The sequence below is a fragment of the Hypanus sabinus genome, chromosome 12 (assembly GCF_030144855.1).
Source record: "Hypanus sabinus isolate sHypSab1 chromosome 12, sHypSab1.hap1, whole genome shotgun sequence".
Lineage (NCBI taxonomy): Eukaryota > Metazoa > Chordata > Chondrichthyes > Myliobatiformes > Dasyatidae > Hypanus > Hypanus sabinus.
The window spans coordinates 395,438-539,616 of NC_082717.1; the positions used below are offsets into that span (position 1 = coordinate 395,438).

Here is a 144,179-nt window from a genome sequence, read left to right on the forward strand (position 1 = left end):
CAATACTCCAAATTCAGCACCACCAATGCCTTATACAACTTCACATTAACACCATAACCTATGGTGCGTTGGGCTTCATCAACCGTGGGATTGAGTTCAAGAGCAGAGAGGTAATGTTATACTATATAGGACCCTAGTCAGAACCCACTTGCAGTACTGTGCTCAGTCCTGGTCACCTAACTATAGGAAGGATGTGGAAACTATAGAAAGGGTTCAGAGGAGATTTACAAGAATGTTGCCTAGATTGGGGAGCATGTCTTATGAGAATAGGTTGAGTGAACTTGGCCTTTTCTCCTTGGGGCAACAGAGGATGAGAGGTGACTTGATAGAGGTGTATAAGATGATGAGAGGCATTGATTGTGTCGATAGGCAGAGGATTTTATCCTAGGGCTGAAATAGCTAACATGACGGGGCACAGTTTTAAGGTGCTTGGAAGTAGGTACAGAGGAGACGTCAGGGGTAAGTTTTTTACGCAGAGAGTGGTGAGTGTGGAATGGGCTGTCAGAAACTGTGGTGGAGGCAGATGTGATAAGGTCTTTTAAGAAGCTCCTGGATAGCTACATGGAGCTTAGAAAAATAAAGGGCTATGGATAACCCTAGGTAATTTCTAAACTAAGTACATGTTCGGCACAGCATTGTGGGCCAAAGGGCCTGTATTGTACTGTAGGTTTTCTATGTTTCTATGATAATAAATTAGGTGGAGGAGACTCAATGGGCTTAATGGCCTAATCTTCAGTTGTGGTCTTAAAGTGCAAGAAGATAGACAAGTCGCCAGAGCCTGATCCGGTGGGATGCAAATGCAGAATATCCATGAGTTCTGGCTGAGATATTTGCATTATTATTAATCATAGCTAATGTGCTAGAAGACTGCTGAAAGTTGTTCTATTATTTAAGAAAGGCAGCAGAGAAAAACCTGTGCATTATGACATAGGAAAGTTACTGGAGAGGGTTCTGAAGGCTAAGGTACAGTGGCATGCAGAAGTTTGAGCACCCCGGTCAAAATTTCTGCACCATCAATAACTCTCTGAGATGTGAGGCGAGATATCGGCTTTTATTGACTGGAAGAAAGAACAAGCAGCAGTTGACCACCATACTACGTCCTGGAGACTGAGGGCCGGGCTCAGGCCTCAATCGCCTTTATACCGTGGTCTGTGGGAGGAGCCACGGTCAGTGGGAGGGGCCACAGGAGCAGTCAGCAGGGGGCATGTCCAGACGGGTATATGTAGTTCACCACATTCACCCCCCCCCCTTTGTTTTAAAAGAGAGTCCCCATGGGGCGAAGTTTCTTACAAGTATATTTACAGGTTAAGTCTATCAGGTGGTCGAATCTGTCGCTGCGATCTATGTAGCACCGGTGGTAATTGCACCGGAGATGGTGGTTATGCTGGTTCTGGCCTAACTGGAGGTGTCAGCCCACTAGGCGTCGGTGATCCCTCATGCGTGTGTGAGGCGCCTGGTATATGCGCGTACGAGACGCCCGGTATAGGAGTGTCGTGAGGAGTCTGTGTAGGGCTCGGTGTGCACGGTGTCACCTCGGGTACAGGGTTCATAGTTACTGTGGAGTGTTCGGGGTAGTGGCCTGCTGCTCCTGTGGGCGCCAGGTCGCAGACAGAGACCGTGTCCTCCCACCCATCAGGTAAGACCACGTAAGCATACTGGGGGTTTGCATGTAGAAGGTGAACCCTCTCGACCAGCGAGGAGTATTTATTGCTCCTCACATGTTTCCAGAGCAGCACTGGCCCTGGGGACGTCGGCCAAGCTGGTAGGGTGGTCCCAGTGGCAAACTTCCTGGGAAAAGAGAATAGGCGCTCGTGAGGGGTGGCATTGGTGGACGTACATAACAGGGAGCGGATAGAGTGGAGTGCCTTAGGGAGGACCTCCTGCCATCGAGAGACCGGCAACCCTTTTGACAAGGGCTAAAAGTGTGGCCTTCCACACTGTGGCATTCTCCCTCTCCACCTGTCCATTTCCCCAGGGATTATAACTCGTGGTCCGACTAGTAGCAATACCCCTAGCCAGCAGGTACTGGCGCAGCTCGTCACTCATAAAGGAGGACCCTCTATCACTGTGGATATAGCAGGGATATCTGAACAGAGTGAAGAGCTGGCGCAGGGCTTTTATGACGGATGTGGTAGTGGTGTCGGGGCAGGGGATGGCAAAGGGGAACCGTGAGTACTCGTCGATAATGTTGAGAAAGTAGACATTGTGGTCAGTGGAGGGAAGGGGGCCCTTAAAGTCAACACTCAGTCGCTCAAAGGGGCGGGTGGCTTTGATAAGTTGCGCCTTTTCAGGACAGTAGAAGTGCGGTTTGCACTCAGCGCAGACTTGGCAGTCCCTGGTCATCGTCCTGATGTCCTCAAGGGAGTACAGCAGGTTCCGGGCTTTCACGAAATGGTAAAATCGGGTGTCCCCCGGGTGGCAAAGATGTGCATGGAGGGTGTATAGCTGGTCGAGCTGTGCGCTGGCACACGCTCCCTGGGATAGGGCATCAGGGGGCTCATTGAGCCTTTCAGGCTGGTACAGGATATCATAGTTGTAGGTGGAGAGTTCTATTCTCCACCGCAAAATTTTATCATTTTTGATTTTGCCCCGCTGTTGGTTGCTGAACATGAATGCAACTGAGTGCTGGTCGGTCAGCAAGGTTAAACTTTTGCCGGCGAGATAGTGTCTCCAGTGCCTAATAGCTTCCACTATGGCCTGGGCTTCTTTCTCCACCGCGGAGTGCTGAATTTCAGAGCCTTGAAGGGTACGAGAAAAGAATGCTACTGCCTGATTGAGGGTAGCAGCAAGCGCGAAATCAGAGGCGTCACTCTCTACTTGGATAGACCTCAAAAGAGCAGTGCATGCAAGACGGCCCAAGAATCTCACAGAACTGGAAGCCTTTTGCAAGGAAGAATGGGTGAAAATCCCCCAAACAAGAATTGAAAGACTCTGAGCTGGCTACAGAAAGCATTTACAAGCTGTGATACTTGCCAAAGGGGATGTTACTAAGTACTGACCATGCAGGGCGCCCAAACTTTTGCTTCGGGCCTTTCTCCTTTTTTGTTATTTTGAAACTGTAAAAGATGGAAAAAAAAGTAATGTTGCTTAAAATATTAAAGAAATGTGGCATCTTTAACTGTATGCCTACATCTGAAAAGACAGGTTTCTTCAGGATAGTCAGCATGGCTTTGTGTGTGGGAAATCATGATTTACAAACTTAATTGAGTTCCTTGATGAAGTGACGAAGAAAGCTGATGAGGGCAGGTTGGTAAACATAATCTATGTTGTTCCATGTGTTAGGCTGCTCTGGATGGTTAGGTTGCATGGGATCCAGGGAAAGTTAGCTAATTTAATACACAATTAGCTTCATGCTAGGAAGCAGAGAGTAATGAGGGAACATTGTTTCTTGAACTGGAGGCTTGTGACTAACGGTGTGCCTGAGGTCAGAGCTGATGTCACTCTTCTTGTCATAATATCAATAAACCATAAGACATGGGAGCAAGACTTAGGCCCATCGAGACTGCTCCGCCATCAATCATAGTTGATCGTTTTTACTTCTCCTCCTCAACCCCAGTTCGCACCCTTCTCCCCGTAACCTTTGATGCCATGTCCAATCAAGAACCTATCAATCTCTGCCTTAACTACACCCAGTGACTTGGCCTCTACAGCTGCATGTGGCAACAAATTCCACAAAATTCACCACCCTTTGGCTAAAGAAATTTCTCTGCATCTCTGTTTTGAAAGGGCACACCTCTATCCTGAGGCTGTGCCCTCTTGTCCTAGACTCTCCCACCATGGAAAACATCCTTTCCACATCTACTCTGTCTAGGCCTTTCAACATTCAAAAGGTTTCAATGAGATCCCACCTCATCTTTCAGAATTCCAGTGAGTACAGAGCCAGAGTCATTCAACGTTCCTCATATGATAATCTTTTCATTCCTGGAATCATCCTTGTGAACCTCCTCTGGACCCTTTACAATGCCAGCATATCTTTTCTAAATGAGGGGCCCAAAACTGTTCATAATACTCAAGGTGAGGCCTCACCAGTGCCTTATAAAGTCTCAGCATCACATCCTTGCTCCTGTGTTCTAGACTTCTTGAAATGAATGCTAACGTGGTGTGGTGAACTACATATACCTGTCTGGACACGCCGCCCCCTCCTGCTGACTGCTCCTGTGGCTCCTCCCACAGACCCTGGTATAAAGGCGATTGGAGCCACAGACCCTTCCTCAGTCTCCAGGATGTTGTATGATGGTCACTTGCTGCTTGTGCTTTCTTCCAGCCAATAAAAGCCACATCTCAGAATTATTGATGGTGCATCATATGGCACTTGCCTTCCTCACCATCTACTCAACCTGCAAGTTAACATTTAAGGTGTTCTACACAAGGACTCCCAAGTCCCTTTGCAACTCAGATTTTTTGATTTTTCTTCCTGTTTGGAAAATAGTCTGTACATTTATTTCTACTACCAAAGTGCATGACCATGCATTTTCCAACAATATATCTCATTTGCCACTTACTTGCCCATTCTCCAAATCTGTCCATGTCCTTCTGCAGCTTACCTTTTTCCTCAACACCACCTACCCTACCACCAATCTTCGTAACATCTGCAAACTTGGCAACAAAGCCATCAGCTAAATCATTTATATACAGAATGAAAAGAAGTGGTCCCTGTGGAACACCACTAGTCACTGGCAGCCAATCAGAAGAGGATCCTTTTATTCCCACTTGCTGCCTCCTACCAATCAGTAACTTTCCTGTAATACAATGGGCTCTTAACTTAGTAAGCAGCCTCATTTGTGACACCTTGTCAACAGCCTTCTGAAAGTCCAAATATACAATACCCACTGCATTCCCTTTATCTATCCTACTTGTAATCTCCTCAAAGAATTCCAACAGGTTCATCAGGCAGGATTTTCCCTGAAGGAAACCATGCTGACTTTGTTCTATCTTGTCTTGTGTCACCAAGGACTCCATCACCTCATCTTTAACAATTGACTCTAACATCTTCCCAACCACTGAGGTCAGGCTAACTGGTCTATAATTTTCTTTCTGCTGCCTTCCTCCTTTATTAAAGAGTGGAGTGACATTTGTAATTTTCCAGTCCTCCAGCACAGTGCCAGAGTCCAAGGAATTTTGAAAGATATTTCTAATGCCACCACAATCTCCAGTGCTACCTCTTTCAGAACCCTAGGGTGCAGTTCATCTGGTCTGGGTGACTTATGTACCTTTAGGTCTTTCAGCTCTTTGAGCACCTTCTCTCTTGTAGCAGTAACTGCATCACTTCTCTTCCTTCACACACGACAATATCATATCAATAAGATGTTAGTATCTTCCACAGTGAAGACTGATGCAAAATACTCATTTAATTAATTTGTGATCTCCTTGTCCCCCATTATTATTTCTCCTGCCTCATTTTCTAGCAGTCCTATATCCACTCTCATCTCTCTTTTATATTTTACATACCTGAAAAAACTTTTACTATCCACTTTGATATTATTTGCTAGCTTGCTTTCATATTTCATCTTTTCCCTTTTAATGGTTGTTTTTGTTGTTCTCTGTAGGTTTTTAAAAACTTCCCAATCCTCTATCTTCCCACAGATTTTCGCTTTGTTGTATGCCCTTTCTTTTGCTTTTACAATAGCTTTGACTTCCCTTGTCAGCCATGGTAGTACTATTTTACTTTTTGAGTATTTCTTCATTTTTGGAATACACATGTCCTGCAATTTCCTTATTTTTCCCAGAAACACACACCATTGCAGCTCTGCTGACATCCCTGCCAGCAGCTCCTACCGGTTTATTACGTAACACCCAATCCAGTATAGATGATCTCCTAGCAGGCTCAGCTACAAACTGCTCTAAAAAGCCATCTCTTAGGCATTCAACAGACTCACTCTCTTGAGATCCATTACCAACCTGATTTTCCCATCGACCTGCATGTTGAAATCTCCCATGACTACCATAACATTGCCCTTTTGACTCACCTTTTCTATTTCCTGTTATAATCTGTGATCCACCTCCCAGCCACTATTGGGAGGCCTGTAAATAACTGCATTTATGTCCTTTTACCCTTGCAGTTTCTTAACTCAACCCACAAGGATTCAATGTCTTCCGATCCTGTGTCACGTCTTTCTGCTGATTTGATGCCATTCCTTACCAGTAGAGCCTCTGCCTAGCTTCCTAACCCTCCGATACAATGTGTAACCTTGGACATTCAGTTCCCAACCTCAACCATCCTTCAGCCAGGGTATCAGTGATGGCCACAACATCACCTACAGTACATTAATTGGAATGTGCAAGGTATGGTTAGTAAATTTACCGATCATATCAGAGAATATTGTCAGTGACGAAACTTATCAAAAATTATAAAGGGACCTTGATCAACTGCATGATAAAATTTCCCACTGCATTCTTGAATATCTACCATATGTTTTAAAACAGTGGTCCCCAACCACTGGGCCGCAATGCATGTGCTACCGGGCTGCGAGGAAATGATATGATTTAGCGATATGAAATGATATGAGTCAGCTGCACTGCTCCTCGTGGCCCTGTAGCACATGCTTTGCGGCCCGGTGGTTGAGGACCACTGTTTTAAAATGTACTGCTCCTCAAATGTAATGTGAACTTTCCGCAAAACGTACCCACTAACACAGAACATAAAACAGCACAGCACAGTACAGGCACTTCAGCCCACAACGTTGTGTTGACCTTTTTAAACTGACTCCATGATTAATCTAACCCTTCCCTCCTACACAGCCCATAACTCTCCATTTTTCTTACATCCATTGCCTATCTAAGAGTCTTAAATGTCCGTATTGTGTCAGCATCTACCATCCCCCTGACAGTGCATTCCAGACACCCATCACTATGACATCTCCCCTAAATTTTCCTGCACTTACCTTAAATGGATATCCTCTGGTGTTGGCTATTGTCCTTTGGAAAGTGCTGGCTGTCCATTCTATCTGTGCCTCACAATCTTGAACAAATCTAACATTCCTGTTCCAGATTTCTTTCTTAGTATCTGGTATCTGGTAGTCCAGTATCCGGTATACCCCTCTGGGGATTCACAATCCCAGCTGTCTGTGCCTGACCCAAACTGTTTTCCCGGCCAATGATGTAATATCTAATGTAATCCAGGGTTCCCTACCTTATCTCTGCCCTTCACTCAAAGAGGAACATGCAGATCTTGAACTCTTGTAATTTTAAGGATCCTGCTGTCTGGACACCCCTTTGCAAACATCCTACTCCAATTGAAATCTGAGGAAATGAGACTGGAGTAGCCGTGTGTGTCCCAACTACAATCCTGCGTATTGACTACACCTTCTGGCTTTGGGACGATGTATTGCCTGTTAATTTAATGTGAACTGTTTTTGACTCCTTGTCCCCTTTGTTGCCAAACTGCTCACTTTTGGATCATTGGTATGTTCCACTTCCATTTTACATGCTATTTATATCCTCCATTTTGCGTGGAATGGGCAGCGGTGATGGAGGCGGATACGATACAGTTTTTTAAGAGACTTTTGGATAGGTACATGGAGCTTAGTAAAATAGAGGGCTATGGGGAAGTCTAGTAATTTCTAAGGTAGGGACTTGTTCAGCACAACTTTTGGGCCAAAGGGCCTGTATTGTGTTGTAGGTTTTCTATGTTTCTGTTTTTTCCATTTATTGTTTGCAGATTCAATTATTATCTCCATGTGGGCACCCCACCTTCAACCTTCTGTTCAGCTGCTTATCCAAAATTCTGATACACTTACTGCATCACTCACCAACTGCCACAAGCTTTCTCCTCAGCTAAGCAGTGAAATGACGCTGAAGGAGCCACGGAAAATGCTGTTGATTCAATGGCTGTTCTTTCAGTTCTCAGAACTCTTCCCTGCCCCATCAGTGCCTTGTTTTACAACACTTTTACCCTTGCTTTCAAATCTACCTGTGACCTTAAATCAAAACAGAAAATATTTTCAATTTCTGATTTTCAGCATTCTGCAGTTTTATTGCCTTTCAATTGTTGTTTGTCATCTGCACTCATAATGCTGGTCTTCTGGGCAGCTGTGTCTCAACCTTCATAGTTCTCTACAAAATTCCTTAAAATCCAACAGTTTAATCCAAGTCTTTGATTACTTGTTCTGCGTGATTTTGTTTGAGTGAGGCCGTATGATAGCTTTCTCGAGTAAAGGTATTATTGAGGTATTATTATTCTACTGTAAAGATATTACTGTGACTAGGGGTGGTGAAAGTGGGCATTAGGAAGCAGAGAGGAGGGAAATCAGAAAACCTCGGCATTAAACAATAGGTGAGTTCATTTTATTTATAACCAGTCATCTGTGACATCACTCTTTAATGCAAATCCTGGTTTCAGTTATAGACTTGCAATCTGTCCCTGGGCTCTTTTCAAACTCTGTTGTAGCAGAGATAGTTGATGCAAGCACTGCTAGTGGGACTGTTCTTCCATTCAGGACGTCTCCCCATTACCATTTCAGATCGATGTGACTGGATGGTTTTGAGTCTTTGGTTAAATTAAGTCTTCTTGAAAGGATAAGACAGAGGTGTAAAGTGTGATTGAATACACTATGATCACCAAGCCTTCCTCCCACAGCAGCAGCTGATATCAGACATTGCTTTATATTAAATAAGAGTTCAACAGCAGTGCAGAAACTAATGTAGAGATTGGACTCTTGTTCTCAATCCCATTTGTGAATGATGCTCCGAATATATTAGTGTATAAATATATCCCCACCTTAAGCACAAAGCAATGACGAGGCATCAAATGTCCTTGTCCTTGTACAGAAGAACCCCATTAAAGATAGTCAAGGGTTCATCAGAGTGAGCCAGTTTGCCAGTCACAAGGTCAATGCAAACTGTGTCACCTTGGCTGAGGGGTAAAATTATGTTGAAAATGCCCAGAGAACCTGAGGTGGGCTGGGGTCCTATCACTGGCCTGTTCTCCAGCCCTTCTGGTTGAAAGCCCCCAGAGTCTATTCTTGCCAGTCCTGTGTTGGATTTAGCGAGGACAGCTTCTATACGCTGATTGCGATGTCCCGTCAGAATAGCACTGATGAAGTAACGGCCATCAAATGGGGCAGAGAATATACCTGAAGGCAATAGAAAAGTTAAGTTTAAAAGAAATCTCCGAAAGTGGGATACAGGCAGAATTGAGAAGTATATCAAATAGAAAACTGTATGTAAATAGATTAATCTGAAAATGTAATCCAATTTCTGCTGATGTGTAAATCAGAAAAGAAAGGAAGAGAACCTAGTGGAAAAAACAAATTATGGCTGAGGTACTGAATCAGAAAGATTATATCATGTGAGCCCTTAAACCTTTCTGTCCAGCCAGTGAGATCATGACGTTGCCCATCTAACCAGTCTGATTCTGTTAGCCATAGAACACTTCAGACCAGAAACAGGCCAATTGGCCCACCTGATCACTGTCCGATTCTGAATACAACATACTAGAGACAGGCCCTTCAGCCTATCTAATGACCATCTGATTCTGTTGTAGACATAGAACACTACAGACCAGAAATAGGCCCTTCTGCCCATTCAATCACCATCTGGTTCTGTTAGAGACAGAGCAGAAGAGATAGGAGCAGAATTAGCCCAAATTGCCCATCGAGTCTGCTCCAGCATTTCAATGCTGATCTAACTTTCCTCTCAGCCCCAGTCTGTTGCCTTCGCCCCGTCCCTTCATGCTCTGGCTAATCAGGAATCTATCAACTTCTGCCTTAAATATACATAAAGACTTGGTCTCCACAGTTACCTGTGGCAATGAATTCCACAGATTCACCATTCTCTGGCTAAAGTTTGAGCTCATAGGACTAGATGTTTCAATCCTTTGATAAGTAGATCCTAACTCGTGTCATAGCGTAGAGATCTTGAGAATGGGGCTGGGTGGGTGGCAGATACTTCCCAGGGGACATCAGGTGGGCACCCCCCTTCTTAGACGTTTCATCAATTTAAGCCTACTACATCTCCAGAGGGCTCAACAGTGTGACCGGGCTTTCCAGATGCACCCCCCTTCACATCTGGGTCATTATAGGGCCCAGCTGCTGTCTCTCCTTTTCATGCATAACCAGTGGCTGCTTCGCTCGGCTACCTCCAAGAGTTTTGTTATAGCTTGCTGCTGGCCTGGCCACAGACTCTCAATCCCTTCAGCATTCTGACCATGGAAGTAAGCACAAACCCTCTGCAGCCAACCTGTACTGGGAAACTCTGCATCCTCCATCCACGCTGCTTAGCATCAGTGGCCAGCTCAGCATATCTTACATGTTTCCACTCATATGCCTCACAGACTGCATCTTCCTGGGGCACTGTGAGCTCTCAGATTACTACAGCCTTCAGACTGCTGGACCACAAGACCAAATCTGGTCTGGTGGTAGTAGTGGCTATTTCCAGGGGAAATTTTAGCTTTTGTCAAGGTTAACAGCCATGTCCTAGTCACAAACAAGCTCCAGTATACCTGACACCAACTGTGTCACTGAGGGTGGCACTGTCTGTCCTTGCTGGACAATGGGGATGGTGGTTCTTCCAGTCATATTGTTGTTTGCTTCTCCACAATGGATGCCAAATATCTGAGGACCTGGTTGCGCCTCCAAGTGTATCTTCCTTGAGTGAGGCTTACTTTGCAAGATGAGAAGATGGGCTTGAGGTTTGCTGGACAAGCTGGGTCTTCACCAAGCCACTGGTTCAGATTTTTGGGAGTAGGGAGAACACCATAAGCCGCTCTTATTTAAGGAAGCTTATCTTTCTTCTTTCCTTTCCCCATAAGTTTTTCCAGCTGAATTTTCTTTTCTTAGTGTTTCCCACCTTGTCCACTGTCTCTGTGCCTGCCACACTGCTCTTACATACCACATCTGCTCCTCCTGTCACTGTATTTCCTCCACCACCATAGCTAGTCTTTGCTTGTGTTGTCGCCCTTTGCCAAATGGGCCTATTTGAGCCTGTGCCAAAGCCCCCCTTCCGGGTTGCACCTGGTCCACCATGCCTACAAACCTGAGTGCTGATTTTGTCTGCTTTACTGACTCTGCTGGATACCACTTTCTCCCTCTTAAGATCCTGGGTGCAGTATACTGGACAACACTATCACAAGATTCCAGGAGAGTCATCTCAAGCCCCACATTGGCATACTTGAACTCTTCAGTCAGCCCCAGAGCTTCTTTACCATACAGGTAGATGTTACTTAGTGATCTTGGTAGGCCCACCCACTTCTTAATGAAGGAACTAACAATCATCTCTAGCTTTTCAACATGAGTGATAGAGACTCCTTACAGAGTCAGTGGCCACAACACCCAAGGCAGCAATCCACACTGAAGGCACCAGAGCGTGAGGTTTCCTGGCAGCAAGGTCTGATTGATGGCTTTAAGCCCTTTGATGATTTCTTCTCTCAGCAGTTTCACTTGATCTGTATCACTGAGGTTTACTTTGTACCAACACCACAAGCCTTTAACTGGCATTTCTGACACGGTAGGAATTATTTTCCCATCCACATGGAACTTATAGTCAACCAGCCTTCCCTTGACTATAGAAATTCTCCTAGACTTTATTTTATTTTAATTGTCCACTTGTTCCAGCCCACGATGTTTGAATGGAGCTTCTTATTATTAAACTTTTTTTTTATTGCATTTTTAAATGGTTACAAAGTAAAGTATGAAAAAAAAACAATGTATATAACCCTCACCCCCTCCCCTTAACCCCTCCCCCCTAACTGCCCTATAGAAAAAAAAGAGAAAGAAAGAAAAAAAAAGAAAGAAAGAAAGAATGCCTGGTTGTTGGAAGATCTCCACATGCTCCATGGAATTCGTAATAACTTTAATATGTATATTTATTTCTTTCCCCTAATAACCAATTGTTTCATCTTCAGAGCATCTATATATTTAATCCTGTCTTTTGTAAATAAGGGCTCCAAATTTTCAGAAATGTTTCATATTTATCTCTTAAATTATAAGTAATTTTTTCTAATGGAATACAACCATAGATTTCTTTCTTCCAAGAGTCTATACTTAAATGTGTATCCGATTTCCAAGTAACTGCAATAGCTTTTTTGGCTACTGCCAGTGCAATTTTTATAAATTCTTTCTGATACTTATTTAGTTTAAGTTTCGGTTTTATCCCTTCAATATCACCTAGTAAAAATAATATTGGATTATGAGGAAATTGTGTTCCTGTAATTTGTTCCAGTAAAAGTCTTAAATTTGTCCAAAAAGGTTGAATTTTAGAGCAAGACCATGTCGAATGTAAAAAAGTACCAGTTTCCTGGTTACATCGGAAACACTGATCCGATAAATTTGGATTTAATTTTTTTATTTTTTGTGGTGTAATATATAATTGATGTAGAAAATAATACTGCACTAATCTTAACCAAACATTTATTGTATTTGTCATACTATCAAGACATAGTCTTGACCAATTTGTTTCTTCAATTTTAATATTCAAATCACTTTCCCATTTTTGTCTTGACTTATGGACTCCTTGTTTAATTACCTGTCTTTGAATCAAATTATACATACAAGATATAAATTTTTTAATATTTCCTTTTTGAATTAAAATTTCTATTTCATTAGATTTTGGCAATAACATTGTTTGACCTAATTTTTCTCTTAAATAAGCCCTTAATTGAAAGTAACAAAATAAAGTGTTATTTGATATTTTATATTTATTCTTTAATTGATCAAATGACATTAATATACCTCCTTCAAAACAATTCCCTATATATCTAATCCCATTTTGAATCCAATTATATAAAAGTTGATTGTCCATTGTGAAAGGAATAAGTCTATTTTGAATTAAAGATCTCTTTGCTAATAAAGATTTTTTTGTCTCATCATCAACATTTATCTTATTCCATAAATCAATCAAATGTTTTAATATAGGAGATTCTTTCTTTTCCCGTATCCATTTAGATTCCCATTTGTATATAAAATCTTCTGGTACATTTTCTCCTATTTTATCTAATTCTATTCTAATCCATGCCGGTTTATCTTTCTCGAAAAAAGATGCAATAAATCTAAGTTGATTTGCTTTATAATAATTCTTAAAATTTGGAAGTTGTAATCCTCCTAGATCAAATTTCCATGTCAATTTTTCCAACGATATTCTTGACATCTTACCTTTCCAGAGGAATTTCCTCACATATTTGTTTAACTCTTGAAAAAACTTCTGGGGTAATTGTATTGGTAATGATTGAAATAAATATTGTAATCTAGGGAATATATTCATTTTTATAGTATTTACTCTACCTACTAATGTTATTGGTAATGCCATCCATTTTTCAAGATCTTCCTGAATTTTTTTCAAAAGTGGTAAATAATTTAATTTGTATAAATGGAGCTTCTTAAGCAACTATTTGGTAGATGGGATGATAGTTGTCAGGATGATTAAATCATCCATAAATGCCTGGATTGGTGGTAGGCATAGTCCTGACCAGTTGTTCTCCTCCCATTTAGAAGCTCTAATGATTACTTCCATTGCCATAGTAAAGGCCAGCAGAGCGATGGTGCAACCTGCTATTATGCCTATCTCCACTGGCTGCCAGGCTGTGTTGTACTCTGCGATTATCAATGAGAACTGGAGATCTTGAAAGTAGACTTTGACCAGGGTTGTAACATATTCTGGTACACGGAAGAATTCAAATGAAGACCACAGGAGGTTCTGTGCGACTGACCCAAAGGTGTTGGCTAGATCTAAGAACAAGACATGGAGGTCTCTTCTTTCCCTTTTAGCAATTTGTATTTGATGCCAAATTATACTTGTGTGTTCCAAGCAGCCCAAGAAACCCGGGCACCCTGCCTTTTGCACATGGGTGTCGATGAAGTTATTTTTCTCCAGGTAAGTCGACAGCCTTTGTGCTATGATTCTGAAAAATATTTTCCCTTCAACATTTAACAGATTTATTTGCCAAAACTGTCCAATTTCTGAGGAATCTTTTTTCTTTTTGAATTAGAATTCCTCCTGCCCGCCGCCACGCTCAGGAATAAGCTTATTCTTCCAGACTACCTTCATCTGTTTCCATACGAAGTTCAGGACTCTTGGTACATTTTTGTAGAGTTTGTATGGAATTCCATCTGGCCCTGGTGCTGAAGCTGCCCTCACCCACTTTACGATTTTTATTAACTCACTGTATCTGGGGGGACTGATGTCGAACTGCTGATGTGGAGGGTGGATTGCTGGTACATCTGAAGCAGCCCTCGCCTGCTTTACTCCTTTTATTATCTCACTCTATCTGGGGTCACTAATGTCAAACTGCTGATATGGAGGGGAGATGGTTGGCATATCTGAAGCTATTGAGATGTGTTCAGCTCTCCAGTTGTCTGAGTATCTCAGCTCAGATGATCCAACTCTTCCTTTGACATTTTAGCAGTTCCGTTCTTCTGCCCTGTGAAAATGTGTTACACAAACTTGTAGAGGTCCTTATATAATTATGTGTGCATTCTTCTTCCTTCGAAGCCGGAGGTTTTCTGCTGTCCTTAGAGTCAACAGTCATGCCTTTAGTTCTGCCTGCAGATGTTGATTCCTTCTCTTTCCTCCATGGTTAATTTTCTCCACTGTTTTTTCAGTTGCTGTCTCTCCTGAATGAGGCCCTCTATCTCCTTTTGTCTTCTTGATTTGGGCTGTGCTGGCAACTTTGTCTTAATTATTTCCCTCACTCCAAATATTTCTGCTCTGTAATTGTGTATGAGGTCGCCCATCCTCCCAATTCTCTTCTCAACTGTGCTCTTGTCTGTAATGATCCTCGTTGACCATTACCAACTCCTTTTTGTTGCAGGCTTTCAGCCATTTCACACGTGGCTTTTTCACCTGCAGCTTCTTTTCTGCTGGCTGGCCTTGTCTTTCCAGTGAGCAGTGGTCTTCAGTGCTGACATGCTCCTCCGAGACTGTGCCTGGGTTACCGATGCTCTGCAGACTCTGCGGGTTCCATCGTGTCGCTGAACTTCATTTGACTTATTTGTCCTTTCCTTCAAGAAATACTGGTTGATGCAAGGTCCCAGTCTTGTCTCCTTCAAGCATTTCATCCTGTATCTTCAAGCCCCGAGCTGGGGATTCTTTATACCAGCCACAGATTCAACTCTGGAATGTGCTTCCTGCTGATGTCACTGACTTGAGTACTATGCGGCCCATGTTTCTCATAGTCAAAGTCATGCCATGTTCTGTTACCAAAATATCCATCCTTGAGAGTACCTCTGCTCTTGCTGACTCCTCATCTTCATTCTAAAAGAATATCCTGACATCTGGAACTTCCACTATGCTGCTAGTGTTTTCCACAGTGAAGACTGATGCAAAATACTTATTCAGTTCATTAACTAACTCTCCAACATCATCTTCCAGCAGTCCGAAGTCCATTCTCATCTCTCTTTTACACCTTATGTATCTAAAGAAATTTTTGGTATCCTCTTTAATATTGGCTAACTTGCTTTAGCTTCTTCATGACTTTTAAGTTGCCTTCTGTTGGTTTTTAAAAGCTTCCAAATTCTCTAAATGCCCACTAATTTTTGTTCTATCATCTGCCTTCTCTTTGGCTTTTATGCTGGCTTTGATTATTTTTGTTAGCCACAATTGTGTCATCTTTCCTTTAGAATACTTCTTCCTTTTTGGGATATATATATCCTGTGCCTTCCAAATTATTTCCAGAAATTCCAGCCATTGCTGCTCTGCCATCATCCCTGCCAGTGTTCTTTTCAGATCAATTCTGGCCATCTCCTCTCTGTTGCCTCTGTATTTCCCTTTACTCCACTGTAATACTGATACTGTCACAAGGGGACGTGGAGACTGGACCCAAATGCAGGACGCAGGCACTGAAGTACGACGGGCACGACAGGGACAACTAAAGGATAGAACAAGATGGGGAGACTGTGGCATTCAAAGGTGATCCTGGGGTTCAGAGAGAGTTCATGGCAAGGCAGGACCCTGGCTAGGTTAAAGGATGGGTGTATGGGACAAGGAATGCTGGGAGGATAGCCCCCTGGGCAGGCCACATCTGGGCAGGGCCCAGCCTCCCAGGCAGGAAGACAGGGGCCTGGGCAGGTCACAGGCACCTGGGCAGGTGCAGGGCACAACCCATCAGAAGAGAACAGAAAAGAACAGGAAAACAGATTATTATCTGAACGGTGGCTGATTAGGAAAAGGGGAGGTGCAACAAGACCTGGGTGTCATTGTACACCAATCATTGAAGGTGGGTATGCAGATACAGCAGGCGGTGAAAAAGGCAAATGGTATGTTGGCATTCATAGCAAAAGGATTTGAGTACAGGAGCAGGGAGCTTCTACTGCAGTTGTACAAGGCCTTGGTGAGACTGCACCTAGAGTATTATGTGCAGTTTTGGTCCCCTAACCTGAGGAAAGACATTCTTGCCATAGAGGGAGTACAAAGAAGGTTCACCAGATTGATTCCTGGGATGGCAGGACTTTCATATGAAGAAAGACTGGATCGACTAGGCTTATACTCACTGGAATTTAGAAGATTGAGGAGGGATCTTATTGAAACGTATAAAATTCTAAAGGGATTGGACAGGCTAGATGCAGGAAGATTGTTTCCGATGTTGGGGAAGTCCAGAACAAGGGGTCACAATTTAAGGATAAGGAGGAAGCCTTTTAGGACCAAGATGAGGAAAAACTTCTTCACACAGAGAGTGGTGAATCTGTGGAATTCTCTGCCACAGGAAACAGTTGAGGTCGGTTCATTGGCTATATTTAAGAGGAAGTTAGATATGGCCCTTGTGGCTAAAGGGATCAGGGGCTATGGAGAAAAAGCAAGTACAGGGTTCCGAGTTGGATGATCAGCCATGATCATACTGAATGGCAGTGCAGGCTCAAAGGGCCAAATGGCCTACTCCTGCACCTATTTTCTATGTTTCTAAGAGAGGGGTAGGAAAGAGTCAGAGTCCCCCACCAGGCAACAGCAGTCCAGCCTGCTTACCCAACAGAGGCAAGGGATCAGAAGGGAGCTCAGTCCAGGGTGACTACAAGAACAGACTTACAGAACTAGATGATTAACAGTGGGTACTCCAAGCCAGGACAAACAGAATGAACCCAGGCAAACAGCACAAACAGGACAACCAGGTCAGGCAGACAGCACATACAAGACTAACAGAACAACCCCCAACCAGAGCCCCTTATATACACTTGCCAGCCGATAGTTATCAGGTGTGCCTCCTTAAGCCAAGATGATCCTATTTGGGCTTAAGGGTGAAAGGAGGGACGGCTATAAGGTCCGGAGTCCGCGGACTGAATCAACACCCGGAATGTGGGCTCCATACCGGACTATAACAGATACGTTTGACTTCAGCTTCTCCTTTTCAAATTTCAGATGAATTTGATCTTATTATGATCACATGTCCCTTCAGGGTTCTTTTACTTTAAATTCTCTAATCAATTCTGGTTTATTGCAGAACAGTCAAAACGGATTAGCTGATTGCCTAGTGGGCTCAACTACAAGCTGCTCTAAACAGCCATCTCTTAGGCATTCTTGAAATTCCCCCTTTTGGGATCCAGCACCAACCTGATTTTCCCAATCTACCCTCATATTGAAATCATCCATGACTATTGTATAATTGTCCTTTTGGCATGTATTTTCTATTTCTTTTGTAATTTGTAGACCATATCCTTACTACTGTTTGGGGGTCTACATACAAATTCCCATCAGGATATTTTTACCCTTGCAGTTCCACAAAGATTCAACACCTTCTGACCCAATGTCACCTCTTCCTAATGATTTCATTTCAATTTTTACCAACAGAACAACACCACCCCCTCTGCCTTCCTACCTATCTTTTTATATAATGTGTACTCTTGGATATTACACTCCCAGCTGTCATCTTCTTTCAGCCATGATTCAGTAATGTCTACATCATGCCTGCCAATCTTTCACTGTGCTACAAGTTCATTTACCTTACTCTGTACACTGCGTGTGTAGAACACAACTGGCCAGAGGTAGGCCCTTAAGCCCAACTGATGATCATCTGATTCTGTTAGAGTCAGTGAATACAACAGGCCAGAGGTAGGCCCTTCGGTCCATCCATTAATCATCTGATTCAGTTCAGTCTCTACTTGGTCTATTCTTTCAATCCGAATTTCTAAGGGTGTTTTCCCCGATGTTCAGCATCATTCATGACTTCTCACAGACTGAAGTCGTCCACATCTAAATGTTGCAAGAGCTGATCAATATCCAGACTGGGCTGACATTCGCCCCACAGAAGTGCCAGTCAATGTTGATACCAAACAAGATAAAATCCAGCTCTCACTTCCTAATGTTCCATGGCATTTACCTCACTGAATCCTCCAGAAACTCAACTGGAGTAACTGCATACACTGTTCAGCTACAGTCTTAGGTCAAAGGTCGGGAATCCTGCAGTGAGTAACTCATCTCCTAACTCTCCAGACTCTGCCACCACCGTTGGCAACTTCCTCTGTCTGTGAAAAACACCCTAGACCAGATATCACCTTTAAGCCTTTTCCCACTCGCCTTAAGCCTTTAGTTTCATATTTGGCATTTACAAGGACCCTTGATATCTACACTACCAATTCCCACCATAATCTTATATATTTCTATCAGATCTCTCCGTCATCTTCAATGCTCTGGAGGAAACAACCCAAATCTTTTCAACTTCTGCTTATAGCTAGTACTCTCCAACACAGGCAATATCCTGGTAAGCCTCTTCTGCATCCTCTCCAATACCTCCACATCCTTCTAATCGAATTGCACAGAGCAGTAGGACACAGCAGCCGCCCTCACCTGTGCCTGGATCATAATGATTTCCTTCGTTCACCAGCACTTTGTCAAATAGAATGGTTCCTGGTCTGTGCTGTGGCGTGGTAAGAGCTGCCGAGAATGAAACCCGCTCAATGTAGACAGGTAGACCGGGGATACCTGAGGAGAAACCAAAACACAAAGAGCTGTAGGATAAATCACACATAATAAAGTCTTGTGTCTGAGGATAATCTTTCAGCAGTTTACATGGGTTAGGTTGTTTTCTCTAAAATATTGAAGCCTAGGATGAGAATCAATAGAAATTTAGAAAGTTATGAGATAGAGATAGACTCGACAATCAGAATCTTTACAGGGTTGAAGACATAGCTTTAAGGTGAGAGGGGGAACATTTAAAGGAGATTTATTGTATATGGAGAGTGCAACGTGTGGCCAGGAGAGGTGCTAGAAGCGCTTACAATAAATATGGTTAAGATGCATTTAGATGGACACCATGCACAAAGTTCAAAGTGAATTTATTACCAAAGTACATATTTCTTACCATATTCAACTCTGAGATTCATTTTCTTGTTGGCATGCTCAATAAATCCAATAACCATAATAGAATCAATAAAAGACCTCACCAACAAGGCAAACAACCAGTGTGCAACAAACAACAAGCTGTGTAAATACAAAAGAAAGAAAAAAAAGAGAAATAATAAATAAATAAACAAACAAACAATAAATACCGAGTACATGAGATGAAGAGTCCTTGAAAGTGAGTTCATAGGTTGTGGAACAGTTCAATGATGGAGCAAATGGTGAAGTTGTCCGCTCTGGTTCAAGAGCCTGATGGTTGAGGGGTAATAACTGTTGCTGAACCTGGTGGTGTGAGTCCTGAGGCTCCTGTACCTTCTTCTTGATGACAGCAGCAAAAAAAGAGCATGTCCTGGGTGGTGGGGATCCTGATTATGGATGCTGCTTTCCTACAACAAAGTATGATGGAGCCATATGATGGAGAGGACATTACAGATGATGACAGGGCCATATCACTACTTTTGGTAGGCTTTTCCATTCAAGGGCATTGGTGTTTCTATACCAGCCTGTGATGCAGCCAGTCAATATACTGTCCAACATACATACAGAGAAGTTTTTCAAAGCTTTTCAAACTCATAAGGAGCTAGAGGCACTACCATGCTTTCTTCATAACTGCAGTTACATGCTGGACCTAGGACAAGTCCTCATAAATTATAATACTGAACAATTTAAAGTTGCTAACTCTCTCCATCTCTGATCCCATGATACAGACTGGCTCATGGATTTTTAGTTTCCACCACCTGAAGTCACTAATCATCTCATTGGTCTTCCTGACACTGAGTAAGAAGTTGCTGTTGTGGCATCACTCAGCCAAATTTTTCTTCTCCCTCCAATCTGCTGATTTGTCACCGCCTTTGATTCAGCCTATGACATTGGTGTGATTAGCAAATGTAAATAATGCACTGGAGCTGTACTTAGCCACACATTCATATTGTAAATGTAAAGCTAGTAGATTAGAGAGCTAAGCACACAGCCTTGTTGTGCATTTGTGGCAATGGAGATCATGGAGCAGATATTGCTGCCAATCAGAGTGACTGGGGTCTGCAAGTGAGAAAATCAAGGATCCAAGTGCACAAGGAGGCATTGACACCAAGATCTTGAAGCTTATTACTTAGTTTTTAGGAGATGGTAGCATTGATTGCTGAGTTATAGTTGATAAAGAGCACCCTAATGTATACATCTTTGCTGTCCAGGTTTGATTGAAGAATCAATAAAATAGCATCTCCTATAGACCTGTTGAGCTAGTAGGCAAATTGGAGCAGATTCAAGTTTCTGCTCAGACAGGAGTTGATATGTTTCATCACCAACCTCTCAAAGTACTTCATTACAGTGGATGTAAGTATAACTAGACAGCAGTCATTGAGGCAGGTTATAATGTTCTTCTTAGGCATCAGTGTATTGAAACAAGTGTGTATCTCAGACTGTCAAAGCAACAGGTTAAAGATCTCAGTGATCGCTCCAGCCAGTTGATCAATGCAGGTCTTTAGTAGTCTGCAAGGTACCCCATCTGTGTTGGATATTTAATTTGGGTTCACCCTCCTGAAGGATGCTGAAATCACAGGGTCATCAGAAGCTGTGCACATTCCATGTGTTAAATTTTCAAAGCAAGCATAGAAGACATTGTTCTCATCTGGAAACGAAGCCCAGTTGTCAGCTATGCAGGGAATAGGGTGATATGGATCATGTGGAGTCAGAGAGATTTGGTCAAAGGACCTGTTTCTCAGTTGTATTCTTCTATACATTATATGTATTGATCTATATATATATATATATTGAGATACACCAGTAGTTCACAATAAGATAGGTTAAGGCTAGGGGTACCTTATCAAATGCTTTGCTGAAATCCATATACGCCACATCTACTGCTCTACCTTCATCAACGTGTTTAATCACATCCTCAAAAAAATTCAAACAGGCTCATAAGGCTTGACCTGCCTTTGACAAAGCTATGCTGACTATTCCCAATCATATTATGCCTCTCCAAATATTCTAAAATCCTGTCTCTCAGGATCTTCTCCATCAACTTCCCAATCACTGAAGTAAGACTCACTGGTCTATAATCTCCTGGGCTATCCCTACTCCCTTTCTTGAATAAGGGAGCAACATCTGCAACCCTCCAATCCTCCGGAACTTCACACATCCCCATTGATGATACAAAGATCATTGACAGAGGCTCAGCAATCTCCTTCCTTGCCTCTCACAGTAGTCTGGAGTACAACTCATCCTGTCCCGGAGACTTAGCCAACTTGATGCTTTCCAAAAGTTCCAGAACATCCTTTCTTAATGTCTATATGGTCAAGGTTTTCAATCCGTTGTAAGTCATGCCTTCAATCGCCAAGATCCTTTTCCATAATAAATACTGAAGTAAAGTATTCATTAATTATCTGTTATCACCTCCAGTTCCATACACACTTTTCCACTGTCACACTTGATTGGTCCTATTCTCTCACATCTTATCCTTTTGCTCTTCATGTACTTGTAGAATGCCTTGGGTTTTCTTTAGTCTTGCTCACCCAAGCCTTCTCATGGCCCCATTTGGCTATCCTAATTTCATTCTTAGGCTCCTTCCTGCTAGCCTTATAATCTTCTAGATCTCTATCATTACCTAGTTTTTTGAACCTTTCTTAAGCTTTTCTTTTCCTCTTGACTAGATTTTCAACAGCCTTTGTACACCACGGTTCCTGTACCCTACCATACTTACTCTGACTCATTGGAACGTACCTAAGCAGAACGACACGCAAATATCCCCTGAACGTCTGCCACATTTCTGCCATACATTTCCCTGAGAACATCTGTTCCCAATTTATGCTTCCAAGTTCCTGCCCGATAGCTTCATGTTTTCCCTTCCTCCAATTAAACAATTTCCTAACTTGTCTGTTCCTATCCCTCTCCAATGCTATATGGTAAAGGAGATAGAATTGTGATCACTATCTCTAAAATATTCTCCCACTGAGAGTCCTGACACCTGACCAGGTTCCTTTCCCAAAACCAGATCAAGTACAGCCTCTCCTCTTGTAGGCTTATCTACATATTGTGTCAGGAAATCTTCCTGAACACACTTAACAAACTCCACCCCATCTAAACCCCTTGCTGTAGGAAGGTGCCAGTCAGTATTGGGGAAATAAAATCTCCCATCACAACAACCCAGTTATTATTGCACTGTTCCAGAATCTGTCTCCTTATCTGCTCCTCGATGTTCCTGTTACTATTGGGTGGTCTATAAAAAATACACCCAGTGGAGTTATTGACCCCTTCCTGATTTTAACTCCCACCCACAGAGATTCAGAAGACAATCCCTCCTTGATTTCCTCCTTTTCTGCAGCCATGACACTAACTGTGATCAGCAGTGCCATGCCCCCACCTCTTTTGCCTCCCTCCCTGTCATTTCTGAAACATCTAAAGCCTGATACTCCAAGTGGCCATTCTTGCTCCTGAACCATCCAAGTCTCTGTAATGGCCACAACATCACATCTCCAAGTACTGCTCCACGCTTTAGACTCATCCGTTTTGTTCATAATGCTTCTTGCATTAAAATACACACATCTCAAACCATCAGTCTGTGTGCATCCTTCTCTATCACCTGCCTATCCTCCCTTTTGCACTGTCTCCAAGATTTCTATATCTGTGAGCCAGCAGTCCCTTCCTACATCTCTTCAGTTCGGTTCCCACACTCCAGAAATTCTAGTTTAAACTCTCCCCAATAGCCTTAGCAAACCTTCCTGCCAGGATATTGCTCCCCCTTGGATTCAAGTGCAACCTGTCCTTTATGTACAGGACATGCGTGCCCCAAAAGAGGTCCCAGTGATCCAGAAATATGAATCCCTCAGCCCTCAGCCACGCATTTATCCTCCACCTCATTCTATTCCTATACTCACTCTTGCATGGCATAGGCAGTAATCTTGAGATTACAATCTTTGTGGTCCTGCTTCTCAACTTCCTTCCTAATTCCCTGTAGTCTGTTTTCAGGACCTCCTTCCTTTTCCTACCTGTGTCGTTGGTACCAATATGTACCACGACCTCTGGCTGTTCTCCTTCCCACTTCAGGATATTGTGGACGTGATCAGAAACATCCTGGACCTTGGCCCCTGGAAGGCACACTACCATCCTTGTTTCTTTCCTGCATGCACAGAATCACCTGTCTGACCCCCTAATTATAGAGTCCCCTATCACTGCTGTCTTCTTCCTTTCCCTACCCTTCTGAGCCACAGGGCTGGACTGTGAGCCAGAGACTCAGCCACTATTGCTCCCCCCAGGTAGGCCATTCCCCCAACAGTACTCAAACAGGAGTACATATTGTTAAGGGGAACAGCCACAGGGGTACTCGCTAATATCTGACTCTTGCCCTTCCCTCTCCTGACTCCTCACTTTATCTTTTGATACCCAGACCGATCAAGAAATGATCAACTTTTGCCTTAAATATACCCACAGACTTGGCTTCCACCACAGTCTGTGACAGAGCATTCCACAGAGTCACTACTCTCTGGCTAAAAAAAGTCCTCCTTACCTGTTATAAAAGGTCACCCCTCAATTCTGAGGCTTGTCCTCTAGTTCTGGATACCCCCGCCATAGGAAGCATCCTTTCCACATCCACCCTATCTTGTCCTTTCAACATTCTGTGGTTTTCAATAGATCCCCCCTACCCCAGTGAGTATAGGACCAAAGTTCCCAAATGCTCCTCATATGTTAACCTCTTAATTTGGAATCATCCTCGTGAACCTCCTTTGGATTCTCTCTGATAACAACACATCCTTTTTGATATATGGGGCCCAAAACTGTTAACAGTATTCCAGCTACAGCCTGACTTGTGTCTTATTAAGGCTTAGCATTATCTCCTTGCTTTTATATTCTATTCCCTTTGAAATAAATGCTAACATTGCATTTGCCTTCTTCACCACAGACTCAATGATATTCATTCCTACTCCCTGACACTAATGGACCTCTGGCACACCGCTAGTGTCTTCCACAGTGAAGTCAGATGCAAAGTACCCACTAAGTTCATCTGCCATTTCTTTATTCCCCATTACTAGCTCACCAGTGTCATTTTCCAGTGGTCCAATATCAACTCTCACCTCCCTTTTACTACTTATATAATTGAAAAAAACTTTTCATATCCGCTTTAAGTTATTGGCTAGTTTTCCCTCATATTTCATCTTTTCCCTTCTTATAGCCTTTTTAGTTGCCTTTTGTTGGATTTTAAAAGCTTCACAATCACCCAACTTCTCATTTACTTTTGCTACCTATATGCTCTTTCCTTGGCTTTTATGCAGACCTTAACTTCCCATGTCAGCTGTGGTTGCCTAACACTGCTATTTGAGAATTTCTTCAGTGGGCATATCTATCCTGTGCCTTATTCCCAAAACTTCAGCCAAATCTGCTCTGTTGTCATCATCACCAATATCCTCTTCCAATCTACCTGGATGAGCTCCTCCTCATGGGAAGCATCCTGTCTACTTCCACTCTATCCACTCTTTCAACATTCAATGGCCTTCAATGAGGTCATCTCACATTCTTCTGAATTACAGGGAGTAGAGTCCCACAACCTCACACGATTAGCCTTTCAATCCCAGAATCATTTTTGTGAACTTCCCCAATATCAAGACATCCTTTCTAAGATAAGGGGCCCAAAACTGATTACAGTACTCAACTAAGGTCTCACCAGTGTTATAGAATGCCTTAACATAACATCTCACTTTTAAATTCTAGTCTTCTCAAAATGAATGCAAACATTGTATTTGCCTTCCTCACCATTCACTCATCCAGCAAATTAACCTTTAGGGAATCCTGTACAAGGACTCCCAAGTCCCTTTGCAAATCAGATTTTTGAATTTTCTCTCCATTTAGAAAATAGTCTACCCTTTTATTTCTTCTACCAAAGTGCATGATCATGCACTTCTTGACTCTGTATTCCATCTGCCGCTTAATCAGTGAACTTAATAGATTAACTTAATGGGTACTTTGCATCTGTCTTCATTGTGGAAGATAGAGGTCCGTGAGTGTCAGGGAGCAGGAGTGAGTGTCATTGCTATTACAAAGGAAAAAAAATGCAGCTGAACTCAAAGGCCTTTAAGAATTATGTGATTCCGGCATGGTCCTGGAGGACTGGAAGATTGCAAATGTCACTCCACTTTTTAAGGAGTGAGGAAGGCAAAAGAAAGGAAATTATAGGCCAGTTAGCCTAACCTCAGTGGTTGGAAAGTATTGGAGTCTATTATTAAGGATGAGGGTTCAGGGTACTTGGAGACTAATGATAAAATAAGCCAAAGTCAGCATGGTTTTTGTGAAGGGAAATCTTATCTGGCAAGCCTGTTAGGATTATTCGAGGAAGTAACAAGCAGAGTAGACAAAAGAGAGGCAGTGGATGTCATTTACTTGGATTTTCAGAAGGCGTTTGTTAATGTGCCACGCATAAGGCTGCTTAAGAAGATAAAATCCTATGACATTACAGGAAAGATACTGGCACGCATAGTGAATGGCTGACAGACAGAAGGCAGTGAGTGGGAATAAAAGGGGCTTTTCTGGTTGGCTACCAGTGACTAGTGGTGTTCTGCAGGGATGCATTTTGGGACTGCTATTTTTCACATTATTTGTCAATGATTTAAATATGGAATTGATGGCTTTGTGGCAAAGTTTATAGGTGATACAAAGATAGGTAGAGGGGTAGGTAGTGCTGAGAATGCAATGTGATTGCAGCAGGACATAGACTGATTGGAAGAATAGGCAAAAAAGTGGCAGATGGAATACAGTGTTGAGAAAAGTATGATAATGCATTTTGGTAAAATGAACAATAGTACAGATTATTATCTAAATGGGGAGAAAGTTCAAATATCAGAGTTGTAGAGGGACAGGAATCCTCATGCAAGACTCCCAGAAGGTTAATTTACAGGTTGAATCTGTGATAAAGAAGGCAAATGCAAAGTTGACATTTATTTTAAGGGGAATAGAATAAAAAGCAAGCAGATAACACTGAGACTCTATAAGACGCTAGTCAGGCTGCACTTGGAGTATTGTCAACAGTTTTGGACCCCATATCTCAGAAAGGATGTGTTGTCATTGGAGAGGACAGAGGAGGTTGATGAGGATGGTTCTGGGAGTGAAGGGGTTGACATCTGAGGAGAGTTTGGCAGCTTTGGGCTTGTTCTATCTGGAATTTCGAAGAATTTGGGGGGGGATCCCATTGAAACCTACCAAATGTTGAAAGGATTAGATAGGGTGGATGCGGACAGGAAGTTTTCTATGGTGGGGTTATCCAGAACTAGAGGGCACAGTCTCAAAATTGAGGGGCAACCCTTTAGAACAGAGGTAAGGAGGATCATTTTAGCCAGAGCAATGAATCTGTGAAATGCTTTGCCACAGACCGTGGTGGAGACCAAGTCCATGCATATATTTAAGGTGTAATTTCATTGTTTTTTAATTGGTCGGGGCATCAAAGGTAATGGCAAAAGGCAGGTGTATGAGGTTCAGTGCCATCCGGGATCAGTCACGATGGAATGGTGGATTACACTCAATGAGCTGAATGGCCTAATTCTGCCCCTATGTCTTATGGTCGATCTTCTTAGACAGATTAGGAGACAGGGCAACATCCTTCTGTAGCCTCACTGTTTCCTCAGGACTACCTGTCCCTCCACCTTTCTTATTATCATTTGCAAACTTGGCCACAAATCTATCAATCCCATCATCCAAATTATTGACATATACTGTAAAGAGAATTGGTCCCAACACAGACCCCCGCGGAACCAGCAGCCAACCGGAAAAGACTCCCTTTATTCCCACTCTTTGCCTTCAGCCAATTTCTTTAACCATGCTAGTATTTTCCTGAAATACCATGGGCTCTTGTTAAGCAGCCTTGTGTGTGGCAGCTTGTCAAAGGCCTTCTAAAAATCTATTGATTCCCTTTGTCTATCCTGCTTGTAGTTTTTCAAAGAATTGCAACTGATTTATAACCATATAACAATTACAGCACGGAAACAGGCCATCTCGGCCCTTCTAATCTGTGCCGAACGCTTACTCTCACCTAATCCCACTGACCACTGGCTGGCACTCAGCCCATAACCCTCCATTCCTTTCCTGTCCATATACCTATCCAATTTTGCTTTAAATGACAATACCGAACTTGCCTCTACCACTTCTACTGGAAGCTCATTCCACACAGCTATCACTCTCTGAGTAAAGAAATACCCCCTCATGTTACCCTTAAACTTTTGCCCCCTAAGTATCAGCTCATGTCCTCTTGTTTGAATCTCCTTACTCTCAATGGAAAAAGCCTATCCACGTCAACTCTATCTATCCCCCTCGTTACTTTAAATATCTCTATCAAGTCCCCCCTCAACCTTCTACGCTCCAAAGAATAAGGACCTAACTTGTTCAATCTTTCCCTGTAACTTAGGTGCTGAAACCCAGGTAACATTCTAGTAAATCTTCTCTGTACTCTCTCTATTTTGTTGACATCTTTCCGATAATTCGGTGACCAGAACTGTACATGATACTCCAAATTCGGCCTTACCAATGCCTTGTACAATTTTAACATTACATCCCAACTCCTATACTCAATGCTCTGATAGATAAAGGCCAACATACCAAAAGCTTTCTTCACCACCCTATCCACATGAGATTCCACCTTCAGGAAACTACGCACCATTATTCCTAGATCAATCTGTTCTACTGCATTCTTCAATGCCCTACCATTTACCACTTATGTCCTATTTGGATTATTCCTACTAAAGTGTAGTACCTCACACTTATCAGCATTAAACTCCATCTACCATTGCTCAGCCCACTCTTCTAACTGGCCTAAATCTCTCTGCAAGCTTTGAAAACCTACTTCATTATCCACAATGCCACCTATCTTAGAATCATCTGCATACTTACTAATCCAATTTACCAACCCATCATCCAGATCATTAATGTATATGACAAACAACATAGGAACCAGTACAGATCCCTGAGGCACACCACTAGTCACCGGCCTCCAACCTGACAAACAGTTATCCATCACTACTCTCTGGCATCTCCCATCCAGCCACTGTTGAATCCATTTTACTACTTCAATATTAATACCGAACGATTGAACCTTCCTCACTAACCTTCCGTGTGGAACCTTGTCAAAGGCCTTACTGAAGTCTATATAGACAACATCCGCTGCTTTATCCTCATCAACTTTCTTCATAACCTCTTCAAAAAATTCAATAAGATTTGTCAAACATGATCTTCCACAGATTTATCAGGCAAGATTTTCCCTTAAGGAAGCCATGCTGACTGCAGCCTATTTGATCATGTGCCTCCAAGTACCCTGAAACCACATCCTTAACAATCAACACCAATATCTTCCCAACCACTGAGGTGAGACTAACTGGATACATGCTGGAATCAATTGATTCTTGAAAGATCTCTTCAGCCAACTCTTTCAGAACCCTAAGGTGTCGACCATCTGGTCCAGGTGTCTTATCTACCTTCAGACCTTTCAGTTTCCTAAGACCTTTCCTTTTTCCCTAGTAATGGCAATTCACACACTTCTGCCCCCAGACACACTTGAACTTCCAGCATTCTGCTAGTGCCTTTCACAGTGAAGACTGATGCAAAATACTTTTTCAGTTTGTCCGCCATTTCCTTGTCCCTCATTACGCCTTCTCCAGCATCATTTTCCAACTGTCTGCTATCTATTCTCGCCTCTCTTTTATACTTTATATATCTGAAAACTTCAGATATCCTGACTGATATCCTCTTTAACATTATTGACTAGCTTACCTTCTTACTCCATCTTTTCCTTCTTTATGGCTTTTTTAGTTGTCTTCTGTTGGCTTTTAAAAACTATCCAGCCCTCTAACTTGCCACTAATTTTTGCCCTATTATATGCACTATCTTTAGCTTTGACTTCTCTTAACTGCCATGGTTGCATCATCCTGCCTTTAGAATATTTCTTCTTCTTTAGCATGTATATATCCTGCATCTTCTGAATTGCTCCCAGGAATTCCAGCCATTGCTGCTCTGCCGTCATCCCTGCTAGTGTTCACTTCCAATGAATTTTGGCTTGCTCCTCTCTCATGCCTCTGCAATTCCCTTTACTCCACTATGAAAACTGATACATCAGCTGTTAGCTTCTCCTTCTCAAATTACAGGGTGAATTCTATCATATCATGATCATTGTCCTCTAAGGGTTCCTTTACCTTAAGCTCTTTAATCAATTCTGGTTCATTGTACAACACCCAATCCAGAATAGCTGGCATTGCTGGTCAGGGATAGTATCACGGCTATAGAAAGGGAGGATGCTGCAGAAGGAGTGTCCATGGAGTCAGTCTGAGTGGAAGTCAGAAATAAGAAGGGATCAATCACTGTGCTGGGAGTAGTCTATAGGCCCCAAAGTAGCCCTTGGGACACCGAGGAGCAGATAAGCAGGCAGATTTTAGAATGGAGCAGGAAATACAGGGTAGTAGTTATGGGTGATTTCAACTTCCCTCATATTGACTTGCACCTCCTGAGTGCGAGGGAGATAGATGGGGCTGAATTTGTCAGGTGTGTTCAAGAAGAATTCCTGACACAGCATGTGGACTGGCTGATGAGAGAAGAGGCTATACTGGATCGAGTTCTGTGTAATGAACCTGGTCAGGTGACAGACCTCTTGGTGGGGGAGCATTTTGGTGAGAGTGACCACAACTCCCTTAGCTTCAGCATAGCTATGGAAAGGGATAAAATCAGGTGAAATGGTAAAGTGCTTAACTGAGGAAGGGATAACTTTGAAGGGATGAGGCAGGAACTAGCGAGAGTAAATTGGAAACAGATGTTCAAAGGGGAAAGCACAGAAGTAATGTGGGAGAAGTTTAGGGACCACTTGAGCTGGGTTCAGGATAGGTTTGTCCCACTGAGGCAAGGAAAAAATAGAAGGAAAAGGGAACTGTGGCTGATGAAACATGTGAGGCAACTCGTCAAGAGGAAAAAGGAAGCATATGTTAGATATAAGAAGCAGGAAGTAGGAGGGGCTTATGAGAAATATAGGGTAGCCAGGAAGGAGCTAAAGAAAGGACTTAGGAGAGCTCAAAGGGGCATGAGAAGGTCTTTAAGATTAAGATTAAGGAGAACCCCAAGGCATTCTATGCGTATGTGAAGAATAGGAGGATGACGAGCATGTGCCTGGAGGTGGAGGAGGTTGGGGAGGTCCTAAATGAATACTTTGCTTCAGTATTCACAAGTGAAAAGGATCTTGATCCAGATGAGGTTGAGTAGAGTGGACCTGTGTGCTGGACAATGTGGAGATTAAGGAAGACGAAGTGCTGGATCTTCTTAAAAACATTAAGATTGATAAATTCTCAGGGCCGGATATGATACACACCAGGTTGTTGTGGGAATTGAGAGAAGACATCACGGGAGCATTAGCCATGATCTTTGAATCCTCTTTGGCTGGTGGGGAAATGCTGGAGGACTAGAGAATGACAAATGTAGTTCCCTTGTTTAAAAAAGGTAATAGGGAGAAACCTGGGAACTATAGACTGGTGAGACTTACATTGGTGGTATGCAAACTACTGGAAAGGATTCTTAAGGGCAGGATCTATGAGCATTTGGAGAAATACAGTCTACTCATGGTTAGTCAACATGGCTTTGTGAAGGGAAGATCATTTGTGGGGGAACGTTGTCTCATTTTTTAACTGCATTGCATTTGTGGTTACTAAATGACAATAAACTGAATCTGAATCATGCTTCACGAGCCTGATTGAGTTTTTTTGAAGAGGTAACAAAAGAAATTTATGAGGGTAGGGCAGCAGATGTGGCCTACATGGACTTTAGCAAAGCATTTGACAAGGTCCCTCATGAGAGACTCATCCAGAAAGTCATGAGGCATGGGATAAGTGGAACCCTGGCTGCTTGGATAAAAAATTGGCTTAAAGGAAGAAAGCAGAGGGTAGTTGTGGAAGGAAAGTATTCTGCCTGGAGGTCGGTGATTAGTGGAGTGCCGCAGGGATCTACCCTGGGACCCCTGCTATTTGTGGTTTTTATAAATGACCTGCATGTAGAGGCGGAAGGATGGGTGAGTAAGTTTGTGGATGACATGAAGATTGGAGGAGTTGTGGATGGAGCTAAAGGTGGTTGAAGGTACAAGAGAATATAGACAGGCTGCAGAGTTGGGCAGAAAAATGGCAGATGGAGTACAATCTGGACAAGTGTGAGGTGATGCATTTTGGAAGGACAAACCAGAAGACTGAGTACAGGATTAATGGTCTGTTACTTAAGAGTGTGGATGAACAAAAGGACCTTGGGGTTCAAATCCATACATCCCTCAAGGTCGCTGCACAGGTTGATAGGGTAGTTAAGAAGGCCTATGGGATGCTTGGCTTCACTAACAGGGAGATTGAGTTCAAGAGTAGAGAGGTCATGTTGCAACTCTACAAATCTCTGATGAGACCGCACTTAGAGTATTGTGTTTAATTCTGGTCACCTCATTATAGGAAAGATGTGGAAGTATGGAGAGGGTGCAGAGGAGATTTACCGGGATGTTGCCTGGATTGGAGAACAAGTCATATGAAGCAAGGTTAGCAGAGCTGGGACTTTTCTCTTTGGAGCGTAGAAGAATGAGAGGGGACTTGATAGAGGTCTACAAGATTATGAGAGGCATAGATAGGGTGGATAGTCAGTACCTGTTTCCCAAGGCACCAATAACAAATACCAGAGGGCATATGTACAAAATTAAGGGAGGGAAGTTTTGGGGAGACATCAGGGGTAAGTTTTTTACACAGAGGGTTGTGAGTGCCTGGAATGACTTGCCAGGGATGGTGGTGGAGGCTAAAACATTAGGGGTATTTCAGAGCCTCTTGGACACGCACATGGATGAAAGAAAAATGGAGGGTTATGGGGTAGTATGGGTTTAGTACTTATTTTTAAGGATTATATGGGTCAGCACAACATGGAGGGCTGAAGGGCCTGTACTGTGCTGTAGTGTTCTATGGTTCTATGGTTCTCTTGCATGTGACAACACAGGAATAGGCCCTTTACCAATCATGACATCAAATTAAATTGTGTCTGCATGTGATCCATATCCCTCTGTTCCCCAGGGTCCAAATGACCCTTAAGCATTGTTTTCATTTCTGCTTCCACCATCACAATTGGCAGCATGTTCAGAGAAAACAACCTAAATTTGTCCAAGATTTCCTTATTGTTCATGCTCTCTAATCTATGCTACATCCACAAAAACCTCTTTTGCAACCTTTCCAAAACCTCCACATCCTTCTGCACCCTCTATGAAGCCTCTACGGCATTCTACACTCACTCAAAAACCTTCACATTCTTCTTGCAATCCCACCAAAGCTCTAACACCTTTCTGCAGTCACTCCAAAGCCCCACAACCTTCTGCACTCACTCCAAAACCCCCACGTCCTTCTGCATCCACTCCAAATCTTCACATCCTTCTGCATCCACATCTTTCTCCAACCCCTGCAAGGCCTGCACATCCCTGTTACTGTACTGTACTGTTCAATGTTCTATGCACCAATCCAAAGCCTCACATAATTTTGGTAATTGGGAAACTACAGCTGGATAGTAAAGAAATAGTAAATATAATGGCCAGCTGGTTTTCATTGGTTAAGGTACTGAGTATGTGAGTCAGGAAGTTGTATAACGTATTGATTGGGCTTGATTTGGAGTATTGTGTGCAGTTCTGGTCACCATTGTGTCTGTACAACTACGTATCAAATAAATAAAGGCACACACTCAGAGGTGGTTAACTTGCAAATTCACAACAAATCAATGTGCATGATAAGTTATCAGTTCATAATTAGTGCTAAGGGCTAAAAGAAATAGATCCATACACTACACTCCGTCCCCCATTTTGGTGTGTGTGTGTGTGTGTGTGTGTGTGTGTATGTGTGTGTCTGTCTGTCCATGTACATGCATGCGCACGCGACCATCATGAACAATAAGGAACACTGACATCCTTTGGGGTGTGTTTTTGCAATGATGTGACTTGCAAGACGACTGGAGATAGGTCAGGATGCAGTGGATAACCAGGGTGATCTATGTGTCTTGCTGTGCTCTTCATGCTCCATAACACGTGCTGGGAAACATCTTCCTGCCCATTGAACCAGCTGGCCATTTCCTCCACACAGTCTGCCAAATCCAGTCTCCACTTGCTTTGTGTAGAGTGGCCCTAAGTCACCGAGGGTTCAAAAAATGTAAAACTGTATATGTAACAAAACATTCAATTTCCCTTTAACAGACCATGTTTAAATAAACATGCTTTCACAATAACAATGTTGTCTTGAGTCTTCTTCATTTTTTTAAATAACAGTCCATAACTAACTTCTCTACACTAAACATCCAGTCATTTTGATGGCACTCTGTTTCTTTCAGGATAGTGCAGCTGGAGTGGCATCAGGTTTGGCAGGTGTCTTGTCAAAGACAACATTCTCTGTTGCATATGTCACATTGCTGTTGGTGACGTGATCGTCACTGAGAGGCAAGTCTGATGGATGCAATGTGTCTGTCTTGTTGGACACATAAGACCCAGGAGTGTTCGTTGACTGAGCATCGAGTATCTGGTCCAGAAGATGTCTCCATGTATGATCTTCAGCTTCGAAGCTCCTTGCTAATTTACTTGGCAACTGGCTGAACTATTATTCTGTACTTCCCTCCATAGATTTGGTTTCAGGAGCTCTATGTGAGATCTGAAATTCCAGCTCATGAACAGCATTACAGGTGTTTGATTTGTCATTGCATGAACAGAGTTTGATACATAAAAAGGAACTTGTCCACCTTGTTTTGAAGAGAAATATCCTCCTTGTCTATAGCTTTAGTGGACTTTTGGAAGGTTTGGACAAACCTTTCAGCTAACCCATTCATTGCTGGGTGGTGAGGAACTGACTTGAAACATTTGATGCCATTTTCCTTCATGAATAGTCTGAACTCTTCTCATGTGTGTTGTGGTCCGTTGTCACTCACACCTTGTTGTGGTAAGCCATTTCCAGAGAAGATAATCCTCAGAGCAGAAACAGTCTTTTTTGATGTGGTTGACTTCATTGGTGTGACCTGAGGCTGCTTTGAGTGAGCATCCACAGCATCAGAAACACAGAGTCCATGATTGTCCCAGCAAAATCAATATGTACTCTTTGCTATGCTGCAGACAGCCACGCACAGGGGTGCATTTTGAACTTTGTGGTATCCTGAACAACTTTTGGTCAAATCTTCAAACTGTCTATCGATTCCTGACCACAACATGTAGCTCCAGGCAAGACTCTTCATCTTGACTGTACACCACCACAGGTGTCCTTCATGCAGATTCTCTAACACTGTAGTGTGCGGGTCAGAGGGAACCACAACACGAGATCCACACATCAGGGTTATTTGACATACTGATAGTTGGTCTCGTCTAATTGAGAACTCTGCAATCGCAGGGTTACCATGAGCTGGCCATCCTTGCATGGTGATGTCACAGATTTTTAACAATGTCGGGTCATTCCTTATTTCTCTTTGTATTTCAGAATTTCCTACTAACAGCTGTGTGGAACACCCCTGCTGGGTCACAGAATGAGACTTTTTTCTTCAGTTGTCAACAGTGGAAGATGTGACAAGCTGTAAATGTTGCTGTGTTGTTTGGTAACTTTGAACCCTATGTCATAAGAGTGGGTTCCTAGGAATAGTGCCCAATGTTGTAACCGGGTAGCAAGCATAACAGGGATTCCATTTCTTGAAAAAAACAGGCAGGTGGTCTGTCACTGGAATAAACTTTTGCCAGTGGAGATAGTGTTGGAACTTCTTTACTCCCCATACTAGACTTAGAGGCTCTCGGTTGATCTGTGTGTAATTGCATTCTGCACTCATCAGTGATCTTGATGTAAATACAATTGGACATTCAGATCCGTTTTTCATAATGTGTGACAAAACAGCTCCAATGTTATAAGAGGATGCATCACACACCCGTCTGATAGGCAGAAATTGATTAATAATGGGTGAGCAGTTCATCAGATGTTAATAGTTTCCTTTTTTTTCCTTGAATGCTCTTTCATATATTTCTGACCATGTCCACTTTGTTCATGTCTGCATTCAATGGGTGCAGCACTGTAGCAAGATTTGGGAGAAACCTGTAGTAGTAGCTTACAAGGCCCAAGTATGACTTGAGTTGTGAAACATTTCCCAGTTTGAGTACCTGCAACACTGCTTCAGTCTTCTCTTGTGACTTATGTAAGTCATACTTGTAAATGACATGTCCACAATATGAGATTTCATTCTTGAAAAACACACATTTCTCTCTTTGCACACAGACCATACTCACTCAGCCTGGTAAGCAATTTACCAAGGTTCTGGAGGTGCTCTTCACCATTCTTGTCAGTCACAATGATGTCATCAAGGTAACACTGTATCCTGGGATACCTTGGAGCACTTGGTCCATTGCTCTTTGCCAGATTACTGCCGCTGATGTGATTCCAAAAATGAAAAGATTATACTGGAACTGTCCCATATGAGTGTTGATTGTGAGGAACTTTCTGCTTGACTCCTCAATCTTCATTTGCAGATAGGCTTGTTGGCAAGTCAATCTTTGAAAACCTCTTCCTGCCTGCTAAAGATGCAAAAATGTCTTTGCCACGGCAGGGGATAGTATGCAGCACAGGGTTGATGCTCACTTTGCAGTCCCTGCATGTGCAAACAGCTCTTGCCTTCTCTTTCTTGATCACTGAGATAATGGACATGGCCCAGTTGCTCCACTCAACCTTGGAGAGAATGGCAGAAACCTCCAAGCTCTGAAGTTCAGCATCCACTTTAGAATGCACTGGTTACGCTTTATGGAATATTGGTATTGCTGCTTCATCCAGTTCAATTCTGGCCTGCATGCCTTAGAGAATACCCTTCTCAGACCCCTTCTCATTAGCATTAAACAGTTGTGCCAGTCTCTGGTTAGTGCTACCATATGGGATGCTGTTGCCTGTTGATGACACATTGAGAGCTTTGATTGTTTGCCAGTCTAGTTGGATTTTTCTCAACTATTCACATCTGAAAGTGCTGGCACTCCACTTTTCAATAAATAAACAATACTGTAATTACTGTTTCTTCCCCCACTATACATCACATTCATTTTCAAATTGTTTTTGGGAGATACTTTTTGCCTGCGTAGGTCTTTAGCATCACTGAGGTCTTTCTAGTGTTAAGTTCGAAAACAGTCTCTTGTAGTCATCCTCTGAAATTCCAGATAAAGCTGACCCTGTATCCAGCTTCATTTTCAGTTTTACACCAGACACATCAGTTGTTATTCATATGATTTTGTGATCTGCTTCAGTAATGCAATGCAGTTCTAGGCAAAAAAAGCTCGCCTTTGTCAGACTCCGTGTTGTCTGATTCAGTTTCACATTCAGTCATTTTATGCATTTGTTTAGTTTTGTGTTTGAAGCTTTTCACTTGCTGTGGTTTTTCTCTTTGTTTGTGCTTTTTGTCTGATTTTCACATTCTATGAGGCCTTGCCTGTGACACTTCGTGCAAACTTTTTCTTTGAACAAACAGTAATTTGCATAATGGGAGGATTTGCCACATCGATAACATTTTTGACTTCTTGCACCATTCAGAGACATTTTGTGTGTTTCACATTATTGAGAAAGTAAGGAGGCATGGGATCCAAGGGGACATTGCTTTGTGGATCCAGAACTGGCTTGCCCACAGAAGGCAAAGAGTGGTTGTAGGTGGGTCATATTCTGCATGGAGGTCGGTCACCAGTTCTGTTTTGGGACCCTTACTCTTCGTGATTTTTATAAATGACCTGGATGAGGAAGTGCAGGGATGGGTTAAGTAAGTTTGCTGATGACACAAAGGTTGGAGGTGTTGTAGCTAGTGTGGAAGGCTGTCAGAGGTTACAACAGGACATTGACAGGATGCAGAACTGGGCTGAGAAGTGGCAGATGGAGTTCAACCCAGATAAGTGTGAAGTGGTTCATTTTGATAGGTCAGTATGATGGCAGAATATAGTATTAATGGTAAGACTCCTGGTAGTGTGGAGGATCAGAGGGACCTTGGGGTCCAAGTCCATAGGATGCTCAAAGCAGCTGCACAGGTTGACTCTGTGATTAAGAAGGCATATGGTGTATTGGCCTTCATTAATCGTGGAATTGAATTTAGGATCTGAGAGGTAATGTTGCAGCTATATAGGACCCTAGTCAGACCCTACTTGGAATACTGTGCTCAGTTCTGGTCGCCTCACTAGAGGAAGGATGTGGAAGCCATAGAAAGGGTGCGGAGGAGATTTACAAGGATGTTGCCTGGATTGGGGAGCATGCCTTATGAAAACAGGTTGAGTGAACTCGGCCTTTTCTCCTTGGAGTGACAGAGAATGAGAGGTGACCTGACAGAGGTGATTCAGATGATGAGAGGCATTGATCTTGTGGATAGTCAGAGGCTTTTGCCCAGGGCTGAAATGGCTGCCACAAGAGGACACAGGTTTAAGGTGCTGGGGAGTAGGTACAGAGGAGATGTCAGGGGTAGGTTTTTTTTTTACACAGAGACTGGTGAGTGCGTGGAATAGCTGCTGGCAATGGTGGTGGAGGCGGATATGATAGGGTCTTTTAAGAGTCTTTTGGATAGGTACATGGAGCTTTGTAAAATAGAGAGCTATAGGTAAGCTTATTGAAGTCTAAGTTAGGGACATGTTTGGCACAACTTTGTGGGCTGAAGGGCCTGTATTGTGCTGTAGGTTTTCTATGTTTCTGTTTTTAAACCCTTTTTCTGTAATTCTGAAGCATCCAAAGGGTATCTACAGTTATATTAATAGCAAAAGGATAGTGAGGGATAAAATTGGTCCCTTAGAGAATCAGAGTGGACAGCTATGTGTGGAGCCGAAAGATATGGGGGAGATTTTGAACAATTTCTTTTCTTTGGTATTCACTAAGGAGAAGGATATTGAATTGTGTAAGGTAAGGGAAACAAATAGGGAAGTTATGGAAACTATGACAAATAAAGAGGAAGAAGTACTGGCACTATTAAGGAATATAAAAGTGGATAAATCTCCCGGTCCTGACAGGATATTCCCTAGGACATTGAAGGAAGTTGGTGTAGAAATAGCAGGGGCTTTGACAGAAATATTTCAAATGTCATTAGAAATGGGGATGGTGCCAGGGATTAGTGTATTGCTCATGTGGTTCCATTGTTTAAAAAGGGTTCTAAGAATAAACCTAGCAATTATAGGCCTGTCAGTTTGACATCAGTGGTGGGTAAATTAATGAAAGTATTCTTAGAGATAGTATATATAATTATCTAGATAGACAGGGTCTGAATAGGAATAGTCAGCATGGATTTGTTCATGGAAGGTCATGTTTCACAAATATTATTGAATTTTTTGAAGAGGTTATGAGGAAAGTTGACGAGGGTAAAGCAGTGGATGTTGTGTATATGGAATTCAGTAAGGCCTTTGACAAGGTTCCACATGGAAAGTTAGTTGGGAAGGTTCAATCGTTAGGTATTAATATTGAAGTAGTAAAATGGATTCAACAATGGCTGGATGGGAGATGCCAGAGAGTAGTGGTGGATAACTGTTTGTCAGGTTGGAGGCCGGTGACTAGTGAGGTGTCTCAGGGATCTGAATTGGATCCAATGTTGTTTGTCATTTACATTAATGATCTGGATGACGAGGTGGTAAATTGGATTAGTAAGTATGCAGATGATACTAAGATAGGTGGCATTGTGGATAATGAAGTAGGTTTTCAAAGCTTGCAGAGAGATTTAGGCCAGTTAGAAGAGTGGGCTGAGCAATGGTAGATGGAGTTTAATGCTGATAAGTGTGAGGTACTACACTTTGGTAGGAATAATCCAAATAGGACATAAGTGGTAAATGGTAGGGCATTGAAGAATGCAGTAGAACAGATTGATCTAGGAATAATGGTGCGTAGTTTCCTGAAGGTGGAATCTCATGTGGATAGGGTGGTGAAGAAAGCTTTTGGTATGCTGGCCTTTATAAATCAGAGCATTGAGTATAGGAGTTGGGATGTAATGTTAAAATTGTACAAGGCATTGGTAAGGCTGAATTTGGAATATTGTGTACAGTTCTGGTCACCGAATTATAGGAAATATATCAACAAAATAGAGAGAGTATAGAGGAGATTTACTAGAATGTTACCTAGGTTTCAGCACCTAAGTTACAGGGAAAGGTTGAATAAGTTAGGCCTTTATTCTTTGGAGCGTAGAAGGTTGAGGAGGGACGATAGAAGTATTTAAGATAATGAGGGGGTTAAATAGAGTTGATGTGGATAGGCTTTTTCCATTGAGAGTAGGGGAGATTCAAACAAGAGGACATGATTTGAGAGTTAGGTAGCAAAAGTTTAAGGGTAACACAAGGGGGAATTTCTTTACTCAGTAAAGAGAGTGGTAGCTGTGTGGAATGAGCTTCCAGTAGAAGTGGTAGATTCAGGTTTGGTATTGTCATTTAAAGTAAAATTGGATAGGTATATGGACAGGAAAGGAATGGAGTGTTATGGGCTGAGTGTGGGCCAGTGGGAGTAGGTGAGAGTAAGCTTTTGGCATGGACTAGAAGGGCCGAGATTGCCTGTTTCCGTGCTGTAATTGTTATACGGTTTATCTGTTGCTGCTGTCTCCATTGATGTTGCAACAGTCAATTTCCATTCTAAGATTAGGTCCTCTTTCTGATAGTAACTGTAGTCCCTTTTGAGTGCCTTGACTATCCATGCCACATACAAGCCTGCCCCTTAAAGCATCAGAAAGTCTTTATCCAAAGTCACTGTATTGGGAAAGTTTGCACAGTCCTGCAAAGTAATTAGAACGGTTTTCATCCTTTGATTGGTTCCTTTTGTGAAAGCTAAATATCAGCTATTTCTAGTTTCTTGGGCTCAAGAGATTTTGTAAAATTTCAATAATTTCATCCAACGTCTTGCTTGCTGGCTTTTCCCGGAGTTACTAAATTGCATAAGAGACTATATTTTAACACCCATTAAGTGAATAAGTGTGGAGACTTTCTTACCTCATGTTGTTAGCATTACAATAGAGTTCAACCCTCTTGACATATGATTCCCAGTCCTCAACAGTACTATCAAGTTTGTCATCTTTCCCGACTAAGGCCATCACCACGTTACTTTCATTTTAGTTTTGCTAGTTGTGTATCTCTCACTGTGTACTGTGCACTGTCACTCACGCATCCCTGTGCTAGCATCTATGACTGCCTTCTCTGTATTGGTTCACTCTTTCCTCTCACTGTCTCTTTCCCTTCCTCTGGGTTCTGTCATCTCGTAACTGTCAGTGCAGTTGGTGATATTTGCAGACATTCAGGTTTGTACTTGTCGCCAATTTGTTGTGTCTGTACAACTCAATATGAAATAAATAAAGACACACACTTGGAGGTGAAGTTAATGTGTATATTCACTTTGCAGAGAGCCTAACAAATCAAAGTTATCAGTCAATAATTAATGCTAAGGGGAAAGAAGAAGAAATCAATCCATACACTACAGACACATTTACCTAGTTTGGTCCACAATGTTGTACCCATCTATATAAACCTACTCCATGATCAATCTAACCTCTATTTTAATACATCCTGTGCTTATCTAAGCGTCTTTTCGATGTCCCTAATATATTAGCCTCACCACCTCTGGCAGTGCATTCCACATACCCACCCCTCTGTGTAAACAACCTACCTCCGAATCTCTCTGTATGCATGTCAAATATTTCACTATATCTCAGCCAAATGTTTTCTTTACCATACTATCTACCTATGTCTGTATTCTCCAGGAACTACCTACTCATACTTCTGGGACTCTGTTCTACAATATTCCCCAGGGCCCTATCATTTTACACTGTGAGTCCTGCCTTGGTTTCTTTTACCAAATGCAACCCTCTTGAAGCTCTCTTAAGTATCAGACACTAGAATACTACAGCACAGTACAGGCCCTTTGGCCCTTGATGTTGTGCCGACCCATATATTCCTTAAAAATAAAGTATTAAACCCACACTACCTAAGTCCTTTCTTAAACTCCTTCCTGGCTACCCTATATTTCTCATAAGTCCCTCCTGCTTCCTGCTTCTTATATCTGACATAAGCTTTCTTCTTCCTCTTGATGAGTTGCTTCATGTGTTTCATCAGCCACAGTTCCCTGTTCCTACTATTTTTTCCTTGTCTCAATAGGACAAACCTATCCTGAACCTGGCACAAGTGGTCCCTAAACTTCCTCCACATTACTTCTGTGCTTTCACCCTTGAACATCTGTTTCCAATTTACTCTCATCATGTGATATAGTCATGTGACAGACACAACTTGCTGGTTGATGGGAATGATTCCCGAATCAACAGAACTTAGAGCAACACACACAAAATTCTAGAAGACACCAGCTGTCTTTAGCACGTTGTTGGTCAGTGTGTCCAATAACTTTTGTCAGCAACAGCCAGTGGGTTTCTGATGATGGAGAGTGGAGCTTTTAAGGAGAACATGGCCTGATATCTAAACCCCTGTGGAAGCAGGCATATCAATGAATAGAAGTGGTGGAAGGTGGGAGACCGTGGATTTAGGATGTATGCTCTACCTTGGGGTCCAGGTGGTCCAGGAGGTCCATGAGGTCCTTCAGCACCTGGAAAAGACAACAGAATGAAGAAGCAGATCTGAACTTGTCACACTGCCTTCACTGTACAAGTCGATAAATTGAACCACTGTTTCCACAATCCTGGTTACATGGAGAGGAACTGAATGATACTCCACCACTACCACCCCTTCTTCCCCCTGCTCCCCACCCACCCAAGCATTACCCTCACTCTCTCCTGTTGATACCAACACCTCCTCTGAGAGGACTGAAGCTGCACTTGGCTGGGCGATTCAGCCATAATATGAACCTCTGCAAATCTAGAACACAAGTACAACCATGGATCACTGTACATGCTTTAGCAACAGCACGCAGAGGCACCAGTCTGACTATCTACACTTCTATCACAAAGGACAACAAGATGGCATTACATCCAGAAGGGCAACTATTGTCCAGGAGCACTTACACTCACTTCCAGAGTAACACCACGGTAGTGAACGGTTAGCATGATACTATTACAGCTCAGGGCATCATAGCTCAGCGTTCAGTCTCAGTGTCCTACCAATGCAATGTGTGGGTTTCCTCTGGGTGTCCCAGTTTCCTCCCACAGTCTAAAGATGAGGAGTCAGAGTAAGAAAGTTAGGGGAGAGGAGGGAGAACCACAAGGTGATAGATGAAACTGGGGGGTTGGGGAGGAGTAAAGAGTTGGGATGTTGATTGGTGAAAGAGATACAGGACTGGAGAAGGGGGAATCTGAATGGAGAGGACAAATGGTCATGGAAGAAAGAAAAGGTGGTGAAGTCCAGATGGAGGTGATGGGCAGGTAAGGTGATAAGGAGAGAAAGGGGAATAGGATTGGTGAATGGGGTGGGGGGGGGGCATGACTGGAAGTTGGAGAAATCGATGTTCGTGCCATCAGATTGAAGGCTACCCAGATGGAATATAAGGTGCAAACACGAGGAAATCTGCAGATGCTGGAAATTCAAACAACACATACAAAATGCTGGTGGAACACAGCAGGCCAGGCAGCATCTATAGGAAGAAACACTGTCGATGATTCGGGCCGAGACCCTTCGTCAGGATTAACTGAAAGGAAAGATACTAAGAGATTTGAAAGTAGTGGGGGGAGAGGGAAATACAAACTGATAGGAGAAGACTGGAGGGAGTGGGATGAAGCTAAGAGCTGGAAAGGTGATTGGCGAAAGTGGTACAGAGCTGGAGAAGGGAAAGGATCATGGGATGGGAGGCCTCGGGAGAAAGAAAGGGGGAGGGGAGCACCAGAGGGAGATGGAGAACAGGCAGGGTGATGGGCAGAGAGAGAGAGAAAAAAAAATCAAACAATTTTTTGGAAGAGGACAGCGAGGCTTGAGAGGAAGTGCGGCGGCAGCCATTTTCAAATTGTCCAATTGCTTCTCAGATCGGAGTTCTGAGAGGCGGGACTGCGCAGGCGCGTGAAGGAGGCCTGGGAAGGAGGGAAGATATATAAAGAACGCCGCCTTAAGAAGCGGGCAGCTTCGTTTGAGGGCAGCGGAGTGAGCCGGGCGCAGAGTGTAGGGCTTGGGCTCAGAGGGCTTAGGCGGAAGAGGGCACAGTAGGCTTATCTTTTAGTTCTTGTATTTTCAGTTATTTGGGAGGTATGAGTGTGAGGGCAGATTGTTGTTCTCGGTGTTGGATGTGGGAGATCCTGGAGTCTCCGAGCCTCCCAGACGTCCACATCTGCGCCAGGTGCGCCGAACTGCAGCTCCTGAGGGACCGAGTTAGGGAACTGGAGCTGCAGCTCGATGACCTTCGCCTGGTCAGGGAGAGTGAGGAGGTGATAGAGAGGAGGTACAGGCAGGTGGTCACTCCGGGACCACGGGAGGCAGATAGGTGGGTTACAGTCAGGAAGGGGAAGAGGCAGGTACTAGAGAGTACCCCAGTGGCTGTACCCCTTGACAATAAGTACTCATGTTTGAGTACTGTTGGGGGGGACAGCATACCTGGTGGGAGTGACAGTGGCCGAGCCTCCGGCACAGAGGACGGCCCTGTAGCTCAGAAGGGTAGGGTTAGAAGAAAGAGGTCCATAGTAATAGGGGACTCAATAGTCGGGGCTCAGACAGGCATTTCTGTGGAGGTGACCGGGAGTCCCGGATGGTAATTTGCCTCCCTGGTGCCAGGGTTCGGGACGTTTCTGATCGCGTCCAAGATATCCTGAAGTGGGAGGGTGAAGAGCCAGAGGTCGTGGTACATGTAGGTACCAATGACATAGGAAGGAAAGGGGAAGAGGTCCTGAAACGAGAGTATAGGGAGTTAGGAAGGCAGTTAAGAAGAAGGACCGCAAAGGTAGTAATCTCAGGATTACTGCCTGTGCCACGCGACAGTGAGAGTAGGAATAGAATTAGGTGGAGGATGAATGCGTGGCTGTGGGATTGGAGCAGGGGGCAGGGATTCAAGTTTCTGGATCATTGGGACCTCTTCTGGGGCAGGAGTGACCTGTTCAAGAAGGACGGGTTACACTTGAATCGTGGGGGGACCAATATCCTAGCGGGGAGGTTTGCTAGGGCTACAGGGCGGACTTTAAACTAGTAAGATGGGGGGGCGGGAGACTATTTGAGGAGACTATGGGAGAGGAGGTTAGTTCACCAGTGGAGCAAGTAAATAGACAGTGTATGAGGGAGGAAAGGCAGGTGATGGAGAAGGGATGCGCTCAGCCCGAAGATGTAGGGGAGAAGAAAGAAAAGGATAATAAATTTGAATGCATTGTTAGGGATGGAAAGAGAGGAGGAGACGGAGAGTATCTTAAATGTATCTATTTTAATGCTAGGAGAATTGTAAGAAAGGTGGATGAGCTTAAAGCGTGGATTGATACCTGGAATTATGATGTTGTAGCTATTAGTGAAACATGGTTGCAGGAAGGGTGTGATTGGCAACTAAATATTCCTAGATTTAGTTGCTTCAGGTGTGATAGAGTAGGAGGGGCCAGAGGAGGAGGTGTTGCATTGCTTGTCCGAGAAAATCTTATGGCGGTGCTTTGGAAGGATAGATTAGAGAGCTCCTCTAGGGAGGCCATTTTGGGTGGAATTGAAGAATGGGAAAGGTGCAGTAACACTGATAGGAGTGTATTATAGGCCACCTAATGGGGCGCGTGAGTTGGAAGAGCAAATGTGTAAGGAGATAGCAGATATTTGTAGTAAACACAAGGTGGTGATTGTGGGAGATTTTAATTTTCCACACGTAGACTGGGAAGCTCATTCTGTAAAAGGGCTGGATGGTTTAGAGTTTGTGAAATGTGTGCAGGATAGTTTTTTGCAACAATACATAGAAGTACCGACTAGAGATGGGGCAGTGTTGGATCTCCTGTTAGGGAATGCGATAGGTCAGCTGACAGATGTATGTGTTGGGGAGCACTTCAGGTCTAGTGATCACAATAGCATTAGCTTCAATATAATTATGGAGAAGGACAGGACTGGACCTAGAGTTGAGATTTTTGATTGGAGAAAGGCTAACTTTGAGGGGATGCGAAGGGATTTAGAGAGAGTGGATTGGGTCAAGTTTGTTTTATGGGAAGGATGTAATAGAGAAATGGAGGTCATTTAAGGGTGAAATTATGAGGGTACAGAATCTTTATGTTCCTGTTAGGGTGAAAGGAAAGGTTAAAGGTTTGAGAGCACCATGGTTTTCAAGGGATATTAGAAATTTGGTTCAGAAAAAGAGGGATGTCTACAATAGATATAGGCAGCATGGAGTAAAGGAATTGCTCGAGGAATATAAAGAATGTAAAAGGAATCTTAAGAAAGAGATTAGAAAAGCTAAAAGAAGATACGAGGTTGGTTTGGCAAATAAGGTGAAAGTAAATCCGAAAGGTTTCTACAGTTATATTAAAAGCAAGAGGATAGTGAGGGATAAAATTGGCCCCTTAGAGAATCAGAGTGGTCAGCTATGTGTGGAACCGAAGGAGATGGGAGAGATTTTGAATGATTTCTTCTCTTCGGTATTCACTAAGGAAAAGGATATTGAATTGTCTAAGGTGTGGGAAACAAGTAAGGAAGTTATGGAACCTATGACAATTAAAGAGGTAGAAGTACTGGTGCTTTTAAGAAATTTAAAAGTGGATAAATCTCCGGGTCCTGACAGGATATTCCCCAGGACCTTGAGGGAAGTTTGTGTAGAAATAGCAGGAGCTCTGACGGAGATCTTTAATATGTCATTAGAAACGGGGATTGTGCAGGAGGATTGGCGTATTGCTCATGTGGTTCCATTGTTTAAAAAGGGTTCTAGAAGGAAGCCTAGCAATTATAGACCTGTCAGTTTGACATCAGTGGTGGGTAAATTAATGGAAAGTATTCTTAGAGATAGTATTTATAATTATCTGGATAGACGGGATCTGATTAGAAGTAGCCAGCATGGATTTGTGCGTGGAAGGTCACGTTTGACAAACATTATTGAATTTTTTGAAGAAGTTACGAGGAATGTTGATGAGGGTAAGGCAGTGGATGTAGCCTATATGGACTTCAGCAAAGCCTTTGACAAAGTTCCACATGGAAGGTTAGTTAAGAAGGTTCAGTTGTTAGGTATTAATGCTGGAGTAATAAAATGGATTCAACAGTGGCTAGATGGGAGATGCCAGAGAGTAGTGGTGGATAATTGTTTATCGGGATGGAGGCCGGTGACTAGCGGGGTGCCTCAGGGATCTGTTTTGGGCCCAATGTTGTTTGTAATATACATAAATGATCTGGATGATGGGGTGGTAAATTGGATTAGTAAGTATGCCGATGATACTAAGGTAGGAGGTGTTGTGGATAATGAGGTGGATTTTCAAAGCTTGCAGGGAGATTTATGCCGGTTAGAAGAATGGGCTGAACGTTGGCAGATGGAGTTTAATGCTGAGAAGTGTGAGGTTCTACATTTTGGCAGGAATAATCCAAATAGAACATACAGAGTAAATGGTAGGGCATTGAGGAATGCAGAGGAACAGAGAGATCTAGGAATAACTGTGCATAGTTCCCTGAAAGTGGAGTCTCATGTAGATAGGGTGGTGAAGAGGGCTTTTGGAACGCTGGCCTTTATAAATCAAAGCATTGAGTACAGAAGTTGGGATGTAATGCTAAAGTTGTACAAGGCATTGGTAAGGCCAAATTTGGAATATTGTGTGCAGTTCTGGTCACCGAATTATAGGAAAGATATCAATAAATTAGAGCGAGTGCAGAGACGATTTACTAGGATGTTACCTGGGTTTCAGCAATTAAGTTACAGAGAAAGGTTGAACAAGTTAGGTCTCTATTCATTGGAGCGTAGAAGGTTGAGTGGGGATTTGATCGAGGTATTTAAAATTTTGAGAGGGATAGATAGAGTTGACGTGAACAGGCTGTTTCCATTGAGAGTAGGGGAGATTCAAACTAGAGGACATGATTTGAGAGTAAGGGGGCAGAAGTTTAAGGGAAACACGAGGGGGTATTTCTTTACTCAAAGAGTGATAGCTGTGTGGAATGAGCTTCCTGTAGAAGTAGTAGAGGCCAGTTCAGTTGTGTCATTTAAGGTAAAATTGGATAGGTATATGGACAGGAAAGGAGTGGAGGGTTATGAGCTGAGTGCGGGTAGGTGGGACTAGGTGAGATTAAGGGTTCGGCACGGACTAGGAGGGCCAAGATGGCCTGTTTCCGTGCTGTGATTGTTATATGGTTATATGGTTATATGGTAATTAAATATGTCAGGGATGGGGTAAGAAGGGGAGGAGGGGCATTATCGGAAGTTAGAGAAGTCAATGTTCATACCATCAAGTTGGAGGCTACTCAGCCAGTATATAAGGTGTTATTCCTCCAACCTGAGTGTGGCTTCATCTTGACAGTAGAGGAGGCCATGGATGGAAATATCAGAATGGGACTAGAAAGTTGTGTTAAAATGGGTGGCCACTGGGAGATCCCATAGACAGAGTGTAGATGCTCAGTGAAGCAGTCTCCCAATCTATGTCAGGTCTCACCAATATACAGGAGGCCACACTGGGAGCACCTGATACAGTAGGTAACCCTAACAGACTCACAGGTGAAGTGTCACCTCACTCAATAAACTGTCCCAAGTTAGTAAACCCTGGTAGGTCAAATGTAATGAAATAAACTGTCCCTACTTAGTAAACCCTGGTATAGGACGAAGGTAAATATCCTGAAGTGGTAGTGTTGTATTCCATATATTCCATGTTGTATTCCATCTGCCAGACCTTGACCCACCCACTTAACCTATCGATATCCCTCTGCAGACTCTCCACATCCTCTGTACAATTTGCTTTTCTACTCAGTTTAGTGTCATCAGCAAATTTTGCTACACCACACTCAGTCCCCTCTTCCAAATCATCAATGTAAATGGTAAACAGCTGCGGGCCCAGCACCGACCCCTGCGGCACCCCACTCACCACAGACTGCCAACCGGAGAAACACCCATTTATACCAACTCTCTGCCTTCTATCGGTTAACCAGTCCACTATCCAAGCCAATACACTTGCTCCGACTCCATGCATCCATATCTTATTTATAAGTCTCCTGTGCAGCACCTTATCGAACATCTTCTGGAAATCCAAGTATACGACACCTACCTGTTCCCCTCTATCCACTACATTCATTATGGTTTTCTATGTTTCTGTGTTTTATGTTTCTAAGTTAGTAATTCTGGTAGGTCAAATGTAATGAAATAAACTGTCCCAAGTTAGTAAACACTGGTAGGTCAAATGTAAATGAAATAAACTGTCCCTAGTTAGTAAACCTTGGCAGGACAAATGTAAACAGATAGAAACATAGAAAGATAGAAAATCTACAACATAATACATGTCCATTGGCCCAAATGCTGTGCCAAACATGTACTTACCTGAGGTAGTACACGGCTGAGGGCAAGACTCTTAACAGTGCTGCTGAGCAAAGAGATCTAGGGGTCCAAGGTTGTAGCTCCATGAAATTGGCTACACAGGTTGATCGGAGGATTAAGAAGGCATATGGTACGCTTGCTTTTATTAATTGAGGCATTGAGTTTAAAGTCAGAAAATTATGTTGCAGCTTTTAAAGCTCTAGTTAAGAGTCTAAGGCCAGACGACACAACCTCAGAATAGAAGGACATCCATTTAGAATAGAGATGAGGAATTTCTTTTATCAGAGAGTGGTGAATCTGCAGAATTTGTTGCCACAGGCAGCTGTGGAGGCCAAGTCTTTATGTATATTTAAGGCAGAGGTTGATAGGTTCTTGATTGGTCAGAGCATGAAGGGACATGGTGAGAGGGCAGGAGATTGGGGCTGAGAGGAAAATTGGATCAGCTTTGATGAAATGGTGGAGCAGAGTCGATGGGCCAAATGGCCTAATTCTGCTCCTATATCTAATGGTCTTATGGCTAATACTCTCCCACCATAGGAAACATCCTCTCCACATCCACTCTATCAAGGCCTTTCACCATTTCAATGAGGTCACCCCTCATTCTTTTGATTTCTAGTGAGTACATGTCCAAAGCCATCAAATGCTCTTTACATGGAAAGCCTTTCAAATCGGAATCATATTCAAGAACCCCCCTTGAGCCCTCTCCAGTTTCAGCACATCCTTTCTTAGGTAGGGGGCCCAAAACTACTCACAATACTCCAAGAGAGGCCTTACCAGTGCTTTATAAAATCCCAACATTACATCCTTGCTTTTATATCCTCGTCCTCTTGAAATGAATTAACCTTCCTCAGCACCAACTCAACCTGCAAATTAATCTTCAGGGAATCATAAATGAAGACTCCCAAGTCCCTTTGCACCTCAGATTTTTGAATTTTCTATCAATTTAGAAAATCGTCTACACTTGTATTTTTTCTACCAAAGTGCATGTCCATACACTTCCTGACACTGTATTCCTTCTGTCATTTCTTTGCACATTCTCCTAATCTGTCTAAGTCCTTCTGTAGCCTCCCTGCTTCCTCAAAACAACCTGCCCCTCCACATATCTTCATATTGTATGCAAACTTTGCAACAAAGCCATCAATTACATCATCCAAATCATTGACATATAATATAAAAAGAATCAGTCCCAACACAGACCCCTGTGGAACATCACTCGTCACCAGCAGCCAACCAGAAAAGGCTCCCTTTATTCCCATCAAATGTTCCTATCGAATACTCCCGTCTCAGACTGCTACAGATGAAAACCACATCTACATCTAAAATCTGTACTGTTAGTATCCTCATTTTAACGTGATTTAAAATAATCTATTGCTACTTAAAATCAGCAAAACTGGTTGCGGGCACTGGGATGGTTTTCCTTTTAGATGGCAGAAGAGAGGTTGCCAAGCTGGGATAAAGGTTTGTTTATGAAAACAAAACTTTTGACTCCCAATACCAACCATCTTGCCGGCAAACTTACAGTCCCTGGTAAATAAAACTGATGATCTCACAGCTAGGGTGCTTTATCAGAAGGACAGTAGGATCACTTGTGTCTTTTGCTTCACGGAATCTTGCTTAACCCCTTCATTCTGGACATAATGATTCAGATTGACCGATTCACAATACACCGCCAAGATACGACAGCTGGAGAGGAGGAATGAGCTTCATGATCAACCCCTTACTGTGTACAAACATGTTGGTGCTGTCGCAGTCCTGTTCACCAGACCTGTCACACCTTGTGATCAAGTTTCATCTATTTTATTTACTGTTAAGATTTCAGTGATCTTTTTGGTAGTGGTGTACATTCCACCTCAGGCCAATGTCAAACAGGCTCTAGACAAGCTAAGTCAGGGATCGGCAACGTTTACCACTGAAAGAGCCAATATGGACCCATTTCCCACAGAAAAGAAAACACTGGGAGCCACAAAACCCGCTTGATATTTAAAATGAAATAACACTGCATACAATGGATTTTTTGCCTTTATGCTATGTATAAACAAACTATAATGTGTTGCATTTATGAAATTGATGAACTCCTGCAGAGAAAATGAAATTACATTTCTGCATGCAACAAAAACATTTTGAACTCCGAAAAAAAGACGTTGGGTTGAAGGTTACTCCATAGTTAGCCTACCTTGGATCGAAGAATTAAAAGAAAGCGCACACTGGCGGGTGTCAGGCATTGGCAGTGGTGATGTATATTAATAGCGATAAAAAACACGTTGTAGCGGTGTGCTACACGCAGCGCTAAAATAAAGACACTGCAGTCAAAGGTAACTTTATTCGAACTAAACAGCCTTGCGTTAAAGCCTCCCTCAACCCGTCCCCGTAGGAGCGGATGCTCCAAAAGACACATACTCACAAACCTCCATAAGCTATCTCCCTTAGCCGGAACGGTGGCTAATTGTGAGCCAGGATGTGCCAGGAAATGGGGTCTCCACAAAGTTTTTAGATTGTACAAGATCACCATAATCTTCAAATTTCGAATTACATTTCAAAAACTAACAAACCACGGGGAGCCGCATCACAGAGATCAAAGAGCCGCATGCGGCTCCGGAGCCGCAGGTTGCCGACCTCTGAGCTAAGTGATATGATCAACAGGCATGAAGGAGCACATCCTGATGTTTCCCCATTATTCTGGGGGATTTTAACCAGGCCAGCTTGAAAAGGTCTCTAAATTATTATTTCAAACAAATCACTTGTAGTACCAGAGGAACCATCATACTGGACCACTGTCATGTCACCATCAAGAGCACTTACTGTGCTATTCCACACCCACACTTCGGGAAATCTGATCACCTGGCTGTTCCTCTACTCCCCGATTATACCATACAACCATAGAACACTACAGCACAGTACAGGCCCTTCAGCCCTCCATGTTGAGCCGACCCATATAATCCATAAAAAAAAGTACAGAAACCACATTACCCCATAACCCTCCAATTTTCTTTCATCCATCTGCCTGTCCAAGAGGCTCTTAAATACCCCAATGTTTTAGCCTCTACCACCATCCCTGGCAAGTCCTTCCAGGTACTCACAACTCTCTGTGTAAAAAACTTACCCCTGATGTCTCCCTTAAACTTTCCTCCCTTAATTTTGTACATATGCCCTCTGGTGTTTGCTATTGGTGTCCTGGGAAACAGGTACTGACTATCCACCCTATCTATGTCTCTATTAATCTTGTAGACCTCTATTAAGTTCCCTCTCATTCTTCGAGACTCCAAAGAGAAAAGTCCCAGTTCTGCTAACCTTGCTTCATATGACTTGTATCCAATCCAGGCACCATCCTGGTAAATCTCCTCTGCACCCTCTCCATAGCTTCCACATCCTTCCTATAATGAGGTGACCAGCATTGAACACAATACTCTAACTGCGGTCTCACCAGAGATTTGTAGAGTTGCAACATGACCTCTCTACTCTTGAACTCAATCTCCCTGTTAATGAAGCCCAGCATTCCATAGGCCTTCTTAACTACCCTATCAACCTGTTCAGCTACCTTAAGGGATGTATGGATTTGAACCCCAAGGTCCCTTTGATCATCCACACTTTTAAGTAACTGACCATTAATCCTATACTCAGTCTTCTGGTTCGTCCTTCCAAACTGCATCACCTCATACTTGTCCAGATTGAATTCCATTTGCCATTTTTCTGCCCAACTCTGCAGCCTGTCTATATTCTCTTGTAACCTTCGACAACCTACAGCTCCATCCACAACTCCTCCAATCTTCGTGTCATCCGCAAACTTACTCACCCATCCTTCCGCCTCTACATGCAGGTCATTTATAAAAATCACAAAGAGCAGGGGTCCCAGGACAGATCCCTGCGGCACTCCACTAATCACCAAACTCCAGGCAGAATACTTTCCTTCCACAACTACCCTCTGCTTTCTTCCTTTAAGCCAATTTTTTATCCAAATAGCCAAGGTTTCACTTATCCCATGCCTCATGACTTTCTGAATGAGTCTCTCATGAGAGACCTTGTCAAATGCTTTGCTAAAGTTCATGTAGACCACATCCACTGCCCTACCCTCATCAATTTCTTTTATTACCTCTTCAAAAAACTCAATCAGCCTCGTGAGGCACGATCTTCCCTTCACAAAGCCGTGTTGACTAACCATGAGTAGACTGCACTTCTCCAAATGCTCGTAGATCCTATCCTTAAGAATCCTTTCCAGTAGTTTGCATACCACCAATGTAAGACTCACCAGTCTATAGTTCCCAGGTTTCTCCCTATTACCTTTTTTAAACAAGGGAACTACTTTTGCCATTCTCCAGTCCTCCGGCACTTCCCCTGCAGCCAAAGAGGATTCAAAGATCATAGCTAACACTCCTGCGATGTCTTCTCTCAATTCCCACAACAACCTGGGGTGTATCATATCTGGCCCTGGGGATTTATCAATCTTAATGTTTTTAAGAAGATCCAGCCCTTCTTCCTTAATCTCCACATTATCCAGCACACAGGCCTGCTCTACTTCGATCTCATCCTGATCAAGATCCTTTTCACTTGTGAATACTGAAGCAAAGTATTCATTTATGACCTCCCCAACCTCCTCCACTTCCAGGCTCATGTTGCCCTTTTTATCCTTTAGTGGTCTCACCTTTGTTCTCATCATCCTCCTATTCTTCACATATGCATAGAACGCCTTGGGGTTCTCCTTAATCCTACATGCCAAGGTCTTCTCATGTCCCCTTCGAGCTCTCCTAAGTCCTTTCTTAAACTCCTTCCTGGCTACCCTATATTTCTCGTAAGCCCCTCCTACTTCCTACTTCTTATATTTAACATATGCTTCCTTTTTCCACTTGACGAATTGCATCACATGTTTTGTCAGCCATAGTTCCCTTTTCCGACCATTTTTTCCTTGCCTCAGTGGAACAAACCTATCCTGAACCCAGCTCAAGTGGTCCCTAAACTTCTCCGACATTACTTCTGTGCTTTCCCCTTTGAACATCTGTTTCCAATTTACTCTCGCTAGTTCCTGCCTCATCCTTTCAAAGTTATCCCTTACCCAGTTAAGCACTTTACCATTTCATCTGACTTTATCCCTTTCCATAGCTGTGCTGAAGCTAAGGGGGTTGTGGTCACTCTCACCAAAATGCTCCCCCACCAAGAGATCTCTGTCACCTGACTAGGTTCATTATCCAGAACGAGATCCAGTATAGCCTCTCCTCTCGTCAGCCAGTTCACATACTGTGTCAGGAATCCTTGATTTAAGTTGAAGCAAGAGGCAGAGAGGGAAGAAGTAAAAGAAGCTTGGAGAGAAGCTGTTTTTTTTAAACTGATCAGGTCAAAGAGACTAGACTGTGCAGGCGTGTGACATAGCACGCCAAAGGTTTAAAAGGAAGACCGCCATATACAGCGGCCATTGGCGTAGCGGTCGTCATTGGAGTGAACTGAGGCAGGGTATGTCAGCTTTGGCTCAATCAGGCTTCGGTGAGAACAGGCAGAGGCGAGGTTTGAACGGGGTACGACTGCACAAGCGTGTGAAAGTCGGACTCTGAGATCAGCGGGAGAATTTAAAAAGCGAACAGAGGCTGAGTACGAGCTTCACTCCAGGTGAGGTAAAGCCAGGTAAGCTCCTTTAATTAATCTAATTAGATTTGGAGTAGGTAATGTGTTAGGGAACTGGAGCTAGAGCTGGATGAACTTTGAATCATTTGGGAGGCAGAGGCAGAAATAGACAGGAGTTTCAGGGAGATAGTCACCCCTAGGAGTCAGGAGACAGGTAACTGGGTGACTGTCAGGAGAGGGAAGGGGAATAGACAGGAAAAGCAAAGCACCCCTGTGGCCGTTCACATCAACAATAAGTATACCGTTTTGGATACTGTTGGTGGGGACGACCTACCAGGGACAAGTTGCAGTGGTTGCATCTCTGGCACCGAGACTGGACCCTTAGCTCAGAAGAGAAGGAGGGAAAAGAGGAGAGCAGTTGTGATAGGGGATTCGATAACTAGGGGGACAGATAGCAGGTTCTGTGGAAGAGATCGAGAATCCCGGATGGTCTGTTGCCTCCCTGGTGCTAGGGTCCGAGATATCTCAGATCGAGTTCTCAGTATTCTCAAGAGGGAGGGTGAGCAGCTGGATGTCGTGGTCCATGTAGGAATCAATGACGTGCGTAGGAGTGAGGAGGTCCTGAAAGCTGAGTTTAGGGAGCTAGGTGCCAAGTTAAAGGGCAGGACCTCCAGGATAGCAATCTCAGGATTGCTACCAGTGCCACGTGCAGGTGGGTTTAGAAATAGTAAGATAGTGCAGATCAACACATGGCTGAAGACATGGTGCAGGACGGAGGGCTTCAGATTTATAGATAATTGGGCAGTTTTCCAGGGAAGGTGGGACCTGTTCTGGCAGGATGGTTTACATCTGAACTGGAGAGGGACAAATATTCTTGCAATTAGGTTTGCTACAGAGGCTCCAGTGGATTTAAACTAGATACAAGGGGGGAGAGGAACCAGAGTGTAGGAACAGATGTATGTGAGAAGGAAGAAAAAGAAGACAGTAAAGTTCTTTGTACTGTTAGAGATAAACAGAGAGGAAGAGGTGGAGAATTTCTTAAGTGCATTTATTTTAATGCTAGGAGCATTGTAAGAAAGGTGGATGAGCTTAGAACATGGACTGATACCTGGAAATATGATGTTGTAGCTATTAGTGAAACATGGTTGTAGGAGGGGTGTGATTGGCAACTAAAAATTCCTGGATTTCGTTGCTTCCGGTGTGATAGAATCGATGGGACAAGAGGAAGAGGTGTTGCATTGCTTGTCAGTGAAAATATTACAGTGGTGCTCGGGCAGGATAGATTAGAGGGCTCGTCTAGGGAGACTATTTGGATGGAATTGAGGAATGGGAAAGGTGTAGTAACACTTATCGGGGTGTATTATAGACCACCTAATGGGGAGCGAGAATTAGAGGAGCAAATTTGCAAGGAGATAGCAGATACTTGTAATAGGCATGGGGTTGTGTTTGTGGGAGATATTAATTTTCCGCACATAGACTGGGAAGCCCATTCTGTAAAAGGGCTGGATGGTTTGGAATTTGTAAAATTTGTGCAGGATAGTTTTTGCAGCAATACATAGAGGAACCAACTAGAGAAGGGGCAGTGTTGGATCTCCTGTTAGGGACTGAGACAAGTCAGGTGACGGAGGTATGTGTTGGGGAGCACTTCAGGTCCAGTGATCACAATGCCAGTAGTTTCAATATAATTATGGAGAAGTTTAGGACTAGACCCGGGGTTGAGATTTTTAATTGGAGAAAGGCTAACTTTGAGGAGATGCAAAAGGACTTAGAAGGAGTGGATTGGGACAGTTTGTTTTATGGGAAGGATGTAATAGAGAAATGGAGGTAATTTAAAGGTGAAATTTTGAGAGTACAGAATCTTTATGTTCCTGTTAGATTGAAAGGAAATGTTAAAAGTTTGAGAGAATCATGGTGTTCAAGGGATATTGGAAACTTGGTTAGGAAAAAGAGAGATATCTACAATAAATATAGCCAGCATGGATTAAATGAGGTGCTTGAGGAATATAAAGAATGTAAGAATCTTAAGAAAGAAATTAGAAAAGCTAAAAGAAGATAGGAGGTTGCTTTGGCAAGTAAGGTGAAAATAAATCCGAAGGGTTTCTATAGTTATATTAATAGCAAAAGGATAGTGAGGGAAAAAATTGGTCCCTTAGAGAATCAGAGTGGACTGCTATGTGTGGAGCTGAAAGAGATGGGGAAGATTTTGAACAATTTCTTTTCTTCGTTATTCACTAAGGAGAAGGATATTGAATTGTGTAAGGTAAGGGAAACAAGTAGGGAAGTTATGGAAACTATGACGACTAAAGAAGAGGAAGCACTGGTACATTTAAGGAATATAAAAGTGGATAAATCTCCAGATCCTGACAGGGTATTCCCTAGGACCTTGAGGGAAGTTAGTGTAGAAATAGCAGGGGCTCTGACAGAAATATTTCAAATGTCATTAGAAATGGGGATGGTGCTAGAGGATTGACATATTGCTCATGTAGTTCCATTGTTTAAAAAGGGTTCCGAGAGTAAACCTAGCAATTATCTGCCTGTAAGTTTGACATCAGTGGTGGGTAAATTAATGGAAAGTATTCTTAGAGATGGCATATATAATTATTTGGATAGACAGGGTCTGATTCGGAACAGTCAGCATGGATTTGTGCATAGAAGGTCATGTTTGACAAATCTTATTGAATTTCTGAAGAGGTTACGAGGAAAGTTGACAAGGGTAAAGCAGTGGATGTTGTGTATATGGACTTCAGTAAGGCCTTTGACAAGGTTCCGCACGGAAGGTTAGCTAGGAAGGTTCAATCGTTAGGTATTAATATTGAAGTAGTAAAATGGATTCAACAGTGGCTGGATGGGAGATGCCAGAGAGTAGTGGTGGATAACTGTTTGTCAGGAGGCTGGTGACTAGTGGTGTGCCTCAGGGAACTGTACTGGGTCCAATGTTGTATGTCATATATGTTAATGATCTGGATGATGGGGTGGTAACTTTGATTAGTAAGTATGCAGATGATACTAAAGTAGGTGGCGTTGTGGATAATGAAGTAGGTTTTCATAGCTTGCAGAGAGATTTAGGCCAGTTAGAAGAGTGGGCTAAACGATGGCAGATGGAGTTTAATGCTGATAAGTGTGAGGTGCTACATTTTGGTAGGTATAATCCAAATAGGACATACATGGTAAATGGTAGGGCATTGAAGAATGCAGTAGAACAGAGTGATCTAGGAATAATGGTGTATAGTTCCCTGAAAGTGGAATCTCATGTGGATAGGGTGGTGAAGAAAGCTTTTGGTACGCTGGCCTTTATAAATCAGAGCATTGAGTATAGGAGTTGGGATGTGATGTTAAAATTGTACAAGGCATTGGTAAGGCCAAATTTGGAGTATTGTGTACAGTTCTGGTTACCGAATTGTAGGAAAGATGTCAACAAAATAGAGAGTACAGAGAAGATTTACTAGAATGTTACCTGGGTTTCAGCACCTAAGTTATAGGGAAAGGTTGAACAAGTTATGCCTTTATTCTTTGGAGTGTAGAAGGTTGAGGGGGGACTTGATAGAGGTATTTAAAATTATGAGGGGGATAGCTAGAGTTGACGTGGATAGGCTTTTTCCATTGAGAGCAGGGGAGATTCAAACAAGAGGACATGAGTTGAGAGTTAGGGGGCAAAAGTTTAGGGGTAACACGAGGGAAAATTTCTTTATTCAAAGAGTGGTAACTGTGTGGAAGGAGCTTCCAGTAGAAGTGGTAGAGGCAGGTTCGGTATTGCCATTTAAAGTAAAATTGGATAGGTATATGGACAGGAAAGGAATGGAGGGTTATGGACTGAGTGCAGGTCAGTGGGACTGGGTGAGAGTAAGTGTTTGGCACAGACTAGAAGGGCCGAGATGGCCTATTTCTGTGCTGTAATTGTTATATGGTTATATTGTTAACACTCCTGACAAATTGAGCCCCATCTATCCCCCTTACACTCAGGAGGTGCCAGTCAATATGAGGGAAGTTGAAATCACCCATAACTACTACCCTGTATTTCCTGCATCATTCTAAAATCTGCCTGCTTATCTGCTCCTCGATGTCCCGAGGGCTATTTTGGGAGCCTATAGACTACTCCAAGCACTGTGATTGATCCCTTCCTATTTCTGACTTCGACCCAAACTGACTCCATGGACACTCCTTCTGCAGCGTCCTCCCTTTCTATAACCATGATACTATCCCTGACCAGCAATGCCACTCCCCCCCTTTTCTACCCCCCCCCCCATCCTATTCCTTTTAAAACACTTGAACCGTGGGATCTGCATCATCCAATCCTGCCCTTCCTCCAACCAAGTTTCAGTAACGGCCACAACATTGTAGTTCCATGTACTAATCCATGCTCTAAGTTCATCCTCCTTGTTCCTAATACTCCTAGCATTGAAATAGACACATTTTAACCTCTTTAACAGGCTACAATTATGTTCTGTCCCCTGCCTGTCCTTCCTCATCAACTCAGAACTCTTAGCATCATGCCCGTGTCCTTCTACCCTAATCCCTGCACTCACATTCTGATTCCCACCCCCCGCCAAACTAGTTTAAACCCTCCCCAACAGCTCTTATCAAACCTGCCCGCCAGAATATTGGTCCCCCTGGGATTCAAGTGCAATCCATCTTTTTTGTACAGGTCACACCTTCCCCAAAAGAGGGCCCAATGATCCAGAAATCTGAATCCCTGCCCCTGCTCCAATCCCTCAGCCACATATTTATCCTCCACCTCATTCTTTTCGTATTCTCACTGCCGCGTGGCACAGGCAGTAACCCCGAGATTACTACCTTTGAGGTCCTGCTTTTCAACTTCCTTCCTAACTCCCTGTAATCTTCTTTCAGGACCTCTTCCATTTTCCTACCTATGTCATTGGTACCAATATGTACCACGACCTCTGGCTGTTCTCCCTCCCACCGCAGGATATCTTGGACGCGATCTGAAACATCCCGGACCCTGACACCTGGGAGGCAAACTACCATCCGAGTTTCTTTCCTGCATCCATAGAATCCGCAGAAGTCTGTGGAGCCAAAGCCCTCTCACTCCGCTGCCTCTCACTCCGCTGCCCGCTGGATATGGCTGCCTTCTTTTTAAACTGTTCGCGCTCAACTGGCTGACGTCACGCACCTGCGCAGTCTGGCCTCTCTCTTCCCCCAAGAACTCAAAATGTCTTCCCACTGGAAATCCTTAGGTGCTCTTCCACTGCCTTCTTTTTCTGAATCAAAAACTTCTGCAGATTCCTTGCCCTTTTTAAACTGTTCATGCTCAGCTGGCTGACGTTATAGGCAGAGAGTGAAGACTGAAGCACCAGTAGTGAGGACCAGGAAGTTATGTACAAGGGAAGCACAGGAACGCTTACAGAACTGCTTTGAATCAGTGGACTTGACTGTATTCTAAGATTTATCTTCAAGTCTGAATGAGTACGTCACAGCTGTCACTGACTTCATTAAACCTGTATGGATCAGTGTGTTTATATCACAACTTACTGTACATACCCAATCAAAAGCCATGGATGAACCAGGAGATTCATAGTCTGCTGAGGGCTAGAGCTGCGGCTTTCAAGTCTGGTGACCCTGATCTGTACAGGGTATAATTTGCAGAGGACTATTTCAAGAGCTAAAAGATGATTTTGTGTGAGTTTGGAGGTGATATAGGATGCACATCAACTCAGGCAGGGATTATTGCAGGACCTTTCTTTCAATATGGCGAAACCCAACATCAAGAATGGCAGTAATGCTTCTCTCCCACATGAGTTAAATGTCTTTTGTGCTCACTTTGAAAGGGAGAAGATAACTACAGCTGTTAAAATCCCTGTTGCACCTGGTGACCCTGATAGCCCTGTTTCAGAGGCCGATGTCAAGCCTTCAAAAGAGTGAACCCACGCAAGGTGACAGGCTATGATGGTCTACCTGGTAAGGCTCTGAAAATCTGTGCCAATCAACTGTCAGCGTTGTTCAATGACATTTCCAATCTCTCATTGTTACAGCTGGAAGTTCCCATCTGCTTCAAAAGTACAACAACCATACCAGTGCCAAGAAGAGCTGGGAGAGCTGCATTAAAACCATCGTCCAGTAGCACTCACATCTACAGTGATGAAGACTTTGAGAGCTAGGTTTGACTAGAATCAACTCCTGCCTCTGCAAGGACTGGGACCTACTGCAACTTGCCTATCTCCACAGTAGGTCTACGATCTCACTGACTGTCAGTATGGCTTTGGATCACCTGGACAATACAAATACCTATGTCAGGATGCTGTTCATCGACTACAGCTCAGCATCTAACACCATTGTTCCTACAGTTCTGAATGAAAAGCTACAGAACCTGGACCTTTGTACCTCCCTCTGCAATTGGATCCTTGACTTCCTAATTTAGGACCACAACCTGTGCAGATTGATAATAATGTCTCCACCTCACTGATCTACACTGGCGCACCTCAGAGGTGGGTGCTTAGCCCACTGCTCTACTCTCTCTATACCCATGACTGTGTGGCTAGGCATAGCTCAAATGCCATCTATAAATTTGCTGAAGATACCGCCATTGTTTGTAGAAGATCAGATGGTGATGAGAGAGTGTACAGGAGCAAGATACACCAGTTAGTTGAGCAGTGTGGCAGCAACAACCTTAACATCAGTAAGACAAAAGAGATGATTGTGGACTTCAGAAAGGAAAAGACGAGGGAACACACAACAGTCCTCATCGAGGGATTAGACGTGGAGAGGGTGAGCAATTTGATGTTCCTGGGTGTCAATACCTCAGAGGATCTGACCTGGAACCAATATATTAATGAAGCTATGAAGAAGGCAAGGCACTGGCTATATTTCATTAAAAGTTTGTGGAGATTTGATATGTCACCAAAAACACTCACAAATTTCTACAGATGTGGAATGGAGAACGTTCTGGTTGCATTACCATCCGACTGGGGGAGGGGGGTGCCACTGTACAGGATGGAAGGAAGGTACAGAGAGTTGTAAAATTAGCCAGCTCTATCATGGGCATTAGTCTCGTTTTCTGAGGTACTGCATCTTCAAGAAGCAGTACCTCAGAAAAGTGGCGTCCATCATTAAGGATCAGAACCACCCAGGAAATGCCCTCTTCTTCTTGTTACCATCAAGAAGGCATACACTCAATGATTCAGGAACAGTTTTGTTCCCTCTGCCATCCAATTTCTAAATGGACATTGAACCCATGAACACTACCACACTACCTTCTTACTTCCTTTTTTTTAAAAACAGGGCTTATTTAAATATATATATCTAGAACACAGAACATAGAACACAGAAAACTTACAGCACAATACAGACCTTTTGGCCCACAAAGCTGTGCCGAACATGTCCTTACCTTAGAACTACCTAGGCTTACCCGTAGCCCTCTATTTTTCTAAGCTCCATGTACCCATCCAGGAGCCTCTTAAAAGACCCTATCGTTTCTGCCTCCACCACCATTGCTAGCAGTCCATTCCATGCACTCATCTCTCTGTGTAAAAAAACTCACCCCTGACATCTCCTCTGCACCTACTTCCAAGCACCTTAAAACTACACCCTCTCATGCTAGCCATTTCAATCCTGAGAAAAAGCCTCTGACTATCCACACAATCAATGCCTCTCATTAACTTGTACACCTCTATCAAGTCACCTCTTATCCTCCGTCACTCCAAGGAGAAAAGGCCAAGTTCACTCAACCTATTCTCATAAGGCATGCTCCCCAATCCAGGTAACATCCTTGTAAACCTCACTATAAAACCTGCTGATAAGGGGGGAGCTGTTGTAGTCTGGCGTACTGACCTCTACCTGGCCAAGGCACAGCGACAACTCTCTGATACCTCCTCTGGGGATCTCCCAATGTCTGCCACCAACCTCATAGCTCCCACACCCCGCACTTCCCGTTTCTACTTCCTACCCAAGATCCACAAACCTGCCTGTCCAGGTAGACCCATTGTCTCAGCTTGCTTCTGCCCCAGCGAACTCATTTCTGCATACCTTGACACTGTTTTATCCCCCCTTGTTCAATCCCTTCCCACCTTTGTTCGTGACACTTCTCACACTTTGAATTTTTTTCAATGATTTTAAGTACCCTGGCCCCCACCGCCTTATTTTCACCATGGACGTCCAGTCCCTATATACCTCCATCCCCCAGCAGGAAAGGTCTCAAAGCTCTCCGCTTCTTCTTGGATTCCAGACCTAACCAATTCCCCTCTACCACTACTCTCCTCTGTCTAGTGGAATTAGTTCTTACTCTCAATAATTTCTCCTTTGTCTCCTCCCAGTTCCTCCAAACCAAAGGTGTAGCCATGGGCACCCGCATGGGTCCAGTTATGCCTGCCTTTTTGTTGGCTTTGTGGAACAGTCCATGTTCCAAGCCTATACTGGTATCTGTCCCTCTCTTTTCCTTCGCTACATCGATGACTGCATTGGCGCTGCCTCCTGCACGCATGCTGAGCTCATTGATTTCATTAACTTTGCCTCCAACTTTCACCCTGCCTTCAAATTTACCTGGTCCATTTCTGACACAACCCTCCCCTTTCTTGATCTTTCTGTCTCCATCTCTGGAGATGGCTTATCTACTGATATCTACTATAAGCCTACAGACTGTCACAGTTACCTGGACTATTCCTCTTCCCACCCTGTCTCTTGCAAAAATGCTACCCCCTTCTCACAATTCCTCCACTTCTGCCGCATCTGCTCTCAGGATGAGGCTTTTCATTCCAGGACGAAGGAAATGTCTTCCTTTTTTAAACAAAGGAGCTTCCCTGCTTCCACCATCAACTCTGCTCTCAAATGCATTTCTCCCATTTCCCGCACATCTGCCCTCACCCATCTGCCCACCACCCCACTTGGGATAGGGTTACCACCCCACCAGCCTCCGGGTCCAACGTATAATTCTCTGTAAGTTCTGCCACCTCCAATGGGATCCCACTACCAAGCACATCTTTCCTTCCCCCCCCCTTTTGCTTTCCACAGGGATCGTTCCCTACGCGACTCCCTTGTCCATTCGTCCCCCCATCCCTTCCCACCGATCTCCCTCCTGGCACTTATCCTTGTAAGTGGAACAAGTGCTACACCTGCCCTTACTCTTCCTCCCTCACCACCATTCAAGGCCCCAGACAGTCCTTCCAGGTGAGGTGATACTTCACCTGTGAGTTGGCTGGTGTGGTATACTGTGTCCGGTGCTCCCGGTGTGGCCTTTTATATATTGATAAGATCCGACACAGACTGGGAGAGTGTTTCACTGAACACCTACACTCTGTCCGCCAGAGAAAGCAGGATCTCCCAGTGGCCACACATTTCAATTCCATGTCCCATTCCCATTCTGATATGTCTATCCATGGCTTCCTCTACTGTCAAGATGAATCCACACTCAGGTTGGAAGAACAACACCTTATATACCGGCTGGGTAGCCTCCAACCTGATGGCATGAACGTTGACTTCTCTAACTTCCGTTAATGCCCCTTCTGCCCTTCTTACCCCATCCCTGATATATTTAGTTTACCCCCCCTTATTTTTCCTTTCTTTCTACCCATCACTCTGCCTATTCTCCATCTCCCTCTGGTCTTCCCCCCCTCCCCCTTGCTTTCTCCCTAGGCCTCCCGTTCAATGATCCTTTCCCTTCTCCAACTCTGTATCCCTTTTGCCAATCACTTTTCTGGCTCTCAGCTTCACCCCACCCCCTCCAGTCTTCTCCTAGCATTGTGCATTTTCCCCTCCCCCTCCTACTTTCAAATCTCTTACTATCTTTTCTTTCAGTTAGTCCTGACGAAGGGTCTTGGCCTGAAACGTTGACAGTGCTTCTTCTTATAGATGCTGCCTGGCCTGCTGTGTTCCACCAGCATTTTGTGGGTGTTGCTTAAACATCCTTGTAAATCTCCTCTGCATGCTTTCTATAGTTTCCACATCCTTCCTATAGTGAGGAGACCAGGACTGAGCACAGTACTCCGAGTGGGGTCTGACCAGGGTCCTATATAGCTGTGACATTACCTCTCTGCTCTTGAACTCAATCCCATGGTTGATGAAGGCCAATGCACCATATGCCTTCTTAACCACACAGTCAAACTGTGCAGCAGCTTTGAGTGTCCTATGGACTTGGACCCCAAGATCCCTCTGATCCTCCACACTACCAAGAGTCTTACCATTAATGCTATATTCTGCCATCATATTTGACCTACCAAAATGAACCACCTCACACTTATCTGGATTGAAATCCATCTGCCATTTCTCAGCCCAGTTTTGCATCCTATCAATGTCCCACTGTAACCTCTGACAGCCTTCCACACTATCCACAACACCCTCAAACTTTGTGTTATCAGCAAATTTACTAACCCATCCTTCCACTTCCTCAGCCAGGTCATTTATAAAAAAAGAGCAGGGGTCCCAAAACAGATCCTTGAGGCACACCATGCAGAATACGATCTATGAGAAGGGAAACTCTGATCTCAAATCTCTGCTGCTTGGCAGCTACACCAACTCATGAGGAAGGCTTCAGCAGTAAACCATGAGGAAAAAATATATATACTTACAGTAATTCACATTTTTCCCTCTATTATCATGCATTGCATAGTACTACTGCAGGAAAGTTAACAAAGTTCACGACATATACCAGGGTATTCAACGTGATTGCAGTTGTGATTCTGACCCTCTTTCTATTGAGTAAAAAAGCTTTCAGAATGGGAGTACGAAGTTGAACTGAAATCAGTAGCTACTTTCTGACATGTTAGTCCATGGCTTTCTCTACTGCTACGATGAGGCCACTCTCAGATTGGAGGTGCAATACCCCATAATTCATCTGGGAAACCTCCAACCTGATGGTATGAACATAGATTTTTCTAACCTGATAATTTCTCTTTCCCTTCTTCTCTCATTTTCCATTCCCCTTTCTAGTTATCCTCTCACCCTTTTCTTCCTCTCATCTGCCCATCACCTACCTCCAGTTGCTGTCTTCCTTCTGTTTCATCCATAGTCCACTCTCCCCTCCAATCAAATTCCTTCTTCAGCCCTTCATCTTTCCCTCCAGCTTCTTACTTCATCCTCAGCCACCACCATCCCCTCACCTGTTCTCACCTACTACCTGCCAGCTTGTACCCGTTCCCCTCCCCACCGTCTCATTCAGGCTTTTTCCCCCTTTCCTACTCAGCCAAAACACCAATTGTTTATTCAGCACCACAGACGCAGCCCGACCTGCTGAGCTCCTCCAGCATTTTGTGTATGCTGGCCACATTCAGTCTGGAAGGTGATATATATTGTAAGTGATCTAGGGTGAGATAGCCGGTGGGTTCATACAGTGACAGACCCTTCCCCACCGGTACTGTACCCCAATGTTATACACTGGCAGACCCATCCCCACTGGTTCTGTACCCTGATGTTATACACTGACAGACCTGTCCCCACCGGTACTGTACCCTGGTGTTATACAGTGACAGACCCGTCCCCACTGGTATTGTACCCTAGTGTTATACAGTGACAGACCCGTCCCCACCAGTACTGTACCCCGATGTCATACACTGAAAGACCCATCCCCACTGTTACCATACCCCAGTTTTATACACTGACAGACCTGTCCCCACCGGTACTGTACCCTGGTGTTATACAGTGACAGACCCGTCCCCACTGGTATTGTACCCTAGTGTTATACAGTGACAGACCCGTCCCCACCGGTACTGTACCCCGGTGTTATACCGTGACGGACCCATCCCCACCGGTACTGTACCCTAGTGTTATACAATGACAGACCCATCCCCACCAGTACTGTACCCCGATGTCATACACTGAAAGACCCATCCCCACTGTTACCATACCCCAGTTTTATACAGTGACAGACCCATCTCCACCGGTACTGTACCCCAGTGTTATACCGTGACGGACCCATCCCCACCGGTACTGTACTCCAGTGATACAGTGACAGACCCATCCCCACCGGTATTGTACCCCGATGTCATACACTGAAAGACCCCGTCCCCACCAGTACCATACCCCGGTGTTATACAGTGACAAATTATTCCCACAGAACAGAATGAATCTATTTTAGTTCTATTTCATCATTGAACTCACCTGTGAATTCCTGCACAGTGAAGTTGTGAATTTCTGTGTGTATCTCAGACACGGAATGATTGAGCAATGATATTTTTTGTTTGAGATTTGTTAGGTGAGTATTTTTTATATTTTTTAACTCTTCAGAGTGTCTCTGCAATGTGGCATTGAAATCCCTTTGGCAATTCCACAGGCTTGAAACATGTCGGTTTAAACCCTCTTTGATCTTCTCCAGACTCTGCGAGACAGAATCTAACTTGTTGCAGACTTGCTCCATCCTGGACATTCGTTCTTCCAGCCTTTCTCCAGAATTTTTGCATTCACTGCCCTCCTCCACTATCTGGCTTCTCACCTTCCCTAGTTCATTCTGGAAGATGACAAGCTTGTTGCCTGTGTCCTCAATATGATCAAATATTTTCTCCTGGATCCTGCTGATGTCTGTCTTCAGTTTATTGGCATTGCTGTGGAAGGTCATGTTCAGTTTATCAGTGTTGTGGCCTTGCTGATGGACAATGTCTTGGAGGGCCCTTAACGTATTATTTACTGAGTTGTAGGTTAAGATGACATCTCGTAGCTCCCCATTTATCGATCCGAGATCAATCCCCAAATTGCCACCAAACATTCCAAGCCTTTTGAGTGTATTGTTGAAGTTTTCTATTTTTAATAGTAAATCTTCGTACTGTTTGTTTGGGTCACCAAGCTCCACTTTGAACTTGTTGAATTCAGTCTGAACTTGTGAGCAGGAGTGTCTGCAATCATTCTCCAAACGGCTGAATCTCTGCCTAATTTTTTCCAGCTCCTCAGTCAGGTGCTCAACTTGTCTCTTTGTTTCCTCTCCACTCTGAAGGACTTCATCTTTAATGGTGTTACAGATTGTTAAACTGGTCTCAGCTGAATACTGCAGTTTATCCTCCAGGTCCCTAAGGCCAGAGTTAACGAATCTCATTTGGTCCTTATTAGAATGAGTCATTGATTCCAACTGCTTAACTTCCTCCCCAAACTGTTGTAGTCTGTTTCTCAGTGAATGTCCTCCTATGGTCAGGTTGTGCACCCTCTTCCCAGTGTCCTGAATGCTCAGCTCATTCCCTGCTATCTTTATCTGAAGCTTTGTTAAAAGCTCCAACATCTGAGCAGTATCTTGTCCGTCCTGAGTGAGAAGTGAAGAGTTACAGTGCTGTGCACAGCCACTGATAGCTCCTTGCACCCTGGACTCCAGTTGGTGCAGTTGACTCACCACTGACTCCAGGCTGTGTCCATCTGACCTCACGTTCTTCTTCAGAGTTGTGACATCCTCACCTATTCCACGAATTGTCTCCCTCAGCCAATCATCAAAGACTGTGGAGTTGCCCAGAACAGACACCACTGTGTTGATCCGCTCCTCATTCTCATGGATTCGATCTCCAAATTCATTTCTCAGATTCTCCAGCTGGGTCACAATGTGTTTCTCAAGGTTCATCTCAGTCAGATTCAGTTTCCGTTCAAGATTTTGCAATTGATCATCCCACAGAGAGGTTCCTGAAGAGAAATCAGGAGATGGAGACTTTCTGTGTAACCTCTGTTCCAGTCCAGTCACCACCTCAGAGAGGGATACTAGCTTGCCTTCAACATCCTCCACCTTCGACTGAATGCTCTCTGTTTCCCGGCAGCAGGAGTCATCCACTGAAGTAGTTAGCCTAGTGAGGTGTTTGTGCATGCCCTCTATTAGAAGCCGATTGTGCTGCTCAGTCCTATTAAATATTCTTCCAAGATCTTGCAGCCTTTGCCTGAACATTCCCTGCTGCTGTCGTAGAAGTTCGATGTCAGCCCGACAAGAGAAACAGGAGTGCTGAATTCGAAGTTCCACCTCCCGTACCAGTTCCTCCTTCAGGTCAGACAACTTGTGGCTGACCTCAGACGGGCTGCCAGCTGTTCCAGATGCTCCAATGGTGTTTAAGATGTCAATCTCAATATCGTGCTCCCTCACTCGGTTGTCAATCTGTTGGAGTTTGTTCTGAATCTCATTGATGGTGTCCTTCATGTCTGTGTGAGAGGCAGCGTCGGCTGGCTGTTCCCCATTCACTGCTCTCTCAATCACTCTCTGCATCTCCTCTTGAAACTTCTCTGTCATTGTTTCGATGGTGTTCTGCAGTTTATGGACTTGCTGAGTTAGGCTCTGGATCTTCTCCTCCATCTGATGAGATTTATCTGAGTTTTTTCCATCTGTGATCAGACAAGGAGGAGATAATCAATGATCTGCTAGGAAGTATGCAGCTGCAGATGACAGGACCAAGCCCCACCCAGTGTGGTGTACAATGCAGTAAGGCCAGAAACAGAGTGCCTTACCTTCCTCTGGTTGTTTGTTATCAGACCTTGAACTTTCTTCCTCAACCAATCCAGGTAGGCTCACTGAACAATCATCTCCAGAATAACCGTGACAACACCTCCATTCCATTTCAGAAACCATTTTGTAGGCAATTTTGTATCGTGGCTTCATAAAAGAACGATACCTTTGAGAGGCAAATTTCACAGGAGGACAATCAGTAGCTATGAGACCCATAAACAGAAGCAAGGCCAGGAGGCACAGTGGGATCCAGGTAAATGTGTAGATACAGAATTGGCTGGCCCACAAAAGACATAAGGTGGTTGTTAATGGAATGAATTCTGCCTCGAGGTCAGTGACCAGTGGTCTTCTGTAGGGATTTATTCTGGGACGCCAGCTCTTTGTGATTTTTATAAATGAATTGATAAGGAAGTGGAATGTGGGTTAGTAAGTTTGCAGATGATACAAAAGTTGGTGGTGTTATGCAAAGCATAGGAAGTTATTGTAGGTAATAATGGAATTTTAATAGGATTCAGAGCTGGGTGAGAAGTGGCAGATGGAGTTCAACCCAGAAAAGTGAGAAGTGATTTACTTTGTTAGGTTGAATTTGAAGGCAGAATACATGATTAATGTCAAGATTCTTAACAGTGTGGAGGAAGAAGGATCTTGGTGTCCACATCCACAGATCCCTCAAAGTTGCTGCATAAGCTGATAGGCTGTGGCCATTCTTGTGAATTTGCCAGTGTTTAGATTGGCTTGGCTCATAGAAACATAGAAAACCTACAGCACAATACAGGCCCTTCGGCCCACAAAGTTGTGCTGAACACATACTTACTTTAGAAATTACCTAGGGTTACCCATAGCCTCTATTTTTTTGAAGCTCCATGTACCTATCCAGGAGTCTCTTAAAAGACCTTATTGTATCTGCCTCCACCACTGTTGCTGCCCACCCATTCTACGTACACACCACTCTCTGTGTAAAAAAAACTTACCCCTGATATCTCCTCTATACCTGCTTCCAAGCACCTTAAAACTGTACCCTCTCGTGATAGCAATGTCAGCCCTGGGAAAAAGCTTCTGACTATCCACACGATCAATGACTCTCATCATCTTATACAACTCTATCAGTTCACCTCTCATCTTCCATCGCTCGAAGGAGAAAAGGCCAAGTTCACTCAACCTATTCTCGTAAGGCATGCTCCCCAATCCAGGCAACATCCTTGTAAATCTCCTCTGCACCCTTTCTATAGTTTCCACATACTTCCTGTAGTGAGGTGACCAGAACTGAGCACAGTACTCCAAGTGGGGTCTGACCAGGGTCCTATATAGCTGTGAGATTACCTCTCAGCTCTTAAACTCAGTCCCACGGTTGATGAAGGCCAATGCACCATATGCCTTCTTAACCACAGAGTCAACCTGCGCAGCTGCTTTGTGTCCTTTGGACTCGGACCCCAAGATCCCTCTGATCCTCCACACTGCCAGAGTCTTATCATTAATTCTATATTCTGCCATCATATTTGACCTACCAAGATGAATCACCTCACACTTATCTGGGTTGAACTCCATCTGCCACTTCTCAGCCCCGTTTTGCATCCTATCAATGTCCCGCTGTAACCTCTGACAGCCCTCCACACTATCCACAACACCCTCAACCTTTGTGTCATCAACAAATTTACTAACCCAACCCTCCACTTCCTCATCCAGGTCATTTATAAAAATCACGAAGAAAAGGAGTCCCAGAACAGATCCCTGAGGCATTCCACTTGTCACAGACCTCCATGCAGAATATGACCCATCTACAACCACTCTTTACTTTCTGTGGGCAAGCCAGTTCTGGATCCACAAAGGAAGGTCCCCTAGGATCCTATGCCTCCTTACTTTCTCAATAAGCCTTGCTTGAGGTACCTTATCAAATGCCTTACTGAAATCCATATACACTACATCTACTGCTCTACCTTCATCAACATGTTTAGTCACATCTTCAAAAAATTTACTCAAGCTCATAAGGCACAACCTGCCTTTGACAAAGCCATGCTGAGTATTCCTTATCATATTATGCCTCTCCAGAATGTTCATAAATCCTGCCTCTCAGGATCTTCTCCATCAACTTACCAACCACTGAAGTAAGACTCAATGGTCTATAATTTCCTGGGCTATCTCTACTCCCTTTCTTGAATAAGGGAACAACACCTGCAACCCTCCAATCCTCCGGAACCTCCCCCATCCCTATTGATGATGCAAAGATTATTGCCAGAGGCTCAGCTATCTCATCCCTCATCTCTCATAGTATCCTGGGGTACATTTCGTCCAGTCTCGGAGACTTATCCAACTTGATGCTTTTCAAAAGCTCCAGCACATACTCTTCCTTAATGTCTATTTGCCCAAGCTTTTCAATCCACTGTAAATCATCTCTACAATCGCCACAATCCTTTTCCATAGTAAATACTGGAGCAAAGTATTCATTAAGTACCTCAGCTACCCCCTCCAGTTCCATACACACTTTTCCATTGTCACACTTGATTGGTCCTTTTCTCTCACATCTTATCCTTTTGCTCTTCACCTTGTAAGTTACTGTCTCTCCGTTCTTCTTTGTTCATTCCTCATCTGTTAGGGCAGAATAGTTCAGCCAGAATGGCTCCAGGGACAATGTATTGTACTCTGAGTGGAATGTGGGAAGTCTGAGGGACCTCCAGTCTCCTGGATAAACACATCTGCACCAGGTGCACCGGGTTGCAGCTCCTGAGAGAACGTATGAAGGAACTGGCGCTGCAGTTCGATGATCTTTGACTCATAGGGGAAAATGAGGAGGTGATAGGAGTTACAGGGAGTCACCCCTACGTTACAGGACACAGGTAACTGGATGCCTGTTAGGAGAAGGAAGGGAAAAGAACAGCCAATGCAGAGTACACCTATGGCCATTCCCTCAATAATAAGTATATAACTTTAGATAGGGAGGAGCTACTAGGGAGGAGCCATAGTGACCGGGTCTGTGGCACTGAGTCTGGCGCTGTGGCTCAGAAGAGCAGAGAGGTGAAGAGAACTGCAGTGTTGATAGGAGATTCCTTATTCAGAGGAACTGTAACAAGGATCTATGGGCACGATAGAGGCATCTATATGGTATGCTGCCTCCCTGGTGCCAAGATCAGAGATGTCTTGGATCAGGTCCATGGCATTCTGAAGGGTGAGGTGTGAGCAGCCAGAAGTCTTGGCAATGACATAGGTAGGCAAGGTGAAGAGGTCCTGAAGAGAATTTTTAGGGAGCTAGGTAGAAAACTGAGAATCAGGACCTCCATGGAAGTAATCTCTGGATTGCTGTCACTGCCATGTAAGAATAGGATGAGTTGGCAGATGAATGTGTGGCTGAGGAAATGGTGCAGGGGGCAGGAGTTCACAGTTATGGACCATTGGGATCTCTTCTGGGGTATATATGACCTGTACAAAAGGAATGGGTTACATTTGACCTGAGGAGGTTCAATATCCTTGCGGGCAAGTTAGCTAGAGTTGGTAGGAAGGATTTAAACTATCTTGGGAAGGGGTGAGAACTAGAGTGATAGTGCTGAGGTAGTTGGTTTACAAAAAGGAGTGTGCAGTGAGACAGCTAGCAAAGCGAGGCTGGTGTTCGGCAAAATTTCAGTCAACAGGATGAGTTGCAATGTAAAAGGTGGACAAAATCAGAATGGGTGAACGCAGGACTGAAGGTGTTGTATTTGAATGCACACAGTATACAGAATACAGTTGATGAACTTGTAGTACAGTTACAGACTGGCATGTATGATGTTGTAGGCATCACTGAATCATGGCTGAATGAAGGTTACAGATGAAAGCACATTGTATGGAAAGTACAGGCAGGTAGACAGAGGGGTAGTATTGCTCTGTTGGTAAAAAGTGAAATCAAATCATTAGAAAGAGGTGGCATAGGGTCAGAATGTGTTGAAACATTGTAGATAGAGCAAAGGAACTGGAAGGGTAAAAAGACCCTGATGGGAGTTATATGCAAGCTCCCAAACAATATTAAGGATGTGGCCTACAAATTACAATGGGAGATAGAAAATGCATCCCAAAAGGGCAATGTTGCAATAGTCATGGAGGATTTCAACGTGCGGGTACACTGGGAAAAGTAGGTTGGTGTGGGATTCCGAGAGGGGGAATTTCTGGAATGCCTACGAGATGTCTTTTTAGTGTAGCTTGTGATTGAGTCCATTAGGAGACCAGCTGTTCTGGACTGGGTGTTATGCAGTGAACCAGAATTGATTATGGGAACATAAGAACATAAGAAATAGGAGCAGGAGTAGGCCATCTGGCCCATCGAACCTGCTCCACCATTCAATAAGATCCCCGCAGCTGACCAGGCCATGGACTCATCTCCACCTACCTGCCTTTTCCCCATAACCCTTAATTCCCCTACTATGTAAAAACCTTAAATATATTTACTGCAGTACCCTCCACTGTTTCATTGGACAGAGAATTTCACAGATTCACCACTATCTGAAAAAAGTAGTTCCTCCTCATCTCTGTCCTAAATCTACTCCCCCAAATCTTGAGGCTATGTCCCCTTGTTCTTGTCTCAGCTACCAGTGGAAACAACTTTCCTGCCTCTATCTTATCTCTTTCATAATTTTATATGTTTCTATAAGATCTCCTCTCCTTCTGAATTCCAGCAAGTACAGTCCCAGGTGACTCAATCTCTCCTCATAGTCTAATCCCCTCATCTCTGGAATCAACCCAATGAACCTCCTTTGCACCGCCTCCAAAGTCAGTATATCCTTTCTCAAGTAAGGAGACCAGAGACCAGTTTAAGGGTAACATGAGGGGAACTTCTTAACTCAGAGAGTGGTAGCTGTGTGGAATGAGCTTCCTGTAGAAGTAGTAGAGGCCAGTTCAGTTGTGTCATTTAAGGTAAAATTGGATAGGTATATGTGCAGGAAAGGGGTGGAGGGTTATGGGCTGAGTGTGGGTAGGTGGGACTAGGTGAGATTAAGGGTTCGGCACGGACTAGGAGGGCCAAGATGGCCTGTTTCCGTGCTGTGATTGTTATATGGTTATATGGTTAAATATCATCAATTCACCTTGAAATTTGAGAAGGAGAAAGAGAACTTGAGAAGTCAGATGTATCAGTATAACAGTTGAGTAAAGAGAATTACAGAGGTATGAGAGAAGAGTTGGTCAGAATTGATTGGCAAAGAACACTGGCAGGAAGAACAGCAGAGTAGCAGTGTTTGGAAGTCTGGAAGCAATTTGGAAGACACAGGATATATACATCCAAAGAGGAAGAAGTATTCTAAAGGCAAGACAATACAACCATGGCAAACAAGACAGGTCAAAGTCAATATAAGAGCCAAAGAGAGGGCACATAATATAGCAAAAATTAGTGGGAAGTTTGAGGATTGGAAGGCCTTTAAATAACAACAGAAGGCAACTAAGTAGTCATTAAGTAGTTAAAGATGAAATATTAAAGTAAATAGCCAATATAATTAAAGAGGATACCAAAAGATTCTTAAGATACATAAAGTGAAAAAGAGAGGCACTTGGAGTATTGTCAACAGGGCCCCATATCTCAGAAAAGATATGTTGTCATTGGAGAGAGTCCCGAGGAAGTTTATGAAGATTATTCCCAGAATGAAGGGGTTAAGATTTGAGGAGCATTTGGCAGATTTGGGCCTGTACCTACTGGAATTTAGAAGAATGCGAGGGGATCTCATTGAAACTTGCTGAATTTTGGAAGGACTAGATAGGGTGAATGTGGACAGGATGTGAATTAGATGGCACGGCCTCAAAATTGAGGGAAGACCTTTTAGTACAGAGGTAAGGAGAATTTGTTTTTAGCCAGAGAGTAGAGAATCTGTAGAATGCTCTGCCACAGACTGCAGTGGAGGCCAAGTTCATGGGTATATTTAAGGCAGAAGTTGATCACTTCCCGATCAGTCAGAGCATCAAAAGATATGGCGAGAAGGCAAGTGTGTGGGTTTGATTGGGATCTGGGATCAGCTATGATGGAATGGCAGAGCAGACTCAATGGGCTGAATGGTCTAATTCTGCTCCTATGTCTTATGGTCTTATGGAGGCAAGGGTGGATTTCTGACAGCTGGAAAACGATGCTGGAGAGGTAGTGATTGGCTACAAGGAAATGGCAGATGAACAGAATAAGTACTTTGCTTTTGTGTTCACTTAGAAGTTTGGTGGAAACTTAGAAGCAGTTTGGTGGAAGTACCAAGTGTCAGGGGTCATGAAGTGTGTGGTTACCATTACTAAAGTGAAGTTCCTTGGGAAATTGTAAGGTCTGAAGGTAGATAAATCACCTGGACCAGGGTGTACACCCCAGGGATCTGAATGAGGTGCTGAAGAGGTTGTGGAGGCATTAGTAATGATCTTTCATGAGTCACTAGATTATGGAATAGTTCTGGAAGACGGGAAAATTGCAAAAGTCACTCCACTCCAAGAAGGGTTAGAGGCAGACAAAAGGAAAATATAGGCCAGTTAGACCGAGCTCAGTGATTGGGGAGATGTTAGTTGATTGATTGGATGTGGTTTTTGGGGACTTGAGGCACATGATAAAATCGGCATGGTTTGCTCAATCTTGCCTGACAAATCTAATGCAATTCTTTGAAGAAATAACAAGCAGGAGAGACAAAATGAGAATCGACTGATGTTGTATACTTGGATTTCCAGAAGGCCTTTGACAACGTGGGGCTGCTTAACAAACTCCAGGACCATGGTATTACTGGAAAGATTCTAGGACAGTTAAAGCTGTGACTGATTAGCTGGAGGCAATGAGTGGGAATAAAGGGAACCTTTTCCGGTTGGCTGCCAGTGACTAGTGTTGTTCCACAGGGGTCTATGTTGGGACCGATTCTTTATACATTATACGTCAATGATTTGGATGATGGATTTGATGTCTTTGTTTCAAAGTTTGCAGACAATATGAAGATAGGTGGAGGGGCAGGTAGTTCTGTAAAAGTAGAGAGGCTACAGAAGGACTTGGGCAGATTAGAAGAATGGGCAAAGAAATAGCAAATGGATTACGGTGTTGGGCAGTGTATGATCATTCACTTTGGTAGAAGAAATGAAAAGGCTGACTATTTTCTAAATGGAGAGAAAATTCAAAAATCTGAAGTACAGTGGGTCTTCAGAGTCCTTGTGCAGGATAACCTAAAGGTTAATTTGCAGGTTGAGTCTACGCTGAGAAGGGCAAATGCAATGTTAGCATTCATTTCAAGAGGACTAGAATATAAAGGCAAGGATGTAATGTTGAGACTTTATAAAGTACTGGTAAGGCCTCACCTTGTGAATTGTGAGCAGTTTTGAGCCCCTTATCTTAGAAGTGAAAGGCTAAAACTGAAGAATGTTCAAAGGAGGTTCAGAAAAATGATTCCAGAATTGAATGGTTTGTCATATGAAGAGTGCTTACGGCTGAGAGACCTAATTGAAACCTGTTGAATTGTGAAAAGTTTTAATAGAGTGGATGTAGAGAGGATGTTTCCTATCATGGGAGAGTCTAAGACCAGAGGACACAGCCTCAGAATAGAGGGATGTCCTTTTAGACCGGAAATGAGGAGGAGTTTCTTTAGCCAGAGGCTGGCAAATTTATGGAATTCTTTGCCACAGGCAGCTGCAGAGGCTAAGACCTTCTGTATAGTTAAGGCAGAGGTTGATAGGGCTTGAAGGCATATGGGGTGAAGGCAGGAGATTAGGGCTGAGAGGGAAATTGGATGAGTCATGATGCAATAACGGAGCAGAGTCAATGGGCCAAATGGCCTAATTCTGCTTTTATATCTTATGGTGATTAATTTCAAGAGCCACAGGGTAATATTGCAGCTCTATAAAACGCTCATTAGACCACACTTGGAATATTGCGTTTAATGCTAGCTGGCTCATTATAGGAAGGATGTGGAAGCTTTAGAGAGGATGCAAAGGAGATTTCCCTGAATGCTGCCTTGATTAAAGAGCATATCTTGTGAGGATAGACTGAGTGATACAGAGCTTTTCTCTTTGGAGTGAAAGAGGATGAGAAGTGACGTGATATAAGATGATAAAAGGCATAGATAGAATGGACATCCAGTGGCAATGGCTAATACGAGAGACAGAATTTAAAGGTGATTGGAGGAAAGTAAAAGGGAGATTCAGAGGTAGGTGAGAGAATGGTAAATGCATGGAACACACTACTAGGAAGGTGCTAGGGATGTATACATGAGGGAATTTCAGAAACTCTTAGATAAGCACGAGTGAAAAAAAATGGAAGACTAGTGAGAGGAAAGACCTCCCACGATGTTCACTCCATTTGGATTGTGTTGTAATCTTAATCTTAGATAACCTCCTTCACTGTCCACCATATCACTAACTCTGGTGTCAGATAGTTAACAATAGATAACAAGCATCAGTGGACCCACCACCAATCCCTGTGGTACAGCACTGCCCACAGGCCTCCAGTCTGAAAGATAACCAAGCCAATTTTGTATTCAATTGACCAGCTCATGAGAAACCTAGTCAAAGGTCTTGCCAAAGTTCAAGTAGACAACATCCATCACCCTCCCCACTTCACTCTTCATGGTCTTTTCTTCAAAACCTCATTTGGATTTGTGATACACAGACAAAGCCATGATAACAATCCCTTGTCAGTCCCTGCCTTTCCGATTACATCTCCTACAGTAACTTACCCCACTGCTGTGCAGTGCGCGTTGGTCAAAGCACGGAACTGACCCAAATGTGAAAGATGCTACAAAGAGCATGGAAGATGTTGCTTGGACTTGGGGATAGGAGACAATTAGAGGCCTATGGGCCAAATACAATAAGAGGCCTATGGGAAAGTAGGAAACACAGCATGGATGAGTCAGGCCGAAGGGCCTGTTTCCACATTGTATGACTCTGTGATGGGAATAGTGAGAGGAAAAGACGGCCACTGACCTCTCATCAACAGGCATTATGTCCCAGTCATGGGCATTGGACATTACTGCCCAAAGACAGTCTGCTGCTGCTATAACCCATTGACTAACTTTAGGAGATGTCATTAAAACACTTACATCACTGTCCGTGAGCACTGCATCTGGCCCCATCCACAGGGCTGATACTCTGGCCTGACGTATGTAGCCACACCATCCTCTATGACACAGGACACCACTCGTGTCACCACGTAGGCACACCAGTTCCTGTCAAAAACAAGATAAATTAGACCTGAGTACCAACCCCTCAAAACAGTTTTAGAATAGTTGAGTCATAGAGCACTGCTGCACAGAAACAATTTCTTCATCCCATCCACATGCTGAGCTGTTATTCTGTCTCCTTCCATTGACCTGCACCTGAACCATAGCCTTCCCTACCCCTGTCATCCGTGTACCTGCCCAGATGTTGCAATCCAACCCAGGTCCACTGCTTCCACTGGCAGCTCATTCCACGCTCACGTGATTTGAAAAGTGAGCTGAGAAGTACACTCAGTGGTCACTTTACTAGATATGCCTGTACACCTGCTTGTTAATATTTAATCAGCCGGTCACGTGGCAGCAACTCAGAGCATACAAGCATGCAAACATGGTCATGAGGTTTGGTTGCTCAGATCAAACATCAGAATAGGGAAGAAATGGGATTCCAAACATGAGAAAATCTGCAGATGCTGGAAATCCAAACAACACATACAAAATGCTGGGGAACTCAGCAGGCCAGGCAGCATCTATGGAAAAGAGTACAGCCAATGTTTTGGGTTGAGATCCTTCATCAGGACTGGACAAGAACGGTGATGTAAGTGACTTTGACTGTGGAATGATTGTTGGTGCCAGGTGGGGTGGTTTGAGTATCTCAGAAACTGCTGATCACCTGGGACTTCCACATACAAATCTCCAGAGTTTACAGAGAATGGAGTGAAAAACAAAAAAAACATCAAGTGAGTGGACAGAGAATGGTAGGGAAAAAATCCAGTGAGAGGCAGTTCTGTGGGCAGAAATGCTTTGTTAATGAGAGAGGCTAGAGGAAAATGGCCAGACTGCTTCAAGCTGACAAGCGCAACAACCACATGCTACAACCATGGTGTGCAGAAGAGCATTTCTGAATGCACAGCACATTGAACCTGGAAGTGGATGGACTACATGAACATGCACTCAGTGGCTGCTTTGTTAGGTAACAGATGTACCAAGTAATGTGGCCCTGAGTGTGTCTTGCACTTGATTGGCTTCACAGGGTTTCTAGTGGAGATGGCCATTGCAGAGTTGGAGGAGCAGGTATTTATTTCCAGAATGCACTGGAGAATGGTGCCTTCCACCACAATTCCCACAATTCCTGGTGAAATATGGATCTGCACATGGATGGGGAATGTCATCAACAAGACTCAACAAGCCACAATACCATCTTCTGATGAGAACTGGCAGTCCGAGTTCAATTACTCCCTGCTCGGAAAAGTCGCTTTGACACCCAGTCACAACTTACTTCAGGTAGACTTCCTTGTGTTCATAAAAACACAAAATGCTGGCAGAACTCAGCAGGCCAGACAGCATCTATGGGAGGAGGTAGTGACGACGTTTTGGGCTGAAACCCTTCATCAGGAGTGAAGTAACATGGGATGGTGGAGAGGGGATAAGAAGTGGGGGGAGGGATGAAGTAGAGAGCTGAGAAGTGATAGGCTGGAGGGAAATGGGCTAGAGGAAGGTGGAGGATTTTGGGAAATAAAAGAGAAAGAAAGGTAGGGCTGGGGGGAGATTATAGTGGGGGGGGGGAAGAGAGAGAAAGAGAACCAGACTAAAATAATAGCTAGGGATGGGGGTAAGCAGGGGTATCAACGGAGGTCTGTAAGTTGGATGTTCATGCCGGCAGGTAGATATACTGTATCCGGTGCTCCCCATGTGGCCATTTATATATTGGGGAGACCCGCCACAGACTGGGAGACCGTTTCGCCAAACACCGGCGATCAGTCCTCCAGCAGTGGCGGGATCTCCCTGTGGCCACACACTTCAATTCCACAGACCACTCCCACTCCGACATGTCTGTCCATGGCCTCCTCTACCGTCAAGATGAGGTCACACGCAGGTTGATGGAGCAATACCTTATCTCCCGCCTAGGTAGCCTCCTACCTGCCAGCATGAACATCCAACTCACAGACCTCCGTTGATACCCCTGCCCCCCCACCCTTACCCCCATCCCTATCTATTATTTTAGTCTGATTCTCTTTCTCTCTCTTTTCTCCCCCCCTCACTATAATCTCCCCCCAGCCCTACCTTTCTTTCTCTTTTATTTCCCATAATTCTCCACCTTCCCCCTAGCCCATTTCCCTCCAGCCTATCACTTCCCAGCTCTCTACTTCATCCCTCCCCCCACTTCTTATCCCCTCTCCACCATCCCATGTTACTTCACTCCTGATGAAGGGTTTCGGCCCGAAACGTTGTCACTACCTCCTCCCATAGATGCTATCTGGCCTGCTGAGTTCTGCCAGCATTTTGTGTTTTTATTTATTTCCAGCATCTGCAGATTCACTCGTGTTCCTTGTGTTCATGTTTTCTACTTCATATGTTCTAATCCTGGTGAAACCCTTCTACTTCTTCTCCAAAGTCTCCACACCCTTCCTGTAACTAGGTGACCAGAACTGCAAACCGTTCAAATGTGGCTGAAAAAAGTTTTCTGTAACTGTTACATGACTTCCTGATTTCACTACTCATTGCTCCAACTGTTGAATGCAAGCGGCCTGCCTTCTTCACTCCCTATCTACTTGTGTTACCACTTTCGGGGAGCTTTTGGACTTGTTCCCCAAGAACCCTCTGTATGTCAGTGCTCCTAAGAATCCTTCCATTTCTAAAGTGGATTTAATGAGAGTTTTTTTTCCAGAGAGGATGGGTTGCTAAAGGAAGTAACAGTGTCAAATCCAATCACAAGTACGCAGGAAGGTAAAGAAGGCATGTGGTACACTTGGTTGGGATATTGAGTATAAAAGTTAGGAAGCCAAAGTGCAGTTACACAGGGTTTTGGTTTGCTCGCAGCTCAAGTACTGTCAGTTCTGGTCACCACATTACAGAAAGGCAGCTGGGTCTCTACTTTCCTAGGAGTTTAAAAGGAGATTTATCATGTCATGTCATCAAAACTGACAAATTCCTACAGATGTATAGTAGAAACTATTGTGACCAGTTGCATCATGGGAACTCCTGTACAGGACTAGACAAGAGTATATGGCTCAGTTCAAGTTTCATTACGGCTACAGCTCTCAGGAAGGAGACATTCTTCATCAGGCACCTCACCATCTATATCCTCTTCACAATACTGCCATCTGGCAGGAAGTACAGGAACCTGAAGACCCACCCCTCAAGGTTCAACAATAACTTCGTTCCCACTGCTATATGTGAGGTTTAAATCTATTTGTTTAAGAAAGTGAGAGGGGGCTTCATTGTAATGTAATCGACCCAGAGAGTCCTTGTGGAGAGGATGTTTAGTCATGGGGAAAATCGAGACTAAGGACCACCCACATCACGGAATTATGAGGTAAAAAAAATTCTTCCATGCTTTAATCATTTTAGGGTGGTGCAAGCAGACACTTTGAAAGGCAGGTGTAGTTGAAGCAAAGGTGTGGCAGGATTGTAGAGCTGGGATACTGAGGTTCAGCCATAATTTTTCACTGAATGGTAGAACAGGTTTATGGGGCTGAGTGGCCTTCTCCTGCTCCTAATCCAGAAGTTCATAGGGTAAATATAAAGAATACCCTATAAAGAATATGTTTATAATGAACAGTCCCCAATACTTGGTGAAAAGGAGACAGAGGTTATATCAATATGAGCAAGGAAGGCAACTGAAATCCAAAGGACAGTTGTATCAACAAGAATTATTTTTCATCAGTGCTGAAATAGACAGCTAAATACAAACGTTCACATCGCACAAAACACAGTCTATTCAGGTAACTGATTTCTGACACAGTTGGGAATTAGAAATACTGTCTATTGATTACACTGGAATGTAGTTAGGGGAAAGATTTCTGTGATGGTTACTTCATCACAGTCAATGGCACGTGCAAGATTGTAATGGAATGACAGGAGGCAGATGAGCAATCTTTTGAAACTGTTGACACATTCAAGGCTGGGGCTAGTTCGAACGTTTCAGGAAGGACACGAACCGATGGAGTATTTGCCTAGTGAAAGCATTGAGCAACAGTACTTCCCTGGGCAGCAGGGAATTTCCCAGAAGACTGAGGGGAGATTGAGGGAGGTGGTGACTCTCCCTGATAAAACTCCATTGCAGATGAGATAACACACACAAAATGCTGGTAGAACACAGCAGGCCAGGCAGCATCTATAGGGACTGTCGACATTTGAAGCACCTGAGGACTGGGAGAAATTCAGAGACCAGCAGAGGAAGACAAAGAGCTTAATTAGGAAAGGGAAAAAAGATTATGAGAGAAAGCTGGCAGGGAACATAAAAACTGACTGATATTTATTTAGTTTGAGTTTTGGTTTTATCCCTTCAATATCACCTAGTAAAAGTAATATTGGATTATGAGGAAATTGTGTTCCTGTAATTTGGTCCAGTAAAAGTCTTAAATTAGGTTGAATTTTAGAGCAAGACCATGTTGAATGTAAAAAAGTACCAGTTTCTTGGTTACATCGGAAACACTGATCCGATAAATTTGGATTTAATTTTTTTATTTTTTGTGGTGTAATATATAATTGATGTAGAAAATTATACTGCACTAATCTTAACTGAACATCAGAAAGAATTTATAAAAATTGCACTGGCAGTAGCCAAAAAAGCTATTGCAGTTACTTGGAAATCGGATACATATTTAAGTATAGACTCTTGGAAGAAAGAAATCTATGGCTGTATTCCATTAGAAAAAATTACTTATAATTTAAGAGATAAATATGAAACATTTCTGAAAATTTGGAGCCCTTATTTACAAAAGACAGGATTAAATATATAGATGCTCTGAAGATGAAACAATTGGTTATTAGGGGAAAGAAATAAATATACATATTAAAGTTATTACGAATTCCATGGAGCATGTGGAGATCTTCCAACAACCAGGCATTCTTTCTTTCTTTCTTTTTTTTTCTTTCTTTCTCTTTTTTAGGCGGTTGGGGGGGAGGGGTTAAGGGGAGGGGGTAAGGGTTATATACATTTTTTTTTCATACTTTACTTTGTAACTATTTAAAAATGCAATAAAAAAAGTTTTCAAAAAAAAACTGACTGTAAAAGCTTTTATAGATATGTGAAAAGAAAAAGATTGGTCAAGACAAATGTAGGTCCTTTACAGTTAGAAACAGGTGAATTGATCATGGGGAACAAAGACATGGCAGACCAATTGAATAACTACTTTGGTTCTGTCTTCACTAAGGGGGACATAAATAATTTTCCGGAAATAGTAAGGGACTGAGGGTCTAGTGAGATGGAGGGAGACTCATGTTAGTAGGAAAGTGGTGTTAGGTAAATTGAAGGGATTAAAGGCAGATAAATCCCCAGGGCCAGATGGTCTGCATCCCAGAGGGCTTAAGGAAGTAGCCCAAGAAATAGTGGATGCATTAGTGATAATTTTTCAAAACTCCTTGGATTCTGGATTAGTTCCTGAGGATTGGAGGGTGGCTAATGTAACCCCACTTTTTAAAAAAAGGAGGGAGAGAGAAACCGGGGAATTATAGACCGGTTAGTCTGACATCGGTGGTGGGTAAAATGCTAGAATTGGTTATCAAAGATGTGATAACAGCACATTTGGAAGAAGTGAAATCATTGGACAAAGTCAGCATGGATTTGTGAAAGGAAAATCATGTCTGAAGAATCTTATAGAATTTTTTGAAGATGTAACTAGTAGAGTGGATAGGGGAGAGCCAGTGGATGTGCTATATTTAGATTTTCAAAAGGCTTTTGACAAGGTCCCACACAGGAGATTAGTGTGCAAGCTTAAAGCACACGGTATTGGGGGTATGGTATTGATGTGGATAGTGAATTGGTTGGCAGACAGGAAGCAAAGAGTGGGAGTAAATGGGACCTTTTCAGATTGGCAGGCAGTGACTAGTGGGGTACTCAGCAAGGCTGAGTGCTGGGACCCCAGTTGTTTACAATATATATTAATGAGTTAGACGAGGGAATTAAATGCAGCATCTCCAAGTTTGTGGATGACATGAAGCTGGGCGGTGGTGTTAGCTATGAGGAGGATGCTAAGAGAATGCAGAGTGACTTGGATAGGTTAGGTGAGTGGGCAAATTCATGGCCGATGCAATTTAATGTGGATAAATGTGAGGTTATCCACTTTGGTTGCAAGAACAGGAAAATAGATTATTATCTGAACGGTGGCCGATTAGGAAAAGGGGAGGTGCAACGAGACCTGGGTGTCATTGTACACCAGTCATTGAAGGTGGGTATGCAGATACAGCAGGTGGTGAAAAAGGCAAATGGTATGTTGGCATTCATAGCAAAAGGATTTGAGTACTGGAGCAGGGAGGTTCTACTGCAGTTGTACAAGGTCTTGGTGAGACTGCACCTAGAATATTGTGTGCAGTTTTGGTCCCCTAATCTGAGGAAAGACATTCTTGCCATAGAGGGAGTACAGAGAAGGTTCACTAGATTGCTAGAAGGTTCACTAGATGGTTCACTGGGATGGCAGGACTTTTATATGAAGAAAGACTGGATCGACTAGGCTTATACTCACTGGAATTTAGAAGATTGAGGGGGGATCTTATTGAAACGTATAAAATTCTAAAGGAATTGGACAGGCTAGATGCAGGAAGATTGTTTCCGATGTTGGGGAAGTCCAGGACGAGGGGTCACAGTTTAAGGATAAAGGGGAAGCCTTTTAGGACCGAGATGAGGAAAAACTTCTTCACACAGAGAGTGGTGAATCTGTGGAATTCTCTGCCACAGGAAACAGTTGAGGCTGGTTCATTGGCTATATTTAAGAGGAAGTTAGATATGGCCCTTGTGGCTAAAGGGATCAGGAGTATGGAGAGAAAGCAAGTACGGGGTTCTGAGTTGGATGATCAGCCATGATCATACTGAATGGCAGTGCAGGCTCAAAGGGCTGAATAGCCTACTCCTGCACCTATTTTCTCTGTTTCTATGTTTCGGGGCGAGATCCTTTGTCAGGACTAACCGAAAGGAAAGATAGTAAGAGATTTGAAAGTAGTTTCCTTTCCTTTCAGTTAGTCCTGACGAAGGGTTAGCCCGAAACATCGACAGTGCTTCTCCTTATAGATGCTGCCTGGCCTGCTGTGTTCCACCAGCATTTTGTGTGTGTTGCTTGAATTTCCAGCATCTGCAGATTTCCTTGTGTTTGCAGATGAGATGGAGCTTTTTAGGAAGAGGACAGTCTTGTGTGTGTTTGTCGTGAGGAGGCTTGGTGAGTAGGATCAATGAGAATCCCAAAGTGTTTTACACTGATATTGAGAAAATGAGGCTAACTAGGTCACTCAGGGATAAAGGAGGGAATTTGTATTTGGAGTCAGGGCAAGTGGCTGAAGTACTAAATGAGTGCTTGGTATTGGTATTTACCGAGGAGAAGGATTTGGACGATAGTGAAAGAAAAGTGGGGCATGTTCATGTGTGAGATATTTAAGATACAGTTACAGATTTGGGGAGAGATGTGGCAGATGGAGTTTAATCTGGGCAAGTGTGAGGTGTTGCACTTTGGGAGGTCAATGAAAGGAGAAAGTACACAGTTATTGATAGACCTCTTAACAGCACTGAGGTACAGAAGGATCTTAGGCTTCAGGACCATACATCACCCAAAACTAGATAAGATTGTAAATCATGCTTGAGGTGTTGAGTACAGTACAAGAGTAAGAAGGTTATACTGTAATTGTATAAAACTTGAATCAAACCACACTTTTGGAGTATTGTGTGCAGTTCTGGGAAGGATGTAAAGACTATGGAGAGGGTAGCCTGGATTAGAGGCTCTGAGGTATAAGGAGAGGTCAGGCAAGAATGGGTTGTCCTCCTAAGGCTGAGGGCAGAACTGACAAGAGTTTTTTTTTTAACGTTAGAGAAGCGTAATGGGGGAAAATATTCAGAATCTTTCCCGGAGGATAGACATTCCAAGCATCAGAGGACATGCTGATAAGGTCAGAGAGGGAAGTTCAAAGGTTCAAAGGTACAATTTAATGTCAGAGAAATGTATACAACAAACATTACCAAACTGTGGGGTATGATTATCACTCATTACCACACTGTGGGGTATGATTATCACAGATTACCACATTGTGGGGTATGATTATTACTCATTACTACACCATGGGATACGATCTCACATTACCACACAGTGGGGTACAGTTATCAGACATTACGATACCGTGGTGTACGATTATCACTCATTACCACACTGTGGGGTACGAACACACATTACCACACCATGGAGTACGATCACATATTACCTCACCGTGCTTCACGTTGATAATCTATCGGGTCACACTTACGTTCTTTACATCCTGCACTTCTACATCCCTCCAGCAGGTGACGTGCTTATCCTTTCAAGCACCTCAGAGACTTGTCGCACTCAGAAAGGTGCGTAATAAGTCCATTCCGTCACATATATTTTAATAATTTGGATATAACTTTGGATTACTAACATAATGGCATTTTACTGTTTCAGATTCCCGTGCTGGTGTAAACTCAGTGCTGATAGTGAGCCTGCTCTCTGAAGCTGGCAACATAGGATAGTGGGAATACGTTGGGAATGTGGCCTTTATCGCCTGTGCCCCTGCAGATAGACATTGCACAGTTGGGATACAATAGTTTCTGGGTCGATGGGGCCAGGGCAGAGTTGGGATATTGTGGTTGTTTGGTTGATAGGTGGTGGGTACAGGATAGAGTTGGGACACAGTGGCTGCTGGGTCGATGGGTGGTGGTGCTGGGGCAGAGTTGGGATATTGTGGTTGTTTGGTTGATAGGTGGTGGGTACAGGATAGAGTTGGGACACAGTGGCTACTGGGTCGATGGGTGGTGGTGCTGGGGCAGAGTTGGGATACAATGGCTGCTGGGTCGATGGGTGGTGGTGCTGGGGCAGAGTTGGAAGGCTGTGGTTGCTGGGTTGATGGGTCAGTGGGGCCAGAGGCAGATTTGGGAGGGTTTGTTTGCTGGGTCGGTGGGGCTGGGGGCAGATTTGGGAGGGTTTGGTTGCTGGGTCGGTGGGGCCGGAGGCAGATTTAGGATACAGTGGCTGCTGGGTCAATGGGTTGGTGGGGCCGGGGGCAGATTTGGGAGGGTTTGGTTGCTGGGTCGGTGGGGCCAGGGGCAGATTTGGGATACAGTGGCTGCTGGTTGATGGGTTAGTGAGACTGGGATAGAGTTAGGATACAGTGGCTGCTGTGTTGATGGGTCGGTGGGGCCGGGGGGCACATTTGGGAGGCTGGGATTGGTGGATTGGTGGGGCTGGAGGCAGATTGGGATTCAGTGGCTGCTGGATTCATGTGTTTGTGGGGCCATGGGCAAATTTGGGAGGCTTTAGCTGCTGGGTTGATGGGTTGGTGGGGCCGGGGGCAGATTTGGGAGGCTGGGATTGTTGGGTTGGTGGGGCTGGGGGGAGATTTGGGATACATCACCTTCTCCACATGAAACAATTACCATCAGATCGACACAACACGTCAATCTCTGAGTGAGACAATTACCAACAGATCCACACAACACATTACCTCCTCCGAGAGAAATATTTACACTCAGATCTACACTACACATCACTGTCCATGTGAAGCAATTTTCATCAGACCACACTATACATCACCTTCTACCTGTGATACAATTGTCACAGATACACCGTACACATCACTCTTTCTGTGCCACGCAATTACCACCAGATCCTCATTACACATCACCATCACAGTGTGAGACAATTACCATCACAACCACACTACACATCACCACCTACGTGTGAAACATTTTCCATCAGGTCCCCTCTACAAATCACCCTCTCTGTGTGAAACAATTACCAACAGATCCACAATACATATTACCCCCTCTGTGAGAAATAATTACACTCAGATCCACACTACACATCAGCCTCTCCGTGTGAAACAATTAACATCAGATCCACAATACACATTACCCCACTTCCGTGAGAAATATTTACACTCAGATCCACAATACACATCAGCCACTCTGTGTGAAACAATTACCATCAGATCCACACAACACATCACTCTCTCCGTGTGAAACAATTACCATCAGATCCACACTACACATCACTCTCTCCGTGTGAAACAATTACCATCAGATCCACACGACGCATCACTCTCTCTGTGAGAAATATTTACACTCAGATCCACACTACACATCAGCCTCACCATGTGAAATAATTACCAACAGATCCACACTACACATCACTCTATCTGTGAGAAATATTTAGACTCAGATCCATACAACACATCACCTTCTCCACGTGAAACAATTACCATCAGATCGACACTACACATCACCCTCACAGAATGAGACAATTACCATCAGACCATACTACACATAACTTTCTCCATGTGTAACAATTAGAATGAGATGCACATTACACATCTCCATCACAGTGAGACAATTACCATCTGATCCACACTACACAGCAGCCTCTCAGTGTGAGAGAATTACCATCAGCTCTACTCAAGACATCAGCCTCTGTGTGAAACGTTTAGAATGTGATCCACAATACACATCACCATCAGAACGGGACAATGACCATCAGATCCACACAACACGTCAATCTCTGAGTGAGACAATTACCAACAGATCCACACAACACATTACCTCCTCCGAGAGAAATATTTACACTCAGATCTACACTACACATCACTGTCCATGTGAAGCAATTTTCATCAGACCACACTATACATCACCTTCTACCTGTGATACAATTGTCACAGATACACCGTACACATCACTCTTTCTGTGCCACGCAATTACCACCAGATCCTCATTACACATCACCATCACAGTGTGAGACAATTACCATCACAACCACACTACACATCACCACCTACGTGTGAAACATTTTCCATCAGGTCCCCTCTACAAATCACCCTCTCTGTGTGAAACAATTACCAACAGATCCACAATACATATTACCCCCTCTGTGAGAAATAATTACACTCAGATCCACACTACACATCAGCCTCTCCGTGTGAAACAATTAACATCAGATCCACAATACACATTACCCCACTTCCGTGAGAAATATTTACACTCAGATCCACAATACACATCAGCCACTCTGTGTGAAACAATTACCATCAGATCCACACAACACATCACTCTCTCCGTGTGAAACAATTACCATCAGATCCACACTACACATCACTCTCTCCGTGTGAAACAATTACCATCAGATCCACACGACGCATCACTCTCTCTGTGAGAAATATTTACACTCAGATCCACACTACACATCAGCCTCACCATGTGAAATAATTACCAACAGATCCACACTACACATCGCTCTATCTGTGAGAAATATTTAGACTCAGATCCATACAACACATCACCTTCTCCACGTGAAACAATTACCATCAGATTGACACTACACATCACCCTCACAGAATGAGACAATTACCATCAGACCATACTACACATAACTTTCTCCATGTGTAACAATTAGAATGAGATGCACATTACACATCTCCATCACAGTGAGACAATTACCATCTGATCCACACTACACAGCAGCCTCTCAGTGTGAGAGAATTACCATCAGCTCCACTCAAGACATCAGCCTCTGTGTGAAACGTTTAGAATGTGATCCACAATACACATCACCATCAGAACGGGACAATGACCATCAGATCCACACAACACGTCAATCTCTGAGTGAGACAATTACCAACAGATCCACACAACACATTACCTCCTCCGAGAGAAATATTTACACTCAGATCTACACTACACATCAGCCTCTCCATGAGAAACAATTACCATCAGATAAACACTACACCTCGCTCTCTCTGTGAGAAATATTTACACTCAGATCCACACTACGCATCACCCTGTGTGTGAGACCACACTACATATCACCGTCTATGTGAGAAACAAATACTATTGGATCCACATTACACATCAGCCTCTCTGAGTGAGAGAATTACCATCAGATCCACTCGAGACATCAGCCTCTCCATGTTAAACGTTTAGAATGTGATCCACAATACACATCACTGTCACAGAGTGAGACAATTACCATCTGATCCACACAACACATCACTCTCTCTCTCTTTGAAAGAATTACCATCAGATCCACACTGCACATCACCCTCTCTGTGTGAAACAATTACCCTCAGATCCACAATACACATCAGCCTCTCTGTGTGAAACAATTACCCTCAGATCCACACAACACATCACCCTCTCTGTGTGAAACAATTACCCTCAGATCCACACAACACATCACTCTCTGTGTGAAACAATTACCCTCGGATTGACACTACACATCACCCTCACAGAATGAGACAATTACCATCAGACCATACTACACATAACTTTCTCCATGTGTAACAATTAGAATGAGATGCACATTACACATCTCCATCACAGTGAGACAATTACCATCTGATCCACACTACACAGCAGCCTCTCAGTGTGAGAGAATTACCATCAGCTCCACTCAAGACATCAGCCTCTGTGTGAAACGTTTAGAATGTGATCCACAATACACATCACCATCAGAACGGGACAATGACCATCAGATCCACACAACACGTCAATCTCTGTGTGAAACAATTACCTTCAGATCCACACAACACATCACTCTCTGTGTGAAACAATTACCCTCAGATCCACACAACACATCACCCTCTCTGTGTGAAAGAAATACCAACAGATCCACACAACACATTACCGCCCCCATGAGAAATATTTACACTCAGATCCACATTACACATCAGCCTGTCTGTGTGAAACACTTACAATCGGATCATCACTACACATCATCCTGTCCATGAGAAATATTTACACTCAGATCCATATGACCATATAATAATTACAGCACGGAAATAGGCCATCTCGGCCCTTCTAGTCCATGCCGAACACTTACTCTAACCTAGTCCCACCTACTTGCACTCAGCCATTCCTTTCCTGTCCATATACCTATCCAATTTTACTTTAAATGACAATACCGAACCTGCCTCTGCCACTTCTACTGGAAGCTGGTTCCACACAGCTACCACTCTCTGAGTAAAGAAATTCCCCCTCGTGTTACCCTTAAACTTTTGCCCCCTAACTCTCAACTCATGTCCTCTTGCTTGAATCTCCCCTACTCTCAATGGAAAAAGCCTATCCACGTCAACTCTATCTATCCCCCTCATAATTTTAAATACCTCTATTAAGTCCCCCCTCAACCTTCTATGCTCCAAAGAATAAAGACCTAACTTGCTCAACCTTTCTCTGTAACTTAGGTGCTGAAACCCAGGTAACATTCTAGTAAATCTCCTCTGTACTCTCTATTTTGTTGACATCTTTCCTATAATTCAGTGACTAAAACTATACACAATACTCCAAATTTGGCCTCACCAATGCCTTGTACAATTTTAACATTACATTCCAACTCCTACACTCAATGCTCTGATTCATAAAGACAAGCATACCAAAAGCTTTCTTCACCATCCTATCCACTTTGAGATTCCACCTTCAGGGAACTATGCACCATTATTCCTAGATCACTCTGCTCTACTGCATTCTTCAATGCCCTACCATTTACCATGTATGTCCTATTTTGATTAGTCCTACCAAAATGTAGCACCTCACACTTATCAGCATTAAACTCAGTTTGCCATCTTTCAGCCCACTCTTCTGACTGGCCTAAATCTCTCTGTAAGCTTTGAAAACCTACTTCATTATCCACAATGCCACCTATCTTAGAATCATCTGCATACTTACTAATCCAATTTATCAACCCATCATCCAGATCATTAATGTATATGACAAACAACATAGGACCCAGTACAGATCCCTGAGGCACACCACTAGTCACCGGCCTCCAACCTGACAAACAGTTTTCCACCACTTCTCTCTGGCATCTCCCATCCAGCCACTGTTGAATCCATTTTACTACTTCAATATTAATACCCAACGATTGAACCTTCCTAACTAACCTTCAGTGTGGAACCTTGTCAATGGCCTTACTGAAGTCCATATAGACAACATCCACTGCTTTACCCTCGTCAACTTTCCTAGTAACCCCTTCAAAAAATTCAATAAGATTTGTCAAACATGAACTTCCACCCACAAATCCATGCTGACTGTTCCTAATTAGACCCTGACTATCCAGATAATTATATATACCATCTCTAAGAATACTTTCCATTAATTTACCCACCACTGATGTCAAACTTACAGGCAGATAATTGCTAGGTTTACTCTTGGAACCCTTTTTAAACAATGGAACTACATGAGCAATATGTCAATCCTCTAGCACCATCCCTGTTTCTAATGACATTTGAAATATTTCTGTCAGAGCCCCTGCTATTTCTACACTAACTTCCCTCAAGGTCCTAGGGAATATCCTGTCAGGATCTGGAGACTTATTCACTTTTAACTTCTTTAAAAGCGCCAGTACTTCCTCTTCTTTAATCATCACAGTTTCCATAACTACCCTACTTGTTTCCCTTACCTTACACAATTCAATATCCTTCTCCTTAGTGAATACCAAAGAACAGAAATTGTTCAAAATCTCCCCCATTTCTTTTGACTCTGCACATAGCTGAACACTGGGCCTGAACACCTCCCTCTGCAACTGGATCCTAGACTTCCTAACTGACTTGACCTCAGTCAGTACAGATCGGGAGCAGCATCTCCAACACCATCACACTGAACACGGGGGCTCCCCAGGGCTGCGTGCTCAGTCCACTGCTGTTCACTCTGCTGACCCACAACTGTGTTGTAATACACAGCTCGAACCATATCATCAAGTTTGCTGATGACACGACTGTGGTGGGTCTCATCAGCAAGGATGATGAGTCGGCTTACAGACAGGAGTTGCAGCGGCTAACGGACTGGTGCAGAGCCAACAACCTGTCTCTTAATGTGAACAAAACAAAAGAGATGGTTGTTGACTTCAGGAGGGCACAGAATGACCACTCCCTGTTGAACATCGACGGCTCCTCAGTAGAGATTGTAAAGAGCACCAAACTTCTTGGTGTTCACCTGGCGGAGAATCTCACCTGGTCCCTCAACCACCAGCTCCATAGCAAAGAAAGCCCAGCAGCGTCTCCACTTTCTGTGAAGGCTGAGGGAAGTCTATCTCCCACCCCCCCCCATCCTCATCACATTCTACAGGGGTTGTATTGAAAGCATCCTGAGCAGCTGCATCACTGCCTGGTTCAGAAATTGCACCATCTCAGATCGCAAGACCCAGCAGCTGATAGTGAGGTCAGCTGAGAAGATCATCTGGGTCTCTCTTCCCTTAGACATTTACACTACACGCTGCATCTGCAAAGGAAACAGCATTATGAAGGACCCCATGCACCCCTCATACAATCTCTTCTTCCTCCTGCCATCTGGGAAAAGGCTCCAAAGCATTTGGGCTCTCACGACCAGACTATGTAACAGTTTCTTCCCCCCCAAGCTATCAGACTCCTCAATACCCAAACCCTGGACTGACACCTTGCCCTATTGTCTGTTTATTATTTATTGTAATGCCTGCACTGTTTATGTGCACTTTACACAGTCCTGTGTAGGTCTGTAGTCTAGTGTAGCCTTCTGTGTATTTTTTTTACGTATTTCAGTCTAGTTTTTGTACTGTGTCATGCAACACCCTGGTCCTGAAAAACGTAGTCTCATTTTTACTATGTACTGTACCAGCAGTTATGGTCAAAATGACAATAAAAGTGACTTGACTTGACTTGAGCTGTCCACTCTGATTCTTTAAGGGACCCATTTTATCCCTCACTATCCTTTTGCTATTAATATAACCGTAGAAACCCTTTGGATTTATTTTCACCTTACTTGCCAATGCAACCTCATATCTACTTTTAGCCTTTCTAATTTCTTTCTTAAGATTCTTTTTACATTCTTTGTATTCCTCAAGCACCTCATTTACTCCAAGCCACCTATATTCATTATAGATCTCTCTCTTTTTCCAAACCAAGTTTCCAATATCCCTTGAAAACCATGGCTCTCTCAAACTTTTAACTTTTCCTTTCAACCTAACAGGAACATAAAGATTCTGTACCCTCAATATTTTACCTTTAAGTAACCTCCATTTCTTTATTACATCCTTCCCATAAAACAAATTGGCCCAATCCACTCCTTCTAAATCCTTTCACATCTCCTCAAAGTTAGCCTTTCTCTAATCAAAAATCTCAACCCTGGGTCCAGTCCTATCTTTCTCCATAATTATATTAAAACTAATGGCATTATGATCACTGGACCTGAAGTGCTCCCCAACACATACCTCCATCACCTGACCTATCCCATTCCCTAACAGAAGACCCAACACTGCCCCTTCTCTAGTTGGTACCTCTACGTATTGCTGCAAAAAAACTAATGTTCACACATTTTACAAACTCCAAACCATCCAGCCCTTTTACAGAATGGGCTTCCCAGTGTATGTGTGGAAAATTAAAATCACTCACAATCACAACCCTGTGCGTACTACAAATATCTGCTGTCTCCTTACAAATTTGCTCCTCCAATTCTCACTCCTCATTAGGTGGTCCATAATTCTCCCCTATGTGTTACCACATCTTTCCCATTCCTCAATTCCACCCAAATAGCCTCCCTAGATGAGCCCTCTAATCTATCCTGCCAAAGCACCGCTGTAATATTTTCTCTGACAAGCAATGCAACACCTCCCCCTCTTGCCCCTCCGATTCTATCACACCTGAAGCAACGAAATCCAGGAATATTTAGTTGCCAATCACACCCCTCCTGCAACCATGTCTCACTAATAACTACAACATCATATTTCCAGGTATCAATCCATGCTCTAAGCTCATCCACCTTTCATCCAATGCTCCTAGCATTAAAATAGATGCATTTAAGAAACTCTCCACCTCTTACTCTCTGTTTATCCCTATTGGTGCAAACCACTTTATTATCTTTTTCTTCCTTCTCCCCTATATCTTCAGTCTGAGCGCACCCCTTCTCTGTCACCTGCCTATACTCCCTCACACACTGTCTACTAGCTTTCTAGAACTAACCTCCTCTTTCCTAGTGTCTTCTATTTAGTTCCCACCCCCCAATCATTCTAGTTTAAAGTCTCCCCAGTAGCCTTCGCAAATCTCCCTGCCTAGGATTCAAGTGCAACCCGTCCTTTGTGTACAGGTCACACCTTCCCCAAAAGAGGTCCCAATGATCCAGAAACTTGAATCCCTGCCCCCTGCTCCAATCCCTCAGCCACACATTTATCCTCCACCTCATTTCAGTCCTACTCTCACTGTTGTGTGGCATAGGCCATAATACTGAGATTACTACCTTTGTGGTCCTTCTTCTCAACTGCCTTCCTAACTCCCTATATTCTCCTTTCAGGACCTCTTCCCTTTTCCTACCTATGTCATTGGTACCTATATGTACCACGACGTCTGGCTCCTCACCCTCCCACTTCAGGATATCTTGGACGCAATCAGAAACATCCCGGACCCTGGCACCAGGGAGGCAAACTACCACCCGGGTCTCCTGACTGTGTCCACAGAATTGCCCATCTGACCCCCTATCGAGTCCCCTATTACTACTGCCTTCCTCTTCCTTTCCCTACCCTTCTGAGCTACAGGGCCAAACTCTGTGCTGGAGGCATGGCCACTGTTGCTTGCCCCAGGTAGGCTGCCCCCCCCCCAACAATACTCAAACAGGAGTACTTATTGTCAAGGGGTACAGCCACTGGTGTACTCTCTAGTACCTGACTCTTCCCCTTCGCTCTCCTAACTGTGATCCATTTGTCTGCCTCCCGTGGCCCCGGTGTGACCAACTGCCTGTAACTCCTCTCTATCAACTCCTCACTCACCCTGACCAGACAAAGGTCATTGAGCTGCAGCTCCAGTTCCCTAACTCAGTCCCTAAGGAGCTGCAGCTCAGTGCACCTGGTGCAGATGTGGACATCCGGGAGGCTAGGAGACTTCAGGACCTCCCACATCCGACACCAAGAACAACATGCTGCCCTCACACTCTTACTTCCCCCCTTTCCTCAAACAACAGGAAAAACTGAAACCTAAACCTACCTTGTCTCGCCCATTTCCACCTAAGCCCACTGACCCCAAGCCCTTTAAGCCTTCGCTCTGCTTCCGGCTCACTCCACTGCCCACAAAACTATGCTGCCTGCTGTATAAGGCTGTGTTCCTTTAAAATCTTTCATGCTTCCCTGCCCAACATCACACGCCTACACAGTCCAGCCTCTCTTAACTCCGATGAGAAGAAAAAATCAAAATGGCTGCCGCTGCACTCTTGCTCCAAATTCTCACACTTCCTTCTCCACAATACACATCACCCTCACAGAGTGAGACAATTACCATCAAACCATAATTCACATCACCCTCTCCGTGTGAGACATCTACCATCAGATCCACACTACACATCACCCTCTCCGTGTTGGACAATTACCATCAGATCCACACTACACATCACCCCTCTGTGTGAAACAATTACAATCAGATCATCATGACACATCACCCTCTGTGAGAAATATTTACACTCAGCTCCACACTACACATCACCCTCACAGAGTGAGACAATTACCATCTGATCCACACTGCACATCACCCTCTCCATGTGAAACAATTACAATGTGATCCACACTACACATCAGCCTCTCTGTGTGAGACAATTACCATCAGAACCACACTGCACGTCACGCTCTCCGTGTGTCACAACTACCATCTTCTCTTCTTCAGTTGTCCATCAGAATCTAATGACGGCATCTACTCCTTTAACGGTGAGATCTTTGATAACTATACAAACCTGGACCCACAGGTTCTACTGCAGGTGGGACATGTATATGTGGTAGTGATGGCAACCATGGTAGCATTTCTCCTGGGTCTCTTCTGCTGTCTTCTGGTTGTTCTTTTCATCTCAAGAATACAAACCCCATCCCTACACAGCTGTCGCCAAGTGTTAAGGTCAGCAGCAACATTCTCCAAGTCCTCAGTTCTGATCTTGAACTTCCTGAAAGCATTCTTCATCTGATCTTTATAGCACTTCTTCGGCCCTCCAGCTGAGCGTTGACCATGATGTAGCTGGCTGTATAACACTCTGCAGGGTGGCCAACATGGGGGTATCCTTATCACGTGCCCCAGCCACTGCAGGTGATGCCGGGTGATCATGGCCTCAATACTTCAAATCCACACTACACATCACCCACTCCGTGTGAGACAATTACCATCAGATCCACACTACACATCACCCTCTCAGCCTGACACAATTACCATCAGATCGTCACTACACATCACCCTCAACTTGAGAAATATTTGCACTCAGATCCACACTACATCTCACCCTCATGGAATGAGACAATTACCATCAGATCCACACCACACATCACCCTCTCCGTGTGAGACAGTTACCATCAGATCCACACCACACATCACCATCACAGAGTGAAACTATTACCATTTGATCCAAACTACATATCACCGTCACAGAGTGAGACAATTACCATCAGAACCATACTGCACATCACCCTCAATTGGGAAGGAAGAAATACTGGCAGACTGAAGGATTGCAAATGTTGTTCCCTTGTTCAAGAAAGGGAGTAGAGATAACCCAGGAAATTATATACCAGTGAGTTTGACTTCAGTGTTGGGAATGTTGTTGGGGAAGATCCTGAGAGGTAAGATTTATGAGCATTTGGAGAAGCATATTCTGATTCGGAATATTCAGCATGGCTATCTCGCGGTTTATCCAATTACAGTCCTTGTTATGAACAACACCAAGCATTGCAGTGTGTTTTTTTACACTACTCATTACAACAACACCATGGTAATGCAAATGTTCATCTAATTACAGCTCTCATTATCAACAATACCATAGCCTTGCAGCGCTCGTCCAAATACAGTCTTTGTTGTAAACAACACCATGGTATTGCAACAGTTTGTTCAAATACAGTCCTTATTTTCAATATTATCATGGTATCACAACGGCTTGTCCAATTACTCTGATCATTATCAACAATACCATGGTATCACAACAGTTTGTCCAATTACAGTTCTTGGTATGAACAACATGGTTTCACAGCAGCTGGTCCAATTTCAGTTCTCATTACAACAATACCATAGTAGCGCAAATGTTATTCCAATTACAGTCCTCATTATCAGCAGCAGCATGGTATCACTGCAGTTCATCCAATTACTGTCCTTGTTATGAACAACACCATGGTATGGCAGTGTTTCGTTCAATTACAGTCCTTGTTATGAACAACATCATGATATTGCAGCAGCTCGAGCAATGCTATTACAGCTTGGGGCATCAGGGTTCAGAGTTCAATTCAGTCACTATCTCTAAGGAGTTTTCTGCTCGTCTCATGATTGTGTGCATTTCCTCTGGGTGCTCTGCTGTTCTCCCACCGTCTGAAGATGAAGCAGTTAGCAGGTTAATTGGTCACTGTAAGTTGTCTGTGATTTGGTTCAAGTTAACCTGGTCATATTCAGGATGGCGCATCTCACTGGGAGAGAAGGGGCTGTTTCTCCAAATAAAATAAATACAATTTTCATATCATCTTGAAACTTACTAGTCATGGTTCTTACATTTAGATTGTTGCTAACATCCTTAAAATTCTGACTACCCTATCTTCACCTCTATTGATCTCATCTGGATCAGAAAGTTATGGGATGTACAGCACAAAACAGGCCCCTCACTTCAACTTCTATCAGGTCATCTCTCGGCCTCCTTCGCCCCAGAAAAAACAAGCCCACCCTATCTTTCCCAGGGCTGAAATGGCTGACACAAGAGGGCACAGTTTGAAGGTGCTTGGAAGTAGGTACAAAGGAGATGTTAGGGGTAAATTTTTTATGCAGTGAGTATTGACTGCGTGGAATGGGCTGCCGACGATGGTAGTGGAAGCAGATACGATAGGGTTTCTTAAGAGACTCCTGGATAGGTACATGGAGCTTAGAGAAATAGAGGGCTATGGGTAACCCTAGGTAATTTCTAAAGTAAGTACATGTTCGGCACAGTATTGTGGACCAAAGGGCCTGGATTGTGCTGTAGGTTTTCTATGTCTCTATGAGCCATTTACAACCTATGGGCAAGCCAATTCTGGATCCACAAAACAAGGTCTCATTGGATCCCATGCCTTCTGCATGAGCCATAAATATATTAGGAATTTGCTGTGGTCTGTGTTGGTCAGGGAACAACATGTAACAAAAAAAATCAACAATTATAAACAACAAGGTGAGAGGTTAAAATGTGGATATGGAATAAAATGTGCATAAATACAGAAATACCAGAATATCATTACAGTGTAAACAGCTTTATCAGAAGTGTTTACAGTGCAATACCATGATGGGGGTGTGGGGGTGGTGAACTAGAATAGTTGATCAGATTAACTGCCTGTGGGGAAGAATGTTTAAAAATGACATAACTTCCACTTTTTAGGATTAAAGTCCATTTGCCAACACTCTGCCGAACTCTTCTACCTCCCACTGTGACTTTAGACAACCGAGCCGACTGTTCACAACACCACCAACTTACCTATTGTCTGAAAACTTATCAAACCTGCTAAATTCACACTTCAATACCACTGATGATTTGTAATTTTCATTCACTTTGATGCCAGTGGGATTTCAGGCCCTTGCCTTGCTCTCCAAATTATCCCACATATATTCTGTAGTCCTGGCAAATTATGCATAAAAAGGTCAGTGCAACATTTGTAGGCCGAAAGGCCTGTTCTATGTTGACCTGATAGAGGTGTATAAGATGATAAGAAGCATTGATCGTGTGGATAGTCAGAGGCTTTTTCCCAGGGCTGAAATGGTTGCCACAAGAGGACACAGGTTTAAGGTTTAAGGTACAGAGGAGATGTCAGGGGTAAGTTTTTTACTCAGAGAGTGGTGAGTGTGTAGAATGGGCTGCCAGCAAAGGTGGTGGAGGCGGATACGATAGGGTCTTTTAACAGACTTTTAGACAGGTACATGGAGCTTAGACAAATAGAGGGCTGTGGTGAAGTCTAGTAATTTCTAAGGTAGGGACATATTCAGCGCAACTTTGTGGGCCAAAGGGCCTGTATTGTGCTGTAGGTTTTCTGTTTCCATGTTCACTACTTTGGTTGTAGTATGGTGACCTGGATGGTCACACATCACCTCAGCTCTAATCCTCCTTACATGGGATCCCACCTCCTTCTGCAAAGAGGAGGTAACCTCATTGAAACCTATTGAATATTGAAAGGCCTAGGCAGAGTGGATGTGGAGAGGATGTTTCCTATAGTGTGGAGTCTAGGACCAGAGGGCACAGCCTCAGGATGCAGGGAGGTCCATTTAGAAGACATAAGGGGGAATTTATTCAGCCTGAAAGTGGTGAATCATTGTCACAACCAGTTGTGGAGGCTAAGTCAAGTGGTCAAGTTTATTGTCATTTCGACCATAAACTGCTGGTACAGTACACAGTAAAAAATGAAACAACGTTTCTCCAGGACCCTGGTGCCACATGAAACAACGCAAAATTACTTTGTACATTAGACCATGTGAGACAGCACAAGGCTACCCTAGATTACATAAAACAACATAAAAACTGCACTAGACTACAGACCTGCACAGGACTACAAAAATTGCGCAAAACAGTGCAGGGCAGTACAATAATTAATAAACAAGACAATAGGCACAGAAGAGGACAAATTACAATATAATAATAAATGATGCAGAAGTCATTGGGTATATTTAAACCAGAGGCTGATCGTTTCTTGATTGGTCAGGGAGTCAAAGGCTGTGAGGAGAAGGGAGAACAAAGGGCCGAGTGGGATAATAAATCGGCCATGATAGGATGGCGGAGTGGTCTAATTCTACTCTGTCGTTATAGTCTTACAGACTGCCGTACCGAAGTATAGAGTTCTTGCAAAACCCTGCATTCTAATGCCTGCACTCAGAAAGGAAGTTATCCCGGCCGAATATAGGGAAACTTCGTTCTTGTTCTGTCATCAGGTGAGACACCTTGATCCCTATCGTACGCCTCTCTACCCTTTCCTGTACTTGGGAAGTGCGCCGCTCCGCAAACCTTCACCGTTAAATTCAATTTGTCCCATCGTCACCTTCCCGCAGGCTCGACCGACGCTTTTCTCCAGCAGGGACAAAGTTCGGAGTTAAGACCGGGTTTTCCTACAATAACTATACGGCAGGGCATCCACTAAGGGCAAATTTATCGGGAAGTCGCGGGGGGGGGGGTTCAGCGGAGAGGGACAGGGAAGAATGGACTGTTTTCAAAGGGGATTATTCACACTATGGACTGGATGAAAATTACCTCCTACTACTACCAAATTCAGCGGCCCCCTTTTCCCGGTACCGCTTCACTTCTCTCTAGTCTTCCCGAACTCCCCTCCATCTCTCCCTCTCCCACCGTCCCCTCCGTCGTTCACTCCCACCTGCCTCCCTCGCTGATTATAATCAGCCAGTCCCTACCCCCTCCAGTCCCCGGCCTTACCTGTATCTACTGGTAGCCCGCAGTCCCGCTCCTGGCTGACTCTCCTGTCCGTTCAACCGCCCGGTTCCTCCGGTGTACAAGGGGTATCTCTGGGAGTAACTCACCCCGAGGGTGAAGAGCGATAATGAGACAAGACAAAGAGCGGCACACAAGTTCAGCCCAGGCATCTTGTCCCCGAAAGTCTCCTGGAATTTACCTCACGACTTCCTGGTAAGATTCACAAGATGTTTAACTTACATCTGGACGGGACACAAATCTCTCTAGCATCTGTTCTGAGTGCCGAACCGTTTGGGTCAGAAACCACCCGGGACAGAGCGGAATGAAACCTCCACTTGCGACGAATCCTTACCTCGATATCTGTGGAAACTAAATCCAGCTCGTTGTCGCGTTTCTCGTCGCTTGCCCCAAACTTCTCTGTCTCCTTCCTGCCCCCGCTCTGTTTTTCTGGTTTCCTCACATCTGTTCCTTGTTAAACTCAGCTCCGGAATGTAAGAAAAATATCTGCTGCCAAATGCGGTTTCTTCCAGGAACCCTCCCCTCCCCTCCCCCCGCCCTTCCCGAAACTCAGAGCGGCGCTCAACCCAACATTGAGAAGCCCTGGCCCGGTTACCTGTCATCACAAACTCCACTCCCAATCCTACAAACACACACACACTCCAACCCTACACATATACCCCTCTACACACACACCCCAACCCTACACACATACCCCTCTACACACACACCCCAACCCTACACAAATACACCTCTACACACACAATCCAACCCTACACACATATACCTCTACACACACACACACACCCCAACCCTACACACATACCCCTCTACACACACACCCCAACCCTACACAAATACACCTCTACACACACAATCCAACCCTATGCACACTCCCCAACCCTACACACATATACCTCTACACACACACACACACACTCCAAACCTACACATATACCCCTCTACACACACACCCCAACCCTACACAAATACACCTCTACACCACAATCCAACCCTACGCACACTCCCCAACCCTACACACATATACCTCTACACACACACACCCCAACCCTACACACATACCCCTCTACACACACACCCCAACCCTACACAAATACACCTTTACACACACAATCCAACCCTACGCACACTCCCCAACCCTACACACATATACCTCTACACACACACACACACTCCAAACCTACACATATACCCCTCTACACATACACCCCAACCCTACACACATACCCCTCTAGACACACACACTCAAACCTTACACACATACCCCACTACACACACACACCCCAACCCTACACACATACACCTCTACACACACACCCCAACCCTACACACATTCACCTCTACACACACATACACCTCTACACACAGACCCCAACCCTACACACATACCCCTCTACACACACACCCCAACCCTACACACATACCCCTCTACACACACATCCCAATCCTACACACATACACCTCTACACACACACACACACTCCAAACCTACACATATACCCCTCTACACACACACCCCAACCCTACACAAATACACCTCTACACCACAATCCAACCCTACGCACACTCCCCAATCCTACACACATATACCTCTACACACACACACACACACTCCAAACCTACACATATACCCCTCTACACACACACCCCAACCCTACACAAATACACCTCTACACCACAATCCAACCCTACACACATATACCTCTACACACACACACACACCCCAACCCTACACACATATACCTCTACACACACACACACCCCAACCCTACACACATACCCCTCTACACACACACCCCAACCCTACACAAATACACCTCTACACACACAATCCAACCCTACGCACACTCCCCAACCCTACACACATATACCTCTACACACACACACACACTCCAAACCTACACATATACCCCTCTACACACACACCCCAACCCTACACACATACCCCTCTAGACACACACACTCAAACCTTACACACATACCCCGCTACACACACACACCCCAACCCTACACACATACACCTCTACACACACACCCCAACCCTACACACATTCACCTCTACACACACATACACCTCTACACACAGACCCCAACCCTACACACATACCCCTCTACACACACACACCCCAACCCTACACACATACCCCTCTACACACACATCCCAATCCTACACACATACACCTCTACACACAGACCCCAACCCTACACACATACCCCTCTACACACACATCCCAACCTTACACACATACCCCTCTACACACACACCCCAACCCTACACACATACCCCTCTACACACACACCCCAACCCTACACACATACCCCTCTACACACACACTCCAACCCTACACATATACACCTCTACACACACACCCCAACCCTACACACATTCACCTCCACACACACATACACCCCTACACACACACCCAAACCCTACACACATACATCTTTACACACAGACCCCAACTCTACACACATACCCCTCTACACACACACCCCAACCCTACACACACACCCCAACCCTACACATATACACCTCTACACACACATTCCAACCCTACACACATACACCTCTACATACACACCCCAACCCTGCATACATACACCTCTACACACACACACCCTAACCCTACACACATTCACCTCTATGCACGCACTCCCCAACCCTACACACATACCCTTCTACACACACCCTAACCCTACACACATACACCTCTACACACACACCCCAACCCCACACACATACGCCTCTACAGACACTCCCCAAACCTGCACAGATACACCTCTATACACACACACACCCCAACCCTACACACATAGACCTCTACACACACACAGTCCAACCCTACACACATACACCTCTACACACACACCCCAACCCTACACATATACACCTCTACACACACACCCCAACCCTACACACATTCACCTCTACACACACATACACCCCTACACACACACTCCCCAACCCTACACACATACTCTTCTACACACACCCCAACCCTACACACATACTCTTCTACACACACCCCAATCCTACACACATACACCTCTACACACACATCCCAATCCTACACACATACACCTCTACACACAGACCCCAACCCTACACACATACTCTTCTACACACACCCCAATCCTACACACATACACCTCTACACACACATCCCAATCCTACACACATACACCTCTACACACACACCCCAACCCTACACATATACACCTCTACACACACGTTCCAACCCTACGCACACACCCCCAACACTACACACGTACACCTCTACACACACACTCCAACCTTACACATATACCCTTCTACACACACACGCCCCAAACCTACACACATAACCCTCTACAAACACTCCAAACCTGCAAACATACTCCAACCCTACACACATACCCCTCTACACACACACTCAAACCTTACACACATACCCCACTACACACACACACCCCAACCCTACACACATACACCTCTACACACACACCCCAACCCTGCACACATACACCTCTACACACACACCCCAACCCTGCACACATACACCTCTACACACACACCCCAACCCCACACACATACACCTCTACACACACACACCAACCCCACACACATACACTTCTACACACACACACCCCAACCCTACACACATACTCCTCTATACACACACCCCAAACACCTCTACACTCACACCCCAACCCTGCACAGATACACCTCTATACACACACACCCCAACCCTACACACATACACCTCTACACACACACAGTCCAACCCTACACACATACACCTCTACACACAGACACTCCAACCCTACACACATACACCTCTACACACAGACACTCCAACCCTACACACTTACACCTCTATACACAAACACACTCACAACCATTCCCACAGACCCTACACCACACACATACCATGCCTACAACTCCACATCTACATGCACATCCAAGTCCAAATACACACGTACACTCACACATATCCCTGCACACCCACACACTCTGCTTACAGAATCCACCCAACACACAGTCACACTCCCGAATCCCCCCAACACACACATACTCCCCTACACACATTCAGAGTACAGAGTCCACCAACACAGACCCCGTACACACTCACACTACAGATGCCCCCAACACACACACCCCTACACACAATTGCACTACAGAATTCCCCAATACTCAGACACCCCAACACACACATTAACCCCTACACACACTCACACTACAGTTTCACCCAACACACACATACACCCCTACACACATTCACACTACAGATTCACCCAACACACACATTAACCTCTGCACACACTCACACTACAGATTCACCCAACACACACATACACCCCTACACACACTCACACTACAGTTTCACCCAACGCACACATTAACCCCTACACACACTCACATTACAGATTCACCCAACACACACATACACCCCTACACACACTCACACTACAGATTCACCCAACACACACATACACCCCTACACACACTCACACTACAGATTCACCCAACACACAAATACACCCCTACACACACTCACACTACAGATTCACCCAACACAGACATTAACCCCTACACACACTCACTTTCCAGAGACCACCCAACACACACATACTCACAATACGGAGTCCCACCCATGCTCACACATACACCCCAACACACACTAACACATCAGATTCCCCCAACACACACATACATCCCAACCCACAGTCACACTTCAGATTTCCCCAACACTCACATACACTTCTACACATACCTACCCTACACACCCACCACTACACACATCCAGCCTACGCACAACCACCCTACACACCCTACGTTTCTTCAGGTGTGAAAGAATCAGAAGGACAAGCGGGGGAAGTGTTGCATTGCTTGTCAGAGAGAATATTACAGTAGTGCTTTGGCAGGATAGATTAGAGGGCTCGTCCAGGGAGGCTATTTTGTGGAATTGAGGAATGGGAAAGGTGTAGTAACACTTATAGGGGTGTATTATTGACCACTTAATGGGGAGCAAGAATTGGAGGAGCAAATTTATAAGGAGACAGCAGATATTTGTAGTAAGCACAGGGTTGTGATTGTGGGAGATTTCAATTTTCCACACATAGACTGGGAAGCCCATTCTGTAAAAGGGATGGATGGTTTGGAGTTTGTAAAATGTGTGCAGGATAGTTTTTTGCAGCAATACATAGAGGTACCAACTAGAGAAGGGGCAGTGTTGGATCTTCTGTTAGGGAATGAGATAGGTCAGGTGATGGAGGTATGTGTTGGGGAGCACTCCTGTGATCACAATGCCATTAGTTTCAATATAATTATGGAGAAGGATAGGACTGGACCCAGGGTTGAGATTTTTGATAGGAGAAAGGCTAACTTTGAGGAGATGCAAAAAGATTTAGAAGGAGTGGATTGGGACAATTTGTTTTATGGGAAGGATGTAATGGAGAAATAGAGGTCATTTAAAGGTGAAATTTTGAGGGTACAGAATCTTTATGTTCCTGTTAGGTTGAAAGGAGAGGTGAGAAGTTTGAGAGAACCATGGTTTTCAAGGGATATCGGAAACTTGGTTTGGAAAAAGAGAGAGATCTACAATAAATATATTCAACATGGAGTAAATGAGGTGCTCGAGGAATACAAAGAATGTATGAAGAATCTTAAGAAAGAAATTAGAAAAGCTAAAAGAAGATACAAGATTGCTTTGGCAAGTAAGGTGAAAATAAATCCAAAGGATTTCTACAGTTATATTAATAGCAAAAGGATAGTGAGGGATAAAATTGGTCCCTTAGAGAATCCGAGTGGACAGCTATGTGTGGAGCCAAAAGAGATGGGGGTGTCATAGGGTAGACGCTGGAAGTGGACCCAAGTGCAAGACACAGACACTAAACTACCAGGAACAGGACTAGGCAAGAGAAAGAAGCAAGGAAAGTGAGGGAGAAAGGACACTGGACATGACACTGGCCCCAGACGAGACAAGGACTCCATACCTGGGCTAGAACCTGACTAGGATAGGGAACCAGGACATGGAACTGGGAACTAGGAGCCTGGGCTTGGACTCTGAGCCAGAGACTGGACAAGGACCCAGAACCTGGGTCTTGACTCGGCCTCGAACCCCAGAACTAGGTGAGGACATGATGAGGTTACAGGACGAGGAGAGGCAACAGGACTGGACGTGACACTTATGGACAGGATAAGGAAACCAGCACAGGACAAGGGAATCCCAGCACCGGGCCGGGCAAGGTATTCCTGAGCTGGGCAAGGCAGATGACAAGACGAGAACTCAAAGCCGTGGCTAGGACAGGACAAGGACCTTGGACGAGACCCCGAAGCCTTGACTTGGTTGAGGGAGAGACAGGAACATGGAACCGAGGTGGGACCCCTCCTTGGATACAGTATGTAGGGCCGGGACTCATTACACAGAATGCTGAACACGACAAGACAGATCCCAACGCTAGGTAGCAGCAAAATGGCGAGGCAAGGCGAATAGACACATCCACCACTACATTCACCTCTGCACGCATACTCTCCTTCACAGCCACACCTTCCCCAAACGCATGTACACCAGTACACACTCACCCTAACATACACGTACACCATTACCTACAGTCACCCACATACACATACAACACTACCCCTACCCTTATACATACAGATGCCCCTATACACATCCACCCATAAATGCACATTTACCCCTACACAGAAATACAGCCCTATACAGACCCACCACTATGTAAATATACACCCCTACACACTCACAACCATACACACATGCACTCCTGTGCAAACCCAACCTTACACATGCTTACATCCCTACACAGACATGCACACACACATACATCCCTGCACACACTCACACTACAAAGTCCCACCCCTACAGACACATACACCCCTAAGCAAACATACAGCCAGATGCACACACACCACACATACACACCGCTACACACACCCCTACCTTTCACATCTCAATCAGGGCACCTCTGATTCTCTGTCACTCCAAGGAGAAAAGGCCGAGTTCACTCAACCTGTTCTCATAAGGCATGCTCCCTAATCCAGGCAACATCCTTGTAAATCTCCTCTGCACCCTTTCTATGATTTCCACATCCTTCCTATAGAGAGGTGACCAGAACTGAGCACAGTACTCCTTATGGGGTCTGACCAGGCCCAAAATGGACCAATATTTTGCATTGGTCTTCACTGTGGAAGACACTAGCAATGTGCCAGTGGTCTGTGAGTGTCAGGGAGCAGGAGTAAGTGCCATTGCTATTACAAAGGAAAAAGTTCCAGGCAAACTCAAAGGTCTTAAGGTGGATAAGTGTTCTGGACCTGATAGACTACATCCCAGAGTCGTGAGAGAGGTTGCTGAAGAGATAACAGATACATAGGTCATGAACTTTCAAGAATCACTTGATTCTGGCATGGTCTCGGAGGACTGGAAGATTTGCAAATATCACTCCACTTTTTAAGAAGGAAGCAAGTCAAAGGAAAGGAAATTATAGGCCAGTTAGCCTCTCAGTGGTTGGGAAAGTGTTGCAGTCTATTATTAAGGAAGAGGTTTCAGGGTACTTGGAGGCTAATGATAAAATAAGTCAAAGTCAGCATGGTTTCTGTAAAGGGATTCCCAGAAGGTTAATTTACAGGTTGAGTCTGTGGTATAGAAGGCAAATGCAAAGTTGGCATTTATTTCAAGGATAATAGAATATAAAAGGCAGGAGATAATGCTAACATGAGGAAATCTGCAGGTGCTGGAAATTCAAACAACACACACAAAATGCTGGTGGAACGCAGTAGGCCAGGTAGCATCTATAGGTAGGAGCACAGCCGACATTTCGGGCCAAGATGTCGACAGTGCTTCTTCCTACAGATGCTGCCTGGCCTGCTGTGTTCCACCAGCATTTTGTGTGTGTTGCAGGAGATAATGCTGAGCATTTATAAAACACTAGACAGGACAGACTTGAGTATTGTCAACAGTTTTGGGCCCCATATCTCGAAAAGGATGTGTTATCATTGGTGAGAATACAAAGGAGGTACAGTGGGATGATTCTGGGAATGAAGGGGTTAACATGTGAACAATGTTAGGTAGCTTTGGGCTGTGCTCACTGCAATTGAGAATAATGCAGAGGATAGAATCTCAATGAAACCTACCGATTGTTGAAAGGACTGCTAGGATGGATGTGAAGAGGATATTGCCAAAAATGGGACTCTGTCAATGTGAGACTGAGATTGAAATGGGTCTGTCACTGTGAGGCTGAGATTGAAATAGGGTTGTCACTGTGAGACACATTGAAATGGGACTCTGTCACTGTGAGACTGGGATTGAAATGGGATTGTCACTGAGAAACTGATATAGAATTCGGACTCTGTCACTGTGATTCTGAGATTGAAATTGGTCTGTCACTAAGAGACTGAGATTCAAATGCGAATCTGTCACTGTGAGGCTGAGATTGAAATTGGACTCTGTCAATGTGAGACTGGGATTGAAATGGGATTGTCACTGTGAGGCTGAGATTGAAATGGGATTGTCACTTCAAGAGTGAGTTTGAAATGGGTCTGTCCCTGTGAGACTGAGATTGAAATGGGACTGTAACTGTTAGGCTGAGATTGAAATGGGACTCTGTCACTGTGAGAGTGAGTTTGGAATTGGACTCTGTCACTGTGAGGCTGAGATTGAAATGGGACTCTGTCACTCTGAGAGTGAGATTGAAATGGGTCTGTCACAGTGAGACTGAGATTCAAATGGGACTCTGTCACTCTGAGAGTGAGATTGAAATTGAACTCTGTCCCTGTGAGAGTGAGTTTGAAATTGGACTCTGTCAATGTGAGACTGAGATTGAAATGGGACTGTCACTGTGAGGCTGAGATTGAAATGGGACTGTCACTGTGAGAGTGTGATTGAAATGGGACTGTCACTGAGAGACTGAGATTGGAATGGGACTGTCACTGTTTGGCTGAATTTGAAATGGGACTGTCACTGGGAAAGTGAGATTGAAACGGGTATGTTACTGTGAGAGTGAGACTGAGATTCAAATGGGACTCTGTCACTGAGAAACTGAGATTGAATTCGGACTCTGTCACTGTGAGACTGAGATTCAAATGCGAATCTGTCACTGAGAGACTGAGATTGAAATTGGACTCTGTCAATGTAAGACCGAGATTGGAATGGGATTGTCACTGTGAGGCTGAGATTGAAATGGGACTGTCACTGTGAGACAGATTGAAATGGGACTCTGTCACTCTGAGAGTGAGATTGAAATAGGACTCTGTCAATGTGAGAGTGAGTTTGAAATTGGACTCTGTCAATGTGAGGCTGAGATTGAAACTGGACTCTGACACTGTGAGAGTGAGATGGAAACAGGATTGTCACTGAGAGACTGAGATTGAAATGGGACTGTCACTGTACGGCTGAGATTGACATGGGACTCTGTCACTGTGAGACTGATATTGAAATTGTACTTTGTCAATGTGAGACTGGGATTGAAATGGGACTGTCACTGTAAATTGAGATTGAAATGGGTCTGTCACTGTAAGTTGAGATTGAAATGGGACTGTCACTGTGTGGCTGAGATTGAAATGGGATTGTTACTGTGAGACAGATTGAAATGGGACTCTGTCACTGTGAGAGTGAGATTGAAATAGGACTCTGTCATTGTGAGACTGAGATTGAAATGGGATTGTCACTGTGAGGCTGAGATTGAAATGGGATTGTCACTTCGAGAGTGAGTTTGAAATGGGTCTGTCCCTGTGAGGCTGAGATTGAAATGGGACTGTAACTGTTAGGCTGAGATTGAAATGGGACTCTGTCACTGTGAGAGTGAGTTTGGAATTGGACTCTGTCACTGTGAGGCTGAGATTGAAATGGGACTCTGTCACTCTGAGAGTGAGATTGAAATGGGTCTGTCACTGAGAGACTGAGATTCAAATGGGACTCTGTCACTCTGAGAGTGAGATTGAAATTGAACTCTGTCCCTGTGAGAGTGAGTTTGAAATTGGACTCTGTCAATGTGAGACTGAGATTGAAATGGGACTGTCACTGTGAGACTGAGATGGAAATGGAACTCTGTCACTGTGAGACTGAGATTGAAATGGGACTCAGTCACTATGAGAGTGAGATTGAAATTGGACTCTGTCAATGTGAGACTGAGTTTGGAATTGGACTCTGTCACTGTGAGGCTGAGATTGAATTGGGACTGTCACTGTGAGAGTGAGATTGAAATGGGATTGTCACTGAGAGACAGAGATTGAAATTGGACTCTGTCACTGTGAGAGTGAGATTGAAATGGGTCTGTCACTGTGAGAGTGAGATTGAAATGGGTCTGTCACTGTGAGAGTGAGATTGAAATGGGACTGTCACTGTGAGGCTAAGTTTGAAATAGGACTGTCACTGGGAAAGTGAGATTGAAATGGGTATGTTACTGCGAGACTGAGATTCAAATGGGTCTGTCACTGTGAGACTGAGATTGAAATTGGACTCTGCCACTGTCAGAGTGAGATTGAAATGGGACTCGGTCACTGAGAGTGAGATTGAAATGGGTCTGTCACTGTAAGGCTGAGATTGAAATTGGACTCTGTCAATGTGAGAGTGCGATTGAAATGGGACTGTCACTGTGAGAATGAGATTGAAATGGGACTGTCACGGTGAGAGTGAGATTGAAATGGGACTGTCACTGTAAATTGAGATTGAAATGGGACTGTCGCTGTAAATTGAGATTGATATGGGTCTGTTACTGTGAGGCTGAGATTGAAATGGAACTGTCACTGTGAGACAGAGATTGAAATGGGACTCTGTCACTCTGAGAGTGAGATTGAAATGGGACTCTGTCACTCTGAGAGTGAGTATGAAATTGGACTCTGTCACTGTGAGAGTGAGATTGAAATGGGTCTGTCACTGAGAGACTGAGATTGGAATGGGACTGTCACTGTTTGGCTGAATTTGAAATGGGACTGTCACTGGGAAAGTGAGATTGAAATGGGTATGTTACTGCAAGAGTGAGACTGAAATGGGACTGTCAGTGAGAGACTGAGATTCAAATGGGACTCTGTCACTGAGAAACTGAGATTGAATTCGGACTCTGTCACTGTGAGACTGAGATTCAAATGCGAATCTGTCACTGAGAGACTGAGATTGAAATTGGACTCTGTCAATGTAAGACCGAGATTGGAATGGGATTGTCACTGTGAGGCTGAGATTGAAATGGGACTGTCACTGTAAATTGAGATTGAAATGGGTCTGCCGCTGTAAATTGAGATTGAAATGGGTCTGTCACTGTCAGGCTGAGATTGAAATGGGACTGTCACTGTGAGACAGATTGAAATGGGACTCTGTCACGCTGAGAGTGAGATTGAAATAGGACTCTGTCAATGTGAGAGTGAGTTTGAAATTGGACTCTGTCACTGTGAGACTGATATTGAAATTGGACTTTGTCAATGTGAGACTGGGATTGAAATGGGACTGTCACTGTAAATTGAGATTGAAATGGGTCTGTCACTATAAATTGAGATTGAAATGGGTCTGTCACTGTGAGGCTGAGATTGAAATGGGTCTGTCACTGTGAGACTGAGATTGAAATTGGGCTCTGTCACTGTGAGAGTGTGATTGAAAAGGGACATCACTGTGAGAGTGAGATTGATATGGGACTGTCAGTGTGAGACTGAGATTGAAATGCGAATCTGTCACTGAGAAACTGATATAGAATTCTGACTCTGTCACTGTGTGGCTGATATTGAAATGGGATTGTCACTGTGAGACAGATTGAAATTGGACTCTGACACTGTGAGAGTGAGATCGAAACAGGATTGTCACTGAGAGACTGAGATTGAAATGGGACTGTCACTGTAAGGCTGAGATTGACATGGGACTCTGTCACTGTGAGACAGATATTGAAATTGTACTTTGTCAATGTGAGACTGGGATTGAAATGGGACTGTCACTGTGAGGCTGTGATTGAAATGGGACTGTCACTGTGAGAGTGAGATGGAAATGGGTCTGTCACTGAGAGACTGAGATTGGAATGGGACTGTCACTGTGAGACTGAGATTGAAATGGGTCTGTCACTGTGAGACTGAGATGGAAATGGAACTCTGTCACTGTGAGACTGAGATTGAAATGGGACTCAGTCACTATGAGAGTGAGATTGAAATTGGACTCTGTCAATGTGAGACTGAGTTTGGAATTGGACTCTGTCACTGTGAGGCTGAGATTGAATTGGGACTGTCACTGTGAGAGTGAGATTGAAATGGGATTGTCACTGAGAGACAGAGATTGAAATTGGACTCTGTCACTGTGAGAGTGAGATTGAAATGGGTCTGTCACTGTGAGAGTGAGATTGAAATGGGTCTGTCACTGTGAGAGTGAGATTGAAATGGGACTGTCACTGTGAGGCTAAGTTTGAAATAGGACTGTCACTGGGAAAGTGAGATTGAAATGGGTATGTTACTGCGAGACTGAGATTCAAATGGGTCTGTCACTGTGAGACTGAGATTGAAATTGGACTCTGCCACTGTCAGAGTGAGATTGAAATGGGACTCGGTCACTGAGAGTGAGATTGAAATGGGTCTGTCACTGTAAGGCTGAGATTGAAATTGGACTCTGTCAATGTGAGAGTGCGATTGAAATGGGACTGTCACTGTGAGAATGAGATTGAAATGGGACTGTCACGGTGAGAGTGAGATTGAAATGGGACTGTCACTGTAAATTGAGATTGAAATGGGACTGTCGCTGTAAATTGAGATTGATATGGGTCTGTTACTGTGAGGCTGAGATTGAAATGGAACTGTCACTGTGAGACAGAGATTGAAATGGGACTCTGTCACTCTGAGAGTGAGATTGAAATGGGACTCTGTCACTCTGAGAGTGAGTATGAAATTGGACTCTGTCACTGTGAGAGTGAGATTGAAATGGGTCTGTCACTGAGAGACTGAGATTGGAATGGGACTGTCACTGTTTGGCTGAATTTGAAATGGGACTGTCACTGGGAAAGTGAGATTGAAACGGGTATGTTACTGTGAGAGTGAGACTGAGATTCAAATGGGACTCTGTCACTGAGAAACTGAGATTGAATTCGGACTCTGTCACTGTGAGACTGAGATTCAAATGCGAATCTGTCACTGAGAGACTGAGATTGAAATTGGACTCTGTCAATGTAAGACCGAGATTGGAATGGGATTGTCACTGTGAGGCTGAGATTGAAATGGGACTGTCACTGTGAGACAGATTGAAATGGGACTCTGTCACTCTGAGAGTGAGATTGAAATAGGACTCTGTCAATGTGAGAGTGAGTTTGAAATTGGACTCTGTCAATGTGAGGCTGAGATTGAAATTGGACTCTGACACTGTGAGAGTGAGATGGAAACAGGATTGTCACTGAGAGACTGAGATTGAAATGGGACTGTCACTGTACGGCTGAGATTGACATGGGACTCTGTCACTGTGAGACTGATATTGAAATTGTACTTTGTCAATGTGAGACTGGGATTGAAATGGGACTGTCACTGTAAATTGAGATTGAAATGGGTCTGTCACTGTAAGTTGAGATTGAAATGGGACTGTCACTGTGTGGCTGAGATTGAAATGGGATTGTTACTGTGAGACAGATTGAAATGGGACTCTGTCACTGTGAGAGTGAGATTGAAATAGGACTCTGTCATTGTGAGACTGAGATTGAAATGGGATTGTCACTGTGAGGCTGAGATTGAAATGGGATTGTCACTTCGAGAGTGAGTTTGAAATGGGTCTGTCCCTGTGAGGCTGAGATTGAAATGGGACTGTAACTGTTAGGCTGAGATTGAAATGGGACTCTGTCACTGTAAGAGTGAGTTTGGAATTGGACTCTGTCACTGTGAGGCTGAGATTGAAATGGGACTCTGTCACTCTGAGAGTGAGATTGAAATGGGTCTGTCACTGAGAGACTGAGATTCAAATGGGACTCTGTCACTCTGAGAGTGAGATTGAAATTGAACTCTGTCCCTGTGAGAGTGAGTTTGAAATTGGACTCTGTCAATGTGAGACTGAGATTGAAATGGGACTGTCACTGTGAGGCTGAGATTGAAATGGGACTGTCACTGTGAGAGTGTGATTGAAATGGGTCTGTCACTGAGAGACTGAGATTGGAATGGGACTGTCACTGTTTGGCTGAATTTGAAATGGGACTGTCACTGGGAAAGTGAGATTGAAACGGGTATGTTACTGTGAGAGTGAGACTGAGATTCAAATGGGACTCTGTCACTGAGAAACTGAGATTGAATTCGGACTCTGTCACTGTGAGACTGAGATTCAAATGCGAATCTGTCACTGAGAGACTGAGATTGAAATTGGACTCTGTCAATGTAAGACCGAGATTGGAATGGGATTGTCACTGTGAGGCTGAGATTGAAATGGGACTGTCACTGTGAGACAGATTGAAATGGGACTCTGTCACTCTGAGAGTGAGATTGAAATAGGACTCTGTCAATGTGAGAGTGAGTTTGAAATTGGACTCTGTCAATGTGAGGCTGAGATTGAAATTGGACTCTGACACTGTGAGAGTGAGATGGAAACAGGATTGTCACTGAGAGACTGAGATTGAAATGGGACTGTCACTGTACGGCTGAGATTGACATGGGACTCTGTCACTGTGAGACTGATATTGAAATTGTACTTTGTCAATGTGAGACTGGGATTGAAATGGGACTGTCACTGTAAATTGAGATTGAAATGGGTCTGTCACTGTAAGTTGAGATTGAAATGGGACTGTCACTGTGAGGCTGTGATTGAAATGGGTCTGTCACTGTGAGAGTGAGATGGAAATGGGTCTGTCACTGAGAGATTGAGATTGGAATGGGACTGTCACTGTGAGACTGAGATTGAAATGGGTCTGTCACTGTGAGACTGAGATGGAAATGGAACTCTGTCACTGTGAGACTGAGATTGAAATTAGACTCTGTCAATGTGAGACTGAGTTTGGAATTGGACTCTGTCACTGTGAGGCTGAGATTGAATTGGGACTGTCACTGTGAGAGTGAGATTGAAATGGGATTGTCACTGAGAGACAGAGATTGAAATTGGACTCTGTCACTGTGAGAGTGAGATTGAAATGGGTCTGTCACTGTGAGAGTGAGATTGAAATGGGACTGTCACTGTGAGGCTAAGTTTGAAATAGGACTGTCACTGGGAAAGTGAGATTGAAATGGGTATGTTACTGCGAGACTGAGATTCAAATGGGTCTGTCACAGTGAGACTGAGATTGAAATTGGACTCTGCCACTGTCAGAGTGAGATTGAAATGGGACTCGGTCACTGAGAGTGAGATTGAAATGGGTCTGTCACTGTAAGGCTGAGATTGAAATTGGACTCTGTCAATGTGAGAGTGCGATTGAAATGGGACTGTCACTGTGAGAATGAGATTGAAATGGGACTGTCACGGTGAGAGTGAGATTGAAATGGGACTGTCACTGTAAATTGAGATTGAAATGGGACTGTCGCTGTAAATTGAGATTGATATGGGTCTGTTACTGTGAGGCTGAGATTGAAATGGAACTGTCACTGTGAGACAGAGATTGAAATGGGACTCTGTCACTCTGAGAGTGAGATTGAAATGGGACTCTGTCACTCTGAGAGTGAGTATGAAATTGGACTCTGTCACTGTGAGAGTGAGATTGAAATGGGTCTGTCACTGAGAGACTGAGATTGGAATGGGACTGTCACTGTTTGGCTGAATTTGAAATGGGACTGTCACTGGGAAAGTGAGATTGAAATGGGTATGTTACTGCAAGAGTGAGACTGAAATGGGACTGTCAGTGAGAGACTGAGATTCAAATGGGACTCTGTCACTGAGAAACTGAGATTGAATTCGGACTCTGTCACTGTGAGACTGAGATTCAAATGCGAATCTGTCACTGAGAGACTGAGATTGAAATTGGACTCTGTCAATGTAAGACCGAGATTGGAATGGGATTGTCACTGTGAGGCTGAGATTGAAATGGGACTGTCACTGTAAATTGAGATTGAAATGGGTCTGCCGCTGTAAATTGAGATTGAAATGGGTCTGTCACTGTCAGGCTGAGATTGAAATGGGACTGTCACTGTGAGACAGATTGAAATGGGACTCTGTCACGCTGAGAGTGAGATTGAAATAGGACTCTGTCAATGTGAGAGTGAGTTTGAAATTGGACTCTGTCACTGTGAGACTGATATTGAAATTGGACTTTGTCAATGTGAGACTGGGATTGAAATGGGACTGTCACTGTAAATTGAGATTGAAATGGGTCTGTCACTATAAATTGAGATTGAAATGGGTCTGTCACTGTGAGGCTGAGATTGAAATGGGTCTGTCACTGTGAGACTGAGATTGAAATTGGACTCTGTCAATGTGAGACTGGGATTGAAATGGGATTGTCACTGTGAGGCTGAGATTGAAATGGGATTGTCACTTCAAGAGTGAGTTTGAAATGGGTCTGTCCCTGTGAGACTGAGATTGAAATGGGACTGTAACTGTTAGGCTGAGATTGAAATGGGACTCTGTCACTGTGAGAGTGAGTTTGGAATTGGACTCTGTCACTGTGAGGCTGAGATTGAAATGGGACTCTGTCACTCTGAGAGTGAGATTGAAATGGGTCTGTCACAGTGAGACTGAGATTCAAATGGGACTCTGTCACTCTGAGAGTGAGATTGAAATTGAACTCTGTCCCTGTGAGAGTGAGTTTGAAATTGGACTCTGTCAATGTGAGACTGAGATTGAAATGGGACTGTCACTGTGAGGCTGAGATTGAAATGGGACTGTCACTGTGAGAGTGTGATTGAAATGGGACTGTCACTGAGAGACTGAGATTGGAATGGGACTGTCACTGTTTGGCTGAATTTGAAATGGGACTGTCACTGGGAAAGTGAGATTGAAACGGGTATGTTACTGTGAGAGTGAGACTGAGATTCAAATGGGACTCTGTCACTGAGAAACTGAGATTGAATTCGGACTCTGTCACTGTGAGACTGAGATTCAAATGCGAATCTGTCACTGAGAGACTGAGATTGAAATTGGACTCTGTCAATGTAAGACCGAGATTGGAATGGGATTGTCACTGTGAGGCTGAGATTGAAATGGGACTGTCACTGTGAGACAGATTGAAATGGGACTCTGTCACTCTGAGAGTGAGATTGAAATAGGACTCTGTCAATGTGAGAGTGAGTTTGAAATTGGACTCTGTCAATGTGAGGCTGAGATTGAAATTGGACTCTGACACTGTGAGAGTGAGATGGAAACAGGATTGTCACTGAGAGACTGAGATTGAAATGGGACTGTCACTGTACGGCTGAGATTGACATGGGACTCTGTCACTGTGAGACTGATATTGAAATTGTACTTTGTCAATGTGAGACTGGGATTGAAATGGGACTGTCACTGTAAATTGAGATTGAAATGGGTCTGTCACTGTAAGTTGAGATTGAAATGGGACTGTCACTGTGTGGCTGAGATTGAAATGGGATTGTTACTGTGAGACAGATTGAAATGGGACTCTGTCACTGTGAGAGTGAGATTGAAATAGGACTCTGTCATTGTGAGACTGAGATTGAAATGGGATTGTCACTGTGAGGCTGAGATTGAAATGGGACTGTCACTGTAAGGCTGAGATTGACATGGGACTCTGTCACTGTGAGACAGATATTGAAATTGTACTTTGTCAATGTGAGACTGGGATTGAAATGGGACTGTCACTGTAAATTGAGATTGAAATGGGTCTGTCACTGTAAATTGAGATTGAAATGGGTCTGTCAATGTGAGACTGAGATTGAAATGGGACTGTCACTGTGAGGCTGTGATTGAAATGGGACTGTCACTGTGAGAGTGAGATGGAAATGGGTCTGTCACTGAGAGACTGAGATTGGAATGGGACTGTCACTGTGAGACTGAGATTGAAATGGGTCTGTCACTGTGAGACTGAGATGGAAATGGGACTCAGTCACTATGAGAGTGAGATTGAAATTGGACTCTGTCAATGTGAGACTGAGTTTGGAATTGGACTCTGTCACTGTGAGGCTAAGTTTGAAATAGGACTGTCACTGGGAAAGTGAGATTGAAATGGGTATGTTACTGCGAGACTGAGATTGAAATGGGTCTGTCACTGTAAGGCTGAGATTGAAATTGGACTCTGTCACTCTGAGAGTGAGATTGAAATGGGACTCTGTCAATGTAAGACCGAGATTGGAATGGGATTGTCACTGTGAGGCTGAGATTGAAATGGGACTGTCACTGTAAATTGAGATTGAAATGGGTCTGCCGCTGTAAATTGAGATTGAAATGGGTCTGTCACTGTCAGGCTGAGATTGAAATGGGACTGTCACTGTGAGACAGATTGAAATGGGACTCTGTCACTCTGAGAGTGAGATTGAAATAGGACTCTGTCAATGTGAGAGTGAGTTTGAAATTGGACTCTGTCACTGTGAGACTGATATTGAAATTGGACTTTGTCAATGTGAGACTGGGATTGAAATGGGACTGTCACTGTAAATTGAGATTGAAATGGGTCTGTCACTGTAAATTGAGATTGAAATGGGTCTGTCACTGTAAGTTGAGATTGAAATGGGTCTGTCACTGTGAGGCTGAGATTGAAATGGGTCTGTCACTGTGAGACTGAGATTGAAATTGGGCTCTGTCACTGTGAGAGTGTGATTGAAAAGGGCCATCACTGTGAGAGTGAGATTGATATGGGACTGTCAGTGTGAGACTGAGATTGAAATGCGAATCTGTCACTGAGAAACTGATATAGAATTCTGACTCTGTCACTGTGTGGCTGATATTGAAATGGGATTGTCACTGTGAGACAGATTGAAATGGGACTCTGTCAATGTGAGAGTGAGTTTGAAATTGGATTCTGTCAATGTGAGGCTGAGATTGAAATTGGACTCTGACACTGTGAGAGTGAGATCGAAACAGGATTGTCACTGAGAGACTGAGATTGAAATGGGACTGTCACTGTAAGGCTGAGATTGACATGGGACTCTGTCACTGTGAGACAGATATTGAAATTGTACTTTGTCAATGTGAGACTGGGATTGAAATGGGACTGTCACTGTGAGGCTGTGATTGAAATGGGACTGTCACTGTGAGAGTGAGATGGAAATGGGTCTGTCACTGAGAGACTGAGATTGGAATGGGACTGTCACTGTGAGACTGAGATTGAAATGGGTCTGTCACTGTGAGACTGAGATGGAAATGGAACTCTGTCACTGTGAGACTGAGATTGAAATGGGACTCAGTCACTATGAGAGTGAGATTGAAATTGGACTCTGTCAATGTGAGACTGAGTTTGGAATTGGACTCTGTCACTGTGAGGCTGAGATTGAATTGGGACTGTCACTGTGAGAGTGAGATTGAAATGGGATTGTCACTGAGAGACAGAGATTGAAATTGGACTCTGTCACTGTGAGAGTGAGATTGAAATGGGTCTGTCACTGTGAGAGTGAGATTGAAATGGGTCTGTCACTGTGAGAGTGAGATTGAAATGGGACTGTCACTGTGAGGCTAAGTTTGAAATAGGACTGTCACTGGGAAAGTGAGATTGAAATGGGTATGTTACTGCGAGACTGAGATTCAAATGGGTCTGTCACTGTGAGACTGAGATTGAAATTGGACTCTGCCACTGTCAGAGTGAGATTGAAATGGGACTCGGTCACTGAGAGTGAGATTGAAATGGGTCTGTCACTGTAAGGCTGAGATTGAAATTGGACTCTGTCAATGTGAGAGTGCGATTGAAATGGGACTGTCACTGTGAGAATGAGATTGAAATGGGACTGTCACGGTGAGAGTGAGATTGAAATGGGACTGTCACTGTAAATTGAGATTGAAATGGGACTGTCGCTGTAAATTGAGATTGATATGGGTCTGTTACTGTGAGGCTGAGATTGAAATGGAACTGTCACTGTGAGACAGAGATTGAAATGGGACTCTGTCACTCTGAGAGTGAGATTGAAATGGGACTCTGTCACTCTGAGAGTGAGTATGAAATTGGACTCTGTCACTGTGAGAGTGAGATTGAAATGGGTCTGTCACTGAGAGACTGAGATTGGAATGGGACTGTCACTGTTTGGCTGAATTTGAAATGGGACTGTCACTGGGAAAGTGAGTTTGAAATGGGTATGTTACTGCAAGAGTGAGACTGAAATGGGACTGTCAGTGAGAGACTGAGATTCAAATGGGACTCTGTCACTGAGAAACTGAGATTGAATTCGGACTCTGTCACTGTGAGACTGAGATTCAAATGCGAATCTGTCACTGAGAGACTGAGATTGAAATTGGACTCTGTCAATGTAAGACCGAGATTGGAATGGGATTGTCACTGTGAGGCTGAGATTGAAATGGGACTGTCACTGTAAATTGAGATTGAAATGGGTCTGCCGCTGTAAATTGAGATTGAAATGGGTCTGTCACTGTCAGGCTGAGATTGAAATGGGACTGTCACTGTGAGACAGATTGAAATGGGACTCTGTCACGCTGAGAGTGAGATTGAAATAGGACTCTGTCAATGTGAGAGTGAGTTTGAAATTGGACTCTGTCACTGTGAGACTGATATTGAAATTGGACTTTGTCAATGTGAGACTGGGATTGAAATGGGACTGTCACTGTAAATTGAGATTGAAATGGGTCTGTCACTATAAATTGAGATTGAAATGGGTCTGTCACTGTGAGGCTGAGATTGAAATGGGTCTGTCACTGTGAGACTGAGATTGAAATTGGGCTCTGTCACTGTGAGAGTGTGATTGAAAAGGGACATCACTGTGAGAGTGAGATTGATATGGGACTGTCAGTGTGAGACTGAGATTGAAATGCGAATCTGTCACTGAGAAACTGATATAGAATTCTGACTCTGTCACTGTGTGGCTGATATTGAAATGGGATTGTCACTGTGAGACAGATTGAAATTGGACTCTGACACTGTGAGAGTGAGATCGAAACAGGATTGTCACTGAGAGACTGAGATTGAAATGGGACTGTCACTGTAAGGCTGAGATTGACATGGGACTCTGTCACTGTGAGACAGATATTGAAATTGTACTTTGTCAATGTGAGACTGGGATTGAAATGGGACTGTCACTGTAAATTGAGATTGAAATGGGTCTGTCACTGTAAATTGAGATTGAAATGGGTCTGTCAATGTGAGACTGAGATTGAAATGGGACTGTCACTGTGAGGCTGTGATTGAAATGGGACTGTCACTGTGAGAGTGAGATGGAAATGGGTCTGTCACTGAGAGACTGAGATTGGAATGGGACTGTCACTGTGAGACTGAGATTGAAATGGGTCTGTCACTGTGAGACTGAGATGGAAATGGGACTCAGTCACTATGAGAGTGAGATTGAAATTGGACTCTGTCAATGTGAGACTGAGTTTGGAATTGGACTCTGTCACTGTGAGGCTAAGTTTGAAATAGGACTGTCACTGGGAAAGTGAGATTGAAATGGGTATGTTACTGCGAGACTGAGATTGAAATGGGTCTGTCACTGTAAGGCTGAGATTGAAATTGGACTCTGTCACTCTGAGAGTGAGATTGAAATGGGACTCTGTCAATGTAAGACCGAGATTGGAATGGGATTGTCACTGTGAGGCTGAGATTGAAATGGGACTGTCACTGTAAATTGAGATTGAAATGGGTCTGCCGCTGTAAATTGAGATTGAAATGGGTCTGTCACTGTCAGGCTGAGATTGAAATGGGACTGTCACTGTGAGACAGATTGAAATGGGACTCTGTCACTCTGAGAGTGAGATTGAAATAGGACTCTGTCAATGTGAGAGTGAGTTTGAAATTGGACTCTGTCACTGTGAGACTGATATTGAAATTGGACTTTGTCAATGTGAGACTGGGATTGAAATGGGACTGTCACTGTAAGTTGAGATTGAAATGGGTCTGTCACTGTAAATTGAGATTGAAATGGGTCTGTCACTGTAAGTTGAGATTGAAATGGGTCTGTCACTGTGAGGCTGAGATTGAAATGGGTCTGTCACTGTGAGACTGAGATTGAAATTGGGCTCTGTCACTGTGAGAGTGTGATTGAAAAGGGCCATCACTGTGAGAGTGAGATTGATATGGGACTGTCAGTGTGAGACTGAGATTGAAATGCGAATCTGTCACTGAGAAACTGATATAGAATTCTGACTCTGTCACTGTGTGGCTGATATTGAAATGGGATTGTCACTGTGAGACAGATTGAAATTGGACTCTGACACTGTGAGAGTGAGATCGAAACAGGATTGTCACTGAGAGACTGAGATTGAAATGGGACTGTCACTGTAAGGCTGAGATTGACATGGGACTCTGTCACTGTGAGACAGATATTGAAATTGTACTTTGTCAATGTGAGACTGGGATTGAAATGGGACTGTCACTGTGAGGCTGTGATTGAAATGGGACTCTGTCACTCTGAGAGTGAGATTGAAATGGGACTCTGTCACTCTGAGAGTGAGTATGAAATTGGACTCTGTCACTGTGAGAGTGAGATTGAAATGGGTCTGTCACTGAGAGACTGAGATTGGAATGGGACTGTCACTGTTTGGCTGAATTTGAAATGGGACTGTCACTGGGAAAGTGAGATTGAAATGGGTATGTTACTGCAAGAGTGAGACTGAAATGGGACTGTCAGTGAGAGACTGAGATTCAAATGGGACTCTGTCACTGAGAAACTGAGATTGAATTCGGACTCTGTCACTGTGAGACTGAGATTCAAATGCGAATCTGTCACTGAGAGACTGAGATTGAAATTGGACTCTGTCAATGTAAGACCGAGATTGGAATGGGATTGTCACTGTGAGGCTGAGATTGAAATGGGACTGTCACTGTAAATTGAGATTGAAATGGGTCTGCCGCTGTAAATTGAGATTGAAATGGGTCTGTCACTGTCAGGCTGAGATTGAAATGGGACTGTCACTGTGAGACAGATTGAAATGGGACTCTGTCACGCTGAGAGTGAGATTGAAATAGGACTCTGTCAATGTGAGAGTGAGTTTGAAATTGGACTCTGTCACTGTGAGACTGATATTGAAATTGGACTTTGTCAATGTGAGACTGGGATTGAAATGGGACTGTCACTGTAAATTGAGATTGAAATGGGTCTGTCACTATAAATTGAGATTGAAATGGGTCTGTCACTGTGAGGCTGAGATTGAAATGGGTCTGTCACTGTGAGACTGAGATTGAAATTGGGCTCTGTCACTGTGAGAGTGTGATTGAAAAGGGACATCACTGTGAGAGTGAGATTGATATGGGACTGTCAGTGTGAGACTGAGATTGAAATGCGAATCTGTCACTGAGAAACTGATATAGAATTCTGACTCTGTCACTGTGTGGCTGATATTGAAATGGGATTGTCACTGTGAGACAGATTGAAATTGGACTCTGACACTGTGAGAGTGAGATCGAAACAGGATTGTCACTGAGAGACTGAGATTGAAATGGGACTGTCACTGTAAGGCTGAGATTGACATGGGACTCTGTCACTGTGAGACAGATATTGAAATTGTACTTTGTCAATGTGAGACTGGGATTGAAATGGGACTGTCACTGTAAATTGAGATTGAAATGGGTCTGTCACTGTAAATTGAGATTGAAATGGGTCTGTCAATGTGAGACTGAGATTGAAATGGGACTGTCACTGTGAGGCTGTGATTGAAATGGGACTGTCACTGTGAGAGTGAGATGGAAATGGGTCTGTCACTGAGAGACTGAGATTGGAATGGGACTGTCACTGTGAGACTGAGATTGAAATGGGTCTGTCACTGTGAGACTGAGATGGAAATGGGACTCAGTCACTATGAGACTGAGATTGAAATTGGGCTCTGTCACTGTGAGAGTGTGATTGAAAAGGGCCATCACTGTGAGAGTGAGATTGATATGGGACTGTCAGTGTGAGACTGAGATTGAAATGCGAATCTGTCACTGAGAAACTGATATAGAATTCTGACTCTGTCACTGTGTGGCTGATATTGAAATGGGATTGTCACTGTGAGACAGATTGAAATGGGACTCTGTCAATGTGAGAGTGAGTTTGAAATTGGATTCTGTCAATGTGAGGCTGAGATTGAAATTGGACTCTGTCACTGTGAGAGTGAGATCGAAACAGGATTGTCACTGAGAGACTGAGATTGAAATGGGACTGTCACTGTAAGGCTGAGATTGACATGGGACTCTGTCACTGTGAGACAGATATTGAAATTGTACTTTGTCAATGTGAGACTGGGATTGAAATGGGACTGTCACTGTAAATTGAGATTGAAATGGGTCTGTCACTGTAAATTGAGATTGAAATGGGTCTGTCAATGTGAGACTGAGATTGAAATGGGACTGTCACTGTGAGGCTGTGATTGAAATGGGACTGTCACTGTGAGAGTGAGATGGAAATGGGTCTGTCACTGAGAGACTGAGATTGGAATGGGACTGTCACTGTGAGACTGAGATTGAAATGGGTCTGTCACTGTGAGACTGAGATGGAAATGGGACTCAGTCACTATGAGAGTGAGATTGAAATTGGACTCTGTCAATGTGAGACTGAGTTTGGAATTGGACTCTGTCACTGTGAGGCTAAGTTTGAAATAGGACTGTCACTGGGAAAGTGAGATTGAAATGGGTATGTTACTGCGAGACTGAGATTGAAATGGGTCTGTCACTGTAAGGCTGAGATTGAAATTGGACTCTGTCACTCTGAGAGTGAGATTGAAATGGGACTCTGTCAATGTAAGACCGAGATTGGAATGGGATTGTCACTGTGAGGCTGAGATTGAAATGGGACTGTCACTGTAAATTGAGATTGAAATGGGTCTGCCGCTGTAAATTGAGATTGAAATGGGTCTGTCACTGTCAGGCTGAGATTGAAATGGGACTGTCACTGTGAGACAGATTGAAATGGGACTCTGTCACTCTGAGAGTGAGATTGAAATAGGACTCTGTCAATGTGAGAGTGAGTTTGAAATTGGACTCTGTCACTGTGAGACTGATATTGAAATTGGACTTTGTCAATGTGAGACTGGGATTGAAATGGGACTGTCACTGTAAGTTGAGATTGAAATGGGTCTGTCACTGTAAATTGAGATTGAAATGGGTCTGTCACTGTAAGTTGAGATTGAAATGGGTCTGTCACTGTGAGGCTGAGATTGAAATGGGTCTGTCACTGTGAGACTGAGATTGAAATTGGGCTCTGTCACTGTGAGAGTGTGATTGAAAAGGGCCATCACTGTGAGAGTGAGATTGATATGGGACTGTCAGTGTGAGACTGAGATTGAAATGCGAATCTGTCACTGAGAAACTGATATAGAATTCTGACTCTGTCACTGTGTGGCTGATATTGAAATGGGATTGTCACTGTGAGACAGATTGAAATTGGACTCTGACACTGTGAGAGTGAGATCGAAACAGGATTGTCACTGAGAGACTGAGATTGAAATGGGACTGTCACTGTAAGGCTGAGATTGACATGGGACTCTGTCACTGTGAGACAGATATTGAAATTGTACTTTGTCAATGTGAGACTGGGATTGAAATGGGACTGTCACTGTGAGGCTGTGATTGAAATGGGACTCTGTCACTCTGAGAGTGAGATTGAAATGGGACTCTGTCACTCTGAGAGTGAGTATGAAATTGGACTCTGTCACTGTGAGAGTGAGATTGAAATGGGTCTGTCACTGAGAGACTGAGATTGGAATGGGACTGTCACTGTTTGGCTGAATTTGAAATGGGACTGTCACTGGGAAAGTGAGATTGAAATGGGTATGTTACTGCAAGAGTGAGACTGAAATGGGACTGTCAGTGAGAGACTGAGATTCAAATGGGACTCTGTCACTGAGAAACTGAGATTGAATTCGGACTCTGTCACTGTGAGACTGAGATTCAAATGCGAATCTGTCACTGAGAGACTGAGATTGAAATTGGACTCTGTCAATGTAAGACCGAGATTGGAATGGGATTGTCACTGTGAGGCTGAGATTGAAATGGGACTGTCACTGTAAATTGAGATTGAAATGGGTCTGCCGCTGTAAATTGAGATTGAAATGGGTCTGTCACTGTCAGGCTGAGATTGAAATGGGACTGTCACTGTGAGACAGATTGAAATGGGACTCTGTCACGCTGAGAGTGAGATTGAAATAGGACTCTGTCAATGTGAGAGTGAGTTTGAAATTGGACTCTGTCACTGTGAGACTGATATTGAAATTGGACTTTGTCAATGTGAGACTGGGATTGAAATGGGACTGTCACTGTAAATTGAGATTGAAATGGGTCTGTCACTATAAATTGAGATTGAAATGGGTCTGTCACTGTGAGGCTGAGATTGAAATGGGTCTGTCACTGTGAGACTGAGATTGAAATTGGGCTCTGTCACTGTGAGAGTGTGATTGAAAAGGGACATCACTGTGAGAGTGAGATTGATATGGGACTGTCAGTGTGAGACTGAGATTGAAATGCGAATCTGTCACTGAGAAACTGATATAGAATTCTGACTCTGTCACTGTGTGGCTGATATTGAAATGGGATTGTCACTGTGAGACAGATTGAAATTGGACTCTGACACTGTGAGAGTGAGATCGAAACAGGATTGTCACTGAGAGACTGAGATTGAAATGGGACTGTCACTGTAAGGCTGAGATTGACATGGGACTCTGTCACTGTGAGACAGATATTGAAATTGTACTTTGTCAATGTGAGACTGGGATTGAAATGGGACTGTCACTGTAAATTGAGATTGAAATGGGTCTGTCACTGTAAATTGAGATTGAAATGGGTCTGTCAATGTGAGACTGAGATTGAAATGGGACTGTCACTGTGAGGCTGTGATTGAAATGGGACTGTCACTGTGAGAGTGAGATGGAAATGGGTCTGTCACTGAGAGACTGAGATTGGAATGGGACTGTCACTGTGAGACTGAGATTGAAATGGGTCTGTCACTGTGAGACTGAGATGGAAATGGGACTCAGTCACTATGAGACTGAGATTGAAATTGGGCTCTGTCACTGTGAGAGTGTGATTGAAAAGGGCCATCACTGTGAGAGTGAGATTGATATGGGACTGTCAGTGTGAGACTGAGATTGAAATGCGAATCTGTCACTGAGAAACTGATATAGAATTCTGACTCTGTCACTGTGTGGCTGATATTGAAATGGGATTGTCACTGTGAGACAGATTGAAATGGGACTCTGTCAATGTGAGAGTGAGTTTGAAATTGGATTCTGTCAATGTGAGGCTGAGATTGAAATTGGACTCTGTCACTGTGAGAGTGAGATCGAAACAGGATTGTCACTGAGAGACTGAGATTGAAATGGGACTGTCACTGTAAGGCTGAGATTGACATGGGACTCTGTCACTGTGAGACAGATATTGAAATTGTACTTTGTCAATGTGAGACTGGGATTGAAATGGGACTGTCACTGTGAGGCTGTGATTGAAATGGGACTGTCACTGTGAGAGTGAGATGGAAATGGGTCTGTCACTGAGAGACTGAGATTGGAATGGGACTGTCACTGTGAGACTGAGATTGAAATGGGTCTGTCACTGTGAGACTGAGATGGAAATGGAACTCTGTCACTGTGAGACTGAGATTGAAATGGGACTCAGTCACTATGAGAGTGAGATTGAAATTGGACTCTGTCAATGTGAGACTGAGTTTGGAATTGGACTCTGTCACTGTGAGGCTGAGATTGAATTGGGACTGTCACTGTGAGAGTGAGATTGAAATGGGATTGTCACTGAGAGACAGAGATTGAAATTGGACTCTGTCACTGTGAGAGTGAGATTGAAATGGGTCTGTCACTGTGAGAGTGAGATTGAAATGGGTCTGTCACTGTGAGAGTGAGATTGAAATGGGACTGTCACTGTGAGGCTAAGTTTGAAATAGGACTGTCACTGGGAAAGTGAGATTGAAATGGGTATGTTACTGCGAGACTGAGATTCAAATGGGTCTGTCACTGTGAGACTGAGATTGAAATTGGACTCTGCCACTGTCAGAGTGAGATTGAAATGGGACTCGGTCACTGAGAGTGAGATTGAAATGGGTCTGTCACTGTAAGGCTGAGATTGAAATTGGACTCTGTCAATGTGAGAGTGCGATTGAAATGGGACTGTCACTGTGAGAATGAGATTGAAATGGGACTGTCACGGTGAGAGTGAGATTGAAATGGGACTGTCACTGTAAATTGAGATTGAAATGGGACTGTCGCTGTAAATTGAGATTGATATGGGTCTGTTACTGTGAGGCTGAGATTGAAATGGAACTGTCACTGTGAGACAGAGATTGAAATGGGACTCTGTCACTCTGAGAGTGAGATTGAAATGGGACTCTGTCACTCTGAGAGTGAGTATGAAATTGGACTCTGTCACTGTGAGAGTGAGATTGAAATGGGTCTGTCACTGAGAGACTGAGATTGGAATGGGACTGTCACTGTTTGGCTGAATTTGAAATGGGACTGTCACTGGGAAAGTGAGATTGAAATGGGTATGTTACTGCAAGAGTGAGACTGAAATGGGACTGTCAGTGAGAGACTGAGATTCAAATGGGACTCTGTCACTGAGAAACTGAGATTGAATTCGGACTCTGTCACTGTGAGACTGAGATTCAAATGCGAATCTGTCACTGAGAGACTGAGATTGAAATTGGACTCTGTCAATGTAAGACCGAGATTGGAATGGGATTGTCACTGTGAGGCTGAGATTGAAATGGGACTGTCACTGTAAATTGAGATTGAAATGGGTCTGCCGCTGTAAATTGAGATTGAAATGGGTCTGTCACTGTCAGGCTGAGATTGAAATGGGACTGTCACTGTGAGACAGATTGAAATGGGACTCTGTCACGCTGAGAGTGAGATTGAAATAGGACTCTGTCAATGTGAGAGTGAGTTTGAAATTGGACTCTGTCACTGTGAGACTGATATTGAAATTGGACTTTGTCAATGTGAGACTGGGATTGAAATGGGACTGTCACTGTAAATTGAGATTGAAATGGGTCTGTCACTATAAATTGAGATTGAAATGGGTCTGTCACTGTGAGGCTGAGATTGAAATGGGTCTGTCACTGTGAGACTGAGATTGAAATTGGGCTCTGTCACTGTGAGAGTGTGATTGAAAAGGGACATCACTGTGAGAGTGAGATTGATATGGGACTGTCAGTGTGAGACTGAGATTGAAATGCGAATCTGTCACTGAGAAACTGATATAGAATTCTGACTCTGTCACTGTGTGGCTGATATTGAAATGGGATTGTCACTGTGAGACAGATTGAAATTGGACTCTGACACTGTGAGAGTGAGATCGAAACAGGATTGTCACTGAGAGACTGAGATTGAAATGGGACTGTCACTGTAAGGCTGAGATTGACATGGGACTCTGTCACTGTGAGACAGATATTGAAATTGTACTTTGTCAATGTGAGACTGGGATTGAAATGGGACTGTCACTGTAAATTGAGATTGAAATGGGTCTGTCACTGTAAATTGAGATTGAAATGGGTCTGTCAATGTGAGACTGAGATTGAAATGGGACTGTCACTGTGAGGCTGTGATTGAAATGGGACTGTCACTGTGAGAGTGAGATGGAAATGGGTCTGTCACTGAGAGACTGAGATTGGAATGGGACTGTCACTGTGAGACTGAGATTGAAATGGGTCTGTCACTGTGAGACTGAGATGGAAATGGGACTCAGTCACTATGAGAGTGAGATTGAAATTGGACTCTGTCAATGTGAGACTGAGTTTGGAATTGGACTCTGTCACTGTGAGGCTAAGTTTGAAATAGGACTGTCACTGGGAAAGTGAGATTGAAATGGGTATGTTACTGCGAGACTGAGATTGAAATGGGTCTGTCACTGTAAGGCTGAGATTGAAATTGGACTCTGTCACTCTGAGAGTGAGATTGAAATGGGACTCTGTCAATGTAAGACCGAGATTGGAATGGGATTGTCACTGTGAGGCTGAGATTGAAATGGGACTGTCACTGTAAATTGAGATTGAAATGGGTCTGCCGCTGTAAATTGAGATTGAAATGGGTCTGTCACTGTCAGGCTGAGATTGAAATGGGACTGTCACTGTGAGACAGATTGAAATGGGACTCTGTCACTCTGAGAGTGAGATTGAAATAGGACTCTGTCAATGTGAGAGTGAGTTTGAAATTGGACTCTGTCACTGTGAGACTGATATTGAAATTGGACTTTGTCAATGTGAGACTGGGATTGAAATGGGACTGTCACTGTAAATTGAGATTGAAATGGGTCTGTCACTGTAAATTGAGATTGAAATGGGTCTGTCACTGTAAGTTGAGATTGAAATGGGTCTGTCACTGTGAGGCTGAGATTGAAATGGGTCTGTCACTGTGAGACTGAGATTGAAATTGGGCTCTGTCACTGTGAGAGTGTGATTGAAAAGGGCCATCACTGTGAGAGTGAGATTGATATGGGACTGTCAGTGTGAGACTGAGATTGAAATGCGAATCTGTCACTGAGAAACTGATATAGAATTCTGACTCTGTCACTGTGTGGCTGATATTGAAATGGGATTGTCACTGTGAGACAGATTGAAATTGGACTCTGACACTGTGAGAGTGAGATCGAAACAGGATTGTCACTGAGAGACTGAGATTGAAATGGGACTGTCACTGTAAGGCTGAGATTGACATGGGACTCTGTCACTGTGAGACAGATATTGAAATTGTACTTTGTCAATGTGAGACTGGGATTGAAATGGGACTGTCACTGTGAGGCTGTGATTGAAATGGGACTCTGTCACTCTGAGAGTGAGATTGAAATGGGACTCTGTCACTCTGAGAGTGAGTATGAAATTGGACTCTGTCACTGTGAGAGTGAGATTGAAATGGGTCTGTCACTGAGAGACTGAGATTGGAATGGGACTGTCACTGTTTGGCTGAATTTGAAATGGGACTGTCACTGGGAAAGTGAGATTGAAATGGGTATGTTACTGCAAGAGTGAGACTGAAATGGGACTGTCAGTGAGAGACTGAGATTCAAATGGGACTCTGTCACTGAGAAACTGAGATTGAATTCGGACTCTGTCACTGTGAGACTGAGATTCAAATGCGAATCTGTCACTGAGAGACTGAGATTGAAATTGGACTCTGTCAATGTAAGACCGAGATTGGAATGGGATTGTCACTGTGAGGCTGAGATTGAAATGGGACTGTCACTGTAAATTGAGATTGAAATGGGTCTGCCGCTGTAAATTGAGATTGAAATGGGTCTGTCACTGTCAGGCTGAGATTGAAATGGGACTGTCACTGTGAGACAGATTGAAATGGGACTCTGTCACGCTGAGAGTGAGATTGAAATAGGACTCTGTCAATGTGAGAGTGAGTTTGAAATTGGACTCTGTCACTGTGAGACTGATATTGAAATTGGACTTTGTCAATGTGAGACTGGGATTGAAATGGGACTGTCACTGTAAATTGAGATTGAAATGGGTCTGTCACTATAAATTGAGATTGAAATGGGTCTGTCACTGTGAGGCTGAGATTGAAATGGGTCTGTCACTGTGAGACTGAGATTGAAATTGGGCTCTGTCACTGTGAGAGTGTGATTGAAAAGGGACATCACTGTGAGAGTGAGATTGATATGGGACTGTCAGTGTGAGACTGAGATTGAAATGCGAATCTGTCACTGAGAAACTGATATAGAATTCTGACTCTGTCACTGTGTGGCTGATATTGAAATGGGATTGTCACTGTGAGACAGATTGAAATTGGACTCTGACACTGTGAGAGTGAGATCGAAACAGGATTGTCACTGAGAGACTGAGATTGAAATGGGACTGTCACTGTAAGGCTGAGATTGACATGGGACTCTGTCACTGTGAGACAGATATTGAAATTGTACTTTGTCAATGTGAGACTGGGATTGAAATGGGACTGTCACTGTAAATTGAGATTGAAATGGGTCTGTCACTGTAAATTGAGATTGAAATGGGTCTGTCAATGTGAGACTGAGATTGAAATGGGACTGTCACTGTGAGGCTGTGATTGAAATGGGACTGTCACTGTGAGAGTGAGATGGAAATGGGTCTGTCACTGAGAGACTGAGATTGGAATGGGACTGTCACTGTGAGACTGAGATTGAAATGGGTCTGTCACTGTGAGACTGAGATGGAAATGGGACTCAGTCACTATGAGAGTGAGATTGAAATTGGACTCTGTCAATGTGAGACTGAGTTTGGAATTGGACTCTGTCACTGTGAGGCTAAGTTTGAAATAGGACTGTCACTGGGAAAGTGAGATTGAAATGGGTATGTTACTGCGAGACTGAGATTGAAATGGGTCTGTCACTGTAAGGCTGAGATTGAAATTGGACTCTGTCAATGTGAGAGTGCGATTGAAATGGGACTGTCACTGTGAGAATGAGATTGAAATGGGACTGTCACGGTGAGAGTGAGATTGAAATGGGACTGTCACTGTAAATTGAGATTGAAATGGGACTGTCGCTGTAAATTGAGATTGATATGGGTCTGTTACTGTGAGGCTGAGATTGAAATGGAACTGTCACTGTGAGACAGAGATTGAAATGGGACTCTGTCACTCTGAGAGTGAGATTGAAATGGGACTCTGTCACTCTGAGAGTGAGTATGAAATTGGACTCTGTCACTGTGAGAGTGAGATTGAAATGGGTCTGTCACTGAGAGACTGAGATTGGAATGGGACTGTCACTGTTTGGCTGAATTTGAAATGGGACTGTCACTGGGAAAGTGAGATTGAAATGGGTATGTTACTGCAAGAGTGAGACTGAAATGGGACTGTCAGTGAGAGACTGAGATTCAAATGGGACTCTGTCACTGAGAAACTGAGATTGAATTCGGACTCTGTCACTGTGAGACTGAGATTCAAATGCGAATCTGTCACTGAGAGACTGAGATTGAAATTGGACTCTGTCAATGTAAGACCGAGATTGGAATGGGATTGTCACTGTGAGGCTGAGATTGAAATGGGACTGTCACTGTAAATTGAGATTGAAATGGGTCTGCCGCTGTAAATTGAGATTGAAATGGGTCTGTCACTGTCAGGCTGAGATTGAAATGGGACTGTCACTGTGAGACAGATTGAAATGGGACTCTGTCACGCTGAGAGTGAGATTGAAATAGGACTCTGTCAATGTGAGAGTGAGTTTGAAATTGGACTCTGTCACTGTGAGACTGATATTGAAATTGGACTTTGTCAATGTGAGACTGGGATTGAAATGGGACTGTCACTGTAAATTGAGATTGAAATGGGTCTGTCACTATAAATTGAGATTGAAATGGGTCTGTCACTGTGAGGCTGAGATTGAAATGGGTCTGTCACTGTGAGACTGAGATTGAAATTGGGCTCTGTCACTGTGAGAGTGTGATTGAAAAGGGACATCACTGTGAGAGTGAGATTGATATGGGACTGTCAGTGTGAGACTGAGATTGAAATGCGAATCTGTCACTGAGAAACTGATATAGAATTCTGACTCTGTCACTGTGTGGCTGATATTGAAATGGGATTGTCACTGTGAGACAGATTGAAATTGGACTCTGACACTGTGAGAGTGAGATCGAAACAGGATTGTCACTGAGAGACTGAGATTGAAATGGGACTGTCACTGTAAGGCTGAGATTGACATGGGACTCTGTCACTGTGAGACAGATATTGAAATTGTACTTTGTCAATGTGAGACTGGGATTGAAATGGGACTGTCACTGTAAATTGAGATTGAAATGGGTCTGTCACTGTAAATTGAGATTGAAATGGGTCTGTCAATGTGAGACTGAGATTGAAATGGGACTGTCACTGTGAGGCTGTGATTGAAATGGGACTGTCACTGTGAGAGTGAGATGGAAATGGGTCTGTCACTGAGAGACTGAGATTGGAATGGGACTGTCACTGTGAGACTGAGATTGAAATGGGTCTGTCACTGTGAGACTGAGATGGAAATGGGACTCAGTCACTATGAGAGTGAGATTGAAATTGGACTCTGTCAATGTGAGACTGAGTTTGGAATTGGACTCTGTCACTGTGAGGCTAAGTTTGAAATAGGACTGTCACTGGGAAAGTGAGATTGAAATGGGTATGTTACTGCGAGACTGAGATTGAAATGGGTCTGTCACTGTAAGGCTGAGATTGAAATTGGACTCTGTCACTCTGAGAGTGAGATTGAAATGGGACTCTGTCAATGTAAGACCGAGATTGGAATGGGATTGTCACTGTGAGGCTGAGATTGAAATGGGACTGTCACTGTAAATTGAGATTGAAATGGGTCTGCCGCTGTAAATTGAGATTGAAATGGGTCTGTCACTGTCAGGCTGAGATTGAAATGGGACTGTCACTGTGAGACAGATTGAAATGGGACTCTGTCACTCTGAGAGTGAGATTGAAATAGGACTCTGTCAATGTGAGAGTGAGTTTGAAATTGGACTCTGTCACTGTGAGACTGATATTGAAATTGGACTTTGTCAATGTGAGACTGGGATTGAAATGGGACTGTCACTGTAAATTGAGATTGAAATGGGTCTGTCACTGTAAATTGAGATTGAAATGGGTCTGTCACTGTAAGTTGAGATTGAAATGGGTCTGTCACTGTGAGGCTGAGATTGAAATGGGTCTGTCACTGTGAGACTGAGATTGAAATTGGGCTCTGTCACTGTGAGAGTGTGATTGAAAAGGGCCATCACTGTGAGAGTGAGATTGATATGGGACTGTCAGTGTGAGACTGAGATTGAAATGCGAATCTGTCACTGAGAAACTGATATAGAATTCTGACTCTGTCACTGTGTGGCTGATATTGAAATGGGATTGTCACTGTGAGACAGATTGAAATTGGACTCTGACACTGTGAGAGTGAGATCGAAACAGGATTGTCACTGAGAGACTGAGATTGAAATGGGACTGTCACTGTAAGGCTGAGATTGACATGGGACTCTGTCACTGTGAGACAGATATTGAAATTGTACTTTGTCAATGTGAGACTGGGATTGAAATGGGACTGTCACTGTGAGGCTGTGATTGAAATGGGACTCTGTCACTCTGAGAGTGAGATTGAAATGGGACTCTGTCACTCTGAGAGTGAGTATGAAATTGGACTCTGTCACTGTGAGAGTGAGATTGAAATGGGTCTGTCACTGAGAGACTGAGATTGGAATGGGACTGTCACTGTTTGGCTCAATTTGAAATGGGACTGTCACTGGGAAAGTGAGATTGAAATGGGTATGTTACTGCAAGAGTGAGACTGAAATGGGACTGTCAGTGAGAGACTGAGATTCAAATGGGACTCTGTCACTGAGAAACTGAGATTGAATTCGGACTCTGTCACTGTGAGACTGAGATTCAAATGCGAATCTGTCACTGAGAGACTGAGATTGAAATTGGACTCTGTCAATGTAAGACCGAGATTGGAATGGGATTGTCACTGTGAGGCTGAGATTGAAATGGGACTGTCACTGTAAATTGAGATTGAAATGGGTCTGCCGCTGTAAATTGAGATTGAAATGGGTCTGTCACTGTCAGGCTGAGATTGAAATGGGACTGTCACTGTGAGACAGATTGAAATGGGACTCTGTCACGCTGAGAGTGAGATTGAAATAGGACTCTGTCAATGTGAGAGTGAGTTTGAAATTGGACTCTGTCACTGTGAGACTGATATTGAAATTGGACTTTGTCAATGTGAGACTGGGATTGAAATGGGTCTGTCACTATAAATTGAGATTGAAATGGGTCTGTCACTGTGAGGCTGAGATTGAAATGGGTCTGTCACTGTGAGACTGAGATTGAAATTGGGCTCTGTCACTGTGAGAGTGTGATTGAAAAGGGACATCACTGTGAGAGTGAGATTGATATGGGACTGTCAGTGTGAGACTGAGATTGAAATGCGAATCTGTCACTGAGAAACTGATATAGAATTCTGACTCTGTCACTGTGTGGCTGATATTGAAATGGGATTGTCACTGTGAGACAGATTGAAATTGGACTCTGACACTGTGAGAGTGAGATCGAAACAGGATTGTCACTGAGAGACTGAGATTGAAATGGGACTGTCACTGTAAGGCTGAGATTGACATGGGACTCTGTCACTGTGAGACAGATATTGAAATTGTACTTTGTCAATGTGAGACTGGGATTGAAATGGGACTGTCACTGTAAATTGAGATTGAAATGGGTCTGTCACTGTAAATTGAGATTGAAATGGGTCTGTCAATGTGAGACTGAGATTGAAATGGGACTGTCACTGTGAGGCTGTGATTGAAATGGGACTGTCACTGTGAGAGTGAGATGGAAATGGGTCTGTCACTGAGAGACTGAGATTGGAATGGGACTGTCACTGTGAGACTGAGATTGAAATGGGTCTGTCACTGTGAGACTGAGATGGAAATGGGACTCAGTCACTATGAGAGTGAGATTGAAATTGGACTCTGTCAATGTGAGACTGAGTTTGGAATTGGACTCTGTCACTGTGAGGCTAAGTTTGAAATAGGACTGTCACTGGGAAAGTGAGATTGAAATGGGTATGTTACTGCGAGACTGAGATTGAAATGGGTCTGTCACTGTAAGGCTGAGATTGAAATTGGACTCTGTCACTCTGAGAGTGAGATTGAAATGGGACTCTGTCAATGTAAGACCGAGATTGGAATGGGATTGTCACTGTGAGGCTGAGATTGAAATGGGACTGTCACTGTAAATTGAGATTGAAATGGGTCTGCCGCTGTAAATTGAGATTGAAATGGGTCTGTCACTGTCAGGCTGAGATTGAAATGGGACTGTCACTGTGAGACAGATTGAAATGGGACTCTGTCACTCTGAGAGTGAGATTGAAATAGGACTCTGTCAATGTGAGAGTGAGTTTGAAATTGGACTCTGTCACTGTGAGACTGATATTGAAATTGGACTTTGTCAATGTGAGACTGGGATTGAAATGGGACTGTCACTGTAAATTGAGATTGAAATGGGTCTGTCACTGTAAATTGAGATTGAAATGGGTCTGTCACTGTAAGTTGAGATTGAAATGGGTCTGTCACTGTGAGGCTGAGATTGAAATGGGTCTGTCACTGTGAGACTGAGATTGAAATTGGGCTCTGTCACTGTGAGAGTGTGATTGAAAAGGGCCATCACTGTGAGAGTGAGATTGATATGGGACTGTCAGTGTGAGACTGAGATTGAAATGCGAATCTGTCACTGAGAAACTGATATAGAATTCTGACTCTGTCACTGTGTGGCTGATATTGAAATGGGATTGTCACTGTGAGACAGATTGAAATTGGACTCTGACACTGTGAGAGTGAGATCGAAACAGGATTGTCACTGAGAGACTGAGATTGAAATGGGACTGTCACTGTAAGGCTGAGAATGACATGGGACTCTGTCACTGTGAGACAGATATTGAAATTGTACTTTGTCAATGTGAGACTGGGATTGAAATGGGACTGTCACTGTGAGGCTGTGATTGAAATGGGACTCTGTCACTCTGAGAGTGAGATTGAAATGGGACTCTGTCACTCTGAGAGTGAGTATGAAATTGGACTCTGTCACTGTGAGAGTGAGATTGAAATGGGTCTGTCACTGAGAGACTGAGATTGGAATGGGACTGTCACTGTTTGGCTGAATTTGAAATGGGACTGTCACTGGGAAAGTGAGATTGAAATGGGTATGTTACTGCAAGAGTGAGACTGAAATGGGACTGTCAGTGAGAGACTGAGATTCAAATGGGACTCTGTCACTGAGAAACTGAGATTGAATTCGGACTCTGTCACTGTGAGACTGAGATTCAAATGCGAATCTGTCACTGAGAGACTGAGATTGAAATTGGACTCTGTCAATGTAAGACCGAGATTGGAATGGGATTGTCACTGTGAGGCTGAGATTGAAATGGGACTGTCACTGTAAATTGAGATTGAAATGGGTCTGCCGCTGTAAATTGAGATTGAAATGGGTCTGTCACTGTCAGGCTGAGATTGAAATGGGACTGTCACTGTGAGACAGATTGAAATGGGACTCTGTCACGCTGAGAGTGAGATTGAAATAGGACTCTGTCAATGTGAGAGTGAGTTTGAAATTGGACTCTGTCACTGTGAGACTGATATTGAAATTGGACTTTGTCAATGTGAGACTGGGATTGAAATGGGACTGTCACTGTAAATTGAGATTGAAATGGGTCTGTCACTATAAATTGAGATTGAAATGGGTCTGTCACTGTGAGGCTGAGATTGAAATGGGTCTGTCACTGTGAGACTGAGATTGAAATTGGGCTCTGTCACTGTGAGAGTGTGATTGAAAAGGGACATCACTGTGAGAGTGAGATTGATATGGGACTGTCAGTGTGAGACTGAGATTGAAATGCGAATCTGTCACTGAGAAACTGATATAGAATTCTGACTCTGTCACTGTGTGGCTGATATTGAAATGGGATTGTCACTGTGAGACAGATTGAAATTGGACTCTGACACTGTGAGAGTGAGATCGAAACAGGATTGTCACTGAGAGACTGAGATTGAAATGGGACTGTCACTGTAAGGCTGAGATTGACATGGGACTCTGTCACTGTGAGACAGATATTGAAATTGTACTTTGTCAATGTGAGACTGGGATTGAAATGGGACTGTCACTGTAAATTGAGATTGAAATGGGTCTGTCACTGTAAATTGAGATTGAAATGGGTCTGTCAATGTGAGACTGAGATTGAAATGGGACTGTCACTGTGAGGCTGTGATTGAAATGGGACTGTCACTGTGAGAGTGAGATGGAAATGGGTCTGTCACTGAGAGACTGAGATTGGAATGGGACTGTCACTGTGAGACTGAGATTGAAATGGGTCTGTCACTGTGAGACTGAGATGGAAATGGGACTCAGTCACTATGAGAGTGAGATTGAAATTGGACTCTGTCAATGTGAGACTGAGTTTGGAATTGGACTCTGTCACTGTGAGGCTAAGTTTGAAATAGGACTGTCACTGGGAAAGTGAGATTGAAATGGGACTGTCACTGTAAATTGAGATTGAAATGGGTCTGCCGCTGTAAATTGAGATTGAAATGGGTCTGTCACTGTCAGGCTGAGATTGAAATGGGACTCTGTCACTCTGAGAGTGAGATTGAAATGGGACTCTGTCACTCTGAGAGTGAGTATGAAATTGGACTCTGTCACTGTGAGAGTGAGATTGAAATGGGTCTGTCACTGAGAGACTGAGATTGGAATGGGACTGTCACTGTTTGGCTGAATTTGAAATGGGACTGTCACTGGGAAAGTGAGATTGAAATGGGTATGTTACTGCAAGAGTGAGACTGAAATGGGACTGTCAGTGAGAGACTGAGATTCAAATGGGACTCTGTCACTGAGAAACTGAGATTGAATTCGGACTCTGTCACTGTGAGACTGAGATTCAAATGCGAATCTGTCACTGAGAGACTGAGATTGAAATTGGACTCTGTCAATGTAAGACCGAGATTGGAATGGGATTGTCACTGTGAGGCTGAGATTGAAATGGGACTGTCACTGTAAATTGAGATTGAAATGGGTCTGCCGCTGTAAATTGAGATTGAAATGGGTCTGTCACTGTCAGGCTGAGATTGAAATGGGACTGTCACTGTGAGACAGATTGAAATGGGACTCTGTCACGCTGAGAGTGAGATTGAAATAGGACTCTGTCAATGTGAGAGTGAGTTTGAAATTGGACTCTGTCACTGTGAGACTGATATTGAAATTGGACTTTGTCAATGTGAGACTGGGATTGAAATGGGACTGTCACTGTAAATTGAGATTGAAATGGGTCTGTCACTATAAATTGAGATTGAAATGGGTCTGTCACTGTGAGGCTGAGATTGAAATGGGTCTGTCACTGTGAGACTGAGATTGAAATTGGGCTCTGTCACTGTGAGAGTGTGATTGAAAAGGGACATCACTGTGAGAGTGAGATTGATATGGGACTGTCAGTGTGAGACTGAGATTGAAATGCGAATCTGTCACTGAGAAACTGATATAGAATTCTGACTCTGTCACTGTGTGGCTGATATTGAAATGGGATTGTCACTGTGAGACAGATTGAAATTGGACTCTGACACTGTGAGAGTGAGATCGAAACAGGATTGTCACTGAGAGACTGAGATTGAAATGGGACTGTCACTGTAAGGCTGAGATTGACATGGGACTCTGTCACTGTGAGACAGATATTGAAATTGTACTTTGTCAATGTGAGACTGGGATTGAAATGGGACTGTCACTGTAAATTGAGATTGAAATGGGTCTGTCACTGTAAATTGAGATTGAAATGGGTCTGTCAATGTGAGACTGAGATTGAAATGGGACTGTCACTGTGAGGCTGTGATTGAAATGGGACTGTCACTGTGAGAGTGAGATGGAAATGGGTCTGTCACTGAGAGACTGAGATTGGAATGGGACTGTCACTGTGAGACTGAGATTGAAATGGGTCTGTCACTGTGAGACTGAGATGGAAATGGGACTCAGTCACTATGAGAGTGAGATTGAAATTGGACTCTGTCAATGTGAGACTGAGTTTGGAATTGGACTCTGTCACTGTGAGGCTAAGTTTGAAATAGGACTGTCACTGGGAAAGTGAGATTGAAATGGGTATGTTACTGCGAGACTGAGATTGAAATGGGTCTGTCACTGTAAGGCTGAGATTGAAATTGGACTCTGTCACTCTGAGAGTGAGATTGAAATGGGACTCTGTCAATGTAAGACCGAGATTGGAATGGGATTGTCACTGTGAGGCTGAGATTGAAATGGGACTGTCACTGTAAATTGAGATTGAAATGGGTCTGCCGCTGTAAATTGAGATTGAAATGGGTCTGTCACTGTCAGGCTGAGATTGAAATGGGACTGTCACTGTGAGACAGATTGAAATGGGACTCTGTCACTCTGAGAGTGAGATTGAAATAGGACTCTGTCAATGTGAGAGTGAGTTTGAAATTGGACTCTGTCACTGTGAGAGTGAGATTGAAATGGGTCTGTCACTGAGAGACTGAGATTGGAATGGGACTGTCACTGTTTGGCTGAATTTGAAATGGGACTGTCACTGGGAAAGTGAGATTGAAATGGGTATGTTACTGCAAGAGTGAGACTGAAATGGGACTGTCAGTGAGAGACTGAGATTCAAATGGGACTCTGTCACTGAGAAACTGAGATTGAATTCGGACTCTGTCACTGTGAGACTGAGATTCAAATGCGAATCTGTCACTGAGAGACTGAGATTGAAATTGGACTCTGTCAATGTAAGACCGAGATTGGAATGGGATTGTCACTGTGAGGCTGAGATTGAAATGGGACTGTCACTGTAAATTGAGATTGAAATGGGTCTGCCGCTGTAAATTGAGATTGAAATGGGTCTGTCACTGTCAGGCTGAGATTGAAATGGGACTGTCACTGTGAGACAGATTGAAATGGGACTCTGTCACGCTGAGAGTGAGATTGAAATAGGACTCTGTCAATGTGAGAGTGAGTTTGAAATTGGACTCTGTCACTGTGAGACTGATATTGAAATTGGACTTTGTCAATGTGAGACTGGGATTGAAATGGGACTGTCACTGTAAATTGAGATTGAAATGGGTCTGTCACTATAAATTGAGATTGAAATGGGTCTGTCACTGTGAGGCTGAGATTGAAATGGGTCTGTCACTGTGAGACTGAGATTGAAATTGGGCTCTGTCACTGTGAGAGTGTGATTGAAAAGGGACATCACTGTGAGAGTGAGATTGATATGGGACTGTCAGTGTGAGACTGAGATTGAAATGCGAATCTGTCACTGAGAAACTGATATAGAATTCTGACTCTGTCACTGTGTGGCTGATATTGAAATGGGATTGTCACTGTGAGACAGATTGAAATTGGACTCTGACACTGTGAGAGTGAGATCGAAACAGGATTGTCACTGAGAGACTGAGATTGAAATGGGACTGTCACTGTAAGGCTGAGATTGACATGGGACTCTGTCACTGTGAGACAGATATTGAAATTGTACTTTGTCAATGTGAGACTGGGATTGAAATGGGTCTGTCACTGTGAGACTGAGATGGAAATGGGACTCAGTCACTATGAGAGTGAGATTGAAATTGGACTCTGTCAATGTGAGACTGAGTTTGGAATTGGACTCTGTCACTGTGAGGCTAAGTTTGAAATAGGACTGTCACTGGGAAAGTGAGATTGAAATGGGTATGTTACTGCGAGACTGAGATTGAAATGGGTCTGTCACTGTAAGGCTGAGATTGAAATTGGACTCTGTCACTCTGAGAGTGAGATTGAAATGGGACTCTGTCAATGTAAGACCGAGATTGGAATGGGATTGTCACTGTGAGGCTGAGATTGAAATGGGTCTGTCACTGTGAGACTGAGATTGAAATTGGACTTTGTCAATGTGAGACTGGGATTGAAATGGGACTGTCACTGTAAATTGAGATTGAAATGGGTCTGTCACTGTAAATTGAGATTGAAATGGGTCTGTCACTGTAAGTTGAGATTGAAATGGGTCTGTCACTGTGAGGCTGAGATTGAAATGGGTCTGTCACTGTGAGACTGAGATTGAAATTGGGCTCTGTCACTGTGAGAGTGTGATTGAAAAGGGCCATCACTGTGAGAGTGAGATTGATATGGGACTGTCAGTGTGAGACTGAGATTGAAATGCGAATCTGTCACTGAGAAACTGATATAGAATTCTGACTCTGTCACTGTGTGGCTGATATTGAAATGGGATTGTCACTGTGAGACAGATTGAAATGGGACTCTGTCAATGTGAGAGTGAGTTTGAAATTGGATTCTGTCAATGTGAGGCTGAGATTGAAATTGGACTCTGACACTGTGAGAGTGAGATCGAAACAGGATTGTCACTGAGAGACTGAGATTGAAATGGGACTGTCACTGTAAGGCTGAGATTGACATGGGACTCTGTCACTGTGAGACAGATATTGAAATTGTACTTTGTCAATGTGAGACTGGGATTGAAATGGGACTGTCACTGTGAGAGTGAGATGGAAATGGGTCTGTCACTGAGAGACTGAGATTGGAATGGGACTGTCACTGTGAGACTGAGATTGAAATGGGTCTGTCACTGTGAGACTGAGATGGAAATGGGACTCAGTCACTATGAGAGTGAGATTGAAATTGGACTCTGTCAATGTGAGACTGAGTTTGGAATTGGACTCTGTCACTGTGAGGCTAAGTTTGAAATAGGACTGTCACTGGGAAAGTGAGATTGAAATGGGTATGTTACTGCGAGACTGAGATTGAAATGGGTCTGTCACTGTAAGGCTGAGATTGAAATTGGACTCTGTCACTCTGAGAGTGAGATTGAAATGGGACTCTGTCAATGTAAGACCGAGATTGGAATGGGATTGTCACTGTGAGGCTGAGATTGAAATGGGACTGTCACTG

The 144,179-nt window shown here is 43.8% G+C and overlaps 1 protein-coding gene across 1 annotated transcript; it reads right to left on the reverse strand.

Moving 5' to 3' along the window:
* Window positions 1-8,261: 8,261 nt before the first annotated feature.
* On the reverse strand, window positions 8,262-101,373 carry LOC132402540 (EMILIN-1-A-like). Its single transcript, XM_059985396.1, has 8 exons — window positions 101,216-101,373; window positions 100,867-101,073; window positions 77,427-77,552; window positions 68,436-68,599; window positions 66,135-68,312; window positions 41,727-41,771; window positions 18,703-18,837; window positions 8,262-9,071 (listed from the first exon to the last, which is right to left on the reverse strand). The coding sequence occupies exons 2-8, from the start codon at window positions 101,031-101,033 to the stop codon at window positions 8,743-8,745; spliced, it is 3,144 nt and encodes a 1,047-aa protein (XP_059841379.1). The 5' UTR covers window positions 101,034-101,073; window positions 101,216-101,373; the 3' UTR covers window positions 8,262-8,742.
* Window positions 101,374-144,179: the final 42,806 nt, after the last annotated feature.

Coding starts and splice junctions, on each gene's coding strand:
- LOC132402540 (XM_059985396.1), bottom strand. CDS start 101,033: ATGCCTGGGCTGAACTTGTGTGCCGCTCTTTGTCTTGTCTCATTATCG. Junction 41,772..66,134: donor CACTGTGCAGGAATTCACAG/GTGAGTTCAATG, acceptor TGTCTTTTCCAG/GTGCTGAAGGACCTCATGGA. Junction 18,838..41,726: donor TGGACCACCTGGACCCCAAG/GTAGAGCATACA, acceptor GTTTCTCCTCAG/GTATCCCCGGTCTACCTGTC.